Source organism: Hevea brasiliensis, chromosome 14, assembly GCF_030052815.1.
Source record: "Hevea brasiliensis isolate MT/VB/25A 57/8 chromosome 14, ASM3005281v1, whole genome shotgun sequence".
Classification (NCBI taxonomy): domain Eukaryota; kingdom Viridiplantae; phylum Streptophyta; class Magnoliopsida; order Malpighiales; family Euphorbiaceae; genus Hevea; species Hevea brasiliensis.
This window is the reverse complement of record NC_079506.1, coordinates 53,753,237-53,897,415: the sequence shown is the minus strand read 5'-3', so window position 1 is coordinate 53,897,415 and position 144,179 is coordinate 53,753,237. Positions and strand designations below refer to the sequence as shown.

At 35.7% G+C, this 144,179-nt stretch overlaps 1 protein-coding gene and 1 pseudogene across 11 annotated transcripts; one reads left to right on the top strand and one right to left on the bottom strand.

Moving 5' to 3' along the window:
- Positions 1-44,996: 44,996 nt before the first annotated feature.
- Positions 44,997-97,453, top strand: LOC110653434 (protein ZINC INDUCED FACILITATOR-LIKE 1). Of its 11 annotated transcripts, none has more exons than XR_009143506.1 (19): positions 44,998-45,321; positions 45,428-45,457; positions 45,522-45,769; positions 46,711-46,751; positions 49,632-49,692; positions 49,776-49,878; positions 50,003-50,105; positions 50,570-50,623; positions 50,707-50,769; positions 51,348-51,397; positions 51,515-51,590; positions 53,845-54,060; positions 71,302-71,389; positions 72,382-72,467; positions 72,558-72,665; positions 79,810-79,898; positions 88,084-88,139; positions 95,350-95,393; positions 97,197-97,211. XR_009143506.1 is itself a non-coding variant. In XM_058135279.1 (19 exons), exons 3-18 carry the CDS (start codon positions 45,625-45,627, stop codon positions 88,118-88,120), a joined length of 1,365 nt encoding a protein of 454 aa, XP_057991262.1. In that variant the 5' UTR covers positions 45,004-45,321; positions 45,428-45,457; positions 45,522-45,624; the 3' UTR covers positions 88,121-88,139; positions 95,350-95,393. The 11 variants fall into 11 exon arrangements, 9 of the variants coding, with proteins under 9 accessions (XP_057991263.1, XP_057991260.1, XP_057991261.1 ...); XM_058135279.1 differs by lacking the exon at positions 97,197-97,211 and adding an exon at positions 79,670-79,714 and having other exon boundaries at positions 45,004-45,321; XM_058135276.1 differs by lacking the exon at positions 88,084-88,139 and adding an exon at positions 79,670-79,714 and having other exon boundaries at positions 45,006-45,321; positions 97,197-97,453.
- On the bottom strand, positions 93,332-94,530 carry LOC131173252 (uncharacterized; annotated as a pseudogene).
- Positions 97,454-144,179: the final 46,726 nt, after the last annotated feature.

Here is a 144,179-nt window from a genome sequence, read left to right as displayed (position 1 = left end):
ATGACACATATTATTGTATACAAATTCTGTTAATGGGATGTATCTGTCTCATATCTCTCGGATTCAAGGACAGAAGTTCTCAGTATATTCTCGAGGGTTTATTCCATTTTACAGGTTATTATTATCATTTCATTTTATTATTTATAGAAACTCAACGAGTTTCAAAATTTACCTGAATCACTTGTTTCGACTGTCCATCCGTTTGAGGATGATAAGTCGTACTGATATCTTTAAGCTTATAGCAATTACTGTGGTACAGGTAATTCACATTAATATAACTGAGTCACTGACTCTAGCTACCTTACAAGTGTAGTCGTTTGATAGGCTAGTTCTGAAGTTTTACATTTCTGACTAAAATTTTCACATTTATTTCCAGTAATAGTACTCTATTCGGGTGCAACTGTATCAATTTATAGATTACTTACAAATATTCTTAATTTACTGTATCATGAGGAAGTACGTAGCTCTACACAATAATCCCGTGTCGATCTTTGTCTGCAGCTTACAATACAAACATCGAGAACATTACATAGTCACTACGTTATAACCTCATGGACTAGGTTTTCTAACATCTTATCTTTCTCGAATCCACTAATATCCCAAACCGATTCTGATTACAATTTCCTTTGACAATTACTAACAGTAACATCTTTGCCCTCATCTAGAGCAATTCTATTACTGTAACTTACTTTTAGGTCCTCTTGCCTTACATTAAGTAGGCTCGCCAATTAGCTTTATAATTTACTGTGACACCCCTTACCCGTGTACAGTATACCCGAGTAAGCAATGCCACACGGTGTATCAGCACACTCTATTTTTCCTTAATCAAATTTTTGTCATAATTTTGAATATAGTTTATGAAATATAGTTCATTTATTGAAATTATAATTTATTTGAGGTTCCGGAAATTTTATAGAAAATCCGGCAGAATACCGGCTAAAAATGGAGAAAACAGTTCTTCGGAACCTGTTAAAAACACTTCCAAATAATTTCCAAACAATCTCAACTTCAATTCATCAACAAAATCTCAATATCAAGATCTCAACAACATTTCTCAATTTCAGTTCTCAATCATCCATCACATATTATAATCAAGTATAAATCACAAATAGATATTTACTTTTCCATTGACAAATACAATTTTCATAATTTCATGAACATCAATATACATTACACAAGTTTAATTACATATGAGAAAATAAAAATTTAGTTACAAAATGACAAAATGACACCTAGTGCCCTACCAATGCACTGCAGAAGTTGAGGTGACACGGACACTGTGCAGAACTGCAGGATGGACTCACCCAGTCTGTGGTCTACTGGGCTCACGATCTGTATCACCAGTACCTACACGTGGCAAAAGCAACGCGCTAAGCAATAATGCTTAGTGGTGCAATAATATGATAAAAGAAAATAGCAGAAAATAAATATGTATAGAATGTATATGATTTGTTTGTTTGGTATTGGTATATCCATCATTTCATTAACTTTGTTCACTTTCATTCATTTGGTTACCCAAGTAACCTACACTAGATGACTGGACTGGATAAACGGGTAAACTGGCACTAGGTACCTAGTACCTTGGGCTGTCACACCATCGGTCACATATGCATCTCCCGGTGTGCAACAAAACAGCTAACAAGCTGTAAATACATCAGGCACAAGGCCAAATCTCAATGCAAGGTCAGAATGGCTAAAAGCCATAAAATCACGGAATGGCATATTGCCATGTGCAGTACTGCTAACTGAACCCTATTGGCATGCCAAACTATCCAAACCAATCTTATTAGGTATACTAGGGCATTTGAAACTTTTAAATTCTTCAATTTGTGAATTTCAAGTTTTGGTGTTACTATTCACCTCATTGGTCAACAAAAAAGTTAACTTTTGGATAGAAAATATGTACATTGACTTTTGCACTCCCAACATACCACATTTGGCATTCAAAACTTGTTGGCATTAAGCATTTATACCATTTCAAAGTTTAAACCAAGGGAAGCAGAATTTTCAGATTTTGAAGCCTAACTTTACTGTTTTATTGAGCACTGTTGCAGTGGGAATTTGAGGAAATGGTAAACATGAAAGTTGTTCCTTATTTTGTCTAGTTGAATTTTCTTTTTCGAATCACTCCATTTGGAGTTTTGTAGCTCCAGATATGGTCCAAAAACCACAGCTGGCCGGATTGCCAAAACTGCAGAGTTACCAAATCTCTGATAACATGAGCGATGGTGACTGCCATTTGGGTTAGGTTCTGGAAATAATTTGGGGTAGGTTTCTTCATGAAAGTTGTTTGTCTATGTCTTAACTTGTTGCTGTAAACATTTCAGGTCAATTGACCAAATCTACAGTGAGTTATGGCCAAATGAACAGTTACTGTTCATTTGGTCAATCTGCAGAATCAGTTGCAGGGTATCCGGATTGGGGCCAACTTTTGGTCCTCTTGCTTTGGTCTTTTGGGCATGGTTTCTTCAGCAAAAATGTGCCATTATAAGCCTAGTTTCATGTCCAATTGGCCAAACACCAATTGGACCAACACAGCAAAAGTTATGGCTGTCTAATTGGACTGGAATCTCAGTCACCATTGCTGCTGTCCCTAGGCAGCATAGTCATTCACTTTGCCATGCTAATTTTCAGTCCAAATTATGGTTAAATTTCCTCAAATGGTCACTAATTGACCATTAGAATGTCCTTTAACAATTTCATAAGCCAAGTCCACATTTTCACCCTCAAAACCCTAGTTTCCATTTCAATTTACCCATACACCTTAGTTAAGCACACTAATTCATTATCTATGTAGATATATAGCTTAAACATAATCTCCAATTCATTCTAAGTCCGTTAAAACCATCAAAAACACTCCATCATTGTTCCTTCCTTAGGGCTGTCAAAATTCAAGGCATGCATAAACGTAAATTTCATTCATTTAAGTTACAAATTCTTACTCACTTTAAGGCTTTAACATGGAATAAAGGAGATTTAAGTATATATGTGCACTAACCTTGTTGTATGCCAATCCAAGCTTGAAAAAAACTTCTTTATTTTCACTTCTTTTTGCTGCCCAAGTATTGCACAAATTGTGATGACCAATTTTTGTGAAAGGAAGATGGGGTTTTATGGTTGGATGAAGGGAGAAATCAAGCTTACAAGGAGGCTTTCATGGAGGTTGAGAGAGGTGAGGGAGAGGGCTGCGAAATTTGGAGAAGAAGAGCAGAAAATTTGTTTAATTTTTAACTTATTTCTTTCCTTTTTAAGTGGTTTAAGAGTGCTTGTTAAAGTGTGATTGGTGGAGGCCTTTTTTATGACATCATTATGATGTCATAATTCAAGTTTTCATTCAATTTCTTTTCTTTTCTTTTCTACTAACTTTAAATTAGTATTTCATCAACATTAATTCATATTTTATGTCATAATAATTATTTACTCAACTGGACAAGTCGGCCAAAAATCACCTCTGAAGGCGAAATGACCAAAATGCCCTCCGTTTGGCTTAACGGGTCAAAATTGTCTGTACCGATTGAAAAATTTTTCTAGGTATTTTCTTGGCATTCTAATGCCATGGGAACCTCAATAACCCTTCTCTGGAGTCCCAAAAATTATTTTATAATTTTTTCCCCGGGTCTAGGGCTCCTAGTTGAGAGAACCGCAACTTCCCTCTGGGTTACCCATCGCTAGGGCACCGGCTCGTTTAACTCGGTTGTATTTTATTTCTAAAATTTTTACTAAATTTTTCTTATTAATATTTGAGTTAATTATGGTTCCTCACTTTAGTTTAAATATTTTTCCGGACGTTCTAGCTATCCAGACTGACACCGGTCACCGGAACAGTAGAATGTACGGAGTTGTTACCGGGAGGGTGTTACATTTACGGTATGTTAGAAAATACTTTTAGCTAACAATTCTTCCAAAATTAATGTCAACCATACTTGTTATTGTAGTTATTATCCTAAAGGACTTGTCACTAATACATCAAAATTCATTTCCATGTAAAGGAATAACAACAGAACATATAGTTCTGACACTAACACACAACTAAGTAGTGTTGGGATCAAATAATAACTAATTGTTTCTTTCAAAAATTAAGAACTTATCAGCAGCTACATCTGAAGTTTCTGCTCCTTTTACTTGTCGCATAGTGGACTCTCTGACTAGTGCGCTACTATATTCGGGTTGATTCACTGTGTTATAGTGGTGAGGAGTACCAACTCTATTTTTATCTTGACTCTGACTGACGGTCTGTGAACTCCGGAGAGCAGATCGAGGTGGTTTAGCACAATCTTTAGCAAAGTGTCCAAATTTTCCACAATTGTAACAGGCTCCAGAGGCCTTACGACAAATACCTCCATGTAGCTTACCACAAACATGGCAAAAACGGGCAGAATAGGAACTTCTGGTTGTTCGACGACTAGATCTTAGTGGTCTCTACCCTGATGATCCGCCTCTATCATATTTCTGAGCTCGGGGTTCCTCAAATTCTTTTCTCTTCCCCAAATTATTGTTCGAACTCTGACCCATAGGTTTCTCCCTCTTTTCCATTTCACACTGCCCTTGTGGGGGTTGGGTCTGTACTTGGGCTTGGGCTGACAGATTATCAGCCAGTTGTTGAAAGAAAGTGGCCATTTGCTGGGCCATTTGTGCAGTAATTTGTACCAGAAACTGCACACAAAGCCTTCGACATTTTATGGAGCTGGGGCCTCAACTTGTTCTTCTGCCATCACAGACTGTTCTATTGTCTCATTCTTCTCTTCCATTTTTTTCACAAAATTTTCTATTCCTGTACAACCAACACAAGGAGATTCCTCTCCATTAGTTCACATTTATGATGTAAATGTACTATATGTATCAAACATTTGAGCAGTTGTAGTTCGACAAAAGATTTCAAATTCACAGTTCGAAATTCACTTTAAAACCATTGCTCTGATACCACTTAAACATGTCACACCCTACCCCTCTGTAAGGCATGACATGATCCCGTAGTATACCTAATGAATTATCAACTCCGTCTACTGATAACCCATTAAATACACTACAAGGGATTTTAAAACTTTTCTTACTTCTTTCACAGTGGTGAGCACTATTTACAGGTGTTAAAAACTTTTGTGAATCAAGTGATAGAACTAACACATTTGACTTATTTGGAATTTCTCAGAAAATTTTGGCAGAGTGCCATCTGTATTTTGGATAAAGCAGTTCTTGAAAACTCAGAAAAAGCACTTCAATATTTTTCCCAATCTCAACTCCAACAAAATTCAACACAATATTTTTCTCAACTCAATCCACAACAATTTTTCAGTATTTTCAAAGGATGAGATAAAAGAAATATAATACAAATTTTACAAGTCAAAATAACTCATAATTCACTTTACAACTTCAATGTACAATTTTAATTTACAACTGCTCAAATAATTTACATACATATTATTACATGCATACATCAGACCTATGTACATGGGTATACCTATAATATACACGAGCTGGTCTGAAAGTGTCTTCAAAGAAACTTACTCACTGCTCTATGCTCTTCTTACCTGCGACAGCATACAAAGCTATCGCTGAGTGGTGAACTCAGTAGTGCACAACTATAATTTAAAATATAGTACAATATACATTGACAAAATTTACAGTAAATAATTTGGAAATTTGAATACTCATCAAATTCCAAAACTCAAAATATTCATTGCCAATAATGTAAATCATTTGTATAAATGACTTTGATCACAAAATTCAATTTATCAAATCATGACTAACCATTTAAGTAATTCCAACAAAATCAATTATACATAAACTGTAACACCCTCCTGGTAGCAACTCCGTACATTCTACTGTTCCGGTGACCGGTGTCGGTCCGGACAGCTAGAACGTCCGAAAAAATATTTAAACTAAAGTCAGGAACCATAATTAACTCAAATACTAATAAGAAAAATTTAGTAAAAATTTTAGAAATAAAATACAACCAAGTTAAATGAGCCGGTGCCCAAGCGATGGGTAACCCAGAGGGAAGTTGCGGTTCTCGCAACTAGGAGCCCTAGACTCGGGGGAAAAATTATAAAATAATTTTTGGGACTCCAGAGAAGGGTTATTGAGGTTCCTATGGCATTAGAATGCCAAGAAAATATTTAGAAAAATTTTTCAATCGGTACAGACAATTTTGACCCGTTAAGCCAAACGGAGGGCATTTTGGTCATTTCACCTTCAGAGGTGATTTTTGACCGACTTGTCCAGTTGAGTAAATAATTATTATAACATAAAATATGAATAAACATTACTAAAAATTAAATTGAAAATGAGTAGTGATGAAAAGAAAAGAAAAACCAAAATAAAGCAAATTATGACATATGATGATGTCATTTAAAAGCTATAACCAATCACATTTAAACAACCAATTAACTAACTAATAAAAGAGATAAATGAAGACCAAAACAATTAAAAAACACAGCAGCCATCTTCTTCCTCCCATACCAGCCGAAACATGCCCTAGACCAACCTCCATTGATTTTTCAATCAAAGCTCAATTTCCCTCTTTATTTCACTACTAAACCCTAAACACCTTTCATTAAAACTTGTCCATACCTCTTGGGGAAGTGTTTGGCAGCCAAGAAAAGTAAAGGAAGTGAAGTTCAAGCTTGGAAAAATTTGCCATACAAGAGGTTAGTGCATATATACACCTAAAGCTCTTTATTTCTATGTTAGAGACTTGAAATAAGTAAGAATTTGTAACTAAAATGAATAAAAACTATGTGCATGCATGCCATGAATTTTGGCAGCCCTAAGGAAGGAATGATTTTGATTGTTTTGATGGACTTAGAGTGGACTAGAAATGATGTTTAAGGTATATAACTACATGGATAATGAATTAGTGTGCTAACTAAGGTGTATGGGCAAATTAAAATGGAAATTAGGGTTTTGGGGAGTAAAATTTGACTTGGCTTATGAAATGATTAATGGACATTCTAATGGTCAATTAGTGATCATTTGAGGCAAGTTAATCATAATTTGAAGTGAACTAATGCATGGCAAAGTGAAATGTGTAGGCTGCCTAAAGACAGTAGAAATGAGGCTGTGAGTCCAGCCTGTCTGGACTGCCATATCTTTGGTTGTGTATGTTCAATTGGTGTTTGGCCAATTGGACATGAAAATAGACTTATAATGGCACAATTTTTCTGAAGAAATTATGTCCAAAAGACCAAGGAAAGTGGACCAAAAGTTGGCCCCAATCCGGATACCTTGCACCCAGAATCTGCAGAATGACCAAATGAACAGTAACTATTCATTTGGCCATAACTCACTGTAGATATGGTCAATTGACCTGAAATTTTTACAACAACAAGATGAGACATAGACAAACAACTTTCATGAAGAAACCTACCCCAAATTAGGACCAGAACCTATCCAACAAGACAGTGGCAGTCACTGTTCATGGTACTGTAGATTTGGTAAATTCTGCAGATTTGAAATCCGGCCAGCTGTGGTTTTTGGACCATATCTGGAGATACAAAACTCCAAATGGAGTGATTCAAAAAAAGAAATTCAACTAGACAAAATAAGGAACAACTTTCATGTTTACCATTTCCTCAAATTCCCACTGCAACAGTGCCTAATGGAACAGTAAAGTTGGGCTACAAAAACTGAAAATTCTGCTTCCCTTGGTTTAAGCTTCAAAATGGTATTAATGCGTAATGCCAACAAGTTTTGAATGCAAAATGTGGTATGTTGGGAGTGCCAAAACCAATGTACCTATTTTCTATCAAAAAGTCAACATTTTTGTTGACCAATGAGGTGAATAGTGACACCAAAACTTGAAATTCAAAATTTGAAGAATTCAAAAGTATCAAATGCCCTAGTATACCTAACAAGATTGGTTTGGATAGTTTGGCATGCCAATAGGGTTCAGTTAGCAGTACTGCACATGGCATTATGCCATTCTGTGATTTTATGGCTTTTAGCCATTTTGATATTGTGTTGAGACTTGGCCTCGTGCCTAATATTATTTACAGCTTGTTAGCTGTTCTGTTGCACACCGGGAGATGCATATGTGACCGATGGTGTGACGGCCCGAGGTACTAGATACCCAGTGCGGTTACCTGCTTATCCATCCGATGCTCAAGATAGGTTACTTGGGCAACCAAATGAATGAAAATGGACAAAGTTAAAGAAATAAATGAATATAACAGATACAAAGCAAATAAGACATATACATTAAATACATATTTATTTTCTGCTATTTTCTTTTATTTTATTATTGCACCACTAAGCATCATTGCTTAGCGCGTTGCTTTTGCCACGCGTAGGTTCTGGAGATACCGATCGTGAGCCCAGTAGACCACAGACTGGGTGAGTCCATCCTGCAGTTCTGCACAGTGTCTGTGTCACCTCACCATCTACAGTGCATTGGTAGGACACCAGGCTTCATTTTGGTATTTTGTAATTGATTTTTATTTTCCCTTGTGTAAATGAAACTTATGTAATGTATTTTGATTTTAATGTAAATAATGAGAACTGTGTTTGTGAATGGAAAAGTGAATGTTTATCTGTGTTTTATACATGATTACCACTTGAAATGATTGATTGAGAAATGTTGTTGAAAAATATTGAGTTTGAGATTTTGATATTGGAGTTTGAGAATGATTGAACATGGCTATTGGAAGTGTTTTTCACAGGTTCCAAAGAACTGTTTTCTCTATTTTTAGCCGGTACTCTGCCGGATTTTCTATAAAATTTTCGGAACCTCAAATAAATTATAATTTCAATAAATGACTTAAATAATTAATATTTCACAAGTTATATTCAAAACTATGACAAAAATTAATTAAGGTAAAATAGAGTGTGCCGGTACACCGTGTGACATATCTTACCCGGATATACTGTACACGGGTAAGGGGTGTCACATAAACCATAATTGAAATCACAATTCTTTACCATTCAAAAGCCATTCTGTATCTCAAAAATCATTATGTATCTCAAAAATCAATCTTTATCTAAAAACCATGTTGTATCTCAAAAACCATGCTGTATCTCACAAATCATTCTTTATCTCACTAACTATGCAAGATTAATCCGATAGGGCCATCTTCGATGTGATTCTAACTCCCTATGGTTGGGGAGGTCGAATAAGATTCTAACTCCCTATGGTCGGGGAGGTCGAATCATCGTGCACAGTACCATCACAGTAATGAATCTTCCGCAAGGGCCATAACGATAAAATAAACCTAGATCTAACCTCAAATCAGAGGAAAATCTAAGCCTGTGCACGTACCATGGTAATCAAAACACAACTAACTCCATTGTCTTCTCAACAAATGAGAGAGACGGGTAATAACCTAGTCAAGCATCTATAGTGAGATATAAAACAATATCACAATCCTTTTAGTGAGCATAAATCACAATATAATTCGATTCAAAGTTAATTCCAATATCCAATAATTTTTATGCTCAACACAATTCAAATCATAAATTTGCATTTTTCCATGAAAATTACCATCACAATTCAAAACATGTTCTATCACAATTTTCCAAAACATAATTTATTCAATCCATAACAATGCTTAATACTTGTGGAAATACCATTTCACAAAGCTAAATTCATACATACTATAACAATTTCAATAATCATTGAATTAAATCCAATGCTTGCTGAACATAATACATAAGAAAATATGTAATTTAATCATATGAAATATTCAAAACAAAATCAGTTAAAAACTAGTTGTGCACAAACCTCTGATGACTGTCTCCTGGTCTAGACTCAGTGTTTCCTTCCCTTTCCCTGAGTAAATACTAACTGAGAAACAAAATTTGAAGTGTTTCAGTACTAAATTAAACTGTCTCTATCGATAATGTTTGACAAATAATTCACTGAAAGCTATTATTTGCTTAATCACCTAATATACCGACCCTCGATGTGTTTTAGGTAATTTAGGTTTTAGTGTCATTAATATGTCACATTCGATAGGGTTTTAGGGTTGGTACGTTTTACCAAACTCATTTCCTTGTTTAGTGCATTTTAATGCAACTTGCTGGATTTCGGTATACTAGTTTGACCTAGCCGGACGACCTAGTTCCCTCGGTTTTCAGGTTTTGGTCAAAACTACAAACTTGTAGATCTATGTCTTACGAAATGCGGGGCAAAATTTTAGGTCAATCCGAGTTATGTAGACCAAGTTATGGTCATTTTACTGTTGCTGGTCAAATGGCATCAAATTTGGTCATTTTAGGTCAATTTGGTCAACTTTGGTTCGGCCAGTTTTTGGACCCGAACTTGTGCAAGCTGTTTGACTTGCTTATGGTCATTTCTGGGCTTTGGTGTCTTCATAAGACTTGTAGATATGGGTCTTAACTATTCATGGTTAAAATTTCAGGTCCATTGGACCTGTTTTGAGTGAGTTATGGCCTATATACTAACTGCTGCCCAATTGGTCAGTTTTCAGGTTTCACTTGCACTTAATCCGAATTGGTCATTTTTCATGTCACCTTGCAAGCAGAATTTTGGTATGCTTTCTTAATGAAAGTTGGCACATTTTGTGCCTAGTTTCACCTTCAATTGGTCTCATACCAATTGAAGTTACACATTTAAAGTTATAGGCTAAAATGCATACTGCCCGTAATTACCTTGCTTAAACATACATCAATGACACATTTACCTTACTATATGTCCACTTCCCTTACCAATTCTGTTTTGGTACATTACCAAAACCATATACCACCTTACCTTAAAGTCATTTTGGGCAGATTACAAACATCCTCAATACACCAAATAAAACTCCAATTCATAAAGTCCAAATAAAACAATACATACACATGGACATTTCTAATTCTTACACATACTTTACACAACTAATTTACATACACACTCATCAATCCTCAATGTCACAATTCTGCCCATATCTTCATGAACACATACATTTATCAAAGAAGTCTCAAGGCTGCCGAAAAGCTTCACCATGCCAAAGTGTCCATAATTCATCAATTTCCATTCCAAGTGCATAATCACCATTTACATGTGGAATTAACTACTAGGACATCAATTCACCCTATTCAACATGAATTCCCATCAAACATATGTAAAATAAATCATCAAATATACAACTCCATGGCTGCCCAAAATTGATATATCAAGAACTCCTCAAACTTGAAAATTTTCTTCACAATTCAAACACCCATAACAAGTATACAAAGTTTAACAAAGCAATGTTCAAAAATACAAACTTACCTTTGGTTGAGACTTGTTAAACCTTCACTAAACTTCTTGATTTTGGTATCAAGCTCTTCCTTGTGATGTGAGGACAATTTTTAGTGAAGCTACCTAGGTGATTGGAGGTAAATTGAAGGAGTGCATGAAGCTTAAAGAAAAATGGCCATGGAGGTTTTGGGAGCTTTTCATTTACGGCATGGATGATTTTCGAGCTTGAAGATGAAGTGTTTAGTGGAGAAATCTGCCCACTAACACATATTATAATCCTTAGTTTATTCCTTAGTGGTCTACTCACTTTAGTTTAATCATTTTATATGTTAAATGTGTTATTTACACAATTTTCACTCCACTTTTGGCTATTTACATTAGGTACCACCAAATTAATTCTTCATTTTATTTTCTAAGTGTAATATTATTTATTTTTAATGTAAATTTAGGTCAAAAGACAATTCGGGATGTCAAATGACCATAATGCCCCTGTTCGGGTTGCATTTCCAATTTTTCGGTAACACCGGGTTTTGTCCGTTTTTCGATTTCTCACTTTTCTTTGTACTAATTATTTAATTTTTCTTTGATGTTTTTAATGATATTTATACTTCAATTGATGTCTCTTTAAGTCCTAAAAATATTTTCCAAGGTTCCCTGCGGTCCAGGGCTAGTCAACGGTCCATGCCGTGACTTCCCGGTGCGGTCACCCATCCATCGCTAGGGTTCTCGGCTCGCTTAACTTGGTTACATTTCTTTGTTATTATTTTTCCTTTGTTTTTTTCTTGTATTTTATTTTCTTGTATTTCATTATTTTATGTCTCCTCACTCATAACGAAGTGCAGTTCTAGGCATCCTAGCTGTCCGGACAACACTGGTCACCGGAACAGTCGAACGCACTACCGAACTTAGGAGTGTTACAAAAAAGTAAAAATAATCAAAGCTAACCTGAAAATTGCCTTCGATAGACAGAAGTCTTATGCCGACCTGAAGAGAAAAGAGATAGAATATACAGTTGGTGATAAAGTGTTTCTCAAAGTTTCACCATGGAAGAAAATACTGAGGTTTGGAAGAAAGGGTAAGTTAAGCCCTAGGTTCATTGGCCCATATGAAGTTATTGAACGTGTGGGACCAGTAGCCTACAGGCTAGCTTTACCACCAGAGTTGGATAAGATCCACAATGTGTTTCACGTGTCTATACTAAGAAGATACCGCTCAGATCCTTCACATGTCATCTCCATGGAAGAAATTGAAGTACAACCAGATTTGACATATGAAGAGGAACCCATAGGAATCCTGGCTTGGGAAGTAAAAGACTTGAGGAATAAGCAGATTCCACTGGTGAAAGTGCTTTGGAGGCACCACAACACCGAGGAGGCAATTTGGGAAAGTGAAGAGATGATGAGGCAACAGTTCCCTCAACTGTTTGCATCAGGTAAATTTCGAGGACGAAATTTTTATTAGAGGGAAAGAGTTGTAACATCCTCACTTTAGCTAGTCTGCACAGTCTACTGTTCCGGTGACTAATGTCTGTCCGGGCAGCTAGAATGTTTTAAATTATAAATAGACTAAAGTGAGGAGTTATTAAGTAACTAAATAATGCTCATAAAAATCAAAGAAAAATTTTAGAAACCAAATACACTAAGGTTAAACGAGCCGAAACACCAAGGATGGGTAACCCGAAAGGGAAGTGAAGGTGAATGTAACACCCCTCACCCGACTACAGTGTAGCAGAGCAAGGCATGCTACAATCGATGCTGGAGCACCACAACTTATCTTACTTTATTTTTATTTAAATAATTTTGAATTCATTTAATTTAATATCAATTATTTTTTGACGGAGAAACCAGCGGAGTTTCCCCTATTTTATTATCATTTGACATATTTCAATATTCACCTGTTTGAAATTCAATAATATTTTCAAAATAAAATCTTATCCATGCTAATCATAATTATCTCATCAATCATTCTCATAGTTTTCTCATATTTCAAATCTCATCCATACATTTTAATTTCACAATCATTTCCATACTCATATTATCATTTGAAAAATCATTATGTAATTCAAATCTATACTCATTTATACAAATTCATTCATGCTCCATTCTTATAGCAAAATTCTCAAATTTGCATTAATTTACATCATTTGCAATAATTAAATAGATCCTTAATTTACATGATATACAAATTAGTTACAATTTGCTAATTTACATTACAATATAAGAAATAAATAACATACACAAAATACATGATATGCTTAATGTGAGCCCTATCTACATGCATTGCTGAGGAGGTGACAACCTTGAACGCCTCGCAGATCGAACTCCAAAATCTCTGTTAGTATTTCTGGCTTTAACTTGATTACTGCGAGGAAACAATTCCATCGCGCTAAGCATTGCTGCTTAGTGGTGCAATAATATAACAAGGAAATAATATACAAATAAAGATAGAAATAATACATAATTTAAATGATTAAGATTTATTTATACTTCACATGCGGTTTCTAAAATTTAATATGTTTTATCCTAATTTAGTCTTCTTTGAAAGTGTTTATTTCGCCAATGTACAGTAATAATGTACAAAGAAAAATGATCTGAAAATAATAAATTTATGCTTATATTATTATATAAGTCACATTTGCAATATTTATTTATGTTATAATTTTCTTTGCTAATCTTTTAGCACTTTCTCTATACTTGCTAGGTTGTCTCAGATTATTTCATAATAAGTAAATTTTAATATCGGTCCAGTTCATTTCGATTCTTTCTAATAAATAACTTTTCTAATTTATTTTAGGTCATCTTACTCATTTATTTAATTTTAAATATTTTTTTATTACTAATATTCTTAACTTATTTCAATAAATTTCACTGCCCAAGTAACCTATGACAGGCTGACTAAACTGGATAACGGGTCGTTGGCACTGGACACCGCGGTGCCTCGGGCCGTCATACCATGGGACGCAGAACGTCAACCATGTATGCAGTCAGTATGGCTAAAAAGCCATGATAACACATAATCAGGCATAAAAGCCATGAATGTTGGCATAAAGCCATGAATGCGGGCATAAAGCCATGAATACGGGCACAAAGCCATGAATACAGGCATAAAGCCTTTCGCAGTACTGCTAAAACAATACCCTATTGGCATGCCAAACTATCCAATCTGACACACATGTCTAGGCAATATATGGGCACATAATATCATTAAATATTAATATATTGTATTTTATGACTTCATTATTTCATGATAAATTTCAATTATAATTCATACATTCATTTGATCATTTATATGATCACAATTCACATCGATTATCCTTTTATACCATTGTACTCAAAATACTTCTCCTTTCTACAATAATGAGAACTAATGTCTCATTCATACATTAATATGGTTCATTTATTCATTCCTTATGTTATTCATACTAATCACAATTCTAAACAATGGTTCACATGTACCATTGTATTCAAAACATTTTTCCCCTTCTCATTTATACATTCAAGAATCTACTTATGTAATTACAGATTTTATATTTCAAGTTGAGTTATTAATATTTTATGAATTCCATTTGTGATGGGCATATAAGCCTAACTATCTATTCACATCAATTAGGTGACTTATTTTTCATGTTTCAAGTAATCCATAAACATTTCATGGATTTCAAATTTATGGCCTTAATTCCTTTTTAACAATTTTGACTAGGATGCATAGTCTACATTTGTCATACAATTCTAAGCATTTAAGCTTAGAATTGTTTCTAGGTTTTCATCTTAATTTACTAATCATTTTGATTACTATTCACCTTACTAGTCAACCAAAATGTTGACTTTTTCATACTTAGTGGATATATTAATTCTAATTACACCAAGATCCCACATTTTGAGTTTTACATTTGCTAGTATTAATTGCCAATTGCAATTTAAAGTCCCCTAGATGCATTTCTAATTTCAAATTTTGAATTTCAAGTTTTGGTGTCACTATTCACCTCATTGGTCAACAAAAATGTTGACTTTTGGATAGAAAATAGGTACATTGGTTTTAGCACCCCCAATGTACCACATTTTACATTTAAAACTTGTTGGAATTAACCACCAAATCCATTTCCAAACCTAAAACCAAGAGAGCAGAATTTTCAGTTTTTGTGACCCAACTTTACTGTTCCATTGGGTCCTGTTGCAGTGGGAATTTGAGGAAATGGTAAACATGAAAGTTGTTCCTTATTTTGTCTAGTTGAATTTCCTTTTTTGAATCACTCCATTTGGAGTTTTGTAAATCCAGATATGGTCCAAAAACCACAGCTGGCCGGATTTCAATTCTGCAGAATTTACCAAATCTACAGTACCATGAACAGTGACTGCCACTGCCTTGTTGGATAGGTTCTGGTCATAATTTGGGGTAGATTTCTTCATGAAAGTTGTTTTTCTATATCTTAACTTGTTGCTGTAAAAATTTCAGGTCAATTGACCATTTCTACAGTGAGTTATGGCCAAATGAACAGTTACTGTTCATTTGGTCATTCTGCAGAATTGGCTTGCAGGGTACCTGGATTGGGGCCAACTTTTGGTCCACTTGCTTTGGTCTTTTGGGCATGGTTTCTTCAGAAAAAATGTGCCATTATAAGTCTAGTTTCATGTCCAATTGGCCAAACACCAATTGAACCTACACAGCCAAAGATATGACTGTCCAAGTGGGCTGGAATCACAGCCACCCTGCTGGTTACCCTAAGCAGCACACCAAACCAGTTTGCAATGCTATAATTCACTCTAAGTCATGGTCAACTTACCTCAAATGGTCACTAATTGACCATTAAAATGTTCATTCACCATTACCTAAGCAAGGTCCAAGTTTCTCTCCAAAACCCTAACCCTAATTGACCAAGCCTCCAATTCATGCATCCCACTCCTAATTTGCTATACTAATCATATAATTTATAAGAGGAGCAGCAATATGTCACTTTAAACCAAAGATTTCTCCTAACCCTAACTTATGTCAAGGCTGCCAAAACTTCATGGAATATAACCATGCTTCATTAATTCAATTTTTGTTAAATTTTTAACTTAACTTAGCTCAAATTCATGATTAGAAAGATGTAAAAGCAAAGGTTATGGCACTAACCTCTTTGGTGATTTTCTAAGCTTGTTCACACCTCACTTTCTTCCACTTTCTCTTCTTCTAATTGCTGCCCAAGTCTTAATCTAGTGGTAAGGGAAATTTTTAGTGAAGGGAGGACAAGGTTTTGAGGTGGTTTGAAGTGGGAAATGAAGCTTAAGGGAGCTTTAATGGTGGAACCTCTTCTCTCTCTCTCTCTCTCTCAACGTTTTTTAGGCTGCCCAAAGGTTGAAGATGCAGATTGGTTTTTCAAATTTTTGGTCACTTTTATCTCTTTTAATGAGTTTAACAAATTGTGATTGGTGGATAAGTTTTTAATGACATCATATGATGTCATTATTAGGTATTTTCTTTCATTTTCTTTTCTTTTCATCTCTACTCATTTTCAATTTAATTTTTAGTAATTTTTATTCACATTTTGTGTCATAATAATTATTTACTTAACTGGACAAGTCGGCCAAAAATCGTCTCTGAAGGCGAAATGACCAAAATGCCCTCCGTTTGGCTTAACGGGTCAAAATTGTCTGTACCGATTGAAAAATTTTTCTAAATATTTTCTTGGCATTCTAATACCATAGGAACCTCAATGACCCTTCTCTGGAGTCCCAAAAATTATTTTATGAATTTTCTCTCGGGTCTAGGGCTCCTAGTTGCGAGAACCGCAACTTCCCACTGGGTTACCCATTGCTAGGGCACCGGCTCATTTAACTTGGTTGTATTTTATTTTTAAAATTTTTCTTAATTTTTCTTATTAATATTTGAGTTATTTATGGTTCCTCACTTTAGTTTAAATATTTTTTCGAACGTTCTAGCTGTCCGGACCGACACCGGTCACCGGAACAGTAGAATGTACGGAATTGCTATAGTGAGAGCGTTACAGTGAAGGCCGTTAGCAGCCCTAGACCAGGGGGAAAAATTATAAAATAATTATTGAGACTCCGGAGAAGGGTTATTAAGGTTCTTATGGCATTAGAATGCCAAGAAAATACTTAGAAAATTTTTTCTATCGGTACACACAATTTTGGCTCGGTAAGCTAAACGGAGGGCATTTTGGTCATTTCGTCTTCAGAGATGATTTTTGACCAACTTGTCCACTTATGTAAATGAATTATATGACATAAAATATGAATAAATGTTGTTAAAAATTTAATTGAAATTAAATAGACAAGAAATGGTGAGAAATTGAAAGAAAATGGAATAATGACATCATAATGATGTCATTAAAATTCTCCCAACCAATCAAAACTTGACACATGGCATAATCTTATTTAAAAGAGGCTAAATGGGCAGAAAATGAAAAAAAAAAATCAGAAGACCTTCTCCTTTCTTCTTCTTGGCGTCATCACCTCCTCCATAGCTAACCAAAACCAAGCTTTTCAAAGCTTGATTCCACCACTTTCTACCCAACAAAACCCTAACCTAGCAACACAAAAAAGTGTTCTTACCTCTTGGCAAGTCTTTTGGGAGCAAAAAGAAAAGGAAAAGAGGAACCCTAGCAAGTGAGAAATCTCACTCCATAAGAGGTTAGTGACCAAAACCTTAAATTTCAATTCAATTTCATGTTTAAGCACTATATTGGTGATTAAATGACAAAGAAACTTGATGAAAGACATTGGTATGCCATCCCTTATTTTTGGCAGCCATGGTTAGGGTTTGATGGTGTTGAATTTAATGAAGTTAAAAGGGTATTAGGGCTGCCCACAATATGTATTTGCTAAGTAGATTGATGAAATAAAGTGAAAATGCATGAGTTTGAAATTGTTGAGTTAGGGTTTGGGTTGAAAAATGAGACTTTGATCTTGTGATATGGAAGTAGGTTTTAATGGTCAATTAGTGACCATTTGGTTTGGTTTGAACCAGAAATGAAGAGAATTGGGTTGTGGGATTTGAGGTTGGAGTGGCTGCCTTGTGTAACCTGCAGGTTTGGTTGTGAGTCCAGCCTGTTTGGACAGCCATAAATTGAATTGTAGAGGTTCAATTGGTGTTTGGCCAATTGTACATGAAACTAGACACATAATGGCACAACTATGATGAAGAAACCATGCCCAGAAAAACCAAACCAACTTGACCAAAAGCTTTCCCTAATTCGGGTGACCTGCACTCTGCCTGGGCAAAATGACCAAATGAACAGTGTTTGGTCATTTGGCCATAACTCAATGTAGAAAGGTCCAATTAACCTGAAATTTTACCAGCAACAAGTTGACATATAGACCAACAACTTTCATGAAGAAACCTGACCCAAATTATGACCATAACCTAGTCAAATTGCCAACCAAACTTGAGTCACCAAATCTGGCAGAATCAGTTTTGCCCAGAATTTTGGAATCTGCCCAATCCGGCCAGTTATGGTATTTAGGCCATAACTTGAGCTACAAAACTCCAAATGGAGCGATTCAAAAAAAGAAATTCATCTAGACAAAATAAGGAACAACTTTCATGTTGATCACTTTTCCAAAATTCCACTGCAAAGATGACTAATAGAACAGTAAAAACGAAGCATGAAAACTGAAATTTTGTCTAATTATCATTAAGCTTAGGGATGGTATTGGCAATCAATACCAACAAGTTAAAAATGCAAAATGTGGTATGTTGATGATATTTAAATTAATTTACCTATTGCCAATGCAAAAGTCAACATTTTAGTTGACCAATGAAGTGAATAGTAATCATAAAAATACAATTTCAAAGAATTACTTAAATGAAAAGTGCTAAATGCCCTAGTAGGCCTAATGTGATTGGATTGGATAGGTTGGCCTGCCACTAGGGTTCTGTTAGCAGTACTGTGTATGGCTTCATGCCATTATGTGTTTCATGGCTTCCCATGCCATTCTGTAACATAATAGCCTTTGGCTATGATATTGAGTTGTTATACTTGGGTTTAATCCCCGATAATTATTACACTTATTATTACATGCTCACACAGGAGACACAATGTGACCGATGGTGTGATGGTCCGAGGTACTTAGTACCCGGTGCGGTTACCCGCTTGTCCACGATTGACTAAATTAGGTTACTCGGGCAATGTTAATAAATTTTACCAAACTTAAATCGAATAACACTGCAATAAATATTAGAAACTAAGTCTACCCAGAAATGTAAATATTCATTCTGCATATTTTATTTTAATTTATTTTATTTTATTTTATATTGTCACCACTAAGCAGAATTGCTTAGCGCGTCGCTTTTGCCACGCGCAGGTACTGGAGACTTAGCTGGGGAGTCCAGCAGACCGCATACTGGGTGAGCCATCATATCTGCACTCAGAGTTCAGAGTCACCTTACATTGCAGTGCATTTGGTAGGACATTAGGCCATCTGGGATATTTTGATATTTTGCCATTTTGTATTTTGTAAACTTTTGTTATGTACATTATAAACTCATGTAATCATATTTTTGCTGTAATTATCTATGAACTGTGTTCAGAAATAAATATGAGTGTTTCTCATTGAATTTGGTATGATATGAGATGAATGAAAATTTTGAGATATTGAAGTGAATTGAGAAATTGTTGAGAATATATTGGAGGTTGATTGAGAATAAGGTGATGATATTATTGGGAGTGTTTTTAACTGGTTCAGAAGAACTGTTTTTCAAATTTATAGCCGACACTCTGCCGGATTTTCTATAAAATTTGCGGAAAAATTTAGTTTTATCAAAAATTATAAATAAATGAATTAAAAAGGATTAATTGAAATTGAAACATGAATTGGTGTTCCGACACACTTAGTGGCATAACTTGCTCGGCTACACTGTAGATGGGTAAGGGTTGTCACATTTAGTGGTATCAGAGTATCGGTTTAGGCGTTTCTGGGCCTAGATAGAGTACATACCATTGCATTGCATTTGTAAATGTTGAGGTGACACTAATGCAGTCTGTTTGTCTTCTTATTTTGAATAGGACATGGATCCTGCTTCGCAAAGAGCAGTTGATGAAGAGGTGGAGAGTCATGCTCCACCAAGGGCTGAGTCTGGGGGCAGGGGAGAATCTGCTCCACCAGCAGCTGAGGCACCTGCTTAACCTCAGTTTGCTCTATTCCAGCAAATGACCGAGTTCTATCGGCAAATGATGGGGGCAATTCCACCCCCACAATCACAGCCACAACCTCCACCTGTGACACCCCTTACCCGTGTACAGTATACCCGAGTAAGTAATGCCACACGGTGTACCGGCACATTCTAATATACCTTAATTAATTTATACCATGCTTGTGAATATAATTTATGAAATATAATTTATTTTAGCCATTTATCAAAAGTATTATTTATTTGAGGTTCCGAAAATTTTAAAGAAAATCCCATGAGTACCTGCTAAAAATGGAGAAAGCAGTTCTTGAACTGTAAAAACACTTCCAATATTTGTATTCCATCATTTCAAACTCCAATATCCAAAATCTCAACAATATTTCTCAATTTCAGTTCTCAACAACCTTTTCATTTCTCAAACATCCATCATATGTGATAATCAAGTATAAATCACAAATAAACATTTACTTTTCCATTCACAAATAAAATTTTCATAATTTACATGAACATTAATATACATTACATAAATCCAAATACATATGAGAAAATAAAAATTTAGTTACAAAATGACAAAATGACACCTAGTGCCCTACCAATGCACTGCAGGTAGTGAGGTGACACGGACACTATGCAGAGCTGCAGGATGAACTCACCCAGTCTGCGGTCTACTGGGCTCACGTTTTGTATCTCCAGTACCTACGCGTGGCAAAAGCAACGCTCTAAGCAATAATGCTTAGTGGTGCAATAATATAATAAAAGAAAATAGCAAGAAAACAAATATGTAGTGAATGTGTATGATTCATTTGTTTAGTATGGGTATATACATTAATTCATTAACTTTGTTCACTTTCATTCATTTGGTTGCCCAAGTAACCTACACTAGACGACTGGACTGGATAACGGGTAAACTGGCGCTGGGTACCTAGTACCTCGGGCCGTCACACCATCGATCACATATGCATCTACAACAGAACAGCTAATAAGCTGTAATAACATCAGGCACAAGGCCAAGTCTCAATACAAAGTCAGAATGGCTAAAAGCCATGAAATCACGGAATGGCATATTGCCATGTGCGATCGCTAATCGAACCCTATTGGCATGCCAAACTATCCAAACCAATCTTGTTAGGTATACTAGGGCATTTGAAACTTTTAAATTCTTCAATTTGTGAATTTCAAGTTTTTGGTGTCACTATTCACCTCATTGGTCAACAAAAATGTTGACTTTTGGGTAGAAAATATGTACATTGACTTTGGCACTCCCAATATACCACATTTGGCATTCAAAACTTGTTGGCATTAAGCATTTATACCATTTCAAAGTTTAAACCAAGGGAAGCAGAATTTTCAGTTTTTGTAGCTCAACTTTACTGTTCCATTGGACACTGTTGCAGTGGGAATTTGAAGAAATGGCAAACATGAAAGTTGTTCCTTATTTTGTCTAGTTGAATTTCCTTTTTTAAATCACTCCATTTGGAGTTTTTTAGCTCTAGATATGGTCCAAAAACCACAACTGGCCGGATTGCCAATCTGCAGAATTGACCATATCTACAGTAACATGAACAGTAACTGGAATCACTTGGTTGGATGGGTTCTGGCCATAATTTGGGGTAGGTTCCTTCATGAAAGTTGTTTTTCTATGTCTTAACTTGTTGCTGTAAAACTTTCAGGTCAATTGACCACATCTACAGTGAGTTATGGCCAAATGAACAGTTACTATTCATTTGGTCATTTCTGCAGAATCAGTTGCAGGGTATCCGGATTGGGGCCAAGTTTTGGTCCTCTTGCTTTGGTCTTTTGGGCATGGTTTCTTCATAAAAAATGTGCCATTATAAGCCTAGTTTCATGTCCAATTGGCCAAACACTAATTGGACCTACACAGCCAAAGTTATGGCTCTCTAAGTGGACTGCAATTCCAGCCACCCTGCTGCACTCACAAGGCAGCCTACCATTTCAGTTTGTAACACTTTAATGCACCTCAAATTATGGTCAACATACCTCAAATGGTCACTAATTGACAATTAGAATGTTCTTTAACCATTTCATAAGCCAAATCAAATTTTTCACTCCCAAACCCTAGCCCAAGTTCAAGTTTCACCCATATTACCTTAGTTAGCATACCAATTCATTATACTTGTATATATGTACCTTAAACATCATTTCTAATCCACTCTAAGTCCAACAAAACACTCATTTCTATTTCTTTAATAGGGCAGCCAAAATTTATGGTATGTATACACATAATTATTGTTCATTTTAGTTACAAATTCTTACTCAATTCAAGTTACTAATCATGAAAATAAAGAGTTTTAGGTATCTAATGCACTAACCTTTAAGTGGCACTTTTTTCCCAAGTTTAATCTTCACTTTTCTTGCACTCTCTTGGCTGCCAAACACTTCCTCTAGGTCCAAGGATTCATTTTAGTGTTGGGGTCTTGAGGAAATATGGTGAGGACGCATGAGAATGAAAGCTTGCAAAGAATGGCTATGGTGGAAACCCTATCTTCTCTCTCTCTACGTTTTGGCTGGTTTTGGGGAAGGAGGTGGCTGCTGTATTTTTGGTTAATTTGGTCTTCATTTAGTCTCTTTTATTAGTTAATAATATGGTTGTTTAATTATAATTGGTGGAGACTTTCAAATGACATCATAATGATGTCATATTTGGCATTTTTATGGATTTTTCTTTTCTTTTCATCACTACTCAATTTCAATTTAATTTTTAGTAATGTTTCTTCATATTTTATGTCATATTAATTATTTACTTAACTGGACAAGTCGGCCAAAAATACCTCTGAAGGCGAAATGACCAAAATGCCCTCCGTTTGGCTTAACGGGTCAAAATTGGCTGTACCGATTGAAAAATTTTTCTAAATATTTTCTTGGCATTCTAATGCCATGGGAACCTCAATGACCCTTCTCTGGAGTCCCAAAAATTATTTTACAATTTTTCCCCTGGGTCTAGGGCTCCTAGTTGCGGGAACCGCAACTTCCCTCTGGTTATCCATCACTAGGGCACCGGCTCGTTTAACTTGTTTGTATTTTATTTCTAAAATTTTTACTAAATTTTTCTTATTAATATTTGAGTTAATTATGGTTCCTCACTTTAGTTTAAATATTTTTTCGGACATTCTAGCTATCCGGACCGACACCGGTCACCGGAACAGTAGGATGTACGGAGTAGTTACTGGGAGGGTGTTATAACTCTTCCCCTCTAATTTAAATTTCGTCCTCGAAATTTACCTGATGCAAACAGTTGAGGGAACTGTTGCCTCATCGTCTCTTCACTTTCCCAAGTTGCCTCTTCGGTGTTGTGGTGCCTCCAAAGCACTTTCACCAGTGGAATCCGCTTATTTCTCAACTCTTTTACTTCCCGAGCCAGGATCCGTAAAGGTTCTTCTTCATATGTCAAATCTGGTTGTATTTCAATTTCTTCCCTGGAGATGACATGTGAAGGATCTGAGCGGTATCTTCTGAGCATAGACACGTGGAACACATTGTGGATCTTGTCCAGCTCTGGTGGTAAAGCTAGCCTATAGGCCACTGGACCCACACGTTCAATGACTTCATATGGGCCAATGAACCTAGGGCTTAACTTACCTTTTCTTCCAAACCTCAGTACCTTCTTCCACGGTGACACCTTGAGGAACACTTTGTCGCCAACTGTGTATTCTATTTCTTTTCTCTTCAGGTCGGCATAAGATTTACATGCATGCGAGGCAACCTTCAGATTGGCTTTGATTAGTTTTACTTTCTCCTCAGTCTGTTTCACCAGGTCTGGCCCTACCAGTTTGTATTCACCCAATTCAGTCCAACACACTGGAGTTCTACATTTCCTCCCATACAGTGCTTCATATGGGGCCATTTGGATGCTAGCTTGGTAGCTATTGTTGTATGCAAATTCTGCCCGTGGGAGGTATCTATCCCAACTTCCTTCAAGCTCATTGACACAACTCCTCAGCATATCCTCAAGGACCTGACATATATTTCATGTTATTGTTATCATTTCAATTCAATATGTATATTTGTTTAATTGGTTTCAATTGTTTACCTGGATCACTCTTTCTGATTGCCCATCCGTCTGAGGATGGAAAGCTGTGCTGAAATGGAGTTGTGTACCCAAGGACTCATGCAACTTCTTCCAAAATCTCGATGTGAACCTTGGGTCTCGATCAGATATGATGGAAAGTGGAATTCCATGCAGTCTAACTATCTCACTGATATACAATCGCTAACTTCTCCGGGAGTAGTCACCCTAATCGGGCGAAAGTGTGATGACTTTGTCAATCTATCCACTATCACCCATGCTGCATCATGTTTCTTCCGGGTGAGAGGTAGACCACTTACAAAATCCATGGTGACCCGATCCCATTTCCATTCAGGTATGCGTATCGGCTGTAGCAAACCCGATGTAACTTGATGTTCTGCCTTGACTTGCTGACATGTCAAGCATTTAGTCACATAGTCACCTATATCTCTCTTCATACCAGGCCACCAATACTGAAGCTTCAAATCATGGTACATCTTTGTACTTCCTGGGTGCATAGCATATACACTGGTGTGTGCCTCTTTTAGAATACTGGTTTTCAATTCCCCATTATCTGGTACACACAGTCTTCCTTTGTAATACAGACACCCATATGCTTTCACCTCATAGTCAGTTGCTTTTCCCTCTGAGATTTTGCTCATAATAGCCATTAACTTTTTATCTGCCTTTTGCCCATCTAAAATCTGTTGTAGCAGGTTTGGCCTCACTTGCAATTCAGCCAAAATAGGTCCATCTCGAATCAAAGTTAGACGGGCATTCAATGATCTCAAAGCTGTCATGGATTTTCTGCTCAAAGCATCAGCAACTACATTTGCCTTCCCAGGATGGTAGTCAATTACACAGTCATAATCCTTCAGGAACTCAATCCATCGCCTCTGTCTAAGGTTGAGCTCCTTCTGGGTTAGCAAGTATTTCAGGCTTTTGTGGTCCGCATAAATGTAGCACTTTTCCCCATACAAGTAATGCCTCCATATCTTCAGGGCAAACATAATTGCTGCAAGTTCTAGATCATGGGTAGGGTAGTTCTGTTCATGTGGCCTTAGCTGCCTGGAAGCATAAGCAATCACTTTCCCCTCTTGCATCAATACACACCCTAACCCATTATGTGAGGCATCACTGTAGACCACGAAGTTTTTTCCTAACACTGGTTGTGTTAACACTGGTGCCTCTATCAACATAGCCTTCAACTTCTCAAAACTGGTCTGACACTTGTCATTCCAGTCAAATCTGACATTCTTGTGTAATAACTTGGTCATTGGAGCAGCTATTAGGGAAAATCCCTTCACAAATCTTCTGTAATACCCAGCTAGCCCCAAGAAGCTTCTGACCTCAGTTGTATTTCTGGGAGGCTTCCATTCCATCACTGCTTCTATTTTCTTGGGATCCACCCTAATCCCATCAGCTGACACTATGTGTCCAAGGAATGCAATCTCATTCAACCAAAAGTCACACTTGGACAGCTTAGCATACAGCTTCTTTTCTCTCAGGGTTTGTAGAACAATCCTCAAATGCTCATCATGTTCTTCCCTAGTCTTGGAATACACCAAAATATCATCAATAAAGACCACTACGAACCGATCTAGGTATGGATGGAAGATACGGTTCATAAGGTCCATAAATGCCGCTGGTGCATTTGTTAGGCCAAAGGGCATCACTAGAAACTCATAATGCCCATATCGGGTCCTGAATGCAGTCTTTGGCACATCTGCATCCTTTACCCTCAACTGATGATACCCTGATTTGAGATCAATCTTAGAAAATACTCCTGCTCCCTTCAGCTGATCAAACAGATCATCAATTCTAGGCAACGGATATTTGTTCTTCATACCACTTTATTCAATCGCAGTAATCGATACATAGCCTCAAAGTCCCATCCTTCTTTTTCACAAACAGCACTGGAGCTCCCCATGGTGACACACTGGGGCGTATGAACCCCTTATCAAGCAACTCTTGCAACTGAGTTTTCAACTCCCTCAATTCCGTGGGTGCCATTCTATAAGGAGCAATGGAAATGGGTGCTGTACCAGGCAGTGTCTCAATAGCAAATTCGACTTCCCTTTCTGGTGGCAAACCAGGCAATTCTTCAGGAAATACCTGCAGGAAGTCTCTTCGTGGGTATATCACTCAGTTTGGCTTAGCTCGCCTAGTATCCACCACATGTGCTAGGTAGGCTTCACACTTTTCTCATCATTCTTCTTGCAATCGTGGTGAGATGACATTGGACAAGAAATCGTCCTTTCACCCACAATCGTAATCTCATTACCCTCGGGAGTTTTCAGAGAAATTCTCTTCAATTTGCAATCAACTATTGCACGATGACGTGACAACCACCCATTCCCAAAATCACGTCAAACTCGTGGAAGGGTAACTCAATCAGTCCGCCAAGAATTCATACCTCAATCCTTAACGCAACCTGTATACCTTGTTCACCACTACATCTGTGACCCAATGGATTAGTGACCGAATGTCTTGGTCACTCTCCCTATTAGTATCCCCTTTCTACGGGTAAGTTGATGCAAATGTAGGAATGAGTGGATCTGGATCCACCAATGCATGCACAGGAGTATTGTAGAGGAGAACGTACTCGATGACGCCCGGGGCATCTTGCTCCTCCCGAGCTCTCGGGGCATAATTTCTCGCGGTGGTGCATTATCCGCCTCTCTGCTGGCTCGATGCTGCCTCTCGTGATGGTCCCACTACGCCGACTTACAGATTTTCTACCTCTGCGTGGTACAGAAGCAGTGCTGTCGCTTGTGTTGGAGCAACAGTAGTAGTCTGTGTGGGCGCTCTCACCGATGCTCTGTCAACCCACATCTTAAACAGCACCGATTACTCTCCAACATTCCCTTGTGCCATTTCGCATGGTGTGGACATGCGTAAGATGTTGGGGCTGGTCCTGAACCCCATCCTCGGAGAGCCGCCCACGGATGGTGTGGACCGACCTCTCCTAGGGGTGAATCGTGGCTGGGCCCCGAGACTAACCACGACCATGTGGCTGACTGAACTGCGTGCGGTGTGGACCTTTGAACCTCTTCCCGGATGCGGAGCCGAACTAGACCGACTGGGCCCCTCTTCTGCTGTCTATCCCTTCTGGTCTGCTCACTGATTCTCACTTTTTCAACCCTTCTTGCAGCTTCCACTAACTTGCTAAATTCTGTGATTGCCAAGGCAGTGAGCTGGATCTTGATGTTATCATTTAGTCCCTCTTCAAATCTCTTACACCTTTCAACTTCATTAGGGACTATCTCCCTTCCGTAACGGCTTAATCGGACAAATTCCTTCTCATACTCGGCCACTAATAGCTGTCTCTGCCTCAGGTTAATGAACTCTCTTCTTCTCTCTTCCAGGTATACAGTACCCACATATTTCTTCTTGAACTCGGAGAGAAAGAAGTCCCAAGTTCTGACTTCCGCTGCACTTCATCGACACGTTGTCCCACCATTCGTAGGCATCGTCTTGCAACAAGGATACTGCAGCCTTCTAGATTTTGCTCGAGGTGCGGTGGAGTTGTTTTAAGACTCGCCTGCTCAGTTCAACCAATTCTACCGCAATGCAGAGTCATCTTCTCTCTTACCGAAAAAGTCCACTGCTCCAAACTTTCTTAGCCTTTCCAGGTGTGATTTCTGCTGTGGAGCTGGTGGTGGTGGTGGTGGTGGTGGTGCTGGCATTACTCCGGCCATTTGTCTAAAGAAGTCGGCCATTTGTTGGAACATGGCCTGTGGAGGCTGAGCAGGCTCTGCTTGAGCTGGTGGAGTAGATTCTCCCTACCCCCGCCTTAGGCTGCGCAGTGGAGCATGACTCTCCACTTCCTCCTCGACTGCTCTCTGTGATGAAGGGTCCATATCCTATTCAAAATAAGAAAAAACAAACAGATCTGCATTAGTGTCACCTCGACTCTTATAAATGCAATGCATGGTATGGACTCAATCTAGGCCCAGAAACGCCTAAACCGTGCTCTGATACCACTAAATGTGACACCCCTTACCCGTGTATAGTATACCCGAGTAAGTAATGCCACACGGTGTACCGACACATTCTAATATGCCTTAATAATTTATACCATGCTTGTGAATATAATTTATGAAATATAATTTATTTTAGCCATTTATCAAAAATATTATTTATTTGAGTTTTCGAAAATTTTAAAGAAAATCCGGCGGAGTACCGGCTAAAAATGGAGAAAACGGTTCTTTGGAACCTGTTAAAAATACTTCCAATATTTGTATTCCATCATTTCAAACTCCAATATCCAAAATCTCAACAATATTTCTCAATTTCAGTTCTCAACAACCTTTTCATTTCTCAAACATCCATCACATGTGATAATCAAGTATAAATCACAAATAAACATTTACTTTTCCATTCACAAATAAAATTTTCATAATTTACATGAACATTAATATACATTACATAAATCCAAATACATATGAGAAAATAAAAATTTAGTTACAAAATGACAAAATGACACCTAGTGCCCTACCAATGCACTGCAGGTAGTGAGGTGACACGGACACTGTGCAGAGCTGCAGGATGAACTCACCCAGTCTGCGGTCTACTGGGCTCACGTTCTGTATCTCCAGTACCTACGCGTGGCAAAAGCAACGCGCTAAGCAATAATGCTTAGTGGTGCAATAATATAATAAAAGAAAATAGCAAGAAAACAAATATGTAGTGAATGTGTATAATTCATTTGTTTAGTATGGGTATATACATTAATTCATTAACTTTGTTCACTTTCATTCATTTGGTTGCCCAAGTAACCTACACTAGACGACTGGACTGGATAACGGGTAAACTGGCGCTGGGTACCTAGTACCTCGGGCCGTCACACCATCGGTCACATATGCATCTCCCGGCTGTATGAGCGGCTAATAAGTAATAACATCGTGCACAAGGCCAAGTCTCAATACAAAGTCGAATGGCTAAAAGCCATGAAATCACGAATGGCATATTGCCATGTGCGATCGCTAATCGAACTCTATTGGCATGCCAAACTATCCAAACCAATCTTGTTAGGTATACTAGGGCATTTGAAACTTTTAAATTCTTCAATTTGTGAATTTCAAGTTTTTGGTGTCACTATTCACCTCATTGGTCAACAAAAATGTTGACTTTTGGGTAGAAAATATGTACATTGACTTTGGCACTCCCAATATACCACATTTGGCATTCAAAACTTGTTGGCATTAAGCATTTATACCATTCAAAGTTTAAACCAAGGGAAGCAGAATTTTCAGTTTTTGTAGCTCAAATTTACTGTTCCATTGGACACTGTTGCAGTGGGAATTTGAAGAAATGGCAAACATGAAAGTTGTTCCTTATTTTGTCTAGTTGAATTTCCTTTTTTGAATCACTCCATTTGGAGTTTTTTAGCTCTAGATATGGTTCAAAAACCACAGCTGGCCGGATTGTCAATCTGCATAATTGACCATATCTACAGTAACATGAATAGTAACTGGAATCACTTGGTTGGATGGGTTCTGGCCATAATTTGGGGTAGGTTCCTTCATGAAAGTTGTTTTTCTATGTCTTAACTTGTTGCTGTAAAAATTTCAGGTCAATTGACGACATCTACAGTGAGTTATGGCCAAATGAATAGTTACTGTTCATTTGGTCATTTCTGCAGAATCAGTTGCAGGGTATCCGGATTGGGGCCAAGTTTTGGTCCTCTTTCTTTGGTCTTTTGGGCATGGTTTCTTCAGCAAAAATGTGCCACTATAAGCCTAGTTTCATGTCCAATTGGCCAAACACCAATTGGACCTACACAGCCAAAGTTATGGCTGTCTAAGTGGACTGCAATTCCAGCCACCCTGCTGCACTCACAAGGCAGCCTACCATTTTAGTTTGTAACACTTTAATGCACCTCAAATTATGGTCAACATACCTCAAATGGTCACTAATTGACCATTAGAATGTTCTTTAACCATTTCATAAGCCAAATCAAATTTTTCACTCCCAAACCCTAGCCCAAGTTCATGTTTCACCCATATTACCTTAGTTAGCATACCAATTCATTATACTTGTATATATGTACCTTAAACATCATTTCTAATCCACTCTAAGTCCAACAAAACACTCATTTCTATTTCTTTAATAGGGCAGCCGAAATTTATGGTTTGTATACACATAATTATTGTTCATTTTAGTTACAAATTCTTACTCAATTCAAGTTACTAATCATGAAAATAAAGAGTTTTAGGTATCTAATGCACTAACCTTTAAGTGGCACTTTTTTCCCAAGTTTAATCTTCACTTTTCTTGTACTCTCTTGGCTGCCAAACACTTCCTCTAGGTCCAAGGATTCATTTTAGTGTTGGGGTCTTAAGGAAATATGGTGAGGACGCATGAGAATGAAAGCTTGCAACGAATGGCTATGGTGGAAACCCTATCTTCTCTCTCTCTACGTTTTGGCTGGTTTTGGGGAAGGAGGTGGCTGCTGTATTTTTGGTTAATTTGGTCTTCATTTAGTCTCTTTTATTAGTTAATAATATGGTTGTTTAATTATAATTGGTAGAGACTTTCAAATGACATCATAATGATGTCATATTTGGCATTTTTATGGATTTTTCTTTTCTTTTCATCACTACTCAATTTCAATTTAATTTTTAGTAATGTTTCTTCATATTTTATGTCATATTAATTATTTGCTTAACTGGACAAGTCGGCCAAAAATCACCTCTGAAGGCGAAATGACCAAAATGCCCTCTGTTTGGCTTAACGGGTCAAAATTGGCTGTACCGATTGAAAAATTTTTCTAAATATTTTCTTGGCATTCTAATGCCATGGAAACCTCAATGACCCTTCTCTGGAGTCCCAAAAAATATTTTACAATTTTTCCCCCGGGTCTAGGGCTCCTAGTTGCGAGAACCGCAACTTCCCTCTGGTTACCCATCGCTAGGGCACCGGCTCGTTTAACTTATTTGTATTTTATTTCTAAAATTTTTACTAAATTTTTCTTATCAATATTTGAGTTAAATATGGTTCCTCACTTTAGTTTAAATATTTTTTCGGACATTCTAGCTGTCTGGACCGACACCGGTCACCGGAACAGTAGGATGTACGGAGTAGTTACCGGGAGGGTGTTACACCACCAGCCCCACAGAAGTCCCATTTGGAGAAATTACGAAAACATGGGGCTGTAAACTTCTTTGGAAAAAGGGGGGATGATCCCATGGCTGCAGAAAATTGGTTGGACAGAACCATCAGAGTACTGAAACAGCTAAACTACACCCCTGAGCAGAACCTGGTGGGTGCTGTGTCCCTACTTCAAGATGACGCATATCAGTGGTGGGACACAGTAACCTGTGAGGTGCAATCTGAACGGATCACCTGGGAATTCTTCCTTGCAGAGTTCAGGAAGAAATATATTAGCAAGGTGTATTTAGAGGAGCGAAGAAGGGAATTTATCAGTCCGAGACAGAGACAGTTGTCAGTGGCTGAGTATGAGCGTGAATTTGTCAGACTGAGCCGGTATGGGAGGGAGATAGTCCCTACTGAGGCAGAGAGGTGCAGACGGTTTGAGGAAGGGCTCAATGACAACATCAAAGTCATTATCACAGCACTGGAGATTACGGATTTTTCTAAACTAGTGGATGCTGCATCAAAAGTGGAAAGGGTTAGAATCAATGAGCAAAATAGAAGGGAAAGACAGCAGAAGAGAGGTCCGGGTCAATCCAGTGCATTCTCTGCTCCCAGTAAGAAGAGTAAAGGTCCTCCTCCTCAGAGTTCAGGACCACCACAGGTCGATCCTCAGGGCCTGCACCACGCTTTACACCTAGAGAGGCCATCCACACCATCAATGGGCGCTCTCCAAAGGATGATGTTAGGGACCAGCCCCTGCATCTTTTGCTTGTCAATACTGTCAGAAGTGGCATAAGGGGGAGTGTTGGCGAGTGACCGGTGCATGCTTACGGTGTGGATCGACAGAACATCAGATCAAGAATTGTCCGAAGAGGACTACTACTATTGCTCCAACACAAACTGACAGGCCTGCTCCTGCACCACAAAGGGGTAGGAAACACAGTAAACCCGAGGCACTTGGTCCATCATCGAGGCTCGTGATCCGAGTCACCGAGAGGCCGACACTAGAATACCAGCCGGGCTTATGCCATCGAGCTCGAGAGGAGCAAGATGCCGGATGTCATCAGGGGTACGTTTTCCCTCTACAACACTTCTGTACATGCATTGGTGGATCCAGGATCCACTCATTCCTACATTTGCATCAAACTACCCATAGAGAGGGGAGTTCCAGTAGAGGAGAGTGATCAAGACATTCTGATCACAAATCCACTAGGCCACAGTGTGGTAGTAAATAAGGTGTATAAAGGTTGCTCGTTGAGAATTCAGGGGCATGAATTCTCGGCAGACCTAATTGAATTGCCCTTCCACGAGTTTGACATGATTTTGGGAATGGACTGGTTGTCACGTCATCAGGCAATAGTTGATTGCAAATTGAAGAGGATTTCTTTGAAAACTTCTGAGGGTAATGAGATCACTGTTGTGGGTGAAAGGACAGATTTCCTATCCAATGTTATCTCAGCCACAGTTGCAAGAAGATTGATGAGAAAAGGCTGTGAAGCTAACCTAGCACACGTGGTTGATACTAGGCAAGCTAAGCCAAACTTGTGTGATATACCCACAGTAAGAGACATCTCAGATGTGTTTCCTGAGGAGTTGCCTGGTTTACCACCAGAAAGGGAAGTCAAGTTTGCTATTGAGGTAATGCCGGGTACAGCACCCATTTATATTGCTCCTTATAGGATGGCACCCACCGAATTGAGGGAGTTGAAAATTCAGTTGCAAGAGTTGCTTGATAAGGGGTTCATACGCCCCAGTGTGTCACCATGGGGAGCTCCGGTGCTATTTGTGAAGAAGAAAGATGGAACCTTGAGATTGTGTATTGATTACCAGTAGTTGAATAAAGTAACTGTAAAGAATAAATATCCATTGCCCAGAATTGACGATCTGTTTGATCAGTTGAAGGGAGCTGTTGTATTTTTGAAAATTGATCTCAGATCAGGGTATCATCAGTTGAGGGTAAAGGATGCAGATGTGTCAAAAACTACATTCAGAACCCAGTATGGGCACTATGAATTTCTAGTGATGCCGTTTGGGTTAACAAATACACCAGCAGCATTTATGGACCTTATGAACCGTATCTTCCATCCATACTTAGATCGGTTTGTAGTGGTCTTTATTGATGATATTCTGGTGTATTCCAAGACCAGGGAAGAACATGATGAACATTTGAGGATTGTTCTGCAAACCCTGCGAGAAAAGAAGCTGTATGCTAAGTTGTCCAAGTGTGATTTTTGGATGAGTGAGATCTCCTTTCTTGGACACATAGTGTCAGCTGAGGGGATTAGAGTAGAACCTAAAAAGATAGAAGCAGTGATGGAATGGAAGCCTCCTAGAAATACAACTGAGGTCAGAAGTTTCTTGGGGCTAGCTGGATATTACAGAAGATTTGTGAAGGGGTTCTCTCTTATAGCTGCTCCAATGACCAAGTTGTTGCATAAGAATGTGAAATTTGGCTGGAACGACAAGTGCCAAGCTAGTTTTGAGAGGCTAAAGGCTATGTTGACAGAAGCACCCGTGTTAACACAGCCAGTGTCGGGAAAAGACTTTGTGGTCTATAGTGATGCCTCGCATAATGGGCTAGGATGTGTATTGATGCAAGAGGGGAAAGTGGTCGCCTATGCTTCCAGGTAGTTAAGGCCACATGAACAGAACTACCCTACTCATGACCTGGAGTTAGCAGTAATTATCTTCGCACTGAAGATATGGAGGCATTACTTATATGGTGAAAAATGCTACATCTATACGGATCACAAGAGCCTAAAATACTTGCCAACCCAAAAGGAGCTCAACCTCAGGCAGAGGCGATGGATTGAGTTCTTGAAGGACTATGACTGTGTGATTGATTATCATCCTGGGAAGGCAAATGTAGTTGCTGATGCTTTAAGCAGGAAGTCCGTCACAGCTTTAAGATCACTCAATGCCTATCCGTCCTTAGCTCAAGATGGAGCTATTTTGGCTGAGTTGCAAGTGAGGCCAACCCTACTACGGCAGATACAAGATGGGCAGAGGGCAGATGAAAAACTAATGGCAATTATGGCTAAAATTCCTGAGGGGAAGGAAACTGAATATGAGGTGAAAGCAGATGGGTGTCTATACTACAGAGGAAGAGTGTGTGTACCAGATGATGGGGAACTGAAGACTAATATTCTGAAAGAAGCACACACTAGTGTTTATGCTATGCATCCGGGGAGCACAAAAATGTATAATGATTTGAAGCCTCATTATTGGTGGCCTGGTATGAAGAGGGATATAGCTTACTATGTGACTAAGTGTTTAACATGTCAGCAAGTTAAGGCAGAACATCAAGTTCCATTGGGTTTGTTACAGCCTATAACCATACCTGAATGGAAATGGGACCGGGTCACTATGGATTTTGTTAATGGTCTACCTCTCACCCAAAGGAAGCATGATGCAGTGTGGGTGATAGTGGATAGATTAACGAAGTCAGCACATTTTCTGCCAGTTAGGACTGACTACTCACTGGAGAAGCTAGCAGAATTATATATCAGTGAGATAGTTAGGCTGCATGGAATCCCACTTTCTATCATATCTGATCGAGACCCAAGGTTTACATCAAGATTCTGGAAGTAGTTGCATGAATCCTTGGGTACACAACTCCATTTCAGCACAGCTTTCCATCCTCAGACGGATGGGCAATCAGAAAGAGTAATCCAGGTAAACAACTGAAACCAATTGAACTAATGCAAATATTGAACTGAAATGATAATAATAACATGAAATATATATCAGGTCCTTGAGGATATGCTGAGGAGTTGTGTCATTGAGTTTGAGGGAAGTTGGGATAGATACCTTCCACTGGCAGAATTCGCATACAACAATAGCTATCAAGCTAGCATCCAAATGGCCCCGTATGAAGCACTGTAAGGGAGGAAATGTAGAACTCCAGTGTGCTGGACTGAATTAGGCGAAGACAAGCTGGTAGGGCCAGACCTGGTGAAACAGACTGAGGAAAAAGTGAAAATAATCAAAGCTAACCTGAAGATTGCCTCCGATAGATAGAAGTCTTATGCCGACCTGAAGAGAAAAGAGATAGAATATACAGTTGGTGATAAAGTGTTTCTCAAAGTTTCACCATGGAAGAAAATACTGAGGTTTGGAAGAAAGGGTAAGTTAAGCCCTAGGTTCATTGGCCCATATGAATTTATTGAACGTGTGGGACCAGTAGCCTACAGGCTATCTTTACCACCAGAGCTGGATAAGATCCACAATGTATTCCACGTGTCTATGCTAAGAAGATACCGCTCAGATCCTTCACATGTCATCTCCATAGAAGAAATTGAAGTACAACTAGATTTGACATATGAAGAGGAACCCATAGGGATCCTGGCTCGGGAAGTAAAAGAGTTGAGGAATAAGCAGATTCCACTGGTGAAAGTGCTATGGAGGCACCACAACACCGAGGAGGCAACTTGGGAAAGTGAAGAGATGATGAGGCAATAGTTCCCTCAACTGTTTGCATCAGGTAAATTTCGAGGACGAAATTTTTATTAGAGGGGAAGAGTTGTAACATCCTCACTTTAGCTAGTCCGCACAGTCTACTGTTCCGGTGACTAATGTCTGTCCGGGCAGCTAGAATGTTTGAAATTATAAATAGACTAGAGTGAGGAGTAATTAAGTAACTAAATAATGCTCATAAAAATCAAAGAAAAATTTTAGAAACCAAATACACTAAGGTTAAACGAGCTGAAACACCAAGGATGGGTAACCCGAAAGGGAAGTGACGGTGAAGGCCGTTAGCAGCCCTAGACCAGGGGGAAAAATTATAAAATAATTATTGAGACTCCGGAGAAGGGTTATTAAGGTTCTTATGGCATTAGAATGCCAGGAAAATACTTAAAAAAATTTTTCTATCGGTACACACAATTTTGGCTCGGTAAGCCAAACGGAGTGCATTTTGGTCATTTCGTCTTCAGAGATGATTTTTTACCAACTTGTCCATTTATGTAAATGAATTATATGACATAAAATATGAATAAATGTTGTTAAAAATTTAATTGAAATTAAATAGACAAGAAATGGTGAGAAATTGAAAGAAAATGGAATAATGACATCATAATGATGTCATTAAAATTCTCCCAACCAATCAAAACTTAACACATGGCATAATCTTATTTAAAAGAGGCTAAATGGGAAAAAAATGAAAAAAAAATCAGAAGACCTTCTCCTTTCTTCTTCTTGGCGTCACCACCTCCTCCATAGCTAACCAAAACCAAGCTTTTCAAAGCTTGATTCCACCACTTTCTACCCAACAAAACCCTAACCTAGCAACATAAAAAAGTGTTCTTACCTCTTGGAAAGTCTTTTGGGAGCAAAAAGAAAAGGAAAAGAGGAACCCTAGCAAGTGAGAAATCTCACTCCATAAGAGGTTAGTGACCAAAACCTTAAATTTCAATTCAATTTCATGTTTAAGCACTATATTGGTGATTAAATGACAAAGAAACTTGATGAAAGACATTAGTATGCCATCCCTTATTTTTGGCAGCCATGGTTAGGGTTTGATGGTATTGAATTTAATGAAGTTAAAAGGGTATTAGGGCTACCCACAATATGTATTTGCTAAGTAGATTGATGAAATAAAGTGAAAATGCATGAGTTTGAAATTGTTGAGTTAGGGTTTGGGTTGAAAAATGAGACTTTGATCTTGTGATGATGGAAGTAGGTTTTAATGGTCAATTAGTGACCATTTGGTTTGGTTTGAACCAGAAACGAAGTGAATTGGGTTGTGGAATTTGAGGTTGGAGTGGTTGCCTTGTGTAACCTGCAGGTTTGACTGTGAGTCCAGCCTGTTTGGACAGCCATAAATTGAATTGTAGATGTTCAATTGGTGTTTGGCCAATTGGACATGAAACTAGACACATAATGGCACAACTTTGATGAAGAAACCATGCCCAGAAAACCAAATCAACTTGACCAAAAGCTTGCCCTAATTCGGGTGACCTGCACTCTGCCTGGGCAAAATGACCAAATGAACACTGTTTAGTCATTTGACCATAACTCAATGTAGAAAGGTCCAATTGACCTGAAATTTTACCAGCAATAAGGTGACATATAGACCAACAACTTTCATGAAGAAACCTGACCCAAATTATGACCATAACCTAGTCAAATTGCCAACCAAACTTGAGTCACCAAATCTGGCAGAATCAGTTTTGCCCAGAATTTTGGAATCTGCCCAATCCGGCTAGTTATGGTATTTAGGCCATAACTTGAGCTACAAAACTCCAAATGGAGTGATTCAAAAAAAGAAATTCATCTAGACAAAATAAGGAACAACTTTCATGTTGATCACTTTTCCAAAATTCCACTGCAAAGATGACTAATGGAACAATAAAGACAAAGCATGAAAACTGAAATTTTTGTCTAATTATCATTAAGCTTAGGGATGGTATTGGCAATCAATGCCAACAAGTTAAAAATGCAAAATGTGGTATGTTGATGATATTTAAATTAATTTACCTATTGCCAATGCAAAAGTCAACATTTTAGTTGACCAATGAAGTGAATAGTAATCATAAAAATACAATTTCAAAGAATTACTTAAATGAAAAGTGCTAAATGCCCTAGTAGGCCTAATGTGATTGGATTGGATCGGTTGGCATGCCACTAGGGTTACATAGCGATTGTGTATGGCTTCATGCCATTCTGTGTTTCATGGCTTCCCATGCCATTCTGTAACATAATAGCCTTTGGCTATGATATTGAGTTGTTATACTTGGGTTTAATCCCCGATAATTATTACAGCTTATTATTACATTATTGCACACCGGGAGACATAATGTGACCGATGATGTGATGGTCCGAGGTACTTAGTACCCAGTGCCAGTTTACCCGTTTGTCCAGTCCAGTTGACTAAATTAGGTTACTCGGGCAATGTTAATAAATTTTACCAAACTTAAATCGAATAACACTGCAATAAATATTAGAAACTAAGTCTACCCAGAAATGTAAATATTCATTCTGCATATTTTATTTTAATTTATTTTATTTTATTTTATATTGTCACCACTAAGAAGAATTGCTTAGCGCGTCGCTTTTGCCACGCGCAGGTACTGGAGACTTAGCTGGGGAGTCCAGCAGACCGCATACTGGGTGAGCCATCATATCTGCACTCAGAGTTCAGAGTCACCTCACATTGCAGTGCATTTGGTAGGACATTAGGCCATCTGGGATATTTTGATATTTTGCCATTTTGTATTTTGTAAACTTTTGTTATGTACATTATAAACTCATGTAATCATATTTTTGCTGTAATTATCTATGAACTGTGTTCAGAAATAAATATGAGTGTTTCTCATTGAATTTGGTATGATATGAGATGAATGAAAATTTTGAGATATTGAAGTAAATTGAGAAATTGTTAAGAATATATTGGAGGTTGATTGAGAATAAGGTGATGATATTATTGGGAGTGTTTTTAACTGGTTCAGAAGAACTGTTTTTCCAATTTATAGCCGGCACTCTGCCGAATTTTCTATAAAATTTGCGGAAAAATTTAGTTTTATCAAAAATTATAAATAAATGAATTAAAAAGGATTAATTGAAATTGAAACATGAATTGGTGTTCCGACACACTGAGTGGCATAACTTGCTCGGTTACACTGTAGACGAGTAAGGGGTGTCACAGAACAACTTTCATTGAGACAATTTTATTAAATTTCTACTGTACAAATGACCAATGGAATAATAAACTTAGTGCTTGAAATTTGAAAATTGTAAAGTAACCAACACTAAGCTTTGAAATGGTATTAGTAACCAATACCAACAACTTTAGAATGCAAATATGGTATCTTGGTGAAATTAGGTTCAATAAATTTATTATGTATTAAAAAGTCAATAATTTGAGTGAATAGTAATGTGAATAGTAATACAAAGACACAAAGTGTAATAACTAAATTGGTAGAGGAAATTAAGGTATGAAATTTGGAATCCATGAAACACTCATGGATTACTTGGAATAGAAATAGCAATTTACCTAAATGACTTAATGAACATTTAAGTTATGTGAGTACATAGTTAAGATTTGTATTCCCATTACTAGTAGGTCTAATAAAATATAAGTGATACCACTTGAATATGAAATGAAATTAACCTAGATGGATTGTTGAGTATAAATGGGATGAGGTTTACATTAGGATTTATGTTTCCATTACAAATGAGATAATAACACCTTGTATGAGTTATGAATTCATATAAATATTGTAATGAATAAATGAATCACATGAAAATATGAATGGAACATTAGTTTTCTTTATAAGAGAAAAGAAGAATGTTTTGAGTACAATGGTACATGAACACCATTGTCATGAATTGTGATCAATATGAATGATTTAAGGAATGTATGAATATTATGATAAATGTATAAATTATGGAATTTGTCATGAAATAATGAAGTCATATAACACAATATATTAATATTTAATGATATTATGTGCCCTTATATTGCCTAGACATGTGTGTTAGATTGGATAGATTGACATGCCAATAGGTTATTATTTTAGCAGTACTGCAAAAGGTTTTATGCCTGTATTTATGGCTTTATGTCTGCACTCATGGCTTTATGTCCGCACTCATGGCTTTATGCCCGCACTCATGGCTTTTTATGCCCAATTATGTATTATCATGTCTTTTTAGCCATACTGATTGTATATGTGATTAACGTTTCGCGTCCCATGATATGACGGCCCAAGATACCTCGGTGTCCAGTGCCAATGACCCGTTATCTAGTTTAGTCAGCCTGTCATAGGTTACTTGGGCAGTGAAATTTATTGAAATAAGTTAAGAATATTAGCAATTAAAAATATTAGAAATTAAATAAAATAAATGAGTAAGATGACCTAAAATAAATTAGAATAGTTATTTATTAGAAAGAATCGAAATGAATTGGACCGATATTAAAATTTACTTATTATGAAATAATCTAAAACAACCTACCAAGTATTGAGAAAATGCTAAAAGATTAGCAAAGAAAATTATAACATAAATAAATATTGCAAATGTGACTTATATAATAATATAAGCATAAATTTATTATTTTTAGATCATTTTTCTTCGTATATTATTACTGTACATTGGCGAAATAAACACTTCCAAAGAAGACTAAATTAGGATAAAATATATTAAACTTTAAAAACCGCATGTGAAGTATAAATAAATCTTAATTATCCGAATTTTGTTTCTATCTTTATTTGTATATTATTTTCTTGTTATATTATTGCACCACTAAGTAGCAATGCTTAGCGCGATGGAATTGTTTCCTTCGCATAAGTACTGAAACTAGAACCCAATGGATGTTTGACTGGGAATTTTGGGAGTCCAGATCTGTAGAGTGTCAAAGGTTGTCACCTTCTCAGCAATGCATGTAGCTAGGTCCCATGTATATCACTTTATGCATCTTGTATGTTATAAATATTTTGTATGTTGTAATTCGTATATTGTAATGTAAATTAAGAATTTGTAAGTAATATTTATGTGATGTAAATTTATAAATTGATTATTTCATATGTAGTTAAATTGTATATCATGTAAATTAATGATGATTGAAAATTATCATATATGAGTTGAGAATGAATGGAAATGAATATGAAATTGAATTATATAGAGGATATTCGAATTGATGAGATAATTATGATTAGTATGGATAAGATTTTATTATGAAAATATTATTGAATTTTCAAGCAGGTGAATAATGAAATGCGCCAAATAGAAATAAAATAGGGGAAACTCTGCTGGTTTCTCTATAGAAAAATAATTGGTATTAAATTAAACGAATTCAAAATTACTAAAATAATAAAGTAAGATAAGATAGGGTGCTCCGGTACCGAGTATGACATGCCTCGCTTGGCTACACTGTAGACGGGTGAGGGGTGTCACACTACTTGTATCCATAATAGTAGCGAGTTAGTCTTATAATAATGCCAAGTCAAGGTCTAAAATACTTAAATGGAACTTGACTTGCTCACACCATTCAAAGAAGTTCAACCCATTAAAATAATGACATATTAAGCTTACGAATGAAGGGAAACAGCTGCAATATAATATTTATATGCTAAAAAAAGATTTAGATAATTTTAACAGTTAGAGTATACTACAGTTCTCCTTTAGATAGATACTATAATATACTATTATAAATTAAATGCCTTTAAACTTGTTTGGACAATAATTAACTTACATCAAATATAGATGTTGTCTTTGGACATCCAAAATATATGTGATAAAATATTATTGTCCTTATAATTCTCACTATTCAGAGAATAATTGATTTACCTTTAGATAAAATTCTTAAATTCTGATGACTAATAAGTATCAATTAATCCATTTTTTATCATAGGCATCGATTAGTATGGATAATTGCTAATTTTTATATGTGTGTAAACATCATTCATAGTTTGGCTACTTTGGTGACTAACAAACTATTGATTTTATTTTATTTTAGTTTGGCCACTTTGGTGCCTAAAAAACTAAAACAAATATCATAAGGCATGCATATAAATTATGTATCTTAATAAACTTAATATTTGTTCATTCATTAGATTTAGTTATAAATCTTAATTAGATTGGATAGAAAACATAATTTTTTTTTTCCTTCGCTTTACTTGCTTTTGGGAGAACATGTTCCCAAAAGAATTATTCTTTCCAACACGTTTTCTTTATTGTGTTGAAATTTAATGTCCTAATTAAATTTAGGCCAAAACTTTAATTAATTAATTAATTAATTTTAAGCATCTTCCATCACAAACACATTTTTCACGTAGTTTGAAATTCATAGCCAAAATAATTAAGCCACTTTGATATATAATTTTTTTTTTATATTTTGTTTATTTTAATTTCTTTCTTTTGAGAGAACTTGATCTCAAACTTAAATCTCTTTATAACACGATTTTTCATCATGTTAAAAATCCTCATGCCCAAAACTTAATTTGGTCAAATTTTATTATTATTATTATTATTATTATTATTATTATTATTATTATTATTATTATAAAACTTTCACTATTTACACTTTAATTCTATCTAGATCTAACAACAAGTAAAAACATCAACATCATTTTCATCATCATAAATTTAATAGAGAAATTTAATTGTTCAAAACCTAAGACTCTGATACCATGTATAAAATAATTCTTAATAGAACATAAAATCATAAACATAATGTGAATGGTAAACATAAGATTCAACTATCACCCTAACAATAGATCTTGATCAAATAAATTCTCACATATCTAGAAAGTGTACCTAATACAGAGTTTAATTAAGCCATGATAATAATTGAGAGAGACCAGCTTAGATATACATTCAAGATTTAATCTGGTATGTCTATTAAGTAATCCATATGCGATTATGATTTACTTTAATTAAAGTAATCCTTGTATAATTAGGATTTTTATTAATTAAAGTAAATATTAATTAATATCGGGTCATATTAAAGAAATTGATTTTGGTCCATATGATAGTATTAATTGCCAGGCAAAATCTTACACTATTGTGATTTTAACCAAATAAGTGGTAGTGTTTATACTATTGCCTTCCCATAAATTTGAACAATTTAAAGTAACCGCACTAAATATGGCAAACTTCGTAAATAAATCAAAATCTTCTTACAATGGCAATTTACATAAATGAGATGAAAAAAACTTTAAAATGAGTTATCTTCTTCCACCTTGAGCCGAAGACACAGCTTGTGCACAATGTAATTATATGCAATGAAAGTTGGCGGAGAATACTCTGGAAATGTGCGGGCACAAGTGCCCACTAATTTCCTAATATTTTAAAAATTAATGTTTCTAATAAGTTCAAATATTCAGAAAATTTAAATAAATCTTATATGGGTGCCAACAAATTTATGGGATCATACCTGGGTAAAACTCTGGACACTTAAATTCTTAAGCAAAATAACAAGTTTTCTTAGCTAAGTTATCCCAAACCATAAGCCATCTATTTATCTGATTTCTTCTTGTAAAACATAAAAGAATATCAAGATCATCAAAGCTGAATCTTTCAACAAAATAAAAGGAAGCAAAATATATAAGCCTGTAGTATCGTTTTCTCACTATGCATCTGAGAGAGAGGGAGAGAGAGAGAGAGATATGGAAGGGTTGGTTTAGGTAACCACTTCTATAGTTAATCAATAAAGGAAGTTGAACTTGATATATTAAGAATATTGAAGAGTACCTGACTGCTAATATTGAGAATATTGAAGTCTAAAGGAGAGAGTAAAGTGGAGATTTAAACTCATTATGATCATATAATATTGAGAATATTGAAGTCTAGAGGAGAGAGTGAAGTACCTGATTGTGGTGATTTAAACTGCTCATGATCATATAAAATTCATATTTTAAAGGAAATCTAACTAGAATGTGATTCAAAATGCGAGTTATTTATTCCTAATGGATATTATTTATATTGGACTTTGATTCCATCTTTTTTTTTTCAAACCATAAAACTCGAAAATCAAATCATTCTCATGTCTAAATCATAAGATGGTTTAAATCTTGAATGTCCATGCCATAAATTCGGATATTTTGGGATACTTATATTGTTCTATTAAAAATAAAATTACCTATGTTATTGAATTGCTTATGAAGTTAATAAATTTTAATTTTTTTAATACACATTACACAGGGGTATTGTTTTAAAAAATAGTAAATAAATAAATAAATTATAAAGTGTAATCTTTATATATATATATATCATAAGATAAATGAATTTTGGAAAAAAAAAAAAGTCTAGGGTGTATTTAATAACATATTTATAATAGTTGGTACACAATCTGCGTTAACAAGAGTAGGTGATATATCACCATTGTGGATGGCAACGGATTAAATTTTTGTAGGTACTCGATCCGACCGAACTCTAATAGGACGAGTTTGGATAGTATATAATCGGGTTTGAGATGGATTCGAGTTTGAAATTTAATATCTGTGACGGATTCGGGACGGGTTCGAGTTTTATACGTTGGGTATCTATTACTCGATCCCGTTTATATAAATATTTAATTAAATATAAAAAATATATATATTTTAATAATATTTATAAATTTTTATTTATTTTATTTTATATAAAATAAAATTAAAATATTTTATAAAATTATTAAATTTTTAAAATATAAATTATTAATAAAAATAATTTTTTATATAAATTATTAATTAAATATATAAAATTAAATAAGTTCGGATATTTTTTTGGGCAGTAACAGTCGGCTTTGAAACAGATTCTATTCTAATAGTTGACAATAAATTTTAATGAAGTTTGATACGAGTTTGAGTTTTAAAAATATTAATCGGATTGGAATTCGAACATGTGATTTTGTCGGGTCTACCCGTTGTCATTCCTCCGTACCTTTGAGCGTTGTACCTTTCTGTTCTCGTGGGTCTCTAATTAAGCAAATCTATATCAAGTAGCATGCCGGATTCTCAGATCCAAAGCACATGCGCGAATTATGTTATGGTTTTACCGAAGATAAAATAAATAAATAAAGGATGCCCTATGGCGTCGTCAATAATTGCAGACAACATGTTTGAATACGAATCTGACGGAGGCTAGGTGTAAACGTGCTTAAAAATTATTGACTACTTGTTTACGATTACGAGTTGTATTCGCAGTTGGATTCCTCATAATTGGGATAGGTCCACTGAATTTTATGGAGAAGATGGTGCCTATCTGTTTTGTCGTTATTGATATTTGCTGTTTTGGCCGATTGTTCATTGTTACGATAATGAAGGGAATGACGTGTGCAATGATGCCTAAAAGAACAATTTGGATGGTTGTCATAGGCTCATAACTTACCTCTTTTGCTCTCTCTCTATTTATATCACTTATCAACACTGAAAAAATGCACCTGCTTCTTCTGTTTCTACGACATTACAACCATATTCAAGTATGTTTTACTCTGATGAATTTTCATTTTTTTGCTTAAATGATGAAATAACTCACTTTGTTTAATGGTTACATATTCTTATTGTTGATTAATTATTCTTGTGCAGGTTCTGTTCCGTTTGAGAAGTGGAGACCCAGTAAGCATTGTCTAATCCTTTTATATGCTTGTTGTTTATTTGATTCTGATTTGAGGCCATACAGGTTTGGAGGCATAATTTTATAGCCTATGCATTTATAAAGATTTGATTTTCAATAGAAGAAACAGATCCTTTTCTGCATAATCATTTGTTCGTCTGCTGAAAGCATGGCACAAGACTATAGAGAGGCATTATTGAAGAAGAATTATTATGAGAACTGTCCAGGATGTAAGGTTGATCAACTCAAAGAATTGAGGAGAGGACTACCTATTCGAGAGCTTGTTTCGATATGGATTGTTGTGCTTTGTACTGGTACGCATTCTTATTCCAAGATCTTAAAGCATTTGTCTTTGGTTTTTCAGTTTTTGAAGTTCAATTGATATAATTGAGCATGAAATAGTCACTAGGTTTGTTCTGGTACATTTAGTGGTTTTGAATGGTTTGTATTGGTACATTTAGTGGTTTTGAATGGTAATATCTATACAGGTGTGACAGGTGTATTATATGTGCATGGTGTGGAGAGTATTGCTGATAACTATTTAATTTTTGCATAAAAATCCTACCGTAGAAACTAATGTTGCAAGGTGTGAACTGTGAATGCAAATGAAGTTTGTTAGTTAGAAGCAAAATAAGTTTTTGATATAGTATAAATTGGGAAAGCTTATGTGCATCTTTTGGTGGCTTGCTGCTTGATAAAATTAAGGATTTGAGTTTGAAATTATTGGTCAGTAGACTTGATAAAATGAATTTTTGTATACTATTGATTTATTACTGATAGAATGTATGTGATTTTGAAAACAAATGATCTAATTATGATTGGAGCAAAGTTTCAAGGCGTTTTTAGTAATTTACCCTTCAGTAAAATTTGTATAATGCCGAAAAGTCCTTTGTTTTTTATTTAGGGTAAACTTCAAAAAATTAACCTGTGGTTAGGCAAATGTTGAAGAGAATTGGTTAGAAAGGCATTTGAATGGATTTCTTAGAAGTTTAATGGAAATGAATTATTGTGGTATCTGTGCAGTCTCTTAAATCCATATGTTAATATTCATACATTCTGCATGCATATGATCATACTAGAGCAGTATTAATTGCTTGGGTTTATAGCTCAATCGAGTGGCTTTTTAGTTCATTATTATAAATTGGCTTACTGTATCTTTTTGTGAGTTTCCTACATCATTTGCATTATCAGGAGTTAAACTTTGCTTAATTATGCATTTTTTTACTTGTATTAATCCTAGTGTAAATTTTTGCAGCACTTCCAATATCATCTCTCTTTCCATTCCTCTATTTCATGGTAAGTGTATTTATATATGCCTATATAATTAATTCCATTCTTGTAGTTTTGAATCCAATGCAGTAATATGATGTACTTGAGGCCATCTTTTTTGTATGTTTTGAAGTCGTAATATTTCTCCTCAAATGTTCTGGAAATAATTACAATATTTGAATTTTTCATTGTTTTTATGGGTAAATAATGCTAATTAAATATTTGATAGTTAAATGCATTTTTTATAGGGCTAATTCAAATTCTTTTCGTATCAACTATGGCATTTTTTTTTACCATTTTTATATTCCTACTTCAACATTGTGCAATTAGGCTAGCCCAAGGGATGTGCGCACTAAAGTACCAAAGGTGCAATAATGGTGGGAGAAGAAAGTGAAATATACCTCCTTTCTTTTCCGTTTTAAACAAACCCTTTCAAAAATCCTATTTTAATAAATTAGAAGATTATTAAATATTATAATAATTCAAAATGTCATGTCAGCAAGCCTTTTCATGTTTCATGAACAAAATATAGCCCACATCAGCAAGCCTTTTCATGTGTCATGAACAAAATGTAGTCCACGGCAGCACCTAGAGTGATTTAGCAGAATCCTTCTCTATTTTGACCATAATTGACACTAATGCTAAAGTAGGTGTGTAATTGATAAACAAAAAAAGAAGTGGCTATAAATGATACCTGGAGCATATGCTTTCAATTTTTACGATATCTTGTTATGAATATTTTATTTTAATTTTAAATTTCTTTTTTTTTTTTTTGTTTTTTTTGTGCCTGATTTCACTCAGGCATGCAGTTGAGCCTTTAATGCTTAATTTCTATAGTTGTTGAGAATAAATTTGCATATTTAGTTACCTCTTAAAATTTCAGAGGTATATCATTCATTTTTTCTATTAATTAAACGTAAAGTTGGTGATTGATCCTGTGTTTGTTTCTTGGACAATGTTGAGGAAGTATTATTTTTTTTTTCTATTCTTTTCCCGATCTTGTTACAATATCTAGTTATTTACTCTCCACAGTGCATCAATCTCAAATTTTCTTACAATTAAAAGGAAATTCTTTTTCTTAAAAATTAAACTCATTATCACCAAGAAGAAGCCTTTCAATCATTAAAAGTTTAATAACAATAGTAATACTAGCAGTAGTAACAGTGATAACAATAATCAGCCACTGGCTCCACAGTCAATCATGTGCCAAATAGCAGCTGCAATAGCCGCATCAGCTGCCAATATTGCAAATTGCACTTGTTTGAGGGCAGCAACATTTTTGCAGCTATTATGTCATCACTCATAATCTCCTCTGTTTATTGTTATCATCGTTACAAAAGAGACACTAGCTAGATGTACAGTGCTATGCACATGCAAGTGAGTGAGATGGGGGGGGGGGGGGGGGGGTGGGGGTATGGGTTGCCTCTACCATTTTTGTTTTCTATCTGAGACATTTTTTTTTATGTCTTGTTTTAATGTCAAGAAAGAGAGAGAATGAGCCATTTTATTTCATTTGCTTCCTCCAAATGCACAAGATGTGTGTGTAATTCACTCCCAACGGACTTGGGAAAATTTGTTGTATCTGTTATATATTCATTGGTTCAAAAAGAAAAAAAAGTTCTAAATGGGATATTTCCTAAAAGTTGGGGGGTATTTTATGCATTTGGCCAATTCTGAATGCATTAATAACTCTTAAATGAGAAAATCTTTGACAGACCTTAAATGATGGCATTAACACCTAAATATATACCACATATGAAGAAGGTAATTCTTTCATTTATTCTTGCATGATTTGGATCCTATATTTTGGTTGGAAGGCTTGCAACATGCACTCAAATATATATATATATATATATTTTTGGAGTTGTCAGTTTGCCCACTTTCTTGTTCTCTTATTGTAAGAGTAGCAAGGGCAACTTCACAAATTCAGGGGTGCATTATTATGTTTCTTGATGAGTATAGAGCTAGCATAATTCCTTTCCATGATTTGGTTTCTTTTCCTCTTCTTTGCTCCTCTTTCTTGCACTTCATTGGTTATTGTGAAACAAGTGATTGTTTCACTTGTTGGAATCTCAAGGAGATGGTGAAACAAGTGAGAAGTGATTGTGGCTCTAATAAAATGTGGACCACAATGACAAATTATTCACCATATATATATATGGTTATGGTTTCTTGACTGATGATTCATACGTCATCTTCGGAATACTTGCTCTACGAATTGGGCGGTTGTGAGTACAATGATGCTCAATTAGAACTTGTCTTTTCTGGGTTGCTTGAACTGCTTAGAGCAATTAGGAATTGAATGGTCTAAGAGTAATCACTTAGATGGAGCTTATGGTTTTTTTATTAACTTCTCTCTCTCTCTCTCTCACTCCCTCATTTCTTTTTTATTCTTTTCTCTTTTTGGCTAACTACTCTCTCCTTTCTCTCTTCCTTTTCTCTTTTTTGGTAACATGGCAGAGTTTTCTGCCAAGGCATTTGCTTATTGTGGAGAGAGGAGATTTAGTGAATAGTTTTGTTATTGAAATTGCAAACATACACTTTATCTAATCTCTGTTCGGAAAAAGATAGGGACCTCTTTCTCTTAAAATAATGGCTGTGCTGGTTATTATTTTAAGGGGTGGGCAAGTTAATTAACTATTTCTCTCTCTCTCTCTCTCTCTCTCTCTCTCACACACACATACATAGAAACACGCACAAACGCATATTTCCTCAATAATTGAGAAACTGATCCTTTGAATTTCTGTTTGATGGTTCATTTGCTTCTCCTTTCTTTAAATGATATGCAATAATAGCTCGAGTTTAGAACTATCCATTAGAACAATTGAGCTTTTGTCGGCGCATTTAGGTGATATGCAGCTTGTTCTGGTAACTCAATATATTCTTATGACCAAATTCTAATTGCAGGTTAGGGATTTTAAGATTGCAAAGCGGGAGGAAGATATTGGCTATTATGCTGGATATGTTGGTGAGCTTAACCCTGTGCTTCCTCTTCATTAATGGCATATTTTCCAGAGTTGAGTTCTAATAAGCTGCCTCAATATTTTAAAGGGTCTTCATTTATGCTTGGGAGAGCTTTGACCTCCATCTTTTGGGGGGTAGTAGCTGATCGCTATGGACGAAAACCTGTTATAATTATGGGGACCTTCACTGTGTTAGTAGTTTCTTCCTTCGTAAGGACTCTAAGTTTGCGTATCAAACATTAAGCTGGCATATTTTGGTTAAAAAAACCTCATGTTGACTCCTTTATGATTCTTTTGATTATTGGTTGGTATCAGAGTTATTTTCAACACTATCTTTGGCCTTAGCACAAATTTTTGGATGGCTATTAGTGCAAGGTTTCTGTTGGGGAGTTTGAATGGTTTGCTTGGACCTATAAAGGTAGCAGTTTGTACTTTATATGGTTTTTGATTTAACATAATTATGGACAAGTCATAACTGAAAGTGTTTTTTTTTTATTTTTTATTTTTGAATTTTGAATAATTTATATTTGCCCTTTTATTCTTTCAATGTGAGATCCCTAATACTTCCCTTTCAAGTGCAACCATATAGTTTAATCCAATATTGGCCCAATTATATAACCTTATGAGTGGCTAAAATTCACAACTCAATCTAGGCTCTGATACCATGCATGCTATGTACGAATTTTTTGTGTATATCTCTTGAGAAATAGTTATACACACACTTCGTGTCTTATTAAATAGGAATAATCCTATGATTGTGTTCCTAATTAGGAATATTTTGCAAATATATAAAGATTTAACTTCCCATAACATGGATCTTGTAGATGCTTTTTTTTTTTCCAATTTTATTATTTTCAAAGTTTCCAAATTTATGTATAACAGGCATATGCATGTGAAATTTTCCGGGACGAACACCAAGCCTTAGGATTGTCAACAGTAAGCTCTATTAGCCTATCCATGATATAAAGTTATTAAATTCATCGATGCCTTTGTACTGATAAGATATTATTCAATTTTAGGTGAGTACCTCATGGGGTATCGGATTGATCATTGGCCCAGCTCTAGGAGGTTTCCTTGCTCAGGTATTTCAATTAAGCTTTTTTGCTTGCCAGATATTGAAACTTCCCCTTATCTGGGCACATGAAACTGGCGAAATGTGTATTTCTAAATTTCTTTTATCCAAATACTATTGCTTTGCATTCTATGGATTTTGGTGCAATTATTCTAGATCATAGGTATGTGGGGGCAAGGATAATGTTTAAAAGTTCAACACATTCCATGATAGAATGCTAATATATGTTAATATTCTATGTATTTTGAAGCAAATAATGATTAATGAAATAATCTTGGAATGCCAAATTCTGGTGACGTGTTGCCATCAAGAAACACTTGATGTGCCAACCTTGAAATGCCTATAAAAAACCTGGTAACTGCAGTAAGAATATAAGCAATGCATATTCAGCTGCCAATGTTAAACAAAGGATGATTGTGAAGCCTTTATTATTGAAAGTGTTTAATTTTCATGGTTCATGTGACAATTTCATGAAAACATTCACTAGTCAATAATCTTTTCTTAGTGGTTTGCATCTCTCTTTTTCCCACCACCCTTTCTGCTTATTAACTTGTTATTCTAATGTATGTGGGCAAACTGGCACTTCAGCCAGCAGAGAAATATCCAAATCTCTTTCCCAAGGAATCTTTGTTTGGAAGGTTAGTGAACTTTAACTATTTATTTTTTGTTATTAGATGTAGCTTTCTGAATCTTTCATATTTATGTAAATATTCTATTATTATAATGGTATTTCTAAACATGAATTCGTAACGCAGGTTTCCATACTTCCTGCCTTGTTTCTGTATATCAGTTTTTGCATTGGGAGTCACTATTGCTTCTTGCTGGCTTCCGGTAAGTACATTAATCATTTACTGTTTATGATATTTCTGTTTTTATACTATTTCATAGAGATCTTTTATTCTACATTTTAAAGTATTTTTATGCATATAATTTAATTTAATCTCATATTTTTGTTTTTGGCCAGTGATTTTCAGAAGCAGGACTTGGTTAATAATAAAATCCTTTTTAAATTGTCAGGAAAATCTTAATATACCCTGTATTTTAACTATTTCTAGATGTATTTATGCCTTGAGAATGTAGTGGCTGCACAATTATCATTTCCCATTTGGCATCTTGACCAAGAATGCAATTTGACTATTTCTGTGCGCTAATTTTTACTCTTTCATGTGTTTGAGATTTCATTGAAAATAACAGTTTCCTTACTAGGGTATTAAATAGCAGAATCAGTCACAACATCTTGAGTGTCATGGCTTAGATGTTACTATATTTGCTGGTGCATCCATCATCATCATCATCACCATTATTATTATTATTATTATTATTATTATTATTATTATTATTATTATTATGAATGACTGAAATTAGTTTAACTGAAATGCAATAAATCAACGTTATCAAAGCCTAACACTTTGCTTGGATGGAGGGCTAAGAAGGGAGGAAAAGGTCAAGGGATGAGATATATCTCCTGTTTGGGAGTTTGGTGATGTTGCAAAAGAATGGATAAGAATGGATTAGTTATCCCTTCAAACTCCACTTTATTTTCCATCAAAATTAAGGGAATAAGAGTTATCTGTCCCTTAACATTAAATCCCTTAGTGCTTAGAGTCCTTTCCTATTTCTTGAATTTCCAAAAACGAGAAATTACTTAACCTTTCGTTTCATTTCTTTTCTCATCTCATGGATTAAAACATTATCCTTTCCTTTCCTATCCGACAGAAGCTTTCAAACATAGTGTAAAAGAATAATTTTATGACTTACTTGAAATAGCTGGTGGAAGTTGATTGATGTCCAAATCCAGCTCAAATATAGCGATAAATTGAGTTAAAATTGATTTAAGGGTTGCAATTGTTGAACAGAACAAGTTGCTCTTAAGCAGTTGAAAGTGAGTTTGAAGAGAGCTGGAAGAAGAATGGGTACCAACAAAAAAATTTCTGTTCCAGCTGTATTTTTTTATTGGTGTAATGGCTGTTATGGCCAATTCTTCCAATGGCTGCTTTGGGCCACTATTTCAGATTTCCCATCCCTTGTCAGAAAATTCTTTTTGCCAGGCCAAAATCCCATAATATAGCATCCAATATTCAAAATGCCGTTTGCTATGAATATTTTCCTGTTACCATCAACACCACTTTGTGGGATTTACCAATTATTTTCTGTGCATAAGTACTTTATGAAAAAGCACAATTGCAGATATGACTAAATTTTCAATCTTGTTTCCTACATTGGCTTCCATTAACAAGACCAAGTAGCATTCATCATGAACTGTGAATGAGTACTATGTGGAAAAATATAATTGCAGACATGATTAAATTGCCTTCTCTACTGAAAACTTGAGGTTGGCTACTTCTCATATGTCTTTTTGTACTCATGTTCTGAATATCTCAAACTGAATAATTTTGGTAGCTCTGTTCTTGCCATATAATGAGGTTTGCTTTATTTTTATTAATATTCATGATTCAGCATTCAGGAACCTAAATTGTATTACTTGACAGCATCCCTACAGGCATTATAGATACTGTACCTTCTAGTACCTTCCTCTGACAGAATGGGGAAAAAGACGTTTCCTTTATTTCAGGTCATCCTTGATGTTGAATCTTACAACACGAATTATTCATTTTAAATAGTACAGTATCATTTAACTCTCGACTAACTTGACAATAGAGCCACAGTACATGTAGATCTTATTTTTCTAAGAGCCTCTTTCCTTTATATGTTTCTTTGGTTTTCTTTATCACCCTTTTAAGTTATTTTCATTCTCCTGATGTCTCTTTTGAAATTTAACGTGTTAACTTATTGTTAATATCAGCAATAAATTGGGCTGATAAATTGTATTCTGAAAATAGATCCGTAGATCTCTAGGATCATAATTTGAGTTGAAATTTATTAGTATCACCTGGGAATGTGGAAGGTATAATAAAAATGGAATACTGTGATCTTCATACTTCCTCGACACATATATGTATGTTATATTTATGCATTTCATGTACCTGTGGATGTATATACCTTTTGATGATGATTTTGTAAATTTTATCGCTGGTTGGCAGCTTTTGTACTGCAATCTTCCGTGCATAATATTTGGTTTTCACAGGAAACATTGCATATGCATAATGAAAACAGATTTTTGAGTGATAACTCATTTGCTGCTATGGAAACTGCATCTAGTGGGTCTGACGGAATTGAAAGCAGACCAGGCAGTGAAAGAAGCAAACGAGCTTCTGGAGAAAGCCTTATAAGGAATTGGCCTTTAATGTCATCTATCATTGTTTATTGCGTCTTCTCTCTTCATGATATGGCTTACACAGAGGTATTTCTAAAGCCTAATTTTGCTTTTATCATGTAATATTTTCTTGAGTTAGCTTGTGGATTCTAATATGGTTACATTAATATTGTCCTTGTAGAATATCCCTACTTTTGGCTCGTTACTGATCATGTATTTGGTCCATGTGCATTAAATAATTGTATATGCAATATGCTAGCTCTGCTTGAAGCTTGTTGGCATCTTCCCTTACAAAGTTCCCAGTTCAGGAGCGTTGCTAACACATTAAAGCTTGTTGGTGTACAATGTACATATTGTTTGTAATCGAAGAAAAGTTTAATGTTAAAGCACACTAGTAGGACTTGGCTGTTTCCAAATGGCTTTTATTTGGAGGAGCTTCAACACCTTTTGAAGAAACAACAAAGCTCCAATTTACAGTTCTTGAAATCTTGAAGGATTCCTCCTCCAAGAAATGGAGCGATGCTTCTCTTAATGCAAGACTCTCATGACCTATAAATGGAGATATGTTCTCCTAGGTCTAGACATGTTCTCCTAGGTCTTGTTATCCTGCTTTATAGGAAGATATCATCAATTAAACAATAAAGAAATGACTATTAATAGGCTAAAATACTTGGTAATGATCTAGGAGCTTGGGATTTTTTTAAAAGCCTACGTTAGTATAGGAATGTGTAAGTATAAGTTGATGTAAATCCCTATCATCAAGGAATCCCTTGATTATTGAAATTGTGTTGTTTCCCTAATAGGGACTCTGTAATGGTATATGTATACGATCATAGCCTGAGAGAAATTATCAAGCTAATTATTCAACATCTCTTCTTCTTCTTCTTTTTCTTCTTCTTCTTCTCATAGTATCAGGGCCATTAGAAAGGGTCAGATTTCTCTCCTCCCATTATTTCTCTTCTCTGTTCCTATTGAAAAATGGCATTGTTGTAGCTGGTTGGCCTATTTCCAAAAGGAGGTGGATTACACCACCTATCTAGAAAGATTTAACGATTGCCAGCAAGTTAACCCTTTGAATCCTGGCACTAGCAAGTCCTCCAATTGCCATCATGCACCACTACAGTGCTTCTGGTGCCACCATACGTGCCGGTACGTGAGCATGTTTTTGGTGACCTTCTTGCCAGATTTAACTCCGGCACATCGTCTTGTTCTGGGGACTCTCCTTAGCTATAGTCTTGGCCTCAGATCTTCTTCCTTGCTTACACCATTGAAGAATATAAGCTATTGCTTCTTTTTCTTTAAATTTGTCTTTGTTTCATAGCCAATAAAAAAATAAAAAAAAAGAAGAAAGAAATGTTTCAAAAAGGTGTTGCTTCACCGTATTTTGTTACATTGACCGGAATTGATTATGATGAATATCTGTAGTACCAAGTAGCAAAACAACAAAAATCATCCTTATCTTTGGCCTCTGCTATCCAACATGGTAATTCATCTGCTTACTTCAAACAATCTTCATCTAATGAGTCATGGATTCTTGACTCTACAGCCTTATCTCTCGTAACCAAACTCTTCTCTAGTCTTGATTCTTCAACTCTCTTTTGATGTTACCCTAGCTAATCGAAAAAATTGTAGCTAAAGGAATTTATAAGTCTCCCTCTTTTCCTTCCTTACCTTTAAATTCAGTTTTATTTGCACCCAAATGTCTATATAATTTGATATTGTTTGCTGGTTTTGCAACCACTGCAAGTGCACGGATCGCTAACAAGTAATAAAGTGATGAGTAGAGTATCGTTCCCACGAGGACCGTGTTGAGTACCAAACTATAGTGATTTTAATTATCTAGACAATCGAATTGTAGAGAATTATTAATTATATCTAAATTAAAAGAAATAAAATCTAAATAATTAACTAAACTAAAATACCAATGGACGGGAACATTCTAGAGCTAGGGGTTCACAGTTCAATCAATTATAGAATCAATCTAATTCATTCAATAATTGGGAGATTATTACTTTGATGAAAATTAATCCTAAGTTATCTTAAGTCCTCTCTCAAGGCACTCAAGGTGTATTTTAATTAACCTAAACCCTACTTTCGTGGTGATTAAATTAATTAAAACCCATTAAGATCTTTGATTAATTTTGGAACTCCATAAAGGTCATTTTCCTAGGTTCAAAATCTCGATTTTCTAATATTAATCTTCACCTTTTAGTCATTCAATTAATATCTGTAATCAATACTAAGTGGGTACCAACACATAGCATGCATTAAGATCACAAGAGATTGAATCAAAGAATAAAATACCCAATATATTAAATAAAATCAAACCAGATCCATAATGAAATTGAGTGCTACACCCTAACCCTAGAATAAAGAACCTACTCACCCATGGTGAGCTTTACAATCAAGTTTATAAAAAGATAAAGAGAAGACATAAGAAGAAAATAGAGTGAAAGAACCCAAAAAGGAGAGTTGCAGCCTTAGACTTTTGGAACTTCAGCTGAAAATCCCTTCTAGCAATCTTACAGATCTTGTTTCTCCCTTGCCTTCCTTGAGGTTGATGTGCTTCCTTGAATGTAAATCGGCTCTTCAATGTTAATTCTCCTCTTTGGATCTAAATTGTGACACCCCTTACCCGTCTACAGTGTAGCCGAGCAAGTAATGCCACTCCGTGTGCCGGAGCACCAATTCATGTTTCTATTACAATTTATCCCTTTTAATTCATTTATTTTCAATTTTTGATAAATCTGAATTTTTCCGCAATTTTTATAGAAAATCCGGCAGAGTGCCAGTTATAAATTGGAAAAACAGTTCTTCTGAACCTGTTTAAAAACACTTCCAATAAAATTTCCAAATCCAAACTCCATTATACACACATATCTCAACATCTCAATACTATTTTCAAAACTTTTCTGTTCACTTCGTCACTAGAAGCTCATTCATAAATATTTCTCAACATTTCATTTATCAACATACATTATACAGAAAATTTCTAAACATGAAACTTCATATATTTACATTATTACATAATTACAAGAGTTTATGGTTACAATCCAAAACTAATACAAAATGCAAAATACAAAATGCTACCCAAAATCCTAATGTCCTACCATATGCAGTGCAGATGTGAGGTGACTCTATACCCCGGATGCAGATTTAAAAGCTCACCCGGTCTGATGTCTGCTGGGCTCCCCAGCTAGGTGTCCAGTACCTGCGCGTGGCAAAAGCGACGCGCTAAGCAATTCTGCTTAGTGGTGACAATATAAAATAAAATAAAATATAATAAAAATTAGTATGCAGAATGTATGTTTACATTTTTTAGTAGACTTAATTTCTGATATTATTTGCAGTGTTATTCAATTAAAATTTGGTAAGGTTTATTATCATTGCCCGAGTAAACCATACTAGTTGACTGGAGTGGATAAACGGGTAAACCGGCACTGGGTACTAAGTACCTCGGACCATCACACCATCGGTCACATTGTGTCTCCCGGTGTGCAACAGAATAGCTAATAAGCTGTAATAACATTAGGCACAAGGCCAAGTCTCAACACAATGTCAGAATGGCTAAAAGCCATGAAATCACAGAATGGCATAATGCCATGTGCAGTACTGCTAACAGAACCCTATTGGTATGCCAACCTATCCAAACCAATCTTGCTAGGTACACTAGGGCATTTTACACTTTTAAGTTTCACATTTTTTTGAAATTTAAGTTTTACATTTTTTTGAAATTTAAGTTTTAGTGTTACTATTCCATTCATTAGTCAACAAAAATATTGACTTTTGCATAGGCAATAGGTACATTGGTTTTAATACTCCCAACATACCACATTTTGCATTTTAAACTTGTTGGTATTGGTTGCCAATACCATTTCTAAGCTTAATGTTAATTGGACAAAATTTTCAGTTTTCATGCTTTGTCTTTACTGTTCCATTAGCCATTTTTGCAGTGGGAGTTTGGTAAAATGATCAACATGAAAGTTGTTCCTTATTTTGTCTAGTTGCATTTCCTTTTTTGAATCACTCCATTTGGAGTTTTGTAACTCAAGTTATGGCCCAAAAACCACAACTGGCCGGATTGAAAGTTTTCCAGAATTTCTGGACTGACCAAATCTACAGTGTTAGGAACAGTGACTGCAACTCACTTTTTGAATATGCTCTGGTCATAATTTGGGTTAGGTTTCTTCATGAAAGCTGTATATCTATATCTCAACTTGTTGCTGGTAAAATTTCAGGTCAATTGGACCTTTCTACACTGAGTTATGGCCAAATGACCAAACACTGTTCATTTGGTCATTTTGCCCAGGCAGAATACAGGTCACCCGGATTAGGGCAAACTTTTGGTCAACTTGGTTTGGTTTTCTGGGCATGGTTTCTTCACCAAAGTTGTGCCATTATGTGTCTAGTTTCATGTACAATTGGCCTTGCACCAATTGAACCTCTACAATTCAAGTTATTGCTGCCCAAACCTGCTGAACTCATGCCCATACCTGCAGGTCACCAAGGGCAGCGCCACCAAACCCAAATCCCACTACACAATTCACTTCATTTTTGATTCAAACCAAACCAAATGGTCACTAATTGACCATTAAAATCTACTTCCATCATCACATGGCCAAAGTCTCATTTTTCTACCCCAAACCCTAACTCAACATTACAAAACCATACATTATCATTGCATTTCATTACTTCACTTACAAGATGCATATTATGGGCAGCCATACTACCCTTTTAACTTCATTAAAATCATCACAATCTTGCCCTAACCAAGGCTGCCGAAAATCATGGGTTGACATACAAATGGTAATCAACAAATTTTCTTTATAATTTGCACTCATACATAGTCCTTAACATGAATTTAAGGTGAAAACTAAAGTTAGGTCACTAACCTCAATGGAGTGAAGTTTCCCCACTTGCTAGGGTTCTTGTTTTCCTTTTCTTTTTGCTCCCAAAATACTCACCAAGTTGCAAGAACACTTTTTTGTGTTGCTAGGTTAGGGTTTGGTTGGGTAGAAGTTGGGGAAAATCAAGCTTTAAAAGCTTGAAAATGGTGGCTATGGTGGGTATGTCACGGCAAGGAAGAAGAAGATAAGAGAGTTCTGATTTTTCTTTTGTTTTCCAGCCCATTTGGTCTCTTTTAAACAAGTTTATGCCATGTGTCCACATTGGGTTGGTTGGGAGAATCTTAATGACATCACTATGATGTCATAATGCCATTTTCTTTCATTTTCTCTCAATTTCTTGTCTAATTAATTTCAATTAAATTTTTAACAACATTTAGTCATATTTTATGTTATATAAATTATTTATTTAACTGGACAAGTTGGCCAAAAATCATCTCTGAAGACGAAATGACCAAAATGCCCTCCGTTTGGCTTAACGAGTCAAAATTGTTTGTACCGATAGAAAAAATTTTCTAAGAGTTTTCTTGGCATTCTAATGCCATAAAAACCTCAATGACCCTTCTCTGGAGTCCCAATAATTATTTTATAATTTTTTCCCCGGGTCTAGGGCTCCTAGTTGCGAGAACCGCAACTTCTCACTAGGTTACCCATCGCTAGGGCACCGGCTCATTTAACTTAGTTGTATTTTATTTCTAAAATTTTTCCTAAATTTTTCTTATTAATTTTTGAGTTAATTATGATTCTTCACTTTAGTTTAAATATTTTTCCGGACGTTCTAGCTGTTCGGACCGACATTGGTCACCGGAACAGTAGACTGTACGGACTAGCTAAAGTGAGGATGTTACATAAATTCTCTCTTCCCCCTCAATTCTTGACTTGTTCTATTTATATCTGGTGTAAAAACCTTCAGAGTCTTAGAAGCATTAGGAGTCCATTCGGGTCGAGTTGGAGCAAAGAAAGGTCGCATCAGAATTGCTGTCAGGGGACTTTACACGGACCGTGTAGTGATACACGCCTCGTGTAAATTTCTGCCACTTCATTTTTCACGTTTTCTTCAGTCCAGAGAGTTACACGGGGCAGGTTAAACGGCCCGTGTACTGCTTCTGACCTTGTATTCTTCACGTTTTGACCTCCAGATCTCTTCCAAACTCATCTTTGATTCTAGAACCACATAAAAACACCTGATAAAATATAAAAATCAATGAATTGAGTCGGATTAACTTGCTTTCTAAAATAATAATGAAAACATATAAAAATAAATATAAAAGAATACTAAATGCTAACAAAATGTAATGGATGTTAACCTTAAATGTCTATATAATTTGATGCAATCAAATACTCCCAAACTCAAACCTTTGCTTGTCCTCAAGCAAAATAAAACTTTATAAAAACTCATTGGGGTACTTAGAAACATAACAAAAAAAACTTAACTTGCACATAATTAGACACTTTTCAACCTTCATACCAATTCTCACTTTCAAGGCATAAGGACCTCAACAGTTACCCGCTATAACCTCACCCCCTTCATGGTGTTTTAACTAATTATTTCTCTATACAAGGCCATTAATAAGTCACAAATAACCTGTTTTATCGGGATAAACTTAAGAAATACTTACTTCCTCAAGTTGCCTCTATTGAGGATGATTGTGGTAAGTTTGATTTAATTCCAACTCATAGACATATTTCAATTTTCTATCTCTACTAATGTAGCAAACACTTTTCAAAAGGTCTTTAAAAGGGTTGTAATGGGGCTAAAAGGATAATGACTTAGTTGCCAATGAAAGGTTTTTAGGGAATACAACTATGAGGATAGCATGTATGTATAAAATACCAAGTATACTAAGTTTATTCTATTGATTTTGTATGGAGAATAGGGACTTTTGGTTTTTATAGTGCCAAGCATGCTTTTATGATACTTATCTTGGGACTTCTTTTTCTTCTTCCCTTTTTATTTTATTTTATTTTATTTTATTTATGTCCCTTCTGTCCTCTTCCCCAAACTCATTCCTTTTGCTGGGTTGAAAACGCAAATTTTTCTTTTATTTCAATTGCACACTTGCACTCTTTCTTGAGTTCTACATCCTCTCTCCATTTTTTTTTTTACACTTAATATACTTTTTACTTATGCATTTAGCTTCTTCAAAAGGGTAGGGTAGGTGTTTAGGCTAGAGACTAAGTAAATAATATGGGTAAGTAATATTTTCTAAGGGGGTAAATATAGGTTTCAAGTTGGCTGCAAATGATATATATTTTAATTAGGGGTGGCTAAGGCTTAGTGAGGCTATATATCAAAGAATGCCTTAATCATCTCTTCATCAAGCATATGCTTGGATTTCTCTTCAATAGGTCCAAGAGACATGTTCTAGAGCTGGTGAGGCATTTTTAGGTTTGCTTGTATTTCAAAAGTTTTCTTCTAATTTTACAAGTTCAATGTGACAGATTAATAGCTATGAAGGGGTTTAACTAGTTTAACTCCACTTAGGTGATTTAGCTTTTTACAAACAACATATTGCCCATCTAGTTACCTTCATTCCTCTTTCCCAGAGAGTCTAATCATTAGCTCATCAAGGTTTTAGTTATAATTCTAAGTTAAAAGCCTTTTCAAAAAGTTCAAAATTTGCAAAAATTTTCTAGATTTTTGATACACAAATATAATATAAACATAATAAGGTGATGAAATGCAATAGATGAATGCAATGCATGAAATGCACCCCCAAACTCAAATTTGACATTGTCCTCAATGTCATCAAGATATCACAATCAAGTCTAGAGCAATATCATAAATGTAATAATAAGGAAAAGCTAATGGATACAGAATACTCCCCCTTGAAGTCTGTCTTCCCTTGAAAATTTGTGAGTTTGATCTCCATTGCTCCTTTCAAGTGCTTCTTGAACCTACAAAGTGAACAAACATTGAAATCAAGTTTGGGAGGGTGATAAAATGAAAGAAATAGACAAATACAACTCAACTCAACTCAACTAAGCCTTTATCCCAAAAATTTGGGGTCGGCTATATGGATTCGCTTTTTCCACTCTGAACGATTTTGGGTTAAATCCTCAGAAATGTGTAATGCTTCTAAGTCATGCTGTAATACTCTCCTCCAAGTCAATTTAGGTCTACCCCTTTTTTTCTTTCTATCCTCTAGCCTAATGTGCTCTACTTGTCTAACTGGAGCCTCCGTATGTCTACGCTTCACATGACCAAACCACCTCAATCTCCCTTCTCTCAACTTATCTTCAATTGGCACCACTCCTACCTTTTCTCTAATACTTTCATTACGGACTTTATCTAGTCTAGTATGGCCACTCATCCACCTTAACATTCTCATCTCTGCAACTCTTATCTTAGATGCGTAGGACTCTTTCAGTGCCCAACACTCACTACCATATAGCATAGCCGGTCGTATGGCTGTACGGTAAAATTTTAAAGAAATAGACAAATGCAAAGATTAAATTTAAAACTTGGGTTGCCTCCCAAGAAGCGCTAATTTAAGGTCATTAGCTTGGGCCCCTTTTAGAATTACTGATCAAAAAGCGGTTTTCGCCCATAGTAGTTGTCATGTAACACCACATATGGGCTTGATTTGTGGTACCCTCAAGATTGGCAAGATTTGGAATAAGATTGCACATAGCACGAACAACACATGGTTTAGAGTTATATGCTTGGGAAGAGGACTGTTTTAGCTCATGGAGGATATATGATGATGTAGGAGGTGTCCATGATAGAAAAGGGTCTTCTGGTGGTGTATGTGTAAACATTGTTAATGAGCTCAAGTTGATAGTCTTGTCAATTTCATCTACCACCTTTACCTCTAATCTATTTTCATGTAAACACTTTTCTAATGACCCTCCAACAATAAAGGAGTTGTTTTCTTCAACTTTAGGTATAATTTCTTCTTCAAGTAACTCCTGCTCTTGTGATAACTCTATTGGTAAGTCATCTTCAAAGGAATTTTGTTCTTCAGGCTCAACTTCTTCTATAGGTTCAAATTCCTATGAAGCTTCTTCATTCTCCCAACTTTGTTCATTTGTTTCCTCCTCATAGAGTGATAGCTCATTGTTCATCCTAAGGTTGTCAAAATTTTCCAATGGAGCTATTGCCTCTTCAAGTCCCACTCCCTTCTCTAATTGTAGCTCAAATGGTTGGTGTGAAATATTATGTTGATAGATGTCTAGAGGGTATTGGTGACTCCAACCCTGCAGTAAAGGATCACAATGCCAATGGTAATCAAAATCTGCTATGTCATTCAACAAGTGAATGGCATCCTCATAGTTTTTTTGAAGAACATGATCACCGGTAGCCCAAGCTCCATAATCTACCCAATTCCTTGTCACTTCATCCAGACCATTATAGAAATTGAGAGTGAGTTCATAATTTGAAAGGCTATGATTGGCAAATTGCTCTACCAATTCATTGAATCTTCTCCAAGCATTATAAAATGGTTCATTGTGTTGTTGAATAAAACTTGTGAAGACTTGTTGATGAAACATTTCAATGTACCTTGTTTGCTGGTTTTGCAACTATCACAAGTGCACGGATCGCTAACAAGTAATAAAGTAATGAGTAGAGTATCGTTCCCACTAGGACCGTGTTGAGTACCAAACTATAGTGATTTTAATTATCTAGACGATCGAATTGTAGAGAATTAATAATTATATCTAAATTAAAAGAAATAAAATCTAAATAATTAACTAAACTAAAATACCAATGGACGGGAACATTCTAGAGCTAGGGGTTCACAGTTCAATCAATTATAGAATCAATCTAATTCATTCAATAATTGGGAGATTATTACTTTGATGGAAATTAATCCTAAGTTATCTTAAGTCCTCTCTCAAGGCACTCAAGGTGTATTTTAATTAACCTAAACCCTACTTTTGTGGTGATTAAATTAATTAAAACTCATTAAGATCTTTGATTAATTTTGAAACTCCACAAAGGTCATTAGCCTATCTTTAGGTCAGATTTCCTAGGTTCAAAATCTCGATTTTCTAATTTTAATCTTCACCTTTCAGTCATTCAATTAATATCTGTAATCATTAGTAAGTGGGTACCAACACATAGCATGCATTAAGATCACAAGAGATTGAATAAAAAAATAAAATACCCAATGTATCAAACAAAATCAAATCAGATCCATAATAAAATTGAGTGCTACACTCTAACCCTAGAATAAAGAACCTACTCACCCATGGTGAGCTTTACAATCAAGTTTATAAAAAGATAAAGAGAAGACATGAGAAAAAAATAGAGTGAAAGAACCCAAAAGGAGAGTTGCAGCCTTGGACTTTTGGAACTTTAGCTGAAAATCCCTTCTAGCAATCTTGTACATCTTGTTTCTCCCTTGCCTCCCTTGAGTTTGGCTCCACAAAGGTCTTGTTTCTCTCTTGCCTCTCCTTGAATGTAAATTGGCTCTTGAATGTTAATTCTCCTCTTTGGATGTAAATTCTCTCTTCCCCCTCAATTCTTGACTTGTTCTATTTATATCTGGTGTAAAAACCCTAATTTCAGAGTCCTAGAAGCATTAGGAGTCAATCCGGGTCGAGTTGGAGCAAAGAAAAGTCGCATCAGAATTGCTGTCAGGGAACTTTACACGGGCCATGTAGTGATACACGCCCCGTGTAAATTTCTGCCACTTCATTTTTCACGTTTTCTTTAGTCCAGAGAGTTATACAGGGTCCAGGAAGTTACACGGGATAGGTTACACGGCCCGTGTACTGCTTCTGGCCCTGTATTATTCACGTTTTGACCTCCAAATCTCTTCCAAACTCATCTTTGATTCTAGAACCACATAAAAACACCTGATAAAATATAAAAATCAATGAATTGAGTCAGATTAACATGCTTTCTAAAATAATAATGAAAACATATAAAAATAAACATAAAAGAATACTAAATGCTAACAAAATGCAATGGATGTTAACCTTAAATGTCTATATAATTTGATGCAATCAGATATCCATTAGCAAATTAACCAAACACCTAAATTGTTCCGTAATTTTCTTTGCCGATTCTGTTCTTATGCAAAACTGGGTACGAGAAAGATGATTGGTGTAGGTTGTGAGTTACAGGAATTGTATCATCTCTCCAACTCTAAGTCACCAATTGCCCTTGTTTCTGATGCCACTCTTGATCTTCTTCATAGTCGTTTGGGGTATCCAAACATCTCCAAACTCCAGAAATTGGTTCCTTCTCTTTCTCACTTATTGTCTTTAAATTGTGAATCTTGTCAACTTGGCAAATAAACTCATTTTTCTTTTCTCAAATGAATTAATGATAGGGCTTCATCCATGTTTGACATTGTTCATTATGATATTGGGGTCCTAGTCAACTCATTTCAACTTTGGGTTTTCATTATTTTGTTACCTTTATTGATGATTATTCTCATTATACTTGGTTATTTTTAATGAAGAACCATTATGAATTATTTTCTATCTTTCAAAAATTTTGTACTGATATACTTACTCAATTTGGTGTCTTTGTTAAAGTGTTACGAAATGATTATGCAAAAGAATATTTTTCTCGTCCTTTTCAAACATTTATGTCTTCTTAAGAAATCATCCATCAATCCTCTTCCACCCATACTCCTCAAGAAAATGGAGTAGTTGAGGGTAAGAACAAACATCTAATTGAAATAGCCCATACTTTGTCTATTCACTATCATTTACCTCTGCGTGTTTAGGGGATTTCCTTTATGCCTGCTATTTGATTAATCGTATGCCTTCTTCTGTTTTGCAGCATAAAAGTCCTCATTCAATTCTCTATCTAGATTGAAACCCATTTGATTTGCTCTTCCGCTACATGTATTTGGTTGTACTGGTTTCGTTCATAATCTCACCCCAGGAAAAGACTAACTTCAACAAAAATTCATTCAATGTTTTTCCTAGGATACTCTCATCTCCAAAAAGGCTAAAAATGTTATGATCCAGCTACCAATAGCCAATTTGTTTTAGCAAATGTAACCTTTTTCGAGACTTCTCCACGTTTTTCACCAAATACAGTTAATCAAATTTCCATCTTCACTGCTCTTTCGTTCCTATTCTTTCTTACCAAAAGGCTTCTCCTCCATTTCAGGTTTACTCAAGATGACCTCAAAAAAATTCTCCACCTACTAACCCAATTGATGTTTCTTCTCATGATACAGGTCCACAAATTGTTCTTAGTGACTTAATGCCTGCTCCAACATTATCTGCTGCGTTGGTTGAGCACTTAACAGATGATGCTAGCCTTCCCATTGCCTTTCAAAAAGGAACTCGATCCTCTTGAAATCCTCATCTTATTTATAACTTCTTGAGTTATCACCATTTGTCGCCTTCATATCATGCTTATGTTACCAATTTATCCACTATCCCAATGCCTAAGACTGTGAAATGACTGCTCTTCATGACAATGGTACTTGGTAGATAGTTCCCTTACCACATGGCAAAACTACTATTGTATATCGCTAGGTGTTAACATTTAAGGTTGGGTTGGATGGGAAAATTGATCATCTTAAAGCTTAACTGGTTACCAAAGGCTATATTCAGATATTTGACCTTGACTATGGTGACAATTTTGCTCTTGTGCTTCTATTTGCCTTCTTATCTCTATGGCAGTCATGTTTTGTTGGCCTCTTCATCAGTTGGACATTAAAAATGCCTTCTTACATGGCAAACATGCTGAAAAAGTATGTATGGAGCAACCATCAGGGTTTGTTGCTTGTGGGGAGTCTGGATTGGTGTGTTGACTACAGTCTTCTCTTTATGATATGAAACAATCCCCAAGAGCATGGTTTGGTCAGTTTAGTACTGTTGTTCAACAATTTTGGATGCATCGAGATGCAGCGGACCATTCAGTTTTCTACCGATATTCTTATCATTACAAGTGTATTTATTTGATAGTTTATGTTGATGATATTGTCATAGCAAGTGATGATCATGAAGACATTGCCCAACTCAAACAGCATCTGACTAGTCATTTCCAAACCAAAGATTTGGAAAAGTTGAAATATTTCCTGGGCATTGAGGTTTCTCAATCTAGCAATGGTATTGTTATTCACAAAGGAAATATGTATTGGATATATTGAAAGAAATTAGCATGTTGGATTGCAAACCTATTGATACTTCCATGGACCCGAATGTTAAGCTTATTCTTGGATAAAGGGAGCTTCTAAAAGATCATGGTCAGTATTAAAGGCTTGTTACTAAGTTAAATTACCTCATAATCAAATGACCTGATATCTCTTTTGCAGTAAATATGGTTAGCCAGCTGTTACAAACTTCTTGTGATAATCACTGGAGTGCAATAGTTCGAATTATCAATTATATTAAAGGAGTCCAGGGCAGGTTCTGTTATATGAGGACAAGGGACATACATAGATTTTAGGGTATTTTTATGTAGACTGGGTAGGATGCCCTTCAGGCAAAAGGTCAACTTCAGAGTATTGCATTATAATTGGAGGGAATCTAATATCCTGAAAAAATAGAAGCAAGATGTGGTAACCAGGTCAAGTGCAGAAGCAGAATATCAAGCTATGGCGTTGATTACATGCCACCTTATATGGTTAAAACAACTTCTTCAGGAGTTAAAATGTGGAGGTGATGAACAAACAAAGTTGATTTGTACAATCAAACTGCACTATATATTGCTTCTAATCTTGTGTTTCATCAGAGGACGAAGCACATAGAGATAGATTGTCATTTTATTTGACAAAATATCAAGTCTGAATGTATTGCTACTAGTTTTATCAATTCAAATTATCAGTTAGCAGACATTCTCTCTAAATCTTTCTAAAGGACTAGAATTGAGTATATTTGTAACAAGCTAGGAGCATACAATATATACACTCCAACTTTAGGGGTATTGTTAGAATAGGAGTGTATAGGCTGATGTAAATTCGTATAATTGAGCAATTCCTTGAATACTGAAATTGTGTATTGCTTCCCTAATAGGGACTCGGTAATTGTATATGTATGCACTCATAGTGATGTTGAACAAAGAGGAATAAAAAACAAAACAAGGACTAATCCTTGGAAAAGAGAACTAATTCTCAACAATTTTATTAATCTCAATAATAATTATAAACTAAAGCTGCTGAATAATAGAAACTTAGCTCTATTTATAGAGCTTACAACTCTAATCAATTTAGGAATAGAAACCCTAATAAACTCTAATTAAGAATACTAAATAAGATAAATTAGGAAATAATCGAACAATAATAAAATTCCTAAATAATGAGAACTCTTTAAATTTCTTAATTTTATAATAATTAAAATTCCTAAGTAAAATTCCAAGCTTTCTATTTTGCATTACATGGCTTGGGAGAAATTATCAAGTTCTTCTTCTTATTCTTCTTCTCTATTTTCTCAATTTGGATGGCATGACTAGCTACTTAGATCATGGTTTTTACGTCTTCCATTATTCAAATGGATCGCATCACTAGCTACTTAGAGACCATGGTTTTTATGTCTTCCATTATTCAAATGGACCTGATACATATTTGATGGTACCATTTTGTAAATTGTTATTAGAATTAGCAGAACCAGCTAATCATATCTTATTAATTTATCATCAAAGCGGGAATAGGGAACCTATGATTGACTGTCAAGTAGTTGAGTCAACAACTGTTGCTAGCACTATTGCAATGACCCTACTAGTAGTAGTAGAGATATTGCTATGTAAACCACATTAGCCTAGTAGTTTCTCTTGTAAAATCTGTGCATTCATATACAGTCATATAAAATTTAAATACAATTGAGTGATTCCACATCAAATTTTATGAGAAAAATCAAATTTCACAACTAGTAGCTCCTTTCCCACCTTATCATTGCAAATACGTGCACCAATAATTGTCGCCACTCGCATCGTATCCACCGCAACCACAACACCAACATGACCATTATCTACTTGGTAAATCTTTAACATTCTTAGTGACATCATTAGTATAATGATCTCTAGCTTCCATCATCTTCATCATTATTACTCACTGGTATTAATCACTAGCTAGTATTATTTAAGAACTTCTTACAATCAAAACTAATTTTAATGTTGAAAACTTACCCACACAACACATGCATGAAAATTGGAATGAGAACAGAAGGAAAAACTACATCAGGAATTTTATGTGGTTTGGTGATGTACATGCGTCCTCTGAGAGCCAGATGTGTTTTTTTTCTCTATGAAAGATCAAATTATAAGCACCTATTTGTAGAGTTGCTACAGTTGTTTGTTTTTAATAAGTAGGAACAGGAAACTCCTAATTACAAAAATATCCCCCGTAATTAAAACCACTTTGGGCTATCTAAGGTGTATCTCTACGTCGACTCATAATGAAACCCCCCCCCCCCCCCCCCCCATATGCCTGGAGCTTCTAATGTTCAATAATTTTTTATGAAAATATGACTCGCAAAATTAACTTTTCTCCATTTTGTGAGAGTATACCAAAACAAATGCCAAGTATAGAAAAATAGTTTTAACTTCAAACTGCTCTAACTCTAACTTAAACTAAATACTTAAAGATTGTAATGTTGTGATGGAAGTGCTCACAACTTGGGTGAAGATCTCATTATAGTCAATCTCTTTCTTTTGAGAGTACCATTTTGCAACAAATCTTGCTTTCAATTTGTAGCCTTCCTTTTCTGATGCCCCATCTTTTTTGTATACCCGTTTGCTTTGTATTCAATTGCCCTCTTGATGTGCCTAAAAACACAACAAAGAATAAAGATCGTTTTGGTAGCTTAAAAAAACCAAGGCAATTCACATATGTTAGAAACTAAGGGCTATGAATATGAAACCCAAGAATTGAAAACAAGTAAATAAACAAAGGAATAAGACTAAGGAAGATAGAAATTTGGCTACAAAGAATATTTTTGATATTTTATAGTTTATAAGTGAAAACAAGAAAATAAAGGACAAACAAACACTTAACACAAACACAAATTTAGCTAGAACTTTTTGGTTTTTATATTTTGATAAAAGAAACAACGAACTAAAAGAACTAAAACAAAGAGTAACAAATAAAACATAAAAGATAGGTAAACTTGCAAGAAAGCTTTGATAAGTCGAAACACCACAAAGTCTCCATGCAAGGGTGGAAATTCAGGTCCTTTGATAAGTTTACACTCCAAGAAGAACTCCAATTACCCGTTTAGACACCACACACAAAGGTGATAAGTCTAGGTTAATTCGCCACAATCACAAGATTGATAAGAATTAGAATTTGGTAGTAACTTTACTGAAATTATATTGATGTTCTAAACTCCTTTCTAGTATAAAATAATGCCTATTTATAGGCAAGAGTCCAACAACTAAATAAGAAGAGATAACTATAAACTAATTAAGAAAAACAAGCTAAAACTAAATAGGAACTAAAGCTACTGCAAATCTGGAAATTAAATACTAAATAAGATGGAATTAGGAAGTTGAAAAGTCAAACTTCCTCTTTAATTTAAAGTTTTGTGGAATCTTCTTGATTTGGAAGGAGTTGACAAGTCAAACCAATTGGACTAGGATGTGGAGATTACGCAAGCCACCCACCTTGCTTCCTTTTAGCTTTTGCAGTTGGACTTTGGTCAATCCTAGTTGATTTAGTTTTACCTTCTTGCTTGGATGCCACTTTTGTTCCTTGATCAATTTGGGTTGACTTTACAACACTTTACAAGCCTTAGCAGCCCCATATGCCTGACTTGCATGCCCTATATGGATCCTCCACTTAGACTTGGTCTTCTTCACCCTAATTAGGCCCAATTTCACGAGTTCATTCCAGCCAACATGTGAATGCTTCATACTTGCACCATTGTCTCTCACCTTCCCATCACACTCCAAGATCCGATGCCTAGTGTCTGACTTGCCCCATGTTGTGGCACATCACCTCTTGTCTTTTGGAAGGTTAACTAACTCCCAAGTTTGATTTTTGTGGAGGGTCTAGAGACTCCACCTCTTCAACCATGGCTTGCATCCCCTTTTTGGATGGGAAACTACCGCCTGCAAAAAAAAAAATTAAAATAAAAAAATACAAGGCTCTCCAAAATTGGTTAATAAAGCAAACCAAGCTGTCCTCAAAACTGTACCTTTCAGGGACCTTTGGCGTGCATTTGGGTCTATCAATGGCAATATTGTAATAATGGGGCTGCTGTTGAACTGCCACATCTTCCTTTAGCTTTTGTTGTGCTGTATTTTTCTGTGAAATATGTGCCACAAACTTACCATAATAACACTTGCTTATGCTCAATAAATTTAGTAACCATAATATGGATGCTAAATGATGTTTTTGTGATTTATTAAATAACTAATTGAACTCCAATTGGAGGTTTCTGATTTAGATATTGCAATTAGAACTAAATTCATGTTCCTGTTGCAAGATGGAGCCTCTTTTTTTTTTTTTTAATTTTTGTTATTTCATATCTGATTGGATTTATGTGATACCTTGTGTATCTTCTGTAGATATTTTCATTATGGGCTGTCAGCCCAAGAAAGTTTGGGGGGCTGAGCTATTCAACTGAGGATATTGGGGCGGTTCTTGCCATCTCAGGTGTATAGTAGACCCTTAGATCGTAACATGTAATAATCTTATGCAGTTACCGTATCATCATCATCTTTGCTTTTTTCATTTTCTCTCTCTTTTATATATGTATTCTACTTTCTCAAAACAAGTGAGACACCTTTGAATTGAATATAAAGGGCCAGTTCTATACTGCAGTACATTTTTCTGAATGACATGTAGCCATATCAAAACCTCCTCTGAGGCTTTTTACTGGCCATGTCAGATGTCATTCAGTTTTCCTATCTTCAAGGCCATGTCTTTTTTTTTTGGTGCATTAGATTCAATTATTGATAGTAAATTTTGTTTTGGTAGTAACCACTGAAAGTAATAAACTAAAATGATTTTGGTGAATTGCTGTCTTTTATACATCTCCATACACCACTGTTCAGATATGGGTATTCGGTCGTTGCATATGTCTGCAACCTTATTAAATAACTATCTTGCATTTCCACACTTGCACATGTGCTGTAGTTGTTGGTTGGAGTTGTACTACTTTTTATTCAAGCTCCAACTCAATCCTGTTCATTAAACTTAAAAGCACATTGATGTTCATATGGAGTTGAATGTGATGTATTTAGTTTCTTATTGTCATAAAATGTTAAAATTGTTATTTCAAGATTTGTAACATGATTTTTTGGATACAAAGGTCCTTTTTATGGAGGAAAAAAAAAGTTTCCATATGACTTCATTTGTAAAAGTGACAATAGTGGTGTACTATTTGAGAATGCATGCATGGGTGAATTTTGACGCTTGCAGAAGAGAGAAAACTTCAGGACCTAAACTCAGTTAATTCCATTTTAAATTTTGTAAGTTAAGATGTTTCCTACATGGCACTATTTCAATGTCAAAATTATGCATACCAATAAAAGAAATGAAAAATGCTAATATACTCAACATTCATGCTTTTTGTTGATAATAATTGTATACTTCCAATTCCAAACACATGGATGAAAATCACTGACAAGTTTTTTGGCTGCTAGGTTTCAGCCTTCTTGTCTTTCAACTCTCTCTATATCCATACATGGAAAGGATTCTTGGACCTATAACAATATCTCGCTTATCTGGGGTAAGAACTCAATGCTCTCTAATCCATGTATGGTTTCTGTTGTCACCTATTTGTTTTGGCATAATTCTTCTTTTAATTTTGTATATGCAGGTTATATCTATACCATTGTTGGCAAGTTACCCTTTTATTGCCATGTTGTCAGGGTTCAGCCTTAGTCTTCTGTTAAATTGTGCATCTATCATGAAGAACGTTCTATCTGTAAGTGATCCTGACCTATCCTGACCTCCTCTAAAGTATGATCTTTTAATAAGAAATCCACACAATGCACATAATGTTGTTTATAGCAGTGAAGGAATAAGAATATTCATTATGGGATGGCAACATTGTTTGTAAGAGGAGAATCATATCCCTCAAAATGCTTGCCTGTCTGCCTTCTCTCTCCCTCTCTCATATGACCAGGTCCTTTACTTAGTTATCTTCTTCGTATAGATAATTGTCATTAATAAATTTTAACATGGACAATTTAGACTGAATATTTAAAAATGCTATATAGACTAACTGGAAAATGCTCCAAAATGCAGCTTTTAGGCGTTCTAATGACTAAAAACTGCTAATATGTTGTTTACTAATAAGGTGATCTAGCTGTTGGGCATCAAATAGCTATTGCATATTTTCCAACTGCTAAAACAAATACACCCTAAAAAACCTTAAACACCTATCTTGTTTGGCTGTTGTTCTGAACAGTGGCTCATATATATTACCAGGTAGTTTTGCACTCTTCATTAAACACTAGCTCACATGCAAATTAGTTCAATTGTGGTGGTGAAAGAGTAAAGGTGTTGGAGTTTGGTTCACATTAATTTGTTTTACCTTTGTGAATAATGAACTGGTACTCTTTGGAGAGTTGTAGCTGACATGAGAGGAAGGGAAGTGCTAGGGATATGTCAATTTTCCATTGTTGGCACATCTTTTGAAAATGGATTCGAATAAAAATGGTACATGAAGTTAATGCATCAATGGATCAATGCATGAGCAAACATGCTCTTCAAAATAATAACTGATAACCATTAACTTCAGTGGGTACATAAGAAGTTGATTTTCGGTGATCTCATACATAACCTCTAAATGCTGTAATCAACAGCATCAGTGAAGTTGTCATTGCTTGAAATTCTGCTGATGCTCCATTCTTTATGCATGTGGTGATCCTTCAATTGACGTAAGGGAATAGATGCAATTGACGTAAGGGAATAGATGATATCAATACCTTATCATTTATGCTGTCTTCAAAGAAAATTCAAGTCTTTTTTTTTTCCCTTCTTTTATCAATTGTTTGTAGTTAATTTTATTGAAGGCAGCAGCTAAGCCACACGTTGCATGGTAATCTTCAATTTCTTGATCCGTCTCTTGTTTCCATGATCTCCTTGTGGATAATAAAATACAAGAAAAATTAATGTGACATTTTCTGAGTCTTTATTTCCCAGTCTTTTTAAAGCAATTAAAATATATTTTAAATGTTCAATATGGTTATTGACTTTGATTGGAATTTAGTTTAAAGATTATATTATAACAAAAATTGAAATTGATTTCTTTGATTTTGAAGAGAGAAACAGAAATTAAATTGAAAGCTTAGTGATTTAAATTAATGGGATTTTGTTATAAGTTCAGCAACTACAAATGAAATTAACCAATTTTATTCCACATTTTTAAATTTTAGCCATTCTTATGCCTTTTTCTTGGAATTTTATTTAGGAAATTATTACCGCAAGCGTAACAGCACTGTAGAAGATTTGTCAATTCTAGGGATGTGGAACAAATATTGCTTATATACCTTGTTAGAATCCTTCAATTAGTGTAAATTCCTTAATCAGTGTAAACTAGCTGTAAATTAGAATATAATTAGGAATCATTGTATTTATTGGCTATTATTAGTTTTCTAGTTAGTCCCAACCTTTGTATATAAATTAGAATGCTTGTAAATCATTTTAGTATGAAGAAATATAAAAGAAAATTTTACAAATTCTCTGTCTTCTACATGGTATCAGAGCTGTGCCAAAATTTATTGGCATGAACAGTGTAGTTCTGGGTAATTTTTTTTTTGGGTCAAGCTTCTACGTCGTTCTAGGAAGGAGGTGACTGTCACCACCCACTTGAAGAGGAAGAACACCAGCTGATCGGCCTACGCCCGGAGTCTCGCAGCTGTCTAGTGAAGCGCGTGAGCTCACGCGCCTCCAGAAGTCTCGCGTCAGCTCGTGCATCCTTTTTTTCATTGATTTCTCCAACCGCGCCTCTTGATGATGACCTTTCCTATTCGGCGCGCCTCTGACCAACATGTTTCCACACCTGGTTTGCACATTTATTTTTTTTTTGTACCTTTCGTTGCCCAGTTTCTTGCTTTCTATCTCAATACCTATTTTTTAAATTGAAAAATCACTGATAAAAAGAAGAAAGCCTTTGAAACAAAGGCTGGATTTGTTTGTGATAATCCCTCTTTACAAATTAGTCCTATAAAGTTGGATGGAACTAATTATTTGGCATGGTCTAGATCTTGTCTACTGTTCATTCAGGCTAGAGGACTGTAGGGGTATATCACTGGAGATAGAAAAAAGCCAGAAAGTACTAGTTCTACCTACAGCTAGTGGGAGTCAGAGAACTCTCTTGTTATGTCATGGCTCATCAATTCTATGCAACCTCATATAGCTCGTGGGTATTTATTGTTGGACAGTGCCGCTACCATTTGGAGTACTATTTCTCAGACTTATTCTCAAGTTGGGAATGATGCACAAGTTTATGAGCTTAGGAACAAGGTTCATGAAATGAAATAAGGTGAGTTGACTGTTGCTCAGTATTATCCAAAACTGAGTGGTCTATGGCAAGAGTTGGATTTCTATAAGGACTTTCAGGTTTCATGTCCAGCTGATGCAATTAAGTTCTAGAAATTGGTTGAGAAGGACCGCATATATGATTTTTTTGCTGGGCTAAATGTGGAGTATGATCAGATTTGGGTTCAAGTGCTTGGTAAGGATCCTTTGTCCACCTTAAGGCAGACATACTCTTATGTTCATTAGGAGGAGAGCAGAAGGAATGTCGTGATCAATTCTATAGCTATTGATAAGGCTGGGCTAGCTGCTAACTCCTTACGAGAACAATCATATGGTCCATCAGATAAGGATCACTTACATTGTGACTACTGTGGGAAATCTTGGCACACCAAAGAACAATGTTGGAAGCTGCACGACCACCCAACTAAAGGGCGTGGAGGAAAATCGACGGGCTCTGCTAGATCACAAGCAAATGTATTTGAGGCTGTGAGTGTTTCTAAAGATACTGCTATCACTAGGATGTTTTCCAATGAAGAGGTACAGACTTTGAGACAATCTCTATCACAGCTTGAATCACAATCCACTACAGTTGCCTCTTCTAACTTTGTCAACTCAGGTAATGCTTCTCTTGTCAATCATAATAATTCATTTTGGGTTATAGATTCTAGAGCAAACAAACATATGATAGGCTCTTTGAATAAATTCATATTCTATTCTCCATGTTCAGGCAAAGAAAAAGTCCACATTGTGGATAGATCCTTATCTAATGTTTCTAGAACAGGTTCTGTTAAATGCACTCCTACTATAAGTCTTAGTTCTATCTTACATGTGCCTAGCTTTCCTATTAACCTTTTGTCTATTAGTTCTATCACAAAAACTCTCAACTACAAAATTGAATTTTTTCTGACTCACTGTGTGTTTCAAGAGTTGATAATAGGGAGAACGATTGGCAGTGGTAGACTGTAAGTTGGGCTATATCTATTGAATGATTTTGTTGATCAGGCCATGTTGGGACAGTCTATGGGTGCTGAGGAAGAAATTATTCAGTGGCATAGGAGACTTGGACATCTTTCATTTACTGTTTTAGAGAAACTTTATCCTCTTTTGTTTAAGCAATGCAAAACTGAATTGTTAGTATGTGATGCTTGTGAGTTTGTCAAACATACTAGTCAATCTTATCCTGCAATAAATAATAAGGCTTCAGTTCTTTTTATGACTATCCATTCTGATGTATGGGGGCCTACTCAAACTGTGTCTTTATCAGGTTATAGATGGTTTGTGACCTTTATTGATTGTTGCAGTAGGTTAACTTGGGTATATCTGATAAAAGGGAAAAATGAAGTATTTTCATGTTTTCAGCAGTTTCACAAAATGATTAGCACTCAGTTTGATGCTCATGTTAAAATACTAAGAACTGATAATATCACAGAGTATATGAATGGAGTTTTTCAGGAATATTTGAAGTCACACGGAATTTTGCATTAGACTAGTTGTGTTAACACTAGTGCTCAAAATGGAGTGTTTGAGAGAAAAAAATAGACATTTACTTGAGGTTGATAGGTCTCTTATGTTTACAATGAATATTCCCAAACCTTACTGGGGGGATGCAATTCTTTCTGCTGCATATCTTATTAATAGGATGCTACTCCGAACTTTGGAGTTTAAGAGTCCTTTAGAGGTTTTGCAAGGTAAAAATTCATATACTGTTCCTCCAAAGGGCTTTGGTTGTGTTTGCTTTGTTCATCAGCCTAATAGGGGGAAGTTAGAACCTTGAGCCCTCAAGTGTGTCTTTGTTGGTTATTCCAGTACTCAGAAGGGGTATAGGTGTTACCATCCTCCTACACGGAAATATTTTGTGAGCATGGATGTTACCTTTAGAGAATCTGAATCTTATTTCCATCAACCTCTTCAGGGGGAGCATAGGAAGGAAGAAGAGGTGTCTTTCCTTTCTTCTTTGTGCTCTCCCAACTTTTAACTTCAAAGGGAAAATCTGGATCTAAAGCCTATACCTAATAATGATACTCAGGGGGAGTCACCTAAATCTCGAGGGAGACTGAATGGACCAGATTTGAGAATCTATACTCTGCAGAACAAGATAGATATAACCATCGAGCAGGAGACTGATGATCAATTAAAATCTCTGGATTCAATTCCTGAACATCCTGAGGTATGTGATGAGTCTCCTTTGATTCTTGAAGAGTCTAATTTTAATTCCCAGTCTACTCTTCCTTCTTCTAATAATGATCTTGATATTCCTATTGCTCTCAGAAAATGTGTTAGAATCTGTACTAAACATCTCATCTCTAACTTCATTTCTTATGATTCTTTGTCTCCATCCTATAGAGCATTTCTATTGTCTGTTTTCTCTGTTTCTATCCCACAGGATTAGAAGAAAGCATGTCTTGATCCAAAATGGAAGGCAGCCATGGTGTAGGAGATGAAAGCTCTAGCAAAGAATGAGACATGGGAACTTGTTACTCTTTCAATAGGGAAAAAACCAGTTGGATGCAAGTGTGTATTCACTGTGAAACATAGAACATATGGTTTAATTAATAGGTATAAGGCCAGGTTGATAGCAAAAGGCTTCACACAGACGTATGGGGTAGATTACCAGGAAACGTTTGCTCCTGTTGCTAAAATGAATACCATCAGAATTTTACTATCATGTGTAGTAAATCATAAGTGGGATTTGCAGCAGTTTGATGTAAAAAATGCCTTTCTACATGGTGATTTGGAAGAAGAAGTATATATAGAAATTTCTACAGAGTTTGAGAATGGGAAGACCAAAGGAAAAGTTTGCAGATTAAAGAAAGCACTGTATGGTTTAAAATAGTCACCTAGGGCATGGTTTGATAGGTTTAGTAAGGCTATGGTTTCTTTTGGATATTGCCAAAGCAATGCTGAGCACACCTTGTTTTTAAAAGACTATAGGGGTAAGGTCACTCTGCTTATTGTCTATGTGGATGACATTGTGGTAATTGGTGATGATAGGGAAGAAATGATTAATCTGAAGGAACAACGAGCACAGGAGTTTGAAATCAAAGATTTGGAAAGGCTAAAGAACTTTCTTGGAATAGAGGTTGCCAGATCATATAAAGGAATCTTTATTTCTCAAAGGAAGTGCATACTAGATCTATTGGAAGAAACAAGAATACTAGGTTGTAAACTAGCAGAGTCTCCCATTGAGGCAAATCATAAATTGCAAGCTAGAGTTGGGGAATCCGTGGATATTGGGAGATATCATAGGTTGGTTGGCAAAATGATTTACCTTTCGCATACCAGACTAGATATAGCATATACAGTGGGTGTAGTAAGTCAGTATATGCATGATCCTTGTGAACCTCATTTGGAGGCTATTTTTCGCATCTTGCGATACTTAAAATCTGTATCTGGGAAAGGACTTCTTTTCTCAAAGCATGGCTATAACGGTCGGGCTCCAACCACTAGAGGAATTGTCCGCTTTGACCATAAGCCTCACGGTTTTGTTCCATAGGTGGAATGGAGAACTTCCTAGGAGTTCACCCATCCTAGGATTTCTCTCAAGTGAGCACGCTTAACCCTAGAGTTGTTCCAACTCTCTTGGCCAGGAGAAATCCTAGGATGGGTGAACTCCTGGGAAGTTCTCCATTCCACCTTTGGGACAAACCGTGAGGCTTATGGCCAAAGCGGACAATTCTTCTAGTGGTTGGAGCCCAACCGTTATAATGTCCATCTTCAAATTAAGGCCTTTACAGATGTAGATTGGGATGGATCTCTTGATGATAGGAGATCGACATCTGGTTACTGTACTTTTGTTGGTGGTAATCTAGTCACTTGGAGAAGCAAGAAGCAAAATGTGACAGCTAGATCCAGTGCAGAGGCTGAGTTTAGAGCAATGGGTCAAGGTATTTGTGAACTATTGTGGTCAAGAAAGTTGATGGAGAAATTAAAATTGCTGGAAACAAGTGGTTTGTCCCTGTTGTGTGATAACAAAGTTGCTATCAGTAGAGTTCACAATCCAGTTCAACATGATCAGACCAAGCATATAGAGATTGACAGACACTTTATAGAAGAAAAATTTGTCAATGGTTCCTTAAATATCTCTTACGTAGGGTCGAAAGACCAGTTAGCTGATGTGTTCACTAAGGGATTAAGTTGTAAGGGGTTTCATACCCTAGTTTGCAAGTTGGGCATGTGCAATATACATGAACCAACTTGACGGGGAGTGTTAGAATCCCTCAATGAGTCTTAATCCCTTAATCAGTGTAAATTAAAATATAATTAGGAATCATTGTATTTATTGGCTATTATTGGTTTCCTTGTTAGTCCTAGCCTTTGTATATAAATTAGAATGCTTGTAAATCTTTTTAGTATGAATAAATATAAAAGAAAATTTTCCAAATTCTCTGTTTTCTACATACCTACATTTTTCTCCTAATTTTCCAAATGCTTTTGCATGACTAGGTGTCAATTATAACTAGCTTGTTCCTTCTGCAAAATAGAGCTGTGGTAAATTTCTTTTCTTGGTTCATTTATTCTTGCTTGATTTTTGGTATGGTTATAGTTGCTATTCAAAATTAATCTAACTGCAAACTGAACATCAGGATCAACACCAAAGAGGCGCTGCTAATGGCATTGCTATGACAACAATGTCTCTTTTTAAAGCAGCTGGTCCAGCTGGAGGTGGTGCCCTGTAAGTGTCCATTTAATTTCTTTCTATTTTCTTCTAATGGTAGAAGTTGGTCAAAGAAAACCAATTGATGATGATACTCAAATATAGATCTGGATCCATGAAACTAGCTCCAAGGTTCTATTTAAAATTGTTTTCGTAGTTTTTTTTGAAAAGTTATCTTGAATATGTTGTTTTAAAATAGAATTAATATATTTTGGTCATAAAAACTTGAAATAGTTAAAATGCAGTTTCAAATTTCTTTCTGGAAGATCTTTCAGAGTTTTGTCTATTTCCAGATCACAGTCTAAAATTTCTTCTTCTGGCCTTGTTCTGGTCATATACCAGATTGGGCACCTAAGAGAAAAGAAGAGAAATACAACTAGTAAAATAAAATTATATAATAAATATAATTTCCTAAATCAGCTAAATTGCCTATCGTTTGATATTAATTAAACCAAATCCCCGGCAACTGCGCCAAAAACTTGTTTCACTGGTTTTACAACTCCGCAAGTGCATGGATCGCTAACAAGTAATAAAGTGATGAGTAGAGTATCGTTCCCACGAGAAATTTGTTTAGCAAGTACCAATCTACACAGTAATTTTGACTGTCTAGGCTATCGAATACTTAGGGAATGAAATTTGTTAACTTTAAACACTAGAATAGTAAACTTAAAACGAAATGATTTATTTGAAACAATTCTGGAATTAAGATTTTACACTTGAATCTTGTTAGGGATGTTATCTAGTTTATTTACTGGATTGAGGATCATTTTTCTTAATGGAAATCAGTCCTAAGTTATCCTAAATCCTCTCTCAAGGCACCTAGGGTGCATTCTAATTAACTCAAACCCTACTTTCGTGGCGATTAAATTAATTAAAATCCTTTAAGATTTTTGACTAATTTTGAAGTTCCACAAAGGTATTAGCCTATGTCTTGGTCAGAATTTCTAGATTCAAGATCTTGATTTTCTAATGTTAATCTTCACTTTTCAGTCATTCAATTAACATCTACAATCATGGCTAAGTGGATACCAGCACATAGCATGCATTAAGATCACAAGAAATTAAATCAAGAAACGAATCTCGAATCTAATAAATAAAACTTAGTGTTCATCCATAATAATGATTACAAGCACTACTCTCCCAAATCCAGAATAAGAAAACTACTCACTCATGGTGAGTTCAGCAAACATCATGATAAAAGGTAAAACTGTAAAAAGAAAATTATGTAGAATAAATAAAACAATAAAAATCTGTCTAGGGAGATGAAACAAAGGAACCGAAGAGAGTTTGCAGCTTTAATCTTGTGGAGCTTCAGCTGGAAAACTTTTTTTGGTACTGATGTTTCTCTCCTCGAGACGGCTGGAGAGCGTGCAGAGTATGGATTTCCCTCCCTCAAAACTCCTCCAAATTGCTGTCAAAAGATAAAAAGAGAGAGTGAGCCAGCCCTCAGCAACAGCAGCCCGACGACCCTTGTTCTGATGTTTTCTTTTCTATTTATATTGGTTGCTCTAGGGTTAGGTCATTTTGAGTCCAAAAGGCTTTAGGAGTCTCATTTGAATCCAAAAACAAGAGAGGAAATTCGAGTTATAAGACAAGCTGCAACATAGTACACGGCGTGTCACTACATGGGTCCCGGCATGTAGGGCCGTGTAACTTGCTGGAGTGGAACTGTGGAGTCTTTCATTGGCACAGAGAGTTACACGGGTCTACGCCAATTACACGTACCTGGTTACACGGGCCGTGTACTATTGTTCCCATAAGGTTCTTCAAGTTTGTGCCCGGTAGAGACTTACAAAGGTCCCTACAGATTACACGGGTCTAATTACACGACCCGTGTATTTTTGTTTCTCCATTGACTTTCTGGCTTTCTTCTAGCAGTAGGTTACACGGGTCTGGGGCTTAGTTTACATGACCTGTGTACTTTGTATCAGCAACAATTCCCTGTCTCTTGACCTCTCCAAGCTTTTCTTTGAACTCCCATACTCTGGGGCTTCACCCAAACACCTGAAATAATGTAGAAAACATGGAATTAAGGGCTTGAAAATAGAAATTACAAAAACTAATGAAATCAACTACTATGCATGAGAATACTTGACTAAATGCTATGAAATAGTATACAAATGTGCTTAAAAATATCTATACAATTCAAGTGTATCAAATACCCCTAAACTCAAACTTTTACTTGTCCTTAAGCAAAGCAAAACTCTGTTTTAAAACACATTTCAGGGGATACTTAGGAATATAACTAGCAATTTAATAAGCATAGAATTGAACTCCTCCAACCTTCATACCAATTTCCCTCTTTCAAGGCATAAGGGTTCTAATAGCTGCCTGTTTAGAACTTCACCTCATTTCATAGTGTTTCGACTAATTATTTCTCTGTACAAGACCATTAATAAGCCACAAACTGTTTTATCGGGATAGATTTGAGAAACACTAACTCCCCCAAATTTGCCTCTTTTGTGAGTAATTGTGATGAAGTAATTCAATTCCAACTCCATAGGTATATCTCAATTTTCTATCTCCACTAATATAGCATGCACTTTTCAAAAGATCAAAAGGTCTTTAAAAGGGTTGTAATGGGGCTAAAGGGATAATGACTTGGTTGTCAATGAAAGGTTTTTAGGGAATACAAAAATGAAGATAGCATGTATGCATAAAATCCAAGTATACTAAGTTCGTTTCTACATATTTTGTATGGAGAAGAAAGGCTTTTGGCTTTTTATAGTGCTAAGCATGATTCTATGATACTTATCTTGGGACTTCTTCTCTTCTCTTTTTTTTCATTTTTTTATTTTATGTCCCTTTTGTCCTCTCCCCCAAACTCATTGCTTTTGTTGGGTTGGAAAGGCAAATTTTTCTTTGATTTTAATTACACACTTGCACTCTTTCTTGGGTTTTACATCCTCTCTTCATTTTCCTTATGTATTTTGCTTCCTCAAAAGGGTATGGTAGGTGTTTAGGCTAGGGGCTAGGTAAATAACATGGGTAAGCAATAAATTTTAAGGCATAAATATAGGCTTCAAGTTGGCTATAAGGGATATACATTTTAATTAAGGGTGGCTAAGGGTTAGTGAGGCTATATCAAAGAATGCCTTAATCATTTCTTCATCAAGCAATATGCTAGGATTTCACCTTGATAGGTCCAAGAGATATGTTCTAGAGTTAGTGAGGCATTTTTTAGGTTTGCTTGTATTTCAAAAATTATTCTCCTAATTTTATAAGTTCAATATGATAAATTAATAGTTATGAAGAGGTTTAACTAGTCTAGTTCCATTAAAGAGATTAGTTTCTTCACAAATATGTTAGAATCCCTTTTTGCCTATTTAGATACGTTCATTCCTTTATCTCGTGGAGTCCAATTATTAGCTTACTAGAATTTTGTTATAGTGCTAAGTTTTACAATTTAAAGTCTAAAATTTTTCAAAAATTTTCAAAAATTTTGATACACAAGAATAATGTAGTTGAATGTAAACAATATAATAATGTGCATGTAATGATATGCAATGCACTTGTACTACACCCCCCCCCCCCAAACTCAAATCAGACATTGTTCTCAATGTTAAAATAATATGCAAAATCAGAGAAAATGTACAAAGATTATAAGGAAGCATATTATTTATTAAACATGGAAAATTTTTGGACATAAAACAAATAAAGAGACCTATGATTGCAGTTTAGGACTAAGGCATGTAAGATATTACAATAACGATCCTATCCTATAGTCCTAGCTCTAAAAGGTCTCTGATGGTGATGATGGCGATGCTGGCTCCTCCTCCTCCTCCTCATCTAGCTTCTCCATTAGCATGTCCAATTTGTTGTGTGCTTCCTGGAAGCTGTCCTTGATAGCTCGCATCCTGTTGTTGATTGTGGTCTCCATGCACTGTAGGTATGCGAGTACCGGGTCTGTGGGTGGTGGTGTGTATGGAGGCACTCGAGCGGGGGACTCCTGAAACATTGGCTCTTAGCCTTATTCTTGAGGCTACAAAGTCTCGCCAGGTCCTTCTCGTGCTTCGTCTCTCCGAGGCATGGCGTTTCCTTCAGCATCCAGTAGGTAGCATGTGTTGCCCACCTTCTTACATATCCCCATGGATATGTAGATAGTTTGATCTATTCTTCACGTTTCAGTGACAGAGCGTAGCTTGTGATGTCCTGGAACGAACCCAAAGTGGAGGGCAATGGTTGTGACAAGGCCACCAAGCACGATGTGCCCGGTAGACCGATGACAGAGGCATCGGAGATGGTTGCATAAACATGCATAAAAAGAAGCCGGTGCTGCAGTGCTGTCTAGTGGCCATACACCACAAAAAGAATAGCTCGCTGGTGTTTACAACGCCAAGGCTGTCGCCACGGCCCATGATGGTGTGGGCGGCGAACCGATGTATATAACGCAGGGCTGGACTAGTGATGCCCATGGATTTGGACTTGCTGGAATTATAGGGCTCTGTGTTCAGGGCAATGGAACTCCAGAAGTTGATGTTGTTGTAGAGCATGTGGTTCCTAGGGATCTCCTGCTGGCTGGCGCTGTCAAAGCCGAAGATGGCGTTGAACTCATCTATGTTCATCACCCGGTCGACACCGAGGAGGAGAAATTCAATCCTGCTCCTATCCTCCCTGTCGGTAGGCCATAAGGTGGCCTTGAAACTGCCAAAAAATTCCAGTGTAGTGTCCTTGTGTGCTGGAAATTGGAGTTGGGTGAACCTTGTCCACCCGATACTATCGAGTAGCCCATTGATTTCATCCTGCAGCCCGATTTGCTCCAACAATGGAAAATTTATGTATTTGGTGGTGCTTATTTTCCGGGTGTGAAGCCGAGTGCACATTGCCTTGTGGGCATCATCACGAAATCCCTAAGGAATAGAGATTTTGGGTTGTGGCTGTGGTTGCGGTGGAGGATGGGCTTATTGAGATGGTTGGGGAGAGGCTACCTTGTTCTTGGGCGTTGGGGTGGAGGTTGAGGTGGAGAAGGTAAGGATTCTCCTCTTTGCCTAGAGGAAGAGCCGAATCTTCTTGCAGATCTCTTTGTAGGAGCCATGGATGAGTTTTTGGGAAAGAAAAGAGTAGGATTTAGTGAAGGGAGATGAGATTTGAGGGGTTTTTATAGGCTAGGAGGGGTGGAGATGAAAGGTTTTGCATTTATGAAGGGTTTTGATGCTAGGGATACATTTAAAGAGTTGTTAGGAATCTTCGTTTCGCTCCCCAGGAGTCGCGTCTGCTACATGATACACGGGTCGTATATCACTACACGGGTCCCGACATGTAGGGCCGTATAAATTTCTGCCTGAAAATTTCAAATTCCGTCGTAGTACATGACCCATGTAAATGAGCTCTGGGACCCGTGTAACTTTCTGTCTCTCGAGTTGCTTTACTGGATATGTTACATGGCCCATGTCAAATACAAGGAGGCCAGTGTAACTTCCTGGCTTTAAGTTATTCTGCCAGGGATATTACATGGTCCGTGTAAATTGGGCTATGGACCCGTGTAACTTTCTATCTCCCTCAAAGTAAAAAATGCAAGAAATTTACAGACTTTCAGAGAGTTGCACAGGGCGTGTAAAATCAGTACACGACCTGTGTAATTTTCTGATTTCTCCAAATTTTTGTCAAATGAAAATTTTTTATCATCACAACACATGAAATAGATGTAAAGTTTAGCAATAGAGCTACTTCCCTGGTTTTGTCCCTTTTGTGGTTTTGACTTTGTGATTCTTTTTCTCTCTTGATCTCTACTCCCCTTTTCAAAAAATCCTACAAAATGAAATGTTAATGAGTACGAAACAAAAATCAATTTGAAAAAGAAGAAAAAAGAAAAATTCTGAAAAATTTTTTGGGTTGCCTCCCAAAAAGTGCTTGTTTATAGTCTTTAGCTGGATTTTGCTTGTTTATGGTCTGTCGGTAGGATGGTCGAGAGTGTAATTAACTCCCGTTTCTATGGGTTCTCCCTGAAAGTAAGGCTTAAGCCTCTGCCCATTGACCTTAAATGCACCTGAGGTTTCGCTCCACACTTCTACTGCTCCATGTGGGAAGACTTGGGTGACCTTGAAAGGTCCGGACCATCTTGATTTAAGCTTCCCTGGAAAGAGTTTCAATCTTGAATAAGAGGACAAGATCTCCTTCTTTTATCTCTTTCCTTGCTATGCGTCTGTCATGCCATCTTTTGGTTTTATCCTTGAAAATTTTGGCGTTTTTGTATGCATCTTGTCATATTTCTTCCAACTCATTCAGTTGTAGGAGTCTTTTCTCATCAGTAGCTTTGAGGTCAAAGTTTAGGATCTGAATTGCCCAGTAAGCTTTATGCTCGAGTTCAATAGGGAGATGGCATGATTTTCCATAAACCAGTCAAAAGGGTGTTGTGTCAATTGGGGTTTTATATGCAGTGCGGTATGCCCATAGTGCATCATCTAACTTCATGCACCAGTCCTTGGATCTGTTCACAGTTTTATCCAAAATTCGCTTCAGTTCCCTGTTTGAGATTTCTACTTGATCGCTAGTTTGAAGATGGTAAGGATTGGCCACCTTGTGAGTCACTCCATACTTTTTCAGTAGTGTTTTGAATTGTTGGTTGCAGAAGTGACTTCCTCCATCGTTGATTATTGCTCGTGGTGTGCCAAATCTTGTGAAGATGTTCTTCTTAAGGAACCTTGTGACCACTCTAGCATCGTTGGTTGGCGTCGCAATTGTTTGTACCCATTTTGATACATGATCAACTCCAACCAGAATATTCTTATTTCCACGGAAAGAGGGAAATGGGCCCATGAAATCTATTCCCCATACATCAAACAATTCTATCTCAAGTATACCATGCAGTGACATTTCATTCCTCCTTGAACTGTTACCTGTTCTTTGGCATTGATCACATCCTAGCACAAAGGATCTTACATCCTTAAACAAATGTGGCCAGTAAAACCCTGCTCGCAAAATCTTAGCTGCGGTTTTCAAGGTGTCGAAGTATCCTCCATATAGTGATGAATGGCAGTGATAAATGATATTTTTCATATCTTTCTCTGGTATGCATCTTCTTATCAGTCCATCATTACATCTCTTGTACAATTGAGGTTCCTCCCATATGTAATAGCTCACATCATGTAGGAATTTCTTTCTTTGCTGATAAGTTATGTTTGGAGGCAGTACCCTGCATATAAGAAAATTAACAAAGTCAGCGTACCATGGAGCTTTAGAGAATGTAAGTAATTGCTCATTAGGAAATAAATCATCAATTGGCAAATCTTCGAAGTCCTCTGTGTACTCCAATTTTAGTTTGGAAAAATGGTCAGCTACTACATTTTGAAAGGTCTCCAGTACCTGCGCGTGGCAAAAGCAACGCGCTAAGCAATTCTGCTTATTGGTGACAATATAAAATAAAATAAAATATAATAAAAATAAGTATGTAGAATGTATGTTTACATTTTTAGGTAAACTTAACTTCTGATATTATTTGCATTATTATTCGATTAAAATTTGGTAAGGTTTATTATCATTGCCCGAATAACCCATACTAATTGACTGGACTGGATAAACGGATAAACTGGCACTAGGTACTAAGTACCTCGGACTATTACACCATCGGTCACATTGTGTCTCCCGGTGTGCAACAGAACAGTTAACAAGCTGTAATAATTATCAGGGTCAAAACCCAAGTATATTAACTCAATAACATAGCCAAAGGCTATTATGTCACAGAATGGCATGGGAAAGCCATGAAACACAGAATGGCATGAAGCAATATGTAGTACTGCTAACAGAACCCTATTAGCATGCCAAGCTATCCAAACCAATCTTGTTAGGTATACTAGGGCATTTTACACTTTTAAGTTTTACAATTTTTGAATTTCAAGTTTTGGTGTTACTATTCACTTCATTAGTCAACCAACATGTTGACTTTTGCATAGACAATAGGTACATTAGTTTTAATACTCCCAACAAATTTTGCATTCAAAATTTGTTGGTATTGGTTGCCAATACCATTTCTAAGCTTAAAGTTAATTAAGCAGAAATTTCAGTTTTCATACCTTATCTTTACTGTTCCATTGGTCATTTTTGCAGTGAGAATTTGGTAAAATGATCAACATGAAAGTTGTTCCTTATTTTGTCTAGTTAAATTTTTTTTTTTGAATTACTCTATTTGGAGTTTTGTAGCTCAAGTTATGGTCCAAAAACCACAACTGGCCGAATTGAAATTTTTCTGGACTGACCATATCTACAGTGTAATGAACAGTGACTGCAACTCCCTTGTTGGATAGGTTCTGGTTATAATTTGGGGTAAGTTTCTTCATGAAAGTTGTTGGTATATATCTTAGCTTGTTGCTGGTAAAATTTCAGGTCAATTGGACCTTTCTACATTGAGTTATGGCCAAATGAACAATCACTATTCATTTGGTCATTCTGCAGAAACTGACTGCAGGTCACCCGGATTAGGGCAATCTTTTGGTCCACTTGGTTTGGTTTTATGGGCATGGTTTCTTCACCAAAGTTGTGCCATTATGTGTCTAGTTTCATGTCCAATTGGCCTTGCACCAATTGAACCTCTACAATTCAAGTTATGGCTGCCCAAACCTGCTGGACTCATGTCCAATTCTACAAGTCACCTAGGGTAGCCACACCAAACCCAAATCCCATCACTCAACACACTTCATTTTTGGTTTAACATAACTAAATGGTCACTAATTGACCATTAATACCCATTTCATCATCACATGGTTAAAGTCCCATTTCTCCACCCCAAACCCTAACTCAAACATTACCATTCATGCATTTTCATTGCATTTCTTCAATCCACTTACAAAGTGCACATTAAGGGCAGCCATAATAACCTTTTAACTTCATTAAAATCATCACAAACAAACCCAAACCATGGCTGCCAAAAATTTAGGGTTTACATACAATTGGTATTCAACAATTTTTCTTTGTAATTTACACTCATTTATACTTACTCAACATAAATTTGAAGAGAAATATAAGTTTAAGTCACTTACCTCTTAGGGAGCTAATCCAAAGCTTCTAAGAACTCTTTCTTTTTAATTTTTTTTTTGCTCCCAAAAGAATCTCCAAGATGCAAGAACACTTTTTTGTGTTTGGAGTTTAGGGTTTAGTTGGGTAGAAGTTGGTGAAATCAAGCTTGAAAAAGCTTGAAAATGGTGGTTATGGTGGAGGCTTACGGCAAGAAAGACAGAAGAAATGAGAAATCTGGTTTTTCTCTCATTTTTTAGCCCATTTGTCTCTTTTAAATAAAGTTATGCTATGTGTCAACATTGGGTTGGGTGGGAGAATTTTAATGACATCATTATGATGTCATAAGTCCATTTTCCTTTATTTTCTCTTTATTTCTTGTCTATTTAATTGCAATTAAATTTTTAACAACATTTATTCATATTTTATGTTATATAAATTATTTATTTAACTGGATAAGTTGGTCAAAAATCATCTCTGAAGACGAAATGACCAAAATGCCTTCCGTTTGGCTTAACGGGCCAAAATTGTCTGTACCGATTGAAAATTTTTTCTAAGTATTTTCTTGGCATTCTAATGCCATAAGAACCTCAATAACCCTTCTCTGGAGTCCTAGAAATTATTTTATAATTTTTCCCCCGGGTCTAGGGCTCCTAATTGCGAGAATCGTAACTTCTCACTAGGTTACCCATCGCTAGGGCACCGGCTCATTTAACTTGGTTGTATCTTATTTCTAAAATTTTTGCTAAATTTTTCTTATTAATATTTGAGTTAATTATGGTTCCTCACTTTAGTTTAAATATTTTTTCGGACGTTCTAGGTATGGGATCGACATCGTCATTTGAAACAGATGTTGTATGGACTAGCTAAAGTGAGGATGTTACAATGGTATACTGGATTCGAGGCGATATGAAGAGCAGCTTGATTATCACACCAAAGTTTTGCTGGTGTAGAATGTTTCAACCCAACTTCCATCAAAAGATGTTGTATCCACATAATCTCACACGTGGACTGTGCCATAGCCTTATACTCAGATTCAACACTGGACCATGAGACAACATTTTGCTTCTTACTTTTCCATGATACCAAGTTTCCTCCAACAAAGACACAGTAGCCAGTAGTAGATCTCCTATTAGCCTTGGATCCAGCCCAACCAGCATCCGTAAAACACTCGATGTGAGTATGCCCGTGATTGCTATGCAATATACCAAGTCCAGGTGCACCTTTCAAGTAACACAAGATCTGCTCCAGAGCTGCCCAATGTTTGACCGTGGGTGCAAACATGAATTGGCTGACAATACTTACTACAAAGGCAATGTCCGGACGAGTTATAGTGAGATAGTTTAGCTTCCCAACTAGCCTCCTATATCTGTCTGGATCATTAAAGAGATCATCATCATCTTTTGTTAGGTGCACATTAGGAGCCATCGGAGTACTGCAAGGCTTTGCTGCCAATTTTCCCGTTTCTGTGAGTAGATCAAGAACATGCTTTCTCTGAGACAGAAAAATTCCCTTCTTGCTTCTTGTTACTTTTATTCCCAAGAAGTATTTTAGCTGGCCCAAGTCTTTGGTATGAAACTTGGTATGCAAAAAGGACTTGAGAGAAGATATCCCTGTATAATCACTTCCTGTAATGACAATATCATCCACATATACAACAAGAAGAATAATGCCTGCTGCTAATTGTCTGTAGCAGACTGAGTGATTACATTTGCTCTTTTTCAGCCCAAACTCTTAGACTACCTCACTGAACTTGCCAAACCAAGCACAGGGACTCTGCTTCAAGCCATACAAAGATTTCTTCAGATGACAGACTTTGCCATTCTCCCTCTAAGCAACAAAACTAGGTGGTTGCTCCATATATACCTCTTTTTGGAGATCACCATGCAGAAAGGTATTCTTGATATCCAACTAGTGTAAAGGTCAATTCTGAGAGGCAGCTATAGAGATGAAAAGACGAACAGAAGTGATTTTGGCAACCAGGAAAAAAGTCTCAGAATAATCCACTCCATAAATCTATGCATATCCTTTAGCTACTAATCGGGCTTTAAGTCGAGCCACAGAACCATCTGCATTACATTTAACTGCAAAGACCCACTTGTATCCCACAGCCTTCTTGCCTTTAGGTAAATTCACTAACTCCCATGTATGATTGTCCTTGAGAGCCTTTATCTCCTCAATCATAGCATCATACCAACCAGGATGAGATAAGGCTTCTTTAACTGTCTTAAGAATTGAAATAGAGTCTAGAGAGGCAATCAAAGAGCTAGACGAAGGAGATAAGTGATCATAGGAAACAAAATTAGCAATGGGATAAGTAGATTTAGGAAGGGTACATTGACATTTACCTTTGCGAAGACTAATAGGCACATCAAGGTCATTTGGTATAGGATCAGATAACGAAGAAGCTAGTGTAGGACATGTATCATTGGTCTCTGGTTTCTTAGAATAAACATGAATAATTGATGGTTTTGGTGGAGCTGGAGGAACTGACTGCTTAAAAGAAGATCCCTCAATATGCGACTGCTCAATAGGAGGAATACTATCAACTGACTGCTCAAAAGAACCATTACCTTCATCTGAATCATCCTCTAACCGTTCAGTAGTGATACTTAGAGAAGTGATTTTATAGATTAGCCACTTTTCTTCCTCTCCCTAACTTGGAGATTTGGATAGTGAGGAAAAGAATTGTGTTTTCTCAGAAAAGACCACATAAGTGGAAACCAAGTATTTGTTGAGATCTAGAGAGAAGCACCGATAACCCTTTTGAAAGCGAGAATATCCCAGAAACACGCACTTCAAAGCTTTGGGATCCAGCTTAGTAATATGGGGCCTTACATCACGAACATAGCATGTTCTACCAAACACCCGTGACTCAATCGGAAACAATGGCTTGTTAGGAAAAAGAACACTGTAGGGAATGTCACCACCAAGAACTGTAGATGGCATGCGATTGATCAGAAAATTAGCTGTGGAAACAGCATCAGCCTAGAATTGTTTAGGAACTTTCATTTGAAACAGTAAGGCACGAGAAATCTCAAGAAGATGTTTTTTTTTTCTCTTAACTATCCCTTTTTGAGAGGGTGTATCAACACAAAAGGATTGATGGAGAATGCCATGCTGGTTCATATAATTCTGAAAAGATTCTGACATTTATTCTTTAGCATTATCACTCCTTAGCATATGCATAGAAACATTAAACTGAGTCTTGATTTCAACACAAAAAGCAGAAAAATGTGAAAACACCTCAGAATGATTTTTTATAAAATAAATCCAAGTCATTCGAGAGAAATCATCCACTAAAGTAACAAAATACCTAAACCTAGTTTTAGACAAAACAGGACATGGTCCCCAAACATCAGAATGGACTAATTCAAAAGCAAATTCAGCTCTTTTATTGATTCTAGGACCTAATGAGCTACGATGATGCTTTGCAAAATGACAAGACTCACAATCTACTAATGATACATTATGAAATTGAGGGCACAATTTCTTTAAAACGGGCAGAGATGGATGTCCCAACCGACGATGAGCTTCAAATGGAGAAACAACACCAGAACAGGCAATTAAACGAGATACCCATGGATCAAGAATGTAGAGACCATTAGATACATGTCCTTTACCAATAATCTACTTCGTTATAAGATACTGAAGAAGACAGTGATCAGGGAAAAATGAGATACAACGATTGAGGTCTTTGGTAAGTCGGCTTATAGAAGTCAGATTAAAAGCAAGACTAGGTAAACTGAGTATAGAAGATAAGGTAATAGATGAAGTGGGTTTAACAGTCCTAGTCCCCTCAACAATATAATTGGACCCATCAGCTATGGTTAGGGGTGTGCAAACGGTCGGTTATGTTCCGAACCGAACCGAATCGATAAAACCGAAAATCAAAAATAAAAAATTTTAAAAATCGAACCAAATCGATTAATAAGAGAAAACTGAACCGAACCAAACCGATAAATATTGGTTCGGTTCGATTTTAAATCGATCAAACCGAAATTTATAAATTGAGCATTTGATTTCCAATTGGGTTCGGTTCGGTTTTAAACTGATAAAACCTAAATCTTATGGTTCGGTTCGGTTCGGTTTTATTTGATTTCCTTGATATATATTAATAATTTCGGCTCGGTTCGGTTTTTTTATTTTTTATGAAAATAACCGACCGAACCAATTAACCGAAATTATCAAAATTATAAACCTAACCGAACCGATTGAACTGAATTGACTTGGTTCGGTTCAGTTTTTTGGTTTAAACCGAAAACTGCTCTCCCCTAGCTATGGTTACAGCAGATGGTGCTGTGTGAGACCGAAAGCTAGAAAAGATTTTGGGATTACCTGTCATGTGATTTGTAGCATTAGAATCAATAACCCATTTGTTTGAGGAGGAAATGTGACATTTTTTACCTGACTTAGCAAAAGTAGCCATTGGTGTAGATTCTTTCACTAATTCCTGATATTGAGAGAATTTGGCATACTCATCAGCTCAGATTGTGATAGTTTTCTCAGAAGATGTACTAGAAGTAGCAACGGTGGCGGTGGCAGTCTAAGTTCTCTGATTGCGATTCTGCAATTTCTTACAGTGCTGCTTTGTGTGTCCAAGTTCCTTGCAGTAGTAGCAAACAATCTCACTGGTTCCCCTTTTGTTACTATTTCTTTTTCCAGTATCATTTACCCCACCTCCTTTAGCAACAAGAGCACTAGTTTGTTGATTAGATGGAGTATTTTCTGTGCATAGTACCCGACTAAACACATCTTGCAGATAGGTGATTTCAGTACTAGAGAGAATATGGGATTTGGCAGTTTCAAATTCTGAGGGAAGTTCGGCTAAGAAACTCATAATTGCCATTTGTTCTCTCTGTGCCTGTTGTACCTTGATATCAGAACTAAAGGGCAGAAGCATATTCAGTTCCTCGTAAGTCTTCTTGAATTCCATGAAGTATATCGTGAGTGACTTAGCTTCCTTCTCAGCACTATAGAAAGCCTTGCATACTTCATAAATTTGAGATACAATCCCTTTGCCCGAATATTCTCCAGATAATCCATTAACTCCTTAACAAATTCACAATGATTAATTACACCAACAACTTCATTATCAATAGAGTTTCTAATTTGCAAAAATAATCTAGCATCATCTCGTATCCAAGCCTATCTAGTTCCATCAGTTGGGGGGTTTTTAATAAGATGGTCATCCTTTTCAATACTACGCAAATAAATCTTAATGGTTTTACTCCAGTCTAAATAATTAGACCCATTTAACTTGTATTCTGTAATTTTAGTTTGGGCTGGAATTATTTCAGTTACAGAGGCTTTGTTATCAGTCATTTTATCCAAAGCAAAAACACCCAAAATCAGTACAACCCAACAGTAGGAAACATAATTAGAACTTGTACTAAATAGTAGCAAATAGCTGAAGCAGAAATTGGACAGTAGCAAATCGAGACCCTTGAAGAACAAACCAATACCAGAAATCCACTGGAAATGTTTGGGCGACATCAGAGGAAGCACCGGTCAGCAGATAGACAAGCCACGCGCCGGCATGTGAGAGATCTCCATAAACAAAAAGATGGCGCGTGAAGGCCACTAGCGCAAAACCCGGCCATGGATTTTGAGGACTTGCTGGAAACTCTGCTGCGATCCTTCCTAGGTTGGTGGTGAGACTCAAAGGTCACTAGAACTGGTGACTTCAAACAGAGGCAGACGAAAAAAAAAAAAAACAGAATAGAATTTTTTAAAAAAACGAGCCTATGGCTCTGATACCATGAAAACAGAAAGGAAAAAAATACTTTCTGATGATCAAGGATTACAAGGGTATTTATACAAAGATTAGAGGTCTATACAAGGAAAAAATAAAGTTAATTCTGCCTAGAATTAATCCTACAAATTAGCCTAATTGTTTTGACCCTATAATCAAGCTAACAAGAGTGAAAACATAATATTACAGCTAATATGTACAGCTATTACTGCTAACATATATAATAGAGAATGTCATGTGGCAATACTATGAAGGAGAACGTCATGCATTAGTCACGTGACAATACCATAAAAGAGAGTGTCATATATCAGATTCTTGGAAATGCCTTCTTGTTTTATATTATATAGATATGCTCACCCAAGTGATGTTTATTTATTAGCATGCCCACCTTGTAGTAGTAGCATAAGTTTATGCACTTCTTATAGAAAAACATTAAAGAATATTGTTTTTGGTTTTCCATGGTGCTCTTGTTTTAGGATGTTTTAGAGGTAATACACTACGAGAGAAAACTCTTGTTTTAATGTTCTTTTCTTCTCGTTTTGGGTTCATTTTCTTTCAATAAAAATTTCATTTTTAGTAGAACAACAAATGATGAGTTAGCTTTTCTTTTGTAATATGTTTCCCTACTTGGGTCATTTCATAAAATAATTTATTTGATGAATTTTAGTAAATATATCTACAACCAATTATATTTTCATGCTTTTCCTCTTGATATTAAAATTTATATTGATTACTTAGTATATTTTTTATTTTTCATTTGTGTTGTAGATTTTCTTTGGCAGAAAAACGTCAAAATAATGCATTTCTTCCGGGTATGTTACTCAACTAATTTTGTCACCTTTAGTTGCTTTTGGGCATACTAGAAAGGAAATTCTTGAAGAGATGGCCCCTAAGAATGCGAAGATGTAGGGTGCTTATGAACGTTGCTCTGCCCATCCTTTAATCTCTTTAATATATATATATGCTTAAAAATATTTAGTTATATAGTCAATTAATCATTTATATGATAGATTCAAGCAGTGGATATTTAATATATTACACCTCAATTCTTTTCAAACTCAAAATTCATATTAATTTGTAATTATATTTCAATTCAAATCCAGTGAAAAAAAAAAAGCAATGCATTTTTTATAAAATTGTTCCATACATATTAATTAATTGATTTTTACCAATTCAACATCGGATTCTTTTTCTTTTTTCTTAGCTAGCCCAAATTATTTCATAATAATTCTTTGAACTTGAATTTCACCAACAAACCTCTAGTTGTAGTCATTTGTATTAAATATATATATATATATATATATATATATATATATATATATATATATATATATATATATAATAACAACTAAGTTCAATTATCCATGTGGCACCAGGATTACCAAATATTGTCTTATATTTGCCTCATTAACTATTTTATTTTTCATTTTAAAATATGAGTTTATAAAAAAAAAAATAGTAAGAAACCTAACATAATGTTCTTTCTTACAAATATTGTTAATGAAATATTTGAATTGATATTTTGATTTATTTTGTGCTATACGATTGCTTTTTCACGGACGAGTTTCCATAGCAGCGGGTTTATAGTAGGAATCGACTATTTGGATGCTCTAATTAGTCATATTCAAGATGATGCCTCATTTTGCATGTTATTTGTAGATAATATTGTCTTAGTAGATGAAAATAGTAAATGAGTTAATCAAAAGTCGCAGTTGCGGAGAAAGGCTTTTGAAAGTAAGGGTTTTAGACGAGGATGTAACCCATAGGATGTCAATAAAATGGATGAGTACCATAGGTGTGTTATCCAATCATAAGATCGCTAACAAAGTGAAAGGTAACTTTTATACGATTGTAGCCAGACCAGTCATGTTGGAAGTGAATGTTGAGCATCTAAGGCAACAACATACCTGCAAAGTAAGTATGGAAGAAATGAAGATGTTAAGATGTATGTTTGGTAACATAATAATGAATAAAATTAGAAATGACCACATCCATCAAATAATGCATGTAGCATTTATTAGAGATAAAATGAGAGATAGTCTATTAAGATGGTGTAGTCTATGTCTAATGTAGAGAATCAAATGATCTAGTATGGAAATTTAACGAGTAAAGGGAAGGGAGAGACCTAAGATAACATAAAGAGCAGTAGTACTAAAGCATTTAAGAGCTTTAGTTATTGAAGCGGACTTAGTGTCTAGCAGAGCTGAATGGCAAAAGATGTTGCATATAGTCGATTTTAACTAATTTGAAATTAGGATTTAGTTGTTATTGTTTTATATGATTACTTAATAAATATAATTTAATAGATATTTTCCTAAATAGTATTAGTGATAATAAACAATAACTATGATGTACTAAATTGATTTAAAATTTTTCAAGAATTCAATTCTTTTTTTTGTTTCAGTTAATTTTCATGTTTAGAATGAAAAAATTCAATTCTTTTTAACTTACAAAAATCATTTTCAAAGAAATATAAACAAAGTATGGTTCCAAAAACCAGAAATATAAAAAAGCATGATTGTGTGAAAATTCAATTAAAATTTTTTTTCTTACAAATGACTAATTTGAAACAAAATGGGATCCAGTCATTTGAGAGTTTATGTTTGTAAATGTAGGTAATCATTTGGTGTTCTTCATCCTGAATGTGGTAGAGGCAATTGGGGTGCTGATGACATTTAAACCTTTCCTTGCTCAACAGTCGGAGTAACAAGAAATATTGGAGTGAATCACATTTTTAGAATGAAAGCTATGAATAGTTCCATTGTTGTATTAGTAAATTAATTACATAACACAGTGAGGTTTGTTTATGACTTTGGATTTTATGTCAACCCATAGATCTTAATTAAAAAAATTAATCAACCTGCTTAAGAAATGCGGTGTATTTAGTTGCTTTATTATTTGCAATATATTGTTTCTTTTGAAATAAATCTTTTGTAATAAAAGAATTTAATTAAATATATTACAAAGTTATACTCAATTTCTATTTCTTTTAAAATAGAACTTTTTAAATTAAAAAAAATGGAATTCTTTTATTTCAAATATAAGTATTAATTAAAGTTTTTAATTAAATTAAATTTTTATAAAATTCTACGCAAGTATAAATTACAGTGCTAAATCTGGATATTGCGTGATAAATGACAACAATTTTGATGAACGAATCATATTTCATAGCAACTTTGACGAGAGGATTGACGATGGCTCAATTTTTAAAGTCTTTGAACACTAAATCTTATACGTATATTTTTTTAAAAAAAAAAATCAAATTGAATTGATTCAACTTGATTATTCTGGTTGGAGTCTCAAATAATGGAACACTTTAGTTAAATATCTAGATCTTCAATATATATATATATATATATATATATATATATATATATATAGAGCATCGAATAATAATAGGAGAATTACAGCTAAAAATAATAATTTTTTTATTATAAAGTAATTAATATTAAAATAAATAAATAAATAAATATGGGAGATGGAGATATTGTATTTAAAAAAAGAATAAGACAGAAAAACTAAAAATAATATAATAGAATATAGTTTAAAATATAATTATTTCAAACTATTTACATGATGAATATTAATTTCAGTAGTTCATTATATATTTAAATATTCCCAAAGATGAAGTTGGTTATTTTGTTATTTAATCATTTATTTTTATTTTTTAAAAATAAAAATTTTTAAAATTATAATTAAAATTTCTTCTTGAAACTTTTCAGAAGTTTTTTTTCCCTTTTTTATGGTTTATTCAAATACTTCCGTCATTACAAAAATTTTAAGAATATTTAGACTTAGAAATTTTCAAAACCTTTTTAGTAGTTTTTATTAGTTGAGCATTAGTTGATTTTAATAAAAAATTGAATCCAATTGATTTAATTTAATTTTTTTAATATTTTGATTTGATTTTCATTATTGGTTTAAAAATTTTTCATTTTTTTTTTGGTTTATTCAGTTTACCGAAATGATTTTTATTAGGTCCTAAAATGTGATTTATAATAAAAAAAACATCACACAATAAAAGTGACAAAAATTAGCAACATGATATATTTCTTCTTTTTTATTATTGGATTAGGATTATAGGGGAGGACCAAAATGGAAAAAAAAGTGTGGGGCCAAATAGGAAAAATTGTAACTTATATTACAAAATTAAAGGTAAGTTTTACAGGATTTTGGTCAAATCAACCATGTTGTATGAAAGTAAATGTAAGACACATAAAATATAACATACCCATGAGATAATTGTGATAGGAATGTGAATATTAATATAGATGTCTATTAACATGGTAATAGATAAAATTAAAAATGAAAAATGCAAATAACACATATTGGAGATAAAATGAAAGAGGGTTGATTAAGATGTTCTGATCATATTAAACCTAGAACATAAAATGTCATAGTATAAAAGTGTTAAAAGTTAGTAAGTAAAAGAGTGAGAAGGAGAAGGGGAGATATAAGATGATATGAAGGGAAGTGATATCAAATGATTTATAAGCCTTTTTATGTGAATACGGATTTAGTACCTAATAGAGTTAAATGGCAAAGAAAAATCCATATAAATGTCCCTAATTAATTTAACATTAAGAATTAGTTTTATATATATATATATATATATATATATATATATATATATATATATATATATATATATATGACATTGTTTGGTTCATTATATTTTATTTTATATTTTTAGTAATAGATTTGGGTAGTGAGGAATCGAACACTAAACCAAAGTAGTGATACAATATCACCCAAAATACCTGAATGCATAGAATTCAAATATAGTATAACCATTATCCAATCAGCATCTTTATTTCTTCGGATTTTGAATTACATTTTAATTGGACTTCCTTCAGAATAAGAATCTTCTCTAATCACACTGCTCCAAAAAGAAGTCTACCTTATACCTATATAAAGAGCTCAAGCCTCCATAATCAGGTACATTATTCTCTCTAGTTAATTTTATTGATATGTACTCATTATCCATACTGACTTAAGAATGAGAGAAGTCTCTTATCTTATAGATCTATGACTGCAAGAAAAATCCATGAACAACATCAATTAGACTAGGGTATTTTATTCTTTTTAATTTTTTGCTTTATTATTATTATTATTATTATTATTATTATTATACAGAAAGTAATGAGGTTTAACTCAGTGATATTGAAGTTGTCTCTAGATCTATAAAATCTTAAGTTTGAGTCCAAATTAAAAACAATTGTACTAAAAAAATTTAACAATGATTTTTAACCTAATCTGATCATTGAATCGGTTAAGAGTTTAGAGTCATTGATATATTATTAAACATCAATTAACATAGGTTACAAAATTAATAATTTTTTTAAAAATATTATTAGTAGTTTAATATATTTTATAAATAATTACTAAAAATAAATTTAACCAAATTTGAATATTTAATATTTTTAAAAAATATTCTCAATTTTTTTTTGAAATTTTAATTTTCATATATTAATACATTTACGAAATAAACATACATTAACTTAATAAAACAATTAATTTTAAAATATTTTATATAGTTATTCAATAGATACAAGTTGATTTTGGTATATATATATATATATATACCAAAATCAACTTGTATCTATTGAATAACAATATAAAATATTTTAAAATTAATTGTTTTATTAAATTAACATATATATATATATATATATATATATATATATATATATATATATATATATATATATATATATATATATTAAATGAGAATTGATGTTGTGTATATTTATTTTATTAAGGTAGAATTGATGTTATGCAGCTCATGGTTAACTAGTTCTTTTTACTCATTCATAACTATATATTATATTTATATTCTCCTCTTTGAAGATAACAATACAGGCTTTGATACCATCACTGTAACACCCCTCAATGTAGCAATTTCATACATTCTACTGTTGCGGTGACTGGTATCGGTTCGAACAGCTAGAACGTTTAAAAAAATATTTAGACTAGAGTAAGGAGTCATAAATAACTCAAATAATGGTAATAAAAATTTACAAAAAATTTTAGAAATAAAGTACAACCAAGTTAAATGAGCTAGTGTCCTAATGATGGGTAACCCAGTGGGAAGTTGCGGTCCTCTCAGCTAGGAGCCCTAAACTCGGAAGAAAATTCATGAAATAATTTTTGGGACTCTAGAGAAGAGTCATTGAGGTTTTGATGGCATTAGAATGCCAATAAAATACTTAGAAAAATTTTTAGATCGGTACAGATGATTTTGGCTCAATAAGCCAAATGGAGGGCATTTTGGTCATTTTGTCTTCAGAGATAATTTTTGGCCAACTTGTCCAGTTAAATAAATAATTTATATGATATAAAATGTGAATAAATATTGCTAAAAATTAAATTGAAAATAGGTAGAAAAGAAAAGAAAATAAAATGGATGAAAACATGAATTATGACATCATTATAAAGGGCTCCACCAATCACATTATAACAAGCACTCTTAAACCAATTAAAAAGGAGAAAAATGTGTTAAAAATTAACAAAACTTTCTGCCCTTTCTTCTCAAAGTTTCGGTAGCCTCTCCCTGTAACACCCCCCCCCCCCGGCAACCACTCCGTACATCTTACTGTTCCGGTGACCGGTGTCGGTCCGGACAGCTAGAACGTCCGGAAAAATAATTAAACTTAAGAGAGGGACCATAATTAACTCAAATATTAATAAGAAATACTTAGTAAAAATTTTAGAAATAAAATACAACCAAGTCAAACGAGCCGGTGCCCAAGCGATGGGTAACCGGAGGGAAGTTGCGGTTCTCGCAACGAGGAGCCCTAGACCCGGGGGAAAAATTATAAAATAATTTTTGGGACTCCAGAGAAGGGTCATTGAGGTTCCTATGGCATTAGAATGCCAAGAAAATACCTAGAAAAATTTTTCAATCGGTACAGCCAATTTTGACCCGTTAAGCCAAACGGAGGGCATTTTGGTCATTTCGCCTTCGGAGGTGATTTTTGGCCGACTTGTCCAGTTGAGTAAATAATTAATATGACATAAAATATGAATAAACATTACTAGAAATTAAATTGAAAATGAGTAGTGGAGGAAAGAAAAGAAATTGAGGAAAAAGGGCTATTTATGACATCATGGTGATGTCATTTATAATTACCAACCAATCACAATTAAGCACCCATTTGACTAACAAATTAAAGAGATAAATAAAGACTAAAGAAGACCAAAAACCAGCAGCCATCCCTCTCTCCTCTAGTGCAGCCGAAACCTCTCCCTTCCACCCTCCATTGAAGTTCAATCAAGCAAGCTCAAATTCCTACCTTGTTTCACCATAAAATCCTAACCTCACTTCATTAAAATTTTACCCTACACCTTAAACAAGCTTTTGGCAGCCTTGAAAGTGAAGGAAAGTGAAGTTTTGAGTGAGGAAAAATCTGCCCTAATCAAGGTTAGTGCATTAGATACTTAAAACTCCTTATTTTCATGATTTGCAACTTGAATTAAGTAAGAATTGTAACTAAAATGAACAAGAATTATGTGTACACATACTATGAATTTTTGGCAGCCTTTGTGAAGGAATTATTTTGATTGTTTTGATGGACTTAAAGTGGGCTATAGATCAAGTTTAAACCATGTGTGTATGTGATTATTGAAGGAGCTAATAATTAAGGTATTGTGAAAACCTATAATGGAACTAGGGTTTTGAAGAGTGAAAAATTGGCTTGGCTTGGGAAATTGTTAGAGCACATTTTAATAGTCAATTAGTGACCATTTTAGGTAAGTTGACCATAATTAGAACTGAAAAATAGTATGGTAAAGTGAATGTGAAATCTGCCCTAGGACAGCAACAATGGACTGAGATTTCAGTCCAATTACACAGCCATAACTTTGGCTGTATTGGTGCAATTGGTGTTTGGCCAATTGGACATGAAACTAGGCTTATAATGACACATTTTTGCTGAAGAAACCATGCCCAAAAGACCAAAGCAAGAGGACCAAAACTTGGCCCCAATCCGGACACCCTGCAACTGATTCTGCAGAATTGACCAAATGAATAGTAACTGTTCATTTGGCCATAACTCACTGTAGATTTGGTCAATTGACCTGAAATTTTTACAGAAACAAGTTAAGACATATACAAACAACTTTCATGAAGGAACCTACCCCAAATTATGGCCAGAACCTAACCCAAATGGCAGTGGAAGTCACTGTTCATGTTATTGTAGATATGGTAATTTCTGCAGAATGCAAATCCGGCCAGCTGTGGTTTTTGGACCATATCTGGAGCTACAAAACTCCAAATGGAGTGATTCAAAAAAGGAAATTCAACTAGACAAAATAAGGAACAACTTTCATGTTTGTCATTTCTTCAAATTCCCACAGCAACAGTGTCCAATAGAACAGTGAAATTGACTCACAAAAACTGAAAATTCTACTTGTGTTGGTTTAAACTTTGAAATGGCATAAATGCTTAATGCCAACAAGTTTGGAATGCCAAATGTGGTATGTTGGGAGTGCCAAAGTCAATGTACATATTTTTATTCTAAAAGTCAACATTTTTGTTGACCAATAAGATGAATAGTGACACTAAAAATTTGAAATTCACAAATTGAAGAATTTAAAAGTTTCAAATGCCCTAGTATACCTAACAAGATTGGTTTGGATAGTTTGGCATGCCAATAGGGTTCAGTTAGCAGTACTGCACATGGCAATATGCCGTTCTGTGATTTCATGGCTTTTAGCCATTCTGACCTTGCATTGAGACTTGGCCTTGTGCCTGAGATTATTTACTACTTGGTAGTCGCTGCACACCGGTGATGCATATGCGATCGATGGTGTGACGGCCCGAGGTATTAGATACCCAGTGCGGTTTACCCGTTATCCATCCGATGCGTCTAGTGTAGGTTACTTGGGGCAACCAAATGAATAAAAGTGGACAAAGTAAATAATATACAAATACCAAGCAAATGAAACATATACATTCACTACACATTTAATTTCTTGCTATTTTCTTTTATTATATTATTGCACCACTAAGCATTATTGCTTAGCGCGTTGCTTTTGCCACGCGTAGGTACTGGAGATACAGATCGTGAGCCCAGTAGACCACAGACTGGGTGAGTCCATCCTGCAGTTCTGCACAGTGTCCTTGTCACCTCAACTTCTGCAGTGCATTGGTAGGATATTAGGTGTCATTTTGACATTTTGTAACTTAATTTTGTTTTCTCATATGTAATTAAACTTGTGTAATGTATATTGATGTTTATGTAAATTATGAAAATTGTACTTGTGAATGGAAATGTAAATGTTTACTTGTGATTTATATGTGATCATCACATGTGATGGATGATTGAGAACTGGAATTGAAATGTTGTTGAGATCTTAATGTTGAGAATTTGTTGATAAATTGAAGTTGGGATTGTTTGGAAATTATTTGGAAGTGTTTTTAAACAGGTTCCGAAGAACTGTTTTCTCCATTTTTAGCCGGTACTCCGCCGGATTTTCTTTAAAATTTTCGGAACCCCAAATAAATAATAATTTCGATAAATGGCTTAAATAAATCATATTTCATAAATTAGCTTCAAAAGCATGACACAAATTAAGTAAGGTATATTAGAGTGTGCCAGTACACCGTGTGGCATTACTTACTCGGGTATACTGTACACGGGTAAGGGGTGTCACACTCCCTCTTCTCTTTCAACCTCCATTAATTTCTCCCTTCATTCCACCATAAAACCCCATCTTCCCTTCACAAAAATTGGTCATCGCCATTAGAGCAATACTTGGGCAGCAAAAAGAAGTAAAAAAAAAAAAAAAAGGAGTTTTTCAAGTTTGGGTTGGCACACAACAATGTTAGTGTCAATTAATCCTTTAAACTTTGTGTATGCATCATTGGAAGTATGAATTGATCCATTGATTATATATGTTTTAAGAATTGAAATGGTTGGAGTTAGGGTTTGGAGCACAAATTTGAGATTTTATCATGTATTGGTGAAAGAAAGTTCTAATGGTCAATTAGTGACCATTTGGCTATGTGTGATTAGGAAGTGAAGTGATTTGTGCCATGGGAATTGAAGTTAGGTATGCTGCCTAGTGTAACCTGGAGGACTGGGTGTGAGTCCAGTAGATTTGGGCAGCTATAACTGGAGTTGTGTAGGTTCAATTGGTGCAAGGCCAATTGGACATGAAATTATATACATAATGGCACAACTTTGATGAAGGAACCCTACCCAGAAAACCACAATAGACTGACCTAAAAATTTACCAAATACGGGCAATACACATTCTGCCTGGGCAAAATGATCAAATGAATAGTGTTTATTCATTTGGTCATAACTCAGTGTAGAAAGGTCCAATTGACCTGAAATTTATATCAATAAAAAGCTTAGACAATTTAGAACAACTTTCATGTAGAACACAAACTCCATTTCTGAACTTAACCAAATGAAATTGCTAACCAAAATTGAGTTACCAAATCTGGTAGAACCAGAATTGCCCAGAAATTCTAGGTAAAGGTCCGTTCGACCAGTTATGGTAAAATGGCCATAACTTGAGCTAAAAAACTCCAAATAGAGTGATTCAAAAAGGGAATTAAAGAATACACAATAAAGAACAACTTTGATTAAGAACATTTGGCCAAATTCTTACTGTAGAATGGCCTAATGGAACAGTAAACTCTAGCACTCAAAACTGAAATTTTTGATTTATTTCCTATTGGTTTGAAGTACTGATTGGCAACTAATGCCAACACTTTTGAGAACCAAAATGTGGTAATTTCATGTGATTAGAACTCATGAAACTATTATGTATGGGAAAGTCAATATTTTGACTTAAGTGGTAAAATGAATAGTAATCTTACATGTTAAACACAAAATTTAATCAAGAATTTTGTAATATGCCCTAGTAGACCTAGTAAGATTGGGTTGGATAGCTTGGCATGCCAATAGGGTTCGAATAGCAGTACTACATATGGCATCACACCATTCTGTGATTTATGGCTTAAGTGGCCATTCGGTGATTTTATGGCTTTTAGCTATTCTGATATTGTTGTGATACTTGGCATTGTGCCTAATATTTATTACAGCTCATTAGCTGTTCTGTTGCATACTGGGAGATACCTTGTGACTGATGGTGTGACGGCTCGAGGTACTTAGTACCCAGTGCCAGTTTACCCATTTATTCAGTCCAGTAATCCAGTATAGGTTACTTGGGCAACCAAAAATGGAAGTTGATAAATTTGATTAAATAATTGATATAAACAGTAACAAATTAATAATACTATAAATAAGTACCATAAATTGTCCGTATGGAAAGCCTGCATACACTTTACATGCTTGTTCCATTTTAGTTCTTTTTATTTTATTATTGGCACCACTAAGTAGTATTGCTTAGTGCGTTGCTTTTGCCATGCATAGGTTCTGGAGAGGTTGATAGACCATCAGACCACAGATTGGGTGAGGCCACAGATCTGTATAGTGTTAGAGTCACCTTTCAGGCTACAGTGCATTGGTAGGACACTAGGTCCCATTTTATATTTTGTAATTTTTGTAAACTTTGTAATTAAACTTTTATTTTATTATGTATATATAAAACTTCTGTAATGTAATTTTGTATTAATGTGATTATCTGTAAATTTGTGTTTATAGATAAAATTTGAGTATTTATTCAAAATCTGAGTATGATTTTGATATGAAATGGACAAATTGAGGAGTTATTGAGAATTTGATGAGAAATTTATTGAGAAATGATGATTATTTGGAGTTGAGAAAATGTGGAAGTGTTTTTGAGAAAATTATTTGTTTTTTCTGGTTTTGAAGAACTATTTTCTCCATTTTTAGCCGACATTCTGTCGGATTTTCTGTAAAATTTTCGAAACCTTAAATTAATTCAAAACTTCTAGAAATAAATTAAATGACATAAATTTCACTTTGTGGTAAATAAATAAATAAATTAATTAATTAAGAAAAGAGTAAATTGTAATAAAATAAGATATGGTGCTCAGACTTGTAAGGGGGCACATCTTTAGTGGTGTCACATTTAGCATGGTCACATTTAGCATGGGTTAATGCAGGTGTAGATAGAGTCCATACCATGCATTGCATTCGTGAGAGTTGAGGTGACACTAATGCAGATCTGTCTATTTTTCTTATTTTGATTAGGATATGGACCCCACGTCATAGAGAGCAGTAGATGAGGAAGTGAAGAGACATGCTCTACCTACTTTGAGGCCGAAGCAAGAGGAGAACCTGCTCCACCACTAGAGGTGCTGCAAAGACCTCTGACATTTCAGTTTCATTAGTTAAATTTCTTTAGATAAACACCACCACCACCAACACCTCAAAATCTCACTGGAAAAGAGGAAATTGAGCTATGGACTTTTTGGTAAGAAGAAGACTAAGGTAAAAAAAAATTGGTTAAACAGAATCATCCGGGTATTGAAACAACTGCATTGCACCCCAGAGCAGAACTTGGAGGGTGCAGTGTCTCTACTGCAAGACGATGCCTATCAGTGGTGGGACATTGTATCTAGTGAAGTCCGGCTAGAACTAGTAACTTGGGATTTCTTCCTCACTGAGTTCAAGAAGAAGTATGTGGGAAGTGTGTATTTGGAAGATAGAAGAAGAGAGTTTATTGGAAGATAGAAGAAGAGAGGTTTTTGAGGCAAAGATAGTGACAGAATGGAATGGGAATTTGTAAGACTGAGTAGGTATGGGAGAGAGATAGTCCCTACAGAAGCAGAGAGGTGCAGAAGGTTTGAAGAGGGGCTAAATGACAACATCAAAATCATGATCAATGCCTTGGGAATTATAGACTTCGCTAAATTAGTGGAAGCTGCTTTAAAGGTTGAGAAAGTCAGGATAAATGAGTAGACTAGAAGGGAGAGATAGCAGAAGAGGGGCCCAGGTCAGTCCAGTTCATCCTCTATACTTGGGAAGAAATTTAAAGGTCCACCTGCTCAGAGTTCGGGTCAGCCTCAAGGTAAAGGTCAGTCCTAGGGGCTCAGACCACAGTTCACCCCATCAGTGGGTAGCTCTCCAGGGATGGTGTTTAAGGGACTAGCCTTGTGACACCCCTCACTCGTCTATAGTGTAACCAAGCAAGACATATCACACTCGGTGCTGGAGCACCCTATCTTATCTTACTTTATTCCTTTAATAATTTGTTCTCGTTATATTTTAATATCAATTATTTTTTTAAGGAGAAACCAATGGAGTTTCCTCTGTTTCTATTAGCATTTGGCGTATTTCACTATTCATCTGCTTGAAATTTTCAATAATATTTTAAAATAAAAATGTCATTCATACTCATCATATTCATCTCACATTCAATTCTTGCAATTCACATACTCATTTGTATAAATCCATTCATTTCCATACATCTTCATTAATGCACGATTTATATATAGAAATTCTCATATTTTCATTAATTTACATAATATACATACTAATTATACAAGTTCATAAATTACATAATATACAAATTAATTTCAGATGAAATAGCCAATTTATTAATTTACAACATATGCACATTAATTACAATTTTCTAGTTTACATTACAACATAAGAAATATTTATAATATACAAAATACATAAATTGACTAATGTGAGCCCTATCTACATACATTGCTGAGGAGGTGACAACCTTGAACACTCTGCAGATCAAAACTCCAAAATCCCAGTCTAATATCCACTGGGCTTTATCTTCAGTACCTGCACAAGGAAACAAATCCATCGCGCTAAGCATTGCTGCTTAGTAGTACGATAATATAACAAAGAAATAATATACAATAAAGATAAAATCGAAGCAATATTTGGATGCTCAAGAATTAATTTAATTTCGTGTGAGATTACTAATATTAATTTTTGGTTATCCTAATTTGTCCTTCTTTGAAAATGTTTAGTGTGTAAACTTTACAGTAATGATATATACAACATTCAATTATTTAACAATATTAAATTTAGCCTTAATTTATTATAAGAGACGCATTTGTAATATTTATTTATGTTCTACTTCTTTTACAAATCTTCATATCATTTCACTAATTTATTTCTAGGTATTTTGAATCATTGCATAATAAATAAAATTTTAAAACTAATTCTAGTTTCTTTTTTTATTCATTCATTTAATTCACATTATTCTTAACAAATTTCACTGCCCAACTAACCTATGACAGGCTGACTAAACTAGATAAGCGAGTCGTTAGCACTGGACACCGCAGTGTCTCGGGCCGTCATACCATGGGACGTGTAAGCTCGATCGACGCCAACCACGATAAAGTGATGGCTAAAAAGCCATGATAACATATCAATATGGCTATAAGCCATGATAATAAGTAATTGGGCATAAAAGTCATGAGTGCGGGCATAAAGCAATGAATACAGGCATAAAGCCTTACACAGTACTGCTAAAACAATACCCTATTGGCATGCCATTCTATCCAATCTGACACACGTGTTTAGACAATACATGAGCACATTAGTACCATTAAGCATTAATATGTATTATTATGTCATTACTTCATTATAAGATTCAATTACAATTGATAAAATTTTATTCTATTTCTAGTGAAAACATAAATTCATAAATCACAATTACACATAATTCATGCATTTCTCGTAATTTATACATTCATTATTCCATTCCTGATAATTGCGATTCACATCGATCAATTTTCGTGTACTACTTGTACATCGAAATGTTTTCCTAAGGCCCTCCATATGGATTATTCCTTTATGTCCTAGAATCACTAAAGTTCAAGAATTTTTAATTCACTAATTATACTATATATAATAGTACTCATAATGGCTTCTTTAATTCCTTTTATTTTTCCTTATGTTTTTAGAGTTACTATTCACACATTACTATTCACTCAATTTGTTGACTTTTTCATATATAATAGTTACATGAGTTCTAACCACATGAGATTAGCACATTTTGGTTCACCAAAGTGTTGGCATTCGTTGCTAATCAATACTTCAAACCAATAGGAAATAAATCAAAAGTTTCAGTTTTGGGTACTAGAGTTTACTATTCTATTAGGCAATTCTACAGTGAGAATTTAGCCAAATGTTCTAAATCAAAGTTGTTCCTTTATGTGTCTTCTTTAATTCCCTTTTTGAATCACTCCATTTGGTGTTTTGTAGCTCAAGTTATGGCCATTTTACCATAACTGGCCGGATTGACTTGTACCCAAAATTCTGGGCAGAATTGGTTCTGCCAGATTTGGTGTCTTGATTTTGGTGGACAATTCCATTAGGTTAAGTCCAGAATTTGAGTTTGTGTTCTACATGAAAGTTGTTCTAAATTGTCTAAGTTTTCCATTGATATAAAATTTAGATCAATTGGATATTTCTACACTGAGTTATGACTAGATGAATAAACACTGTTTATTTGGTCACTTTTACCATGTCCAAAATTGGTTACCCGAATTTGGTCAATTTTTAGGTCATCCTAAGTTTGTTTTCTGGGAAAGGTTTCTTCATGAAAGTTGTGCCATTATGTGTCTAGTTTCATGTCCAATTAGCCTTGCACCAATTGAACCTACACCTTTGAAGTTACAGTTGCCCAAACTTGCTGGACTCACATTTAACCATGCAGGTCACCTAAGGTAGCATTCCTAACCTCAATTCCATTGGCATAAATCACTTCAATTCCTCATCCAATATAGCCAAATGGTCACTAATTGACCATTAGGACTCCAATTCCACAACAAATGAACAAAACCCTAACTTCATGCCTCAAACCCTAATTCTCAAATATCCATTCATGCATATACATCAATTCAACATACTTAATGATGTTTAACTCTCATACTCATGTTCAAGATCACCCATATACAATTTAAATTCATTCAAAACTCATCAACACTTCCATCAATAAGGCTGCCAAAAATTTTAGTTGGTCCATACATGGATATATTCTTTTAATTTCATGAATTTCTAACTAAATCCATGCACCTAACTTCAAATTTAAAGAGAAAAATGGAGAGATATGGCACTAATCTTTTGATGAGCTAACTTGAGCTTGGAATTCTTCTCAATTTCTTCTTCAAATTGCTGCCTTAAGCTTGCTTTAGTGATAAGGATTAATTTTAGTGAAGATAGGAAAGGGTTTTATGGTGTGAAATTAAGCAAATCAAAGCTTGAAAAAGCAAAGCTATAGAGGATGGGAGAGAACAATTGGCCAAGGCTAGCAAAATGAAGAAGATGGGCTGATTTTTGTGTTTTAAATTTCATTTTTATCCCTTTTTTTTAGCTTGTCATATGGTAATTAGGTGGAGCTTTTTTTAATTCCATCATGGTGATGTCATAAGTCCCATTTACTTCATTTTCTTTTCTTTTCTCCTCTACTCATTTTCAATTTAATTTTCATCACTTTTTTTTTCATATTTTATGTTATATAATTTATTTACTTAATTGGAAAAGTTAGTAAAAAATCATCTTTGAAGGAAAAATGACCAAAATGCCCTCCGTTTGGCTTAAGGAGCCAAAATTATCTGTACCGATCTTAAAAATTATCCTAACCTTTTCTTGGCATTCTAATGCTACCTAGGGCATCGTAACTCTTCTCTGGAGTCTCAAAAATTATTTTACGGAATTTCCTTCAGGTTTAGGGCTACTAGCTGTGAAGACACAACTTTTCGTTAGGGTCACCCATCATCGAGGCACCGGCCCATTTAACTTTGTTGGATTTCATTGCTTAAATTTTTCTAAATTTTTTATTAATTTTTATTACTATTATTTGGTCTATTTATGACTCCTCACTTTAGTTTAATTATAGTTCCAGACATTCTGACTCTCCGGACAGCCATTGGTTACCGGAACAGTCGAATGCACGGACTAGCTAAAGTGAGGGTGTTACAAGCCCCATCATTTTCTACTTGTCCACACTGCTTGAATTGGCATAAGGGGGAGTGTTGGAGAGTGACAGGTGCTTGCCTAAGGTGTGGGTCTACAGAGCATCAGCTAAGAAACTGTCCATGCAGAACTACTACAGTTGCTCCAGCACAAGTAGACAGGCCTACCCCTGCACCTCAAAGGGGTAGAAGGCCCGGTAAATCTGAGTTAGCTGGTCCATCACAGAGACCTGCATATAAAACAGCTGAGAGGCTACAGGCCAGAGTACCTGCCAGGGCTTGTGCCATGAGAGCTCAGGAGGAGCAAGATGCCCTAGATGTCATCAGGGGTACATTTTCCCTTTACAACATCTCTGTACATGCATTGGTGGATCCAGGATCTACCCATTCATATATTTGCATCAAGCTATCTGTAGAAAGGGGGATACTAGTAGAGGAGAGTGACTAAGACATTCTAGTCACTAATCCATTAGGCCACAGTGTGGTGGTGAATAAGGTGTATAAAGGTTGCCCGTTAAGAATTCAGGGGTATGAATTCCCGGCAGACCTGATTGAATTTCCTTTCCACGATTTTGACGTGATTTTGGGAATGGACTGGCTGTCACGTCATCAGGCAATGGTTGATTGTAAACTGAAGAGGATTTCTTTGAGAACTCCTGAGGGAAATGAGATCACAGTTGTGGGGGAAATGATAGATTTCTTGTCCAATGTCATCTCAACTACTACTGCAAGAAAATTGATGAGAGAAGGTTGTGAAGCCTACCTAGCACACGTAGTTGATATTAAGCAGGCTAAGCCAAACCTGCGTGATATACCCACAGTAAGAGACTTTCCAGGTGTGTTTCCTGAAGAATTGCCTGGGTTACCACCAAAAAGGGAAGTCAAATTTGCTATTGAGGTACTGCCGGGTACAACACCAATTTCCATTGCTCCTTATAGGATGGCACCCACAGAATTAAAGGAGCTGAAAATATAGTTGCAGGAATTACTGGACAAGGGGTTTATATGCCCCAGTGTGTCACCATGGGGAGCTCCAGTACTATTTGTAAAGATGAAGGATGGGACTTTAAGGCTATGCATTGATTACCGGCAGTTAAATAAAGTGACTATCAAGAATAAGTATCCGTTGCCTAGAATTAATGATCTGTTTGATCAATTGAAGGGAGCAGGAGTATTTTCCAAAATTGATCTCAGATCAGGGTATCATCAGCTGAGGGTAAAGGATGCAGATGTGCCAAAGACTGCATTCAGAACCTGGTATGGGCATTATAAGTTTCTAGTGATGCCCTTTGGCCCAACAAATGCACCAGTAGCTTTCATGGACCTTATGAACTATCTCTTCCATGAAGGAACGGAAGCGTGAAAAACACAAGATTATACCATTGAATTCAAAAATTTTCACCTAGGGTCACATGCACCATGCAAGATTTATTTTTATCTATTTGATTTCAATGATAAAAAACATATTAAAACTCTTTTAATATGTTTTTGGATCTGTATTTGCCATTTAAGATTTTAAAATTAATCAGATTAATTTTAGAACCCTAGATTAAATCAAGAACGATTACACTAACCTCTTTATGCAATCGCAATGTATGCGCCTTTGAGATTCATCTTCAGGACACCAAATGTTGTCCCTCTAGCTTGTCCACACCAAGAACACCTATGGCAGCCCTTGAACAGCCTCTAAAGCTTTTTCTATTAATTAGAAATTCAAGTTCTGCCTTTTAAGAGATTAGAGATGTAAACAGGACACTAGAAACAATTTCTAGTGTTCTTAATTCAAGAGATTGATGGCTAATCTCTTTGAATTGATGAGAGATGAAGAGAAATAGCTGGAGAGGCTCAAAGTGGCGTGAAAAATGAGAGGAGAGGCTGTTGGTTATTTTTTCTTTTCATAACCACACTTAAATAGCTAGGTTAACACATTAAACCCTAGCCACATGTCACCTTTTGATTAGCTCTAGGTTTAAGTGACCCAATCACATTGTGCCAAGTGTCAAACCTATATTTAATCTTGATTTTAATCATCTTACATGATTAAAAAACATTTGGCAAGCTTATGTGTAATCCCATGTGTCACCATCTCATGGTGCCACGTGTCACACTGCAAAATGACCAAAATGCCCCTGTGTCTTAATTTTGAGTTCTTAACCCAAAATAATTATTTTCTTCTTCTAATTAATTTATATCAAATATAAATTAATTAATTAATCTCTATTAATTAATTTCTCATCAATTAAATTCATATTTAAACACTTTAAATATAAATTTAATTTATACTACACATTCAATAATCTAGATTTGGTTTCAAGTCATGCTAGGGACTTTGCAATTTAATTGCAAACCAAACCTATTTAATTAATCAATTAAACTCTTTAATTAATTAATTAATTAAATCATATTTAAATAGGTGATAACTTGTGTATGTGTGTGACTTACTAGGCTCATCACTAATTGGCAATGAGACATGATATCAACTCTTAATATCATCAGAACTCTTTCTTACCATAAATGATTTCTCTAAATCATTTTATGAAACTCATAGACCATGGTTAACACCTAGCATAGCATGCCATGGCCACCCAATTAGTAATAAGGTTTACCTTAAATGAACCTATAATCATATGTTACCATGCACTAGAATCTCTCTGTTACAAAATCCCAACTCAAGCTGGAGTCATGGTTTATGTCAAACTCCATTTGCTATGAATATTATGTTCTCTTTTAATTCCAGTTCTTGATTAAAAGATTTTTCTCATCAGAAACTCTTTTCTGAATAAATCTATCTGTCCTGGCCAGGAACTTGAAACATCAAGAACAATTAAATGAACATAGGATTTTATCTCTATTTACTTAGAGGAATAGATTCCATCTTGATCAACACCTACCTCCATATATAACTATTAGGAGCCAACACATACCCATATACCCATACATAGTACAAGTATGAAAGCAGTATCAAACTCAAACTACCTATATACAAGATAACTGTGCTATCTCAAGTCTAAAGATTATATGCACTGATATGATTTATGACAAAACATTGACAAGAGTAAACTCCATGTGCTTGTCATAAGTGTCACTGGTTCGGCCTACTTATCATTTATAAGTGCCTATCATGTTTGTTATATGGCATGAGACTCACCATTCCATCTTATTTATATCTCATATAAATAACTTGGGAACAAACATGAATACAATCTTTCTGGATAAGTCATGTCCTTATTATGAAGTATCCTCGATTGTGAACCTATTTATGATACTTTGTGCTAGAAATATTGTCACTCATATTCTTAACAACTTAAGAATAATATTTCTAACAAAATATCAATGGACCTTTTCTATTACACATAAATATATTATGTAAACAGAAAAGTGGAAATGCCTTTTATTAATAAAATTATGTACAAGATACATACTAAATGATATGCTCTAGGGCATACTACTAACATTCCATCCATATCTAGATCGGTTTATAGTGGTTTTTATTGATGAAATTCTTGTGTATTCCAAGACTAGGGTAGAACATGATGAGCATTTAAGGATTGTTCTGCAAACCTTGAGAGAAAAGAAGCTATATGCTAAGCTGTCCAAGTGTGACTTTTGGTTGGGTGAAATTGCATTCCTTGGACACATAGTATCAGCTGATGGGATTAGAGTGGATCCCAAGAAGATAAAAGTGGTGATGGAGTGGAAGCCTCCTAGAAATACAATTGAGGTCAGAAGTTTCTTGGGGCTAGCTAGGTATTATAGAAGTTTTGTGAAGGGGTTCTCTTTAATAGCTGCTCCAATGACCAAGTTATTACATAAGAATGTCAGATTTGACTGGAACGATAAATGTCAGGCCAGTTTTGAGAAGCTGAAAGCTATATTGACGGAGGCGCCAGTGTTAACACAGCCAGTGTCAGGAAAGAACTTTGTGGTCTACAGTGATGCCTCGTATAATGGGTTAGAGTGTGTATTGATGTAAGAGGGAAAGGTGGTCACCTATGCTTCCAAGCAACTAAGGCCACATGAACAAAACTACCCTACCCATGATCTGGAACTTGCAGCAATTATCTTCGCACTAAAGACATGGAGGCACTACTTGTATGGTGAAAAGTGCTACATATACACAGACCACAAAAGTCTGAAATACTTGCCAACCCAGAAGGAGCTCAACCTTAAACAGAGGCGATGGATTGAGTTCCTAAAAGACTATGACTGTGTGATTGACTACCATCTTGGGAAGACAAATGTAGTTGCTGATGCTTTGAGCAGAAAATCCACTGTAGCCTTGAGATCTTTGAATGCCCGTCTATCCTTGGCTCGAGATGGAGCTATTTTGGCTGAGTTGCAAGTGAAGCCAAACTTGCTACAACAGATTCTAGATGGGCGGAAGGTAGATGAGAAGCTAATGGCTATTATGGGCAAAATCCCATAAGGGAAGGAAACTGACTATGTGATAAAAAGCAGACGGGTGCCTGTACTACAAAGGAAGAGTATGTGCACCAGATGATGGGGAATTGAAAGCCAGTATTTTGAAAGAGCCACACACTAGCATTTATGTTATGCACCCAGGAAGCACAAAAATGTATCATGACTTGAAGCTTCATTATTGGTGGCCTAGTATGAAGAAGGACATAGCTGATTATGTGACTAAATGCCTGACATGTCAGCAAGTTAAGACTAAACATCAAGTTCCATCGGGTTTGCTACAACTTATAAGCATACTTGAATGGAAATGGGACCGGGTCACTATAGATTTTGTAAGTGGTTTACCTCTCACCCAAAAGAAGCATGATGCAGTATGGGTGATAGTGGATAGATTAATGAAGTCAGCACACATTCTGTCAGTTAGGACTGACTACTTACTGGAGAAGCTAGCAGAATTAAACATCAGTGAGATAGTTAGATTGCATAGAATTCCACTTTCCATCATATCTGATCAAGACCCAAGATTTACATCGAGATTTTGGAAAAAGTTGCAAGAATCCTTGGGCACACAGCTCCACTTTAGTATAGCTTTCCATCCTCAGATGGATGGGCAATCAGAAAGAGTAATCTAGGTAAACATTGAAACCTATTGAGTTAGTACAAATATTAAACTGAAATGATAATAATAACATGAAACATATGATAGGTCCTTGAGGATATGCTGAGGAGTTGTGTCATTGAGTTTGAGGGAAGTTGGGATAGATTCCTCCCACTGGCAGAATTTGCATACAATAATAGCTATAAAGCTAGCATCCAAAATGGCCTCGTATAAAGCACTGTATGGAAGGAAATGTAGAACCCCGGAGTGTTGGACTGAATTGGGCGAAGCTAACTTGGTAGGGCTAGACCTGGTGGAACAGACTAAAGAGAAAGTAAAGTTAATCAAAGCCAATCTGAAGGTTGCCTCAGACAGATAAAAATCCTATGCCAACCTGAAGAGAAAAGAGATAGAATATGCAGTTGGTGACAAAGTATTCCTCAAGGTGTCACCATGGAAGAAGGTACTGAGGTTTGGTAGAAAGGGTAAGTTGAGCCCTAGATTCATTGGCCCATATGAAGTCACTGAGTGTGTGGGTCCAGTGGCCTACAGGCTAGCTTTACCACCAGAGCTGGATAAGATCCATAATGTGTTTCACGTATCTATGCTGAGAAGATACTGCTCAGACCCTTCACATGTCATCTCCATGTAAGAGATTAAAATTCAACTAGACATGACATATGAAGAAGAACCCATGCGGATCTTGGCTCGGGAAGTGAAGGAATTGAGGAAGAAATAAATTCCACTGGTGAAAGTGCTTTGGAGGCCCAACAACACCGAGGAGGCAACCTGGGAAAGTGAGGAGCCAATGAGGCAATAGTTCCCTCAACTGTTTGCATCAGGTAAATTTCGAGGATGAAAATTAAATTAGAGGGGAAGAGTTGTAATACCCTTACTGTAGCAATTCCGTACATTCTACTGTTCCGGTGACCGATGACCGGTGCCCGTCCGGACAGCTAGAATGTCTGAAAAAATATTTAGACTAGAGTGAGGATTCATAAATAACTCAAATAATGGTAAGAAAATTTACAAAAAATTTTAGAAATAAAATATAACTAAGTTAAATGAGCCGGTGCCTTAGCAATGGGTAACCCAGCGGGAAGTTGTGGTCCTCGTAGCTAGGAGCTCTAAACCTAAGAGAAAATTTATGAAAGAGAAGAGTCATTGAGGTTTTGATGGCATTAGAATGCCAAGAAAATGCTTAGAAAAATTTTTAGATCGGTACAGACGATTTTGGCTCAATAAGCCAAATGGAGGGCATTTTGGTCATTTTGTCTTCAGAGAATGTCCAGTTAAATAAATAATTTATATGATATAAAATGTGAATAAATATTGCTAAAAATTGAATTGAAAATAGGTAGAAAAGAAAAGAAAAGAAAATGGATGAAAACATGAATTATGACATCATTATAAAGGGCTCCACCAATCACATTTTAACAAGCACTCTTAAACCAATTAAAAAGGAGAAAAATGAGTTAAAAATTAACAAAACTTTCTGCCCTTTCTTCTCCAAGTTTTGGCAGTGTCACACCCTACCCCTCTGTAAGGCATAACATGATCCCGTAGTATACCTAATGAATTACCAACTCCTTCTACTGATAACCCATTAAGTACACTACAAGGGATTTTAAAAACTTTTCTTACTTCTTTTACAGTGGTGAGCACTATTTACAGGTGTTAAAGACTTTGGTGAACTAAAGTGAAACAACTAACTCATTTGGTTTATTTGGAATTTCTGTAAAAATTTTGGCAGAGTGCCATCTGTATTTTGGACAAAACAGTTCTTCAGAAAACCTGTAAAAAGCACTTCAATAATTTTCCAAATCTCAATTCCAATAAATTTCTCAACACAACAATTTATCAACTCAATTCCATAGAAATTTTTCAAAGTCTAAGATAAGGAAATATAATACAATTTTTACAAGTCAAATAACTCATAATTAATTTACAACTTTAAGTTACAATTTGAATTTACAACTGCTCAAAACCAAAAACAAAATATACATACAGTGAATATACATTACAGTATAAAATGCCAAATGTGGTATACTCACTATACCCAAAAATCTCTTGCTGGAGGTACTAGTAGCCTAGTCTGCTGTCCTGTCCGTCTCTCTACCTGCGACAGCAATAAAAAGCTATCGCTGAGACAATGTCTCAGTGGTGCACAACATTAACCAAATACAATTTAAATCACAATTCATAAATCATATCAATAGTGGATACTTAAAACCATAACCAATTTCAAGACAGTAATTGTCCATAAGAATTTAAACTCCATTTGTCAATATCACAATAATTTTCAATAAGTCAGATCATGGTTGAATTCAATAGACAGTATATGTCAATGAGAGTTTAAATCCATTTCACAATCTCATAATACATATCAATAAATCACACACAGCTTAATCATGTTCTAGGTTCAATTCGTCCCAAAAGTCGATGGCTAATGAGGTATTCAATTCGTCCCAAAAGTCGATAACTATTGAGGAATAACATAGCTAGCTAGCAAAAATATGAGTACTCATTCAATTCGTCCTCAACAGGCACACACCTCAACACTTCAGCCAGAGAGGGAATTCAATTCGTCCCACTAGACAAGCTAATGAGGAATACAATCAATATACATGATAGCTATGGTTTCAAACCATTTCCAATGCTTTTAAATCAATAAGTATCCATCAATGTCATTCAAACAATTTCTCACAGTTTCAAATCATTTACAATGCTTTTCAAGCAATAAATATTCATTCAAATACATTTCCACAATTTAAAACAATAATATACAAATAGTCAATATTTATTTCAATTGAAAATAATTCAAAAGAAATAGTTGTTGTGTACAAACCTCTGATATTTGTCTCCTGGTCTTGACTCAGTATTTCTTTCCCTTTTGCTGAGTCCTTGTTACCTGAGAAACACAATTTGAAATGTTTCAGTACTAAATTAAATTGTCTCTAATGATAATGTTCGATAAGTAAATCACTGAAGGCTATTATTTGCTCAATTACCTAATATACCGACCCTCGATGCGTTTTAGGTAAATTAGGTTTTAGTGTCATTAATATGTCACATTCGATAGGGTTTTAGGGTTGGTACGTTTTACCAAACTCATTTCCTTGTTTAGTGCATTTTAATGCAACTTGCTGGATTTCGGGATACTAGTTTGACCTAGCCGGACGGCCTAGTTCCCTCGGTTTTCGGGTTTCGGTCAAAACTACAAACTTGTAGATCTATGTCTTATGGACCGCGGTGCAAAATTTTAGGTCATTCCGAGTTAAGTAGACCGAGTTATGGTCATTATACTATTGCTGGTCAAATGGTATCAAATTAGGTCAATTTTAGGTCAATTTGGTCAACTCTGGTTCGGCCAGTTTTTGGACCCGAACTTGTGCAAGCTTTTTGACTTTCTTATGGTCATTTCTGGGTTTTGGTGTCTTCATAAGACTTGTAGGTATGAGTCTTAACTATTCATGGTTAAAATTTCAGGTCAATTGGACCTGTTTTGAGTGAGTTATGGCCTAAACACTCACTGCTGCCCAATTGGTCATTTTTCAGGTCCTAATTGTACCTAATCCGAATTGGTCATTTTCTTAGGTCACCTTGCAAGCAGAATTTTGGTATGCTTTCTCAATGAAAGTTGGCACATTTTGTGCCTAGTTCCACCTCCAATTGGTCTCATACCAATTGAGGTTACACATTTAAACTTATTGGCTAAAATGTACACTGCCCTTAGTTACCTTGCTTAAACACACATCAATCACACACTTACCTTGCAATATGTTTACTTCCCTACCAAATCTGTTTTGGTACATTACCAAAAACATATTCCACTTTACATTAACATCACTTTGGGCAGATTACAATTATCCTCAACACACCAAATATAATTCTAATTTCCAAAGTCCAAATACAATTACACATACACATAAACATTACTAGTTTTTACATACACTTTACACAACAATTTCATATACATATCCATCTATCCTTAATGCCACAATTCTGCCCATATCTTCATGAACACATATACTTATCCAAGAGTTCCAAGGCTGCCGAAAATGCCCCTCAACACCAAAGTGTCCTACAATTCATCAATTTCCATTCTAAATGCAAAATCACCATATACATATGAAGTAATTCACTAAGTTATTAAATCACCATAACCAACATCATTTCCCATCAAATATATCCATAATTATCTCATCAAATACATGACTACATGGCTGCCCAAAAATGGATATCTCAATAACTCTTCAACTTAAAAATTTCCTTCACAAATTCAACACCCATAACATGTACACAAAGTTTAACAAAGCTATCTTCAAAATGCTAACTTACCTTATGGTTGGAACTTGCTAAACCTTCACCAAACTGCTTGATTTTAGTATCAAACCCTTCCTTGTGATGTGTAGACAATTTTTCATGAAGCTACTTAAGTGATTGGAGTTGAAATGGAGGAGTTAAGAGAGCTTGCATGAAAACGCCAATGGAGGTTTCCTCTCACCTTCAATTCGGCTGGTTTTATGGAAATGGAGAAGATGAAGTATTCAGCTGCATATTAGGTGTACACATGTCCCACTTCATGTTTATTTTATTCATTAGTGGACCACTTACTTAATTAATTCATATTATAAGTTAATTGTTCATTTATCCCACATTAACCCATGATTTTAGCTATTTACTTTAGGTACCACCAAATTAATTTTTCATTTTATTTTCTAAGTGTAATACTATTTATTTTTAGTGGACATTTAGGTCAAAAGACAATTCGGGATGTCAAATGACCATAATGCCCCTGTTCGGGTTGCATTCATGATTTTTTGATAACACCGAGTTTTGTCTGTTTCTCGATTTCTCACTTTTCTTTGTACTAATTACCTCAATCTCTTCAACTGATAGTACATGAGATGGGTCGGATCTGTACCTCCTTAACATGGACACATGGAAGACACTATGTATCCTTGCTAGCTCTGGAGGTAATGCCAACCGATATGCCAAAGGACCCACTCTTTCCAGAACCTCATATGGTCCGATGAAACGAGGACTCAGTTTCCCCTTTCTGCCAAACCTCATAATCCTCTTCCAAGGAGAAACTTTGAGGAATACCTTATCACCCACTGTGCACTCAATATCTCTTCTTTTCATATCAACATAGGACTTCTGACGGTCTGATGCAGCCTTGAGTCTATCTCTAATCAATCTGATCTTTTCCTCTATCTGCTGAACAATTTCTGGCCCAATCATCTTCCTTTCACCTACCTCATCCCAACATAAAGGAGTTCTGCACTTCCTGCCATACAATGCTTCATATGGAGGCATCCCAATGCTTGATTGGTAGCTGTTGTTATAAGCAAACTCAATCAAAGGCAAGTGTGTATCCCAACTACCTTCAAATTCAATCACACAAGCCCGTAGCATATCCTCCAATATCTGAATAATCCTCTCGTGGCCATCCATGCGTGGGCGAATCTTTGGTTGAAGTTCAATCTAGTTCCTAGGGCTCTCTGAAGACTACCCCAGAATCTAGAAGTGAACCTAGGATCTCTGTCAGACACAATTGGTACTGGCACTCCATACAGTTTTACAATCTCATATACATTCTATTAACCCTGACCTCCTGTCCTAGCGGACTTGTTACTAGCACCTCAAAGTCCATTTTTGTACATGGAACAGCAATGCAATCAATGATGCTAGCACTCACATAAGAATGGGTAGAGCCCGGATCAAATAACACAAATACATTTTGGTTAAAAGTTGAGAAGGTACCAGCCACAACATCAGATGTCTCGGCCTCTTCCCTCTGTCTCATTGCATAGACTACGGAGCAACCGTCTTGCTCAATGTTTTACTGCGTGCCTTGGCTACTTTGGGCTACCTCTACCCCTGCCTCTACCTCTGTTAGGTGGTTGTGAACTTCTGGTGACAGGGCTCTGAACTGACCCTTCTGCAGTAGTAGGAGGTGGTCCAACTCTGCGACTACTGGTGCAGTCCTTGGCAAAGTGTCCTGTGCCTCCACAGTTATAATAGGCTCCAATAGCCTTGTAGCATATCCCACCATAATTTCTTCCACAAGTTTCACATTGGCGGGGAGGATAGGAACCTCTGGTACTCTGCTGACCAGATAAGGGAGGTCTCTGTCCTGAATATCTTCCCCTACCAGACTTCTTGCCACCTCTGCCATGTCTCCCGTAGTTCTTCCTCTTTCCAGTAGGACCACTGGAACTCTGTTCTACTGATTTTCCTTCTTTCTCTGTCTTCTCTGATCTCTTTTTCTCAGGAGCAGTCTCAAACTCAATTCTTTCCAACTCTAGGGCTTGAGAAACAAGTTCAGAGAAGTTAGTGTGTTTAAAGCCAACCACTTGTACTCTGATACTGGGCTTCAAGCCAGTTTCAAACCTCTTGCATCTCTCCCTGCTGGTAGCAAGCAAACTTACTGCATAATGGCTCAGGCGGGAAAATTCTCTTTCATACTCACCGAATCGCCTGCTTTCAAACTTAGGAACTCTTGCAGCTTCTGGTCTACATAAGCATCAGGGACATATTTTTGCCTGAATTCCCTGAGGAAGTCATTCCATGTTAGCACTGCAGGCTCTACCAGACTGTGGGGAATGGTTTTCCACCAGTCATAAGCATCCCCCTGTAGCAAAGATACTAAGTATTCAAGTCTGAGCTCCTCTGTACAATGAAGTTTCTTGAACACCCTATCCATCCTCTCTAACCATTGTTCAGCTTCTAGAGGATCTACTGTCCCCTTGAACTCTGTAGCCCCATACTTCATCAATTTGTCATACTGCCTCGTAGGAGACTGAGGTTGTACCACTGGTGTCTGTATTGGGACTTGAGTAAGCGCATTACCAGCCATTTGTTGGAACATTGCAGCCATCTGCTTTGAATCGAGCAGAAAGCTGCGATCTGCAGGTGGTGTTCTTTGAACCACTAACATTTTGTAGGCCTGGGGCATCCCCTTGCACCTCAGCCTCAATAGATTGATCGACTGAACGATCACCCTCTTCCATATTCAATGCGAGGATTTAAGATCTCCTGAACAAATAACACAAGGAGATTTCCTCCCGTTAGTGCATTTTTATAATGTAATGTACTGTATGTATCAAACAATGATATTGAGCAGTTGTACTATGAAGACAGTGAAGGAACGGAAGCGTGAAAAACACAAGATTATACCATTGAATTCAAAAATTTTCACCTAGGGTCACATGCACCATGCAAGATTTATTTTTATCTATTTGATTTCAATGATAAACAACATATTAAAACTCTTTTAATATGTTTTTGGATCTATATTTGCCATTTAAGATTTTAAAATTAATCAGATTAATTTTAGAACCCTAGATTAAATCAAGAACGATTACACTAACCTCTTGATGCACTGCAGCGTGTCTGCGCCTTTGAGATTCGTCTTCAGGACACCAGATGTTGTCCCTCTAGCTTGTCCACACCAAGAACACCTATGGCAGCCCTTGAATAGCTTCTAAAGCCTTTTCTATTAATTAGAAAATAAAGTTCTGCCTTTTAAGAGATTAAAGATGTAAACAGGACACTAGAAACAATTTCTAGCGTTCTTAATTCAAGAGATTGATGGCTAATCTCTTTGAATTGATGAGAGATGAAGAGAAATAGCTGGAGAGGCTCAAAGTGGCGTGACAAATGAGAGGAGAGGCTGCTGGTTATTTTTCTTTTTCATAACCACACTTAAATAGCTAGGTTAACACATTAAACCCTAGCCACATGTCACCTTTTGATTAGCTCTAGGTTTAAGTGACCCAATCACATTGTGCCAAGTGTCAAACCTATATTTAATCTTGATTTTAATCATCTTACATGATTAAAAAAAATTTGGCAAGCTTATGTGTAATCCCATGTGTCACCATCTCATGGTGCCACGTGTCACACTGTGAAATGACCAAAATGCCCCTGTGTCTTAATTTTGAGTTCTTAACCCAAAATAATTATTTTCTTCTTCTAATTAATTTATATCAAATATAAATTAATTAATTAATCTCTATTAATTAATTTCTCATCAATTAAATTCATATTTAAACACTTTAAATATAAATTTAATTTATACTACACATCCAATAATCTAGATTTGGTTTCAAGTCATGCTAGGGACTTTGCAAACTAATTGCAAACCAAACCTATTTAATTAATCAATTAAACTCTTTAATTAATTAATTAAATCATATTTAAATAGGTGATAACTTGTGTATGTGTGTGACTTACTAGGCTCATCACTAATTGGCAATGAGACATGATATCAACTCTTAATATCATCAGAACTCTTTCTTACCATAAATGATTTCTCTAAATCATTTTATGAACCTCATAGACCATGGTTAACGCCTAGCATAGCATGCCATGGCCACCCAATTAGTAATAAGGTTTACCTTAAATGAACCTATAATCATATGTTACCATGCACTAGAATCTCTCTGTTACAAAATCCCAACTCAAGCTGGAGTCATGGTTTATGTCAAACTCCATTTGCTATGAATATTATGTTCTCTTTTAATTCCAGTTCTTGATTAAAAAGATTTTTTCTCATCAGAAACTCTTTCGAATAAATCTATCTGTCTGCCAGAACTTGAAACATCAAGAACAATTAAATGAACATAGGATTTTATCTCTATTTACTTAGAGGAATAGATTCCATCTTGATCAACACCTACCTCCATATATAACTAGCAGGAGCCAACACATGCCCATATACCCATACATAGTACAAGTATGAAAGCAGTATCAAACTCAAACTACCTATATACAAGATAATCTGCTATCTCAGTCTAAAGATTATATGCATCGATATGATTTATGACAAAACATTGACAAGAGTAAACTCCATGTGCTTGTCATAAGTGTCACTGGTTTGGCCTACTTATCATTTATAAGTGCCTATCATGTTTGTTATATGGCATGAGACTCACCATTCCATCTTATTTATATCTCATATAAATAACTTGGGAACAAACATGAATACAATCTTTCTGGATAAGTCATGTCCTTATTATGAAGTATCCTCGATTGTGAACCTATTTATGATACTTTGTGCTAGAAATATTGTCACTCATATTCTTAACAACTTAAGAATAATATTTCTAACAAAATATCAATGGACCTTTTCTATTACACATAAATATATTATATAAATAGAAAAGTGGAAATGCCATTTATTAATAAAATATGTACAAGATACATACTAAATGATATGCTCTAGGGCATACTACTAACAATCTCCCACTAGCACTAGAGCCATTCATTACAATATCTTAGACCTATCTTCTCAAGATGTCGGTCTAACTGAGTCTGTGACATAGGCTTAGTGAATGGATTAGCTGGATTTTCAGCTGATGCTATTTTCTGCATGGCTATATTGCCTTGCCCAACTATATCTCTGATAATGTGGTAGTGCCTTTCTATGTGTTTGGATTTTGGGTGAGACCTTAGTTCCTTAGCTCAGTATGATCGCTCCATTGTTGTCACGGTGCAAAGGAACTGGCGACTCAATGGAAGGAACTCTTGTAAGTTACATCACGAACTTCTTTATCCAAACGACTTCCTTTCTGACATCGATACGGCAATATACTCGGCCTCTGTAGTGAAATCTGCAATCGTGCTCTGTTTGGAACTCTTCCAACCGATCGCACCTCCATTACAAATGAACACATATCCAGGTAGGCTTTCTATCATCGATATCGATTGGAAGTCGAAATCGGTATAACCATCTAATTGCAAGTCTCCACCTCCATAAATCAAGAATAAATCCTTAGTTCTTCTCAAGTACTTAAGAATATTCTTGTGACTATCGATGTTCCAAACTGGATTGGATTGATACCGCTAGTCAAACTAACAAAGATATGCGATATCCGGCCTAGTACACAACATTGCATACATTAAACTTCCAATAGCGAAGCATATGGAATCCTGGCCATCTTATCTCTTTCTTCAGGTGTCTTTGGAGACATCTCTTTAGAAAGATGGATACCATGTCTCACTTGTAACAATCCTCTCTTGGAATCAAGCATGTTAAACCTCTTTAACACCTTTTCCAAGTATAGACTTTGGGATAAACCAATTATTCGTTTCGCTCTATCTCTATAGATGCGAATCCCAAGAATATAGGTTGCCTCCCTTAAGTCTTTCATGGAGAATGTATTTGACAACCATACCTTTATAGTCGTCAACATACCTGTGTCATTACCCATCAACAGTATGTCATCCACATATAAGACAAGGAAAGTGATAGCACTGTCACTAACCTTCTTATATACACATGGCTCATCCTCATTTTTGATAAAACCAAAGGATTTAATGGCTTCATCAAAACGGATGTTCCAACTCCTCGAAGCTTGTTTCAACCCATAAATGGATCGCTTTAGCTTGCATACCTTGGAACCATTTTGGGATTCAAAACCCTTAGGCTGTTCCATGAAAATGTTTTCTTCAATGTATCCATTGAGAAAAGCTGTTTTGACATCTATCTGCCAAATCTCATAATCATAGTACGCAGCTATTGCTAATAAAATCCTAATTGATTTAAGCATGGCAAATGGCGAGAAAGTCTCCTCATAGTCGATTCCTTGCCTTTGGCGAAACCCTTTCACTACTAACCTTGCTTTATAGGTCTCTACCTTTCCATCAGAACCAATTTTCTTCTTGAAAACCCATTTATTCCCTATAGGTACAATACCTTCAGGTGGGTCAACAAGATCCCAAACTTGATTCTTATACATTGAATCAATCTCGGATTTCATAGCATCAATCCATTTTGAAGAGTCTATATCTGATATAGCTTCTTCATAGGTAAGTGGATCATCTCCATGATCTACTTCTTTATGAGTAGACAACTCTTGTTCTTCTTCATGAAGAAAACCATATCTCACTGGTGGGTGAGATACCCTGGTTGTTCTACGAGGAACAGCTGTAGATGTTTCATCAACGGGTATAGTTTGACTAGATGGATCTATATCCATCTCATCTGTTGGTTGGTCAGAATTCTCCAATTCTAACTCTATTTGCCTTCCTTTGCCTCCTTCTTGAACAAACTGTTGTTCAAGAAATGTGGCATCTCTACTTATCACAACCTTTTGTGAAGTAGGCAAATAAAAATAATATCCAAAACTATCTTTTGGATATCCAACAAATCGACCTCTTTCTGATCTGGTCTCTAATTTATCAGTGTTCAGCTTTTTGATATAAGCTGGACAACCCCAAATCTTAACATGCTTAAGACTTGGTTTTCTTCCATGCCATATTTCATAAGGTGTGGAAGAAACTGATTTTGATGGAATCCTATTCAGAATATACAAAGCTGATTCTAATGCAAATCCCCAAAAGGAGATTGGCATATCAGTATAGCTCATCATACTACGTATCATATCCAATAGGGTACGATTTCTCCTTTCAGATACACCATTCACCGTATGGCGTTCTGGAGGAGTCACCGAGAAACAATGCCATGCTCTCTCAAGTATTCATCAAATTCAGTACTCAAATATTCACCTCCACGATCTGATCGAAGAGCTTTAATATTCTTTCCTGTTTGATTTTCTACTTCAAATTTAAATTCTTTGAACTTTTCAAAAGATTCATATTTGTATTTCATCAAATACAAATACCCAAACCTTGATTTATCATCAGTAAAGGTAATAAAATAATGAAAACCCATTCTAGCCATTTCTTTAAATGGACCACATACATCACTATGTATTAGCTCCAAAATATTTTTAGCTCTTAGCCCCTGTCCAACAAAGGGTGATCTAGTCATTTTGCCCTGAAGGCAAGATTCACAAGTTGGAGTAGGCTCAGAGCCTAATGAGGATAAAATCCCCATTTTCTCCAATTTTGTAATCCTATCTTCTGCAACATGACATAACCTTAAGTGCCAAATATATTTTTAACTTGAGTTGGTTTTTCACCATAGCATTGCATTCATTTAGATTGCTATACTCTGGCCAGTGGAAACACTTTCTTACTGGCAATGGAAACACTTTCCTGTTGGCAATGGAAACACTTTCCGGTTGGTAGTGAAAACACTTTCTTTTGCCTTTGTCAGCTTTGGTTTTCATTTTCTGTTTAGCTATTTTCTTGGAAGGACCAGAAATCTGAGGTTTCTTTTTCTTATTGTCCTTCTTCTTGTTGGACTTTCCAGCAGAAGAAGATGCAACCAAAGCTACCTCTTTTCCTTTATTGCCTGGCATATTCTTTTGGGCAATAACCAGCATGTTGAGTAATTCAGCTAAGGTGCATTCCTGTTTAGTCATATGGAAATTTGTCACAAAATTCCCAAAAGACTCAGGAAGGGACTGAAGGATCAAATTCGTTTGTAGTTGGAAATCCATGTTGAAGTCAAGATGTTCCAACTGCTCAATCAGCCGAATCATCTTGTGGACATGATCCCCAACATTCTGTCCCTCAGACATCCTCATACGGAATAGCTGTCTAGATATCTCATACCTAGCATTCCTGCTGTGCTCACCATACAACTCTTGTAGGTAAAGGAGGATCTCACTCGCACTCTGCATGTTCTCATGTTGCTTCTGTAACTCATTACTCATAGAAGCAAGCATGTAACACTTAGCTCTCATATCATGCTCCTTCCACTTGTCCAAAGTTTCATGTTCCTCTTGTGTGGCCTCTGGAGGTAAGGGACCAGGAACATTTGAATCTAGAACATATCCTATATGTTCAAGGTCTAGGACAAGTTTCAAATTTCTTAGCCAATCAGACAGATTAGGTCCTGTCAACCTATTGTGATCAAGTATGCTTGCAAGGATATTGGATGGTGGTGGTTGTTTTGTGCTCATTTTTATAAGAAAATTAACTGCAGAAAATAACCAGATTAATTAGTAAATGTATCATGTAATTAACCAAAATGATTATGGTCTTTTAATCAAATTGGTCCTCCCACTAACTTAGCGAATCCTACACTTCCAAAGTAGAAAACGGAAATCCTAGTTGGATGGATTTCTAGTGGGTGATTGAATTCTTATAATTCTATTGATCATCCTCAGGTACATCCGTTATTGGAATTACAATAAACTATAAGTGAGCAACTCCTTGCCCATCACATCTCATGTGAGGTTCAATCCTTTATCTAGCCCCTAATGCTCAAAATCTCAGGTACATCCATTATTGACTTATCTTGCATTAGTTAAGTTGATCTCATTGAGTCAGTAATTATGCAAATAATTTTAATGTCCTCAGGTACATCCAATATTGGCCACCAAACCATTTACATATTTACAACATCTCATGCTTAACAATTATTCTTAAGAAAATCTCTTAAATTAATTGCATCTCATGCAACTATTTAAAATTTCTTAAAATAATTGCCCCAATGGAGGGCTTATGTTATAATTACTTTAATTATAGCATTTCCAACTTAATCATTTGTTTGGAAGATTTTATAGCCATCCTAATTACTATTAAGGTCTCACTTTGCACATTATCCATTTAGCATGCATATATCATATAATTGCATACATTCCCATACATCTCATGCATTCATGGATAAGCAGTAAATATGGTATGATCATGGACTTTCTAAGGGATTCAATTCTGAGCCACCAAGAATTGAATCAGGGCATTCCTAGGTGCATTTCATTCATTCATTTTACAAGAGTTACTGAAGGAGTACATAATCAACACTTGATATTGAATTCCTCCCACCGTCCCACCAATGCTCTTGACCTCCTTGAACTTCTTGCAATCCAATATTACATAGTAATCCTTGGCATACCAAGGCGAATTTACAAAAACTTAAATAAATGAAATTACAACCCAAAAATTATTACAAACTTAATAATACATGCCCAAAATAAATTAAAATAAATTAATTAATTTACAATCCCAAAGAAACATAAAAGAAATAAATCCAATCACATTGGTCTTTTATAGTCCATGATCATCCATCATGCATATCACTATTTAACAATTAAATAAAACATACATACTTAAATTAAATTGAATATCTCATATTCAACTTAAAAATCCAGATTTTAATATGATTCAAATAAATTTAAAAATTCAGGTTTGAATCTCATTCAAACAAATTTAAAAATTCATATTTGAATCACATTCAAACAACTTCAAAAATTCAGATTTGAATCACATTCAAACATTTTTTAAAAAATCAGATTTGAATCACATTGAAACATTTTTTAAAAAATTAGATCTGAATTTTATTCAATCAATTTTAAAAAATTAGATTTAAATATGATTCAAACAACTTTAAAAATTCAGATTTGAATCACATTCAAACAATTTTTAAAATTCTGATTTGAATCATAATTTAATTGTGTGATAAAAACTACTAATTAAACACTTTAATTAGTCAAAGAATAGGCCTTAGATCATACAACAATTGCAGAATTAAAAGCCAAACCTTAAACCACCCATGGAAGCCAAACCATGCGCACCATTGATGGTATTTTTTCAAATATGCCGCCAACTTGCTTTGCAACCAGCAATGAACTTTTGATCTCATGATCAAACACACAACTAAATCATATAATCAACAATCTAAATGGCAAATATAGTGGCTCTGATACCAATTGAAGGAACGGAAGCGTGAAAAACACAAGATTATACCATTGAATTCAAAAAATTTCACCTAGGGTCACATGCACCATGCAAGATTTATTTTTATCTATTTGATTTCAATGATAAACAACATATTAAAACTCTTTTAATATGTTTTTGGATCTGTATTTGCCATTTAAGATTTTAAAATTAATCAAATTAATTTTAGAACCCTAGATTAAATCAAGAACGATTACACTAACCTCTTGATGCAATCGCAATGTGTCCGCCTTTGAGATTCGTCTTCAGGACACCAGATGTTGTCCCTCTAGCTTGTCCACACCAAGAACACCTATGGCAGCCCTTGAATAGCTTCTAAAGCCTTTTCTATTAATTAGAAAATAAAGTTCTGCCTTTTAAGAGATTAAAGATGTAAACAGGACACTAGAAACAATTTCTAGCGTTCTTAATTCAAGAGATTGATGGCTAATCTCTTTGAATTGATGAGAGATGAAGAGAAATAGCTGGAGAGGCTCAAAGTGGCGTGACATATGAGAGGAGAGGCTACTGGTTATGTTTTCTTTTCATAACCACACTTAAATAGCTAGGTTAACACATTAAACCCTAGCCACATGTCACCTTTTGATTAGCTCTAGGTTTAAGTGACCCAATCACATTGTGCCAAGTGTCAAACCTATATTTAATCTTGATTTTAATCATCTTACATGATTAAAAAAAACATTTGGCAAGCTTATGTGTAATCCCATGTGTCACCATCTCATGGTGCCACGTGTCACACTGTGAAATGACCAAAATGCCCCTGTGTCTTAATTTTGAGTTCTTAACCCAAAATAATTATTTTCTTCTTCTAATTAATTTATATCAAATATAAATTAATTAATTAATCTCTATTAATTAATTTCTCATCAATTAAATTCATATTTAAACACTTTAAATATAAATTTAATTTATACTATACATCCAATAATCTAGATTTGGTTTCAAGTCATGCTAGGGACTTTGCAAACTAATTGCAAACCAAACCTATTTAATTAATCAATTAAACTCTTTAATTAATTAATTAAATCATATTTAAATAGGTGATAACTTGTGTATTTGTGTGACTTACTAGGCTCATCACTAATTGGCAATGAGACATGATATCAACTCTTAATATCATCAGAACTCTTTCTTACCATAAATGATTTCTCTAAATCATTTTATGAACCTCATAGACCATGGTTAACGCCTAGCATAGCATGCCATGGCCACCCAATTAGTAATAAGGTTTACCTTAAATGAACCTATAATCATATGTTACCATGCACTAGAATCTCTCTGTTACAAAATCCCAACTCAAGCTGGAGTCATGGTTTATGTCAAACTCCATTTGCTATGAATATTATGTTCTCTTTTAATTCCAGTTCTTGATTAAAAGATTTTTCTCATCGTAAACTCTTTTACGAATAAATCTATCTGTCCTGGCCAGGAACTTGAAACATCAAGAACAATTAAATGAACATAGGATTTTATCTCTATTTACTTAGAGGAACAGATTCCATCTTGATCAACACCTACCTCCATATATAACTAGCAGGAGCCAACACATGCCCATATACCCATACATAGTACAAGTATGAAAGCAGTATCAAACTCAAACTACCTATATACAAGATAACTGTGTTATCTCAGGTCTAAAGATTATATGCCTCGATATGATTTATGACAAAACATTGACAAGAGTAAACTCCATGTGCTTGTCATAAGTGTCACTTGTTCGACCTACTTATCATTTATAAGTGCCTATCATGTTTGTTATATGGCATGAGACTCACCATTCCATCTTATTTATATCTCATATAAATAACTTGGGAACAAACATGAATACAATCTTTCTGGATAAGTCATGTCCTTATTATGAAGTATCCTCGATTGTGAACCTATTTATGATACTTTGTGCTAGAAATATTGTCACTCATATTCTTAACAACTTAAGAATAATATTTCTAACAAAATATCAATGGACCTTTTCTATTACACATAAATATATTATATAAACAGAAAAGTGGAAATGCCATTTATTAATAAAATATGTACAAGATACATACTAAATGATATGCTCTAGGGCATACTACTAACAGACAGAACATTCAAGTAACAGGTGAAAACAGAGTTTAAAAACTTTGCTCTGATACCACCAAAACATGTCACACCCTACCCCTCTGTAAGGCATAACATGATCCCGTAGTATACCTAATGAATTACCAACTCCGCTTCATCGATAACCCATTAAGTACACTACAAGGGATTTTAAAAACTTTTCTTACTTCTTTTACAGTGGTGAGCACTATTTACAGGTGTTAAAGACTTTGGTGAACTAAAGTGAAACAACTAACTCATTTGGTTTATTTGGAATTTCTGTAAAAATTTTGGCAGAGTGCCATCTGTATTTTGGACAAAACAGTTCTTCAGAAAACCTGTAAAAAGCACTTCAATAATTTTCCAAATCTCAACTCCAATACATTTCTCAACACAACAATTTATCAACTCAATTCCATAGAAATTTTTCAAAGTCTGAGATAAGGAAATATAATACAATTTTTACAAGTCAAATAACTCATAATTAATTTACAACTTTAAGTTACAATTTGAATTTACTGCTGCTCAAAACCAAAAACAAAATATACATACAGTGAATATACATTACAGTACAAAATGCCAAATGTGGTATACTCACTATACCCAAAAATCTCTCGCTGGAGGTACTAGCAGCCTAGTCTGCTGTCCTATCCGTCTCTCTACCTGCGACAGCAATAAAAAGCTATCGCTGAGACAATGTCTCAGTGGTGCACAACATTAACCAAATACAATTTAAATCACAATTCATAAATCATATCAATAGTGGATACATAAAACCATAGTCAATTTCAAGACAGTAATTGTCCATAAGAATTTAAACTCCATTTGTCAATATCACAATAATTTTCAATAAGTCAGATCATGGTTGAATTCAATAGACAGTATATGTCAATGAGAGTTTAAATCCATTTCACAATCTCATAATACATATCAATAAATCACACACAACTTAATCATGTTCTAGGTTCAATTCGTCCCAAAAGCCGATGGCTAATGAGGTATTCAATTCGTCCCAAAAGTTGATGACTAATGAGGAATAACATAGCTAGCTAGCAAAAATATGAGTACTCATTCAATTCGTCCTCAACAGGCACACACCTCAACACTTCAGCCAGAGAGGGAATTCAATTCGTCCCACTAGACAAGCTAATGAGGAATACAATCAATATACATGATAGCTGTGGTTTCAAACCATTTCCAATGCTTTTAAATCAATAAGTATCCATCAATGTCATTCAAACAATTTCTCACAGTTTCAAATCATTTACAATGCTTTTCAAGCAATAAATATTCATTCAAATACATTTTCACAATTTAAAACAATAATATACAAATAGTCAATATTTATTTCAATTGAAAATAATTCAAAAGAAATAGTTGTTGTGCACAAACCTCTGATATTTGTCTCCTAGTCTTGACTCAGTATTTCTTTCCCTTTTGCTGAGTCCTTGTTACCTGAGAAACACAATTTGAAGTGTTTCAGTACTAAATTAAATTGTCTCTAACGATAATGTTCGATAAGTAATTCACTGAAGGCTATTATTTGCTCAATTACCTAATATACCGACCCTCGATGCGTTTTAGGTAAATTAGGTTTTAGTGTCATTAGTATGTCACATTCGATAGGGTTTTAGGGTTGGTACGTTTTACCAAACTCATTTCCTTGTTTAGTGCATTTTAATGCAACTTGCTGGATTTCGGGATACTAGTTTGACCTAGCCGGACGGCCTAGTTCCCTCGGTTTTCGGGTTTCGGTTAAAACTACAAACTTTTAGATCTATGTCTTATGGACAGCGGTGCAAAATTTTAGGTCATTCCGAGTTAAGTAGACCGAGTTATGGTCATTATACTATTGCTGGTCAAATGGTATCAAATTAGGTCAATTTTAGGTCAATTTGGTCAACTCTGGTTCGGCCAGTTTTTGGACCCGAACTTGTGCAAGCTTTTTGACTTGCTTATGGTCATTTCTGGGTTTTGGTGTCTTCATAAGACTTGTAGGTATGGGTCTTAACTATTCGTGGTTAAAATTTCAGGTCAATTGGACCTGTTTTGTGTGAGTTATGGCCTAAACATTCACTGCTGCCCAATTGGTCATTTTTCAGGTCCTAATTGTACCTAATCCGAATTGGTCATTTTCTTAGGTCACCTTGCAAGCAGAATTTTGGTATGCTTTCTCAATGAAAGTTGGCACATTTTGTGCCTAGTTCCACCTCCAATTGGTCTTATACCAATTGAGGTTACACATTTAAACTTATTGGCTAAAATGTACACTGCCTTTAGTTACCTTGCTTAAACACACATCAATCACACACTTACCTTGCAATATGTTTACTTCCCTACCAAATCTGTTTTGGTACATTACCAAAAACATATTCCACTTTACATTAACATCACTTTAGGCAGATTACAATTATCCTCAACACACCAAATATAATTCTAATTTCCAAAGTCCAAATACAATTACACATACACATAAACATTACTAGTTTTTACATACACTTTACACAACAATTTCATATACATATCCATCTATCCTTAATGCCACAATTCTGCCCATATCTTCATGAACGCATATACTTATCCAAGAGTTCCAAGGCTGCCGAAAATGTCCCTCAACACCAAAGTGTCCTACAATTCATCAATTTCCATTCTAAATGCAAAATCACCATATACATATGAAGTAATTCACTAAGTTATTAAATCACCATAACCAACATCATTTCCCATCAAATATATGCACAATTATCTCATCAAATACATGACTACATGGCTGCCCAAAAATGGATATCTCAATAACTCTTCAACTTAAAAATTTCCTTCACAAATTCAACACCCATAACATGCACACAAAGTTTAACAAAGCTATCTTCAAAATGCTAACTTACCTTATGGTTGGAACTTGCTAAACCTTCACCAAACTTCTTGATTTTAGTATCAAACCCTTCCTTGTGATGTGTAGACAATTTTTCATAAAGCTACTTAAGTGATTGGAGTTGAAATGGAGGAGTTAAGAGAGCTTGCATGAAAACGCCAATGGAGGTTTCCTCTCACCTTCAATTCGGCTGGTTTTATGGAAATGGAGAAGATGAAGTATTCAGCTGCATATTAGGTGTACACATGTCCCAATTCATGTTTATTTTATTCATTAGTGGACCACTTACTTAATTAATTGTTCATTTATCCCACATTAACCCATGATTTTAGCTATTTACTTTAGGTACCACCAAATTAATTTTTCATTTTATTTTCTAAGTGTAATACTATTTATTTTTAGTGGAAATTTAGGTCAAAAGACAATTTGAGATGTCAAATGACCATAATGCCCCTGTTCGGGTTGCATTCCCGATTTTTCGGTAACACCGAGTTTTGTCTGTTTCTCAATTTCTCACTTTTCTTTGTACTAATTATTTAATTTTTCTTTGATCTTTCTAATGATATTTATTCTTCAATAAGGGTCTATTTAAGTCCTAAAAATGTTTTCCAGGGTTCCCCGCAGTCCAGGGCTAGTCAACGGTCACGCCGTGACTTCCCGGTGCGGTCACCCATCGTTAGGTTTCCCGGCTCGCTTAACTTGATCACATTTCTTTGCTATTATTTTTCCTTTATTTTTCTTGTATTTCATTATTTTATGTCTCCTCACTCATATTGAAGTGTAGTTCTAGGCATCCTAGCTGTCCAGACAACATTGGTCACTGGAGCAGCAGAACGCACTACCGAACTTAGGGGTGTTACAGGCAGCCTCTCCCTCTTCTCTTTCAACCTCCATTGAAGCTTCATTGTAAGCTTGATTTCTCCCTTCATTCCACCATAAAACCCCATTTTCCCTTCATAAAAATTGGCCATCACCATTAGAGCAATACTTTGGCAGCAAAAAGAAGTGAAAATAAAGGAGTTTGTTAAGCTTGGGTTGGCACACAACAAGGTTAGTGTCAATTAATCCTTTAAACTTTGTCTATGCATCATTGGAAGTATGAATTGATCCATTGATTGTATATGTTTTAAGAATTGAAATGGTTGGAGTTAGGGTTTGGGGCATAAATTTGAGATTTGCTCTTGTATTGGTGAAAGAAAGTTCTAATGGTCAATTAGTGACTATTTGGCTATGTGTGATTAGGAAGTGAAGTGATTTGTCCCATGGGAATTGAAGTTAGGTATGCTGCCTAGTGTGACCTGCAAGACTGGGTGTAAATCCAGCAAATTTGGGTAGCTATAACTGGAGTTGTGTAGGTTCAATTGGTGCAAGGCCAATTGGACATGAAATTAGATACATAATGGCATAACTTTGATGGAGGAACCCTACCCAAAAAACCACAATAGACTGACCTAAAAATTTACCAAATCCAGGTAATACACATTCTGACTGGGCAAAATGACCAAATCAACAGTGTTCATTCATTTGGTCATAACTCAGTGTAGAAAGGTCCAATTGACCTGAAATTTATATTAATGAAAAGCTTAGAAAATTTAGAACAACTTTCATATATAACACAAACTCCAATTCTGAACTTAACCAAATGAAATTGCTAACCAAAGTTGAGCTACCAAATCTGGCAGAACTAGAATTGCCCAGAAATTCTGAATAAAAGTCCATCCGATTAGTAATGGTAAAATGACCATAACTTGAGCTAGAAAACTCCAAATGGAGTGATTCAAAAAGGGAATTAAATAATACACAATAAAGAACAATTTTGATTAGGAACACGTGGCCAAATTCTCACTGCAGAATGGCCTAATGGAACAGTGAACTCTAGCACCCAAAACTAAAATTTTTGATTTATTTCCTATTGGTTTGAAGTATTGATTGGCAACTAATGCCAACACTTTTATAAACTTTGTAATTAAACTTTTATTTTATTATGTATTTTTAAAACTTTTGTAATGTAATTTTGTATTAATGTGATTATTTGTAAATTTGTGTTTATAGATAAAATTTGAGTATTTATCCAATATCTGATTATGATTTTGATATAAAATGAATGAATGACAAATTGAGGAATTATTGAGAATTTGATGAGAAATTTATTGAGAAATGATGATTATTTGGAGTTATGGGTTGAGAAAATTATTAGAAGTGTTTTCTACAGGTTCCAAAGAACTATTTTCTCCATTTTTAGCCGGTACTCTGCCGGATTTTCTATAAATTTTTCGGAACCTTAAATTAATTCAAAATTTCTAGAAATAAATTAAATGACATAAATTTTACTTTGTGATAAATCAATAAATAAATAAATTAATTAAGAAAAGAGTAAATTGTAATAAAATAAGATATGGTGCTTCGGCACACTATGTGCCATATCTTGCTTGGCTATACTGTAGATTGGTAAGGGGTGTCACAATCACTGGCCAGGAGCTCCTTAACCTAGATAGAACATAACAATACGCATACGATGCCAAGAGAACAAGCCACCATGGCTTAACAAATTTCAAGGCTATATCTTTTTGTATTGTTATATAGAGCTAGATTAAGAAGACTGTAGCAAAGGATCATTGAGCTAACATTTTTTTATGCACAGGATCCTCATTGTAGAGGCAAGTGCAGAGCATACTTATGCCTTTAACGGAGGATAATATGAATATAACATAGATTATAAACTTTCGGGAGAGAGAAAGAGGGTTTAGAAAGCCATGAGAACAGAAAGAACAGTTAGAGTTTTATTACATTATGCCTCTTAGTTATATAACCATCCTCCTTTTATAGAAGGAGGGGGACGAAAAGACAAAAGAATAATATTACACAAGGTGACATCTATTATGTTTTACACAATTTTGAAAATGAAGTAGGTGATTTCTTATAAATTCAACTATTTAGGACAGGGTCATTGTCGGCGTGCATTCAGGTGGAAATGTTTCCACTACTGGGGTGAGGAACTGTGGGATTTGAGTATCAGATGAACTAGAGAAGCCTACAATAAAGATGAGCAGGTTTCTTTATAGAGAAGTGAGGAGGGATATGTTTGGAGATCTGGTGAGAAGGTCCTTTTATGTGCTGACTGGTGTATCTGGACACATAAGAGATAAAATCCCTCTGATAATTAAAGATTCCAAGAAATTTCTGGATCTGTTTAATAGTGAGATCTTTATCTGGGAATTTGAGCAATTCTTAGGTAATGTGTGGTCCAAGTTGGTACCTTCCATTTTCAAATTCCATCCCTAAAAATTCAATACTAGTTTGGCCATATAGTTTTTTTTTCTCGAATAACATAATCCCACATTGTTGGACCAAAGAGTGGAATTGGGTCAAATGTTGTTTATGGCCTGAGCTATGTTTTAAAAAAATAATAAGATATCATCAATGTAGATCAAGGCATTATAAAGAATAGGCTCAAAGATCCAAACCATGGCCTTTCGAAATAGTGAAGGGGTAACTTTAAGCTCAAAAGGCATTATGGTCCACTGGTACTGAGTGTCGCAATGGGATTTTGCGGTCGCCCGGACGATCACTCACCGAAGTGGGAAAGAGTGAGGAGTCGCCACCTTAGTTTTGAGGGAAACTAAAGAAAACCATTTGAGAAGTTAAATTAAAAATGAAACCACTTTAAAACAGAGATTCTAAGTTCAGGGTCCGTAAACGGGTGGGGAAGGTGTTAGGCACCCCACCTCGTCCCTTAATAAGGGTAAGTAGATTTAATTCTGCGTCCTTTACGAATTAGTTAGAAGGGCTTAGGCGGCAATGTTAATCCTCTTGGTAGAAGGAATGTTTGATTTTTCACTAAATTTGGATCACTCAGATACATAAGTAAATGAGACAACCTTAGTGAACGGGTGTGAGAATCGGATAAGAACTCTCCTCCGATCTTTTTTAAGTTGTTCATTAAAATTTTGAGGGGAGACCGGATAAGAACCCTCCTCCGGTCTCTTTTAAGTTATTTATTTGAAGTTTTGAGGGGAGACCGGATAAGAACCCTCCTCCGATCTCCTTATTAGAATTTTAAGTTGAGACCGGATAAGAACTCTCCTCCGATCTCTTTTAAGTTATTTAGGTCTCGAGTTGGGACCGGATAAGAACTCTCCTCCGATCCCTATTTAATAGTTAGCAAAATTTTGAGTTAAGACCGGATAAGAACTCTCCTCCGATCTCTTTTAAGTTAACAGGAGCCTGAAAAAGACTTTTCTGATCTCCTGAATTTTGATGTCCTAAGAACCTAAAGTTAAAGATCCTGGCGTTCAAAGATGTCAGGGATAAGGCTTCTCGATACCTTTTGGCTAGACGGGGAAAACTAGACTTGATTTACCGACCTTCCAGATATTCATTTTTACCAATATCTGTTAATGACCGATCTATTCTATTTCGTTTACTTTGGTTTTGTCTCACTTTGTGGCCTCTTTGCTGATCTGCCATTTATGTCAGCCTAATAGTTTGGCTATTTTCCTGACGTGTTATTCATGTCTTCCTTAAAAGAGACCTCTAAGTCGCGATTTGCCTACGTTTACCCAAACATTTACATACTCTCGGGAGTTAGAAAACTTGCTTTCAGAAATGATGAAGATTAATAAAAATAAACTGATCACTAAAGAAATGATTTAGGAGTGTCATTCTTTGGGGATCGTTCGTGCAAAAAGTAAACTTGAAGAAAATCGCAGATGTAAGAAAACAAGGAAAATGCGGAAAATAAACGTGGACACTTAATAAAACAGTAGCATGAACTCCTACAATAACACCTTTTGAGGTTCTCTAGTGCAAAATAATCTTTGAAGGAAGTTGCAGATGTATAAAGAACAAAGGAAGTGTGGAAAATAAACGTAAACAACAGTATGAGCTCTTACCTGTGAGGAGCCAAATATATTGAAATAACTATGAGATGGTAAATAGTGATGAAGATGGCGGATTGATCAGCCTGAGAGTTGATGTCAGATAATGAACAAACTGGAAATGTAGAGTTCCAATATTCAAAATCTTTTTCAAGAAAACACTCCTGAAAACTAGTTTCAAAAGTCTTTTAATCACTACAAAACAGCAGAGTAACAAACTGAATGAAGTTTCAGAGTTCCTCCACGATAATAGCAGCCTCTTGTCTATATTTTCCGTTCGTTTTTTTTTCGTCCCTTGAACAGTTTTTCATGCAGGTATTTATAGGAATCGGGTGCTCCCCATGAAGGGTCAGGATTCATTTTGAGGGAGATGGAGGGTCAAGATTTTGAAGTACATGATCGGATGTTTAGGAATTAAAGAGAATCAAAACGAATGGCTGAGATCGCTTCTCAAAATATTTGTCCTTTTCCTCTTTTAATCCGACGGTCTTGAATCCTCTTGTCCGGAATGATCTGAGGGCTGAGAGTGAAAAACGGTATTGTCGTCTTCTCTTTTGATCCAAGGGTTCGGATTCATCCTTACAAGTGAGATCAACGGTGGAGATTGGGATGTACAGATCTGTCATGACATACCCTAGCACTGTCAAGATTGCGGGCGATTCTTAGGCGTGGTGGAGATCTCTGCCTGCAACGCTTTAACTACCTCTACGATTACGACGGTTATTGGGATTTGTCTTATTCTTTTTGTCTTCCGATCCCTCCCCTAGCTCCTATTCCGATCTCTCATACTGATCTCCTATCTCCCGATCTCTATTATCCCTTAACCAGTCTGGATTCGGTCCAAGCATTAATTGCATCTCGATTCTCGAAGCGCCCGCTTCGTTTTCCGCTCAGCAATAAATGCTCATTTTCCCCTATATATACTCCTGTCGACAGAGACATTTCTTCATCTGATTTTTCTCTCTTCCTTTCTTGCTTTCCCTGTTCTAGCTGCTCCGGCGGTCGCTCAGGCCATGATTGTGGTTTTGATCTTTTTCCGATGAACTTCTTTACTCACCGATTGAAAATTTACGATCCCGGTGATCGAATGACCTTAACTGACGAAGGTGAGAGGACTGGATTTGACCGATCTATATTGCTGACCTTGGTTGTACCGATCTCCAGTCGCTCAACTGAGTTCATTCGGTTTCTCATCACATTGGGTGTTCCGACAGCGTTTTTCCTCCACATTGGGTGTTCCGACAGCGGGTCGGTTTCAAGTGGTAACATCGGTGACGATGTCTCTCATCTTCATGAGAGTCATAGTCACCCCTTCTGAGCTGCACATCGGTCTGATGTCAGATCGGTCTCTGGTCAAACACGTCTTTTGATTCAGCCACGAGACTTGGCTTTGACATAGGCCTTTTAGATAGGATGTTCCACCGGTCTCTAGAGATCGCCCAAATGATGTAATCCTAAAATGTAATCAGATCTCTAGAGATCGCCCAAATGATGTAGTTAGACCTCCATTGTCATCCGATCCCTAGAGATCGCCCAAATGGTATATTTTGTTTTCAATGCAATTCGATCTCTAGAGATCACAGAAATGATGTGATCCAATGTTAATGTAATCCGATCTCTAGAGATCGCCCAAATGATGTAATCCGATCTTTTTGCAAATAAAGACTTTATTTTGCAGTTATCATCTTATTATTTTTGCATTGATTATTTTCCGGTCTCTAATGTGGTTATCCGATCTGGTTTATGATCTGAACGACACCTAACTGATCCTTTATTCAAAATATCTAACTTATTATGCCGATCTCCAATTAACCGATCTCAGAACATTCGAATATTTGAGAGAAGTGTCAGAACAGCTGTCGAGTCTCACCAATCGATGCGCCGCCTAGAACCTCGCGAGCATTAAATGCTCGGACTAGTATAAATAGGGGAGGGTTAGCCAGTTGTTCTCTCATTCCATTTTCAATCCTCGCTCACAACTTGAAGTTCTCTCATTTTCTCCAGTTTCCCGACGCCATCGGACTCGGTAAGGGCTTTAATCCTCTTTTTAGTTTTAGTTCTTTGTTTTTTCTTGAAAATGAGCGTGCAGAAGGTCGAGAGCGCGAGCCCTCCTTCCATTCGGTTCTCATGGTCATCGTCGATGAAGAAGAGGCGGTCGGGCCAAGCACGCAACCCGAACCCCTAGGGTCTGCTCGCCAGTGCCTGGTCGGGTCATACCATCAAGGCTTGCACCACCTTCAAGGAGAGAGACCTTCCTATAGACGAGCTTCCATCGGTTCTTCGAATCCGATCGCAATCGTTGTTCAAGAATACAACATTTGTCACGATTCATATGAATCGATCAAGTGCCATGGCGATGTTCGTGTCGATCACTCCTTTGAAGAGAACGACATAGTCATGGTGTATGAGGAACGATTAAAGGCCGGTCTTGATTCCCTCGGATGACTTCTATAAGGAGGTCCTAAAACTTCACCGGCGAGCATCGTTCGATCCACCTAATTCATGGCGGATTTTAGTAGCCTTCCGAGGCCTATGCCGAGCTAAGGGAATCAGACCTATGGCTAAGGTGTTCGCCGAGTTGCACCGGCTATCTCGCCGAAAGGACGATGACCACTGGTTCTTTCAGGCGAAGCCTCGTTATGCTCTTTTCCGATTTGCCTCGTCTCTTAAGAATTGGAAGAATCGTTTCTTCATTGTGAGGAGCAAAGATCAGAGCCATTTTGAGGACTTCCCCGCACTGGTGGTACCGGGACCTTTGCTTCGAATCACATCACCTGAGCCAAGATGAAAGCCTAACAGTGATGGATTTGAAGAGTGAGGCTGCTACTAAAAAGTATTCTTGTTTGGATGCGGTGACTGCCGAGCTACACCATTGGACTGCTCACTGGCCAAGACCGCGAACTTCCGCTCTCTAACCTTGGCATCGGTATTTTCTATATCTCAATTCTCACGACCTTAGCGATCTCACTAACCTTTTCTTTGTGCAGGTATGGCCGGTGGCGATGGCTCTAGGAAACGGAAGAAGGAGAGAGAGATCTCCCGGAAGATAAAGGAGATCAAGCGTTCGGAACGACTTCAAACACCCGGTCACGAACCCGGGGAGATACAAAGAGACCCACCTCAACCTTCGGGTCCGCCGACCACTGAAGCTACCCGATCTCCTCCTAGATCGGAGGAGCAGCCTCCGACTCTTGCAGTTGTTCCAAGCAGGGAAGGGGGGCCTACTCAAGCTTCTGGGAGGACCTCTTCTCGGGGCGCTCAAGTACTGATCGACTGCTTGAGGAATAACAGGACTGTCAAGGAGAACTCTGATTTTGCCAA

Coding starts and splice junctions, on each gene's coding strand:
- LOC110653434 (XM_058135276.1), top strand. CDS start 45,625: ATGGCACAAGACTATAGAGAGGCATTATTGAAGAAGAATTATTATGAG. Junction 50,770..51,347: donor TAGGAGGTTTCCTTGCTCAG/GTATTTCAATTA, acceptor CTGGCACTTCAG/CCAGCAGAGAAATATCCAAA. Junction 71,390..72,381: donor GGCGGTTCTTGCCATCTCAG/GTGTATAGTAGA, acceptor TTTGGCTGCTAG/GTTTCAGCCTTCTTGTCTTT.